The sequence below is a fragment of the Lampetra fluviatilis genome, chromosome 53 (genome assembly GCF_964198595.1).
Source record: "Lampetra fluviatilis chromosome 53, kcLamFluv1.1, whole genome shotgun sequence".
Lineage (NCBI taxonomy): Eukaryota > Metazoa > Chordata > Hyperoartia > Petromyzontiformes > Petromyzontidae > Lampetra > Lampetra fluviatilis.
The window spans coordinates 489102-621140 of NC_136327.1; the positions used below are offsets into that span (position 1 = coordinate 489102).

Here is a 132039-nt window from a genome sequence, read left to right on the forward strand (position 1 = left end):
GTTTGGGAACTGGGTTAGGAAGCGCGGGTTGGACTTCGTCCACACACACACATTTATGTTCTAAAGGCAAAACATATATGTCGCTACATTAATTATAATGCCATTTATTTTTCCAGGCATTTATGTATCCAGGGCCTATGATTAAATAACAGAGAATTGACAAGCCACAGTGGGATTGTGGCCAAGCAACCCAAACTGTGGACCGGAAAGTGAACCACCGCAGTCTGGGCTCCTCCAGCAGAGAAGGAGGAGGAACAGCGAATGTCCTCTCTCCTGAGGCCTCCTCGGGTCGAGTAGATCTCGACTTGGGCACTTAGCTCCTGACCGTATTGGTGCCATCATTCGCACGAATGGAAAACCAAAATTACCCGATCTGGTCAGATCTCAGAAGCGAATAATATACGCGTTGTCATAAACATCATCATCAGCCAATGTCTATCCACTGCTGGATGAATGTCTCCCCGCGCCATCGCCATCCATCTCACTCCTACACGGGAACGGATCATTATAACTATACATCTAAGATCATAAACTATAAATCTAAATCAGCTCAAGCCTCCCGTAAATTGCATTGTTAAATCACATGTGTGGCCACCCTTACTCTGAATCGCTCCCCTCTCCCAGCCCCGTGTGAAAACAGATGCCTCTCCGTGCAGCTCACTTCTGATCGCTCCTACCTGCTTTCTCCTTCTCTTACGTCCCCCTACCCTCTCATCATCATCATCATCCTCTCATCCGCAACATGTTGACCCAATCATTCATTCTGCCCCTCCTCTCCTTGCTGGGAACGGAGAGCGTTGGTGCTGCGCAGAAGGTGCCACGGGGCTTGCACCTCCACGGCTACGTACATCCTGGTGCATGAATAAGACGGAGGGCGGAATGTAAACGCTGACATCGGCTACACGGAGCAAAGTTAAACATTGCGTTCATGGCAGTTTATTTAATGCGCTATTTCCCCTCTTCACCCCAAATCTACACCAATTATGTTTGACGCCATAACCAAAGCGCTAGCACGTGATTCGTGTGCCTCGTGTGCTACCACGTGATGCGTGTGCCTCGTGTGCTACCACGTGATGCATGTGCCTCGTGTGCTACCACGTGATGCGTGTGCCTCGTGTATTACCACGTGATTCATGTGCCTCGTGTGCTACCACGTGATGCATGTGCCTCGTGTGCTACCACGTGATGCGTGTGCCTCGTGTATTACCACGTGATTCATGTGCCTCGTGTGCTACCACGTGATGCATGTGCCTCGTGTGCTACCACGTGATGCGTGTGCCTTGTGTGTTACCACGTGATGCATGTGCCTCGTGTGCTACCACGTGATGCATGTGCCTCGTGTGCTACCACGTGATGCATGTGCCTCGTGTGCTACCACGTGATGCGTGTGCCTCGTGTGCTACCACGTGATGCGTGCGCCACGTGTGCTACCACGTGATGCGTGTGCCTCGTGTGTTACCACGTGATTCGTGTGTTACCACGTGATTCGTGTGCCTCGTGTGCTACCACGTGATGCGTGTGCCTCGTGTGTTACCATGTGATTCGTGTGTTACCACGTGATTCGTGTGCCTCGTGTGCTACCACGTGATGCGTGTGCCTCGTGTGCTACCACGTGATGCGTGTGCCTCGTGTGCTACCACGTGATGCATGTGCCTCGTGTGTTACCACGTGATGCGTGTGCCTCGTGTGCTACCACGTGATTCGTGTGTTACCACGTGATGCATGTGCTACCACGTGCTTCGGCAGGCAATCGGTGAAGCGGCCGTGTGGGAGGATACCAGCGCTGGGACACTGGGTGCAAGGATATTCATATTGGGCTGCTGGCCATCGAACAAAGACGGTCGCCGCATCGTGCGCTTTCAGGTGCGCTCCCGCGACCGTCTGGAACGCTCTTCCTTTCGATATTAGGAAGCCACTGGAGCTACGCATTTGTAATTTATAACCTAGATTATAAACAAATTTGTTTAAAATTGCTTTCTGTGTTTAGTTTGTGGTCCTTCACCCCGCACCTCCGACTAACACGGTTGGCTACATACGGTGCGAAAGAAGTTCAACATACGTGTATTGCAACAATCGCACAGAATCACAGAAACAATACAAACGATGTATTGTGTCTGTGATGTGCGCCCCCACCACCCACCCAACATTGTTTCATTATTCCGCTTCGGCAGGGAATCCTCGCCGAGTCTCGAGACTAGTTTCAGGAGGGTCCTGCCAAGTTTTGCAATCGAGGGTCATGTTGCTGCTGGGTGTAATTACAATGAAGTAATTTCAGGTAATTTCAGGTTTCGGATGTTTGGCCAACACCAGCGTCATTGTATCGTTTGTTGTTTCCTATGGGAGGAAACAGGGTGACCCAGAGGAACGCCGTGCAGAGCAGAGGGGGAGAGAGAGAGAGATATAATGGACAAACTGCACGCAGAGAAGCGCCAGAGGCAGGAGTCAGACCCAGGCCCTTCTTGCTGAATGCGCAGCCCGATGTCGGCCCAGTGAACGGGGGAAGGCTTCCCCACATCGTGTCAGTCACGGGGGGGAGGGTGGGGGGCGGTTGTTTTACCTGACTTGGTTGGTGATGGAAAGCCATAATCCGTTCATATGTTGCATACACACTCTTATGGTTTACCGAAAAAAACCTAAGAGTATGAATCCTTGCAGTCACGAAAGCTTCAAATCTAGAATGTTGCATCCACACCACTGGTGCTGGCCGTGGCCGGGAATCAGACTCAGGTGACCTGGTTCGTGATGCATGACATCGCCCCACCGCTGCACCCAACTTCAATCAGCAGGCAGCAACCTTTTAAATGCGAATTTGGTTGCAAAACAAGAGCCTCATTAAAACATTGGCCCTCGACATCAATGGGTGAAACGCGACAACGCGAAGTGCAGTGGCGTGGGTTCTGCGATACGAACATTTCAGACCATCGCTTCCCGCGCGCGCGGAAACCCGAGACACTTTTCATCGAAGCGGCGGCGGCGGCGCGCCGCTGCCACGGACCCCGCGGCCGCGCGCGTCCCATTGCGTCGTCTCCAGCGGCAACAAAGTCGCATGCGACACGAGCACACACACATCTCTGTTGAACCAGTTCAGTTTCACTTGACTGCTTTCAATAACTACGTGAATATTGGGGGTGGAATTTGGAGACTTCGCCTCTTTTTTGCAACGAAGATTTCGCTTTGATTCTCTCGTCTCTCTGTTGGGTCGTCGTTTCCCTGCCCTGGTTAGGGCCTCGCCGTGACATTCTCGAGGATAAATGCCGACGTTTCAGGAGAACACGCTAATCAAAATGGACGGATGCTCAATGAAAACCAGCTGGGCGAAGCATCGACCAACCTGATCTTCTCTCTCTCTCTCTCCCTCGTATGTATGATCCCATGCCACATCGCATTCCTTCAATGCTTTTCTGGGAGAAATCCAACTTGGTTATATGGTTCAAGGAAATGGAGAAAACGCATACGGTAAATGTGTGTTCAACTTCTTTGGCACCGTACGTGGCTAACCTTACTAATCGGAGGTGCGCGGGGAGGACAACGACTAAACCACAATTCAACAGTTACAAGACGAATGCTTATTGTCGTTCACGTTTATATTTGCTGTTTCTTTGACTATTAATGGTAATGGTGCAGCCCTGCAATCGCTTTCGGAAGTGGCCTCCACGAAGGGGGGCTCTTAGGGAGCCCCTCTAAAGGGTACTCTGAGCCTCACTCGACCACGATGGTCAAATATCTCACACCGCGGGGGGTGCGCAGAGGCGCTGGTGGAGTGGATTCAAGACATCTGCACCGTCGCTTCAAATGCCGTGCCGCGAGATGGCATCGATCGGGCGACATCTGAATTGCAAGTTCAGCGCGCTGACCGCGACACCACCGCAGCATCCCTCGAGACCAACGAGAATGCACGGACGCCGACCAGGCGAGGAAGTGGCCATCTCGCCACCGACTGGCAAGACTCGTGCCCACTCACAGGCAAGGTGCACAGGGGCAGTGCGAATGTTTAGAGAGATGCGATGCAAGGTGCCACGGCGATTAAGCAACGCCACAGAGAGGCCATCATCACTCGTCTTGGTGTGAAGGTTGTCGGTGCGTCCGCTGAGGGTCGGAGCCAAGAGCGGCCGAGCTCCCCTCACGCGGGGCCTCACGCGGCCTCACGCGGGGCCGCGTTGCTGCTGAGGAGACAACATTGGGGCGCGTTTAGTAATTTAGTCCCAAAAAAACACGCAAATATTGAAACAATAATGGCAGCAGAGACGTTAATTACCATTTCCCCTGGAAGGGGGGAAACACCCAGCCAGACGTGAACGCAGACTTCACTTTTGAAGGGCTGGCATTAAAACAAGCGCCACTGAAATTACGGGCATATTTCTTCGCCTATTTATTTGTAGACATGTATTTGTACTGCAAGAGATCAAATTATTGTAACATAATTGCATGCTGCAGTCGCGTGCCAACAAGGAGCAGCGAGGTATGCCAGCTTCACGACGATGGCACGGAGTGTGCTGCTGCTGCTGCTGCTGCGTTGGCAGTGGTGCACAAACACCAGCGAATAACCATTCCACGCAATCGTCAATAACACTTTAAAGGAAACGTAAACAATAGGCAACGTTTCGGAAAACGAACTTCACCTCTTTCGTCTATTTACGCGCTATGAAGAAGGACCATTGCCCGAAACGTTGCCTTGTTATATACGTTTCCTTTCTAGAGAGTGTTGTTGTCAGAGTTATGAATTGCAACATTGATTCGGGGTTCAGGGTCGCGTGCATTCGCCATGGGGGAGCGGTGGCGCAGTGGTTTCGTGCACCGCGACATGACGACGGCGATCCGAGTTCCACTCGTGGCCGTGGCCATCATCATCATCATGAGCGGAGGGCGACGTCTGAGCTGGCCCTGCGAGCCCCGCCTCAAGGTGCGACAAACCCAGGGTGCACCGCGCGCCTTCAGGCGAGCGAGGTTGTCCGAACTCGGGAGAAGAGACGATGGTCGGAGGGAATTACAAAGTTGAGCGGTGCAAGCGAAGAAGGCGAAAGAGGAGCCTTGTGTCCGGCAGTGTGGTGAGTGAGTGGGCGAGTGAGTGGGTTCGGTGAATGACTGAGTGGGTGTGTGAGTGAGTGGGTGTGTGAGTGAGTGACTGAGTGAGTGACTGAGTGAGTGGGTGTGTGAGTGACTGAGTGGGTGACTGAGTGAGTGAGTGTGTGAGTGAGTGTGTGAGTGAGTGAGTGTGTGAGTGAGTGAGTGAGTGACTGAGTGGGTGTGTGAGTGAGTGTGTGAGTGACTGAGTGAGTGAGTATGAGTGAGTGAGTGCGTGAGTGAGTGAGTGAGTGACTGAGTGACTGAGTAGGTGAGTGTGAGTGAGTGAGTGTGTGAGTGAGTGACTGAGTGACTGAGTGAGTGTGTGAGTGAGTGTGTGAGTGAGTGAGTGAGTGACTGAGTGAGTGTGAGTGAGTGAGTGTGTGAGTGAGTGACTGAGTGACTGAGTGGGTGTATGAGTGAGTGTGTGTGAGTGGGTCGGTGTGTGGTTGAGGAGCGGTAGTGTAGCGGTTAGCGCGCTGCGCTACGAACCCGGCAAACTAAGTTCGATTCTCGCTCACGGCCAACACCAGTGACAATTGTATGAACCGGTTCTTGGCCTCACCTTGTTCGCCTCACTCTCAAATTAATACATGGTGCGGTGTATAAACATCGCCACTGGGGAGACAAAGGCGGCCGGGCGTGGTGATAGCCACCCACCCCCTCGTGTGCCGTATGTATCATAGGTGTTCTCTAACAGCACTCGCCCCAACAGTCTGTTCAGGCTATACGGGGGGTCTTTGTAGTTGTGTTTTGTGTGGTTGGGTGGGTGAATGAATGGATGGGTGAGTGGGTAAGTTGATTGGGTGTGTGTTGTTGTGACTTGCAGTGTGGTGGTGGTTGATGATGACCACAGTGTGCAAGGATGATGAGACGAGACCGGGTCCTCAACACGCGCGGAGTGAAGCCCACGGGCGCAGGCAGCGAGCGAGTGGCGAGCGAGGGGCGATAAGGAGACGACCGCCCACTCCGGTGAGCGAGTTCACCGGAGTGAGTCGGTCCACGTTGGCAACACGCCGGTGGGTGACCTTCACCCAGCACGAGAGCGCAGCAGTTCCCACGCGCACGTCAATTCTTTATTGTATTTGTTTATATACAAACCACGGAAATAGCAGGACGGGATCGCGTACAAAGAAGTGTAAAGTTTAGTCAACAGCCTTCTCCTTCTTCTTCTGTAAACACGACGATCGACCGTGGCCCGTGCTGCCACCGCTGCCTGCGCCGCACACACACACACACCCCACACACACACCCCACACACACACCCACACACACACACCCCACACACACACACACACCCACACACACCCCACACACCCCACACACACCCCACACACACACCCCACACACACACACCCCACACACACACACACCCACACACACACACACACACCCCACACACACACACCCCACACACACACACACCCCACACACACACACACCCCACACACACCCCACACACACACACCCCACACACACACCCCCCACACACACACACCCCACACACACACACCCCACACACACACACACACACACCCCACACACACACACACCCCACACACACACACACCCCACACACACACACACACACCCCACACACACCCCACACACACACACACCCCACACACACACCCCACACACACACCCCACACACACACACCCCACACACACCCCCACACACACACACCCCACACACACACACCCCACACACACACCCCCACACACACACCCCACACACACACACACCCCACACACACACCCCACACACACACCCCACACACACACACCCCACACACACCCCCACACACACACACCCCACACACACACCCCCACACACACACACCCCACACACACACCACACACACACACACCCCACACACACACACCCCCACACACACCCCACACACACACGTGGCATGCGCGAGTCTCGCTGCGTCCACGTCGTGCACGCTGCACGGCGCGGGTCACTTCGCGCTTGACCACGAGGGGCTGAGGCTCTCGGCTCGTGTGCTACTCAGGGCCACCACGCGCAGGACTGACGCGGGGAGCGACATTCAGCTTCGTGTTTCCCCATCCTCTCGTCGGAGCCCTTCCTACCGATTGCCGCTCGCCGGGAAAACTCACGCGCCACCTTCTGACAGTAAAGTGGCCGCCACGACAAAGCGACGCGAGTGAAAGCGACGCCCTCGGTGGCGCCAGATCGCACAGAAGTTCTGCCGCTGCTGCCGCTGCCGAGCCCACGACAAGACACTGGCGCGACACCTTCCCATTGTAATTCCTTGACAAGAGCCGCTTTATATGACCTGCACTGGGGGCTCAATTTGTCCTGGAATATTTGTTTAAGATTCTCTCCACCCACCCAACCACCGCCACCGCCAAGCAACCCCAGCAGCCGCCAAAAGTTCCAAACATCCGTCCCCTCATCCCCTCTCCGCCCCGTAGAATTACATCTTCTGGAGCTCAGCCCCCGACAGCTCCATTTTAAAACAACCCGGGCCCTCCCCTGCTCCGTGTGCGATGTCCAGCACGAGAGCACGCCGCTCGCACGACCTGCAAAGTCGCGGAGTGTCTCGCGCCTAATGCATCATGGGTCGGCGTGACCCCTACAGACACGAGGTGCCGCGACTTTCACCACGTAGTTTTAAAACTATATATAGGAAGGTTTGTCACGTAAACTAAACGCGCCAATTAGTGACTACTCCAGCCCACCGCTGTGTTGGAGAGCAAATCCACAACTTCATCATTTGAGTACCGCGACGTTTCGCTGGTAATTACATCAACCAGCATCATCGGGCGAAATTACCAATTCTAGGCAAATCACCCGATAATATTGGGCTGAAGTAGTAAACTAATTGGCGCGTTTAGTTTACGTGACAAACCTTACTGGCTGTGTCGGGTGGTGGAGGGTTACGACACATTTACACTCACGCGATCTGACCCAACCCCTTGATTACGAACATTGACTCGGGTCGTGTGAGAGGCATCGCGCCACGACCGACGCAGCCCTCCCTTCTGCAGCGACTGGACACCGCGTGGGATCGCGAGCACGCTTCAGGGATCGCGAGCACAGCGACATCCTCCAGAAACGAATCCCTCCAGAACGCCTTCGCCCCGCGTGTGGTGAACCTTCCACCGCCATTAGAACCGTGGGGTTGCCTCGCACGCCGTCGCGAGCGCTGCGAGATTCACTTCGTTTGCAGGGCGACCGCAAGCGCTTGTCGCGACGCCGGAGCAGCCCGGCACGCCGACACTTGGGACCGCCGCGGGAGTCTCACGCGGGCCGGGGGGCGGAGCCGCCGCCGTCAACGGCACCGCCGCCGCCCGTCCGGAGGGGATCAGGGGAGACGCGCCACCACGAAGCAGCAGCAGCGCCAGCACGCACAGCGCCACCACCACCCAGCAGCGCCAGCACCACACAGCAGCATCACCACCCAGCAGCATCACGCACAGCGCCACCACCACCCAGCAGCGCCAGCACCACACAGCAGCATCACCACCCAGCAGCATCACGCACAGCGCCACCACCACACAGCGCCACCACGCACAGCGCCACCACCACGCACAGCGCCACCACGCACAGCGCCACCACCACCCAGCAGCGCCAGCACCACACAGCAGCATCACCATCCAGCAGCATCACGCACAGCGCCACCACCACACAGCGCCACCACGCACAGCGCCACCACCACGCACAGCGCCACCACCACACAGCAGCATCACCACGCACAGCGCCACCACCGCACAGCGCCACCACCCACACAGCGCCACCACCGCACAGCGCCACCACCACGCACAGCGCCACCACCACACAGCGCCACCACTCACACAGCGCCACCACCGCACAGCGCCACCACCCAGCAGCATCACCACGCACAGCGCCACCACCGCACAGCGCCACCACCACGCACAGCGCCACCACCACACAGCGCCACCACCACGCACAGCGCCACCACCACACAGCGCCACCACCCAGCAGCATCACCACGCACAGCGCCACCACTCACACAGCGCCACCACCACACAGCGCCACCACTCACACAGCGCCACCACCGCACAGCGCCACCACCCAGCAGCATCACCACGCACAGCGCCACCACCACGCACAGCGCCACCACCACACAGCGCCACCACTCACACAGCGCCACCACCGCACAGCGCCACCACCCAGCAGCATCACCACGCACAGCGCCACCACGCACAGCGCCACCACCACCCAGCAGCGCCACCACGCACAGCGCCACCACGCACAGCGCCACCACCACCCAGCAGCGCCACCACGCACAGCGCCACCACCACCCAACAGCGCCACCACGCACAGTGCCACCACCACCCAACAGCGCCACCACGCACAGCGCCACCACCACCCAGCAGCGCCACCACGCACAGCGCCACCACGCACAGCGCCACCACGCACAGTGCCACCACGCACAGCGCCACCACGCACAGTGCCACCACGCACAGCGCCACCACCACCCAGCAGCGCCACCACGCACAGCGCCACCACGCACAGCGCCACCACCACCCAGCAGCGCCACCACGCACAGCGCCACCACGCACAGCGCCACCACGCACAGCGCCACCACCACCCAGCAGCGCCACCACGCACAGCGCCACCACCACCCAGCAGCGCCCTTGCGATTGATGAACACAAAACGGCGAGGGCCGCCCGCTGCGCGTGCCACGGACTCGGCGTTCAGGCGAGCTCAGTCGAGTTGCCGTACAAACAACGAACGGAAGTGAATTTGACGGACAAGTAACGGTGAAATTGTGCAGCCCCCCAATATCGAATTCACGCCACGGCTGGCAGACGTGCCTCGACAAGAGGGAGCTGTCGTGAGCCCATCTCGAGGGTAAACCGAATACATCGCTACGACTTGGATGGTGGTTGGGTGGATGTGGGGCTAGAGACGCGACTGCGTGCACCGGTGGCTGCTGCCGTGTTTTTGTCCCAAGGGTCCCACAGACGAAGAGAGGCGCGCGTCTGCTGCAAGCGAGAGAGGGGGGGCTGTGTGCGTGGTGGGTGTCTGGGGAGGGGGGGTTGGTCTGGCTAAAGTGGGCAAGGGGGAATCGGGGAGGGGGTGGAGGAGAGCGGCGATCCAGCGGACTGGGTCGGGGCATGGTTGGCGGCTTCGTTAAAGCTCCTGAGCCCTCCATCACGTCTTGGAGTTGGCAAATTTCACGGCCGTCAAACGATTCCTTGGAGCGACTGCCACAGCACAACACTCGCTCCGAACACCACAACACTCCCACCGGACACCACAACACTCCCACCACACAGCACAACACTCCCACCACACAGCGCAACACTCCCACCACACAGCGCAACACTCCCACCACACAGCGCAACACTCCTGCCCCAGCAGAGGGCAAGTGACGACCGCGCCTTTATTTCCCTTGAAGATTTTAATCGCCGCTGTTATTTGTTGTTGTTTGCCTTCGGTCGATTTTTTTCAAATGAACTACAATTTCACGGCAAGATAAACGTCAGGCGGTTCTAGGGAACCCGAGTGCTTTGACGGATTAGCAGGGAAGGTCTCTCTGTTCGAGGCGGGCGAATCCAGACGATAAAACCAGACGGACATCTCAGAGAGCAGCGCACACCTCGTTTGTGCGTGCGCGCGAGAGGCTACAGAGAAGAGAATTATTCACAGGACTTCCGAAATATCCTTCCAAGTGGCCTTTACATCATCCACACAGTAGCGGTGGCACCTTCCCACGTGCTTCCGCGCCTTCCTACGCCTTCCCGCACCTTCCCACACCGCGACAAGATTTGTTTGATGAATGATGAGAGCGAAACCGATATTTTTCATTCTCAGAGCCGGAATTGAGTCTAGTTAAGTGCTACTTGGTCTGTCGACATGTTTAGAGCTCGTCTACAAAACTAATTTATACATTTGTGTGCATTCAACGTGTAACTAATTCTGGCTTTGTGTTTATTTCACTGTTTTCAAGCGTCTTCAGTTTTCACTTTGCACTTGTTATTGTAGTGCTGGGTGTCTGCTGCTACCGTGTACAGTGATAGTCTTCAATACATAATATCATCATTTGGCGATTGAAACCGAGGCCATGTCTCACTCGCCACGCCTGCGAACCCGGTTCACCACTCGCCGTGATGCAGGCTCTCAGTCAGCGGCGGGACCTGTGAGCCATACGGACGTTCCGCTTTAGTTTTTTTGTATTTCCTTCAATACCATTTATTGTACAGTGGCACCTAGAGCAGGGACATCGCTTGCCAGAATGGCAGCTTGGATGTTGAACTTCTTTTGCACCGAACGTAGCCAACCGTGCTAATCGTAGATGCCTTAGCGGTGCTCAAGACACTACTCACGGGTCCTGAGACTATTCTAATGAAACAATATCTGTCTTGGCACAGACTTGCGCATTAGCGGATTGGAAAGGGCCTCAACAAGGGCGAACAACTGGCAGCGGCAAGGGGAGACGGAGCGGGGCGCGGGGCCCGGCAACGGAGCGCGGCGAGTCTCGTGCCGCCGATGGTGACCGCACGCAGCCTCGCGACCGACCCCACAATCGCTGCAACGTTCCGCTTCGCGCCATCACGGCGGTCTGCGAGCGCGACTGTCGGACGTTCTCCGGGTTCACCGACGCAACTCTGAGAGCTCTTGCGTTGCGCGTTCTCGCATCGTCCTTGGCTTTTCCGAGACATCCCACTTTTTGCGGAGGTAGCGGCTGTCCTGGGAAATCTGCGAGTCCTTCCGAGCAAGAGTAATGATGATCATGATGATGATGCTACCACGCCACTCGTGACAAGCGGGCAGCGTTTCCGCTCTTCCCACGACCCGGTCCCGGCTTTTGTACCGTAGAGGTGGCAACCGCAGTGGCACAATGAGGCGACGCAACGCGTCTGTCGCGATACCTTGCCCGTCGGTCGTGGTAGTGCTGCTCCCCGTGAACGCCATCGCGGCAAGATCAACATAACTGGCTGAATCCAAGTGGTTTGATTTACACAAACATTCCTAATGCTTGAAGATGCTTAAATGCAGTTTGTCACATTGCTTCTCAGTGGCATTACACGTTTCATTAGTTGACATTTAAATGATAAAAAACTAATTTTATTCATTTTGTATGCATCTCAAACCCGACTTGATTGATGGCTCTCTTCTCAAAACCCACTTTCCATTTTCCTGCTGAAATCATAATCGAGGCATTTGTGCTCAGCTCCTGTTTACAGCCCCCAAGGCAATGCTGGAAATTCCACATTCCTATGGGTGGCTTGAGTCTTCCCGCAGAGCAGCCACTGTTTACCTGCTTGCACATAACTTAAAGTACCAGCAAGTTATTCGATTCATCGAAATATTTCACTGGAAAAATGCGCTGAGATGAAACATCTCGTGTCCAGGATAATACTGGGATTCAAACAGCTTCTTATAGAATCTGGAGAAGAGATCACGTACTTTTATGATGAACACCAATGGCTTACTTACTGCTCGTCACAGATTCACAATGAAGAGTGAGTAGAAAAGATGACGTTGCTACATTCTCTACCGCGGTAGTTAGCAATGAATCATAACGCCCTGCACTCCGATATGAAGCCACAGATGTAGCGATTGGACTGTTTTTGGTTTCGGCTTAAACTCGGCAAATTAGAAATACATTTGGCGAGTTTAAAAAGGTCAACATTTTATTAATGCAAAATAAAAAAAAAACAGAGTGAACAAAATTCAGTGCAAGTAGAGCGATGATCAGCCGAGTTTGGAACCGCTCGATTTTTCTTGGCCGGCGAAAAATGTCGCTTACAAAAATGTATCGAACAAAAAAACCACGCGCACCCTTACGGAACTCAGGACCTTACTCGTGACAAATGCTACAGATGCACGACCACAGTATAAGTTACTCACTTGTCCATGGTTTCCACGCAATTCGTTAAAATCAGATTCAAAATATATTCTTTATTTTTATGTAATACGTAAAAAGCTGCCAACGTTCGTTTAAAAAAAAACCCGCTGCCGTTTTAAATCTCGCGTTGCGTCCGTTGACGTTCGCTCTCTCCACCAATATCTTCGTGGACAGCGTTAAACAATAATAAACAATTGAGCAATTATGAACAATTATAAAATACGCTTCACTAAGGCAAGACAGGACCATGTATGCCCCCATCCTCCGACAAACCTCCATAGCGAGTGGAGGGCGGCAGACGCCACTGTCCGCTCGCGGTCCGTCGCTCAGTCCGTCTTCACATCGCTACTTCCACTGGGTACGGGTGCAAAACACTTAAATGAGCGTCTTGCTGGCACTGATGGCGATTGATGATGATGATGATGATGCTGCCTTTGTAATGGTGCCGTAAGTTGGCTATCAGCGTGTGTTTTCCAGTCCAACAGCTGGGAGCCGTCGCTCGCTCTGCAGCCTTCTTCACGCGTTTAAAACTCCCCCGTGCTCGGCTGCTCTTCCTAAATCCTCCAAGTGCATTGATCAGCAAACGGTGAGCGAGTGGCACCGGCACCCACAGTGCCGACGCTGTGGTCGTCGTCGTCGTGGTTTCTGTTTGCGTGGTCGTGACCCCCCCGCACCCTTCACCATCTGCGCAGACCGAACAGAGGGCCACGATGCAAGCCGCTGCATTTGTAGTTCCGCAGGGACGGTGGCGACGCGCCCGAGGACAACGGGGAATGGGATCCGCGCAAATCCTGGGCAGGAGTCGCTCCCACGTCATCAAGTGCTCGTTTCCGTTTCACTTCTCACAACATCCACCGCGCAAGGCGAGCAGGCCTCGAAACCATCCCCCGGTCAGTGCTCCTGCGTGACCAGTCTAAGTTTGTCCTCCCTCCGTTTGAACGGTAAGTGCGACTTTGGGTCCGTTCTCTCACACGGATGAGGATGCAGAATCACAGTTCTTCCTGAAATGGAAACAAAAACACGCGCCACACATTATTAGCCCTTTGTCCTCCCACGGCTGGATGAACCCAATAAACAGGCAACGCTCTGCCATCAGTCAGCATGGGGTTGGAACGGTTGAACCAACGTTTGCCCATGTTTACCAGGAAGTCCCCCCCCCCCACCCCTTAGAACACCCTTTGGCCATGGGGGATCTTTATATTTATGTATGTTGAACTTACACCATGGGAACCTCATTTGCCAGTAAAAATATGATAATTGGCCAGATAGAAGGGTAAAAAAACAATTATTATGTTGAACTTGTTCGCACAATAGATACGTGGCCAGCCGTGCTAATCTATGACCATACGTGACCAGCGCAGGCTGGTGAAGATGGAGTTGGCCCATGGCCAGTTCAGCGATCAATCGCCACTGATGTTGGCCCTGGATTGGAATAGAACTCAAGCCGCGGTGTCCAGAGCAAAGTGTGCTCACCACCGCACCACCGCTCCTCATACACAAAAATAGTTTTGATTGACATTTTTCCAGATACAGGTTTCCTTCGCTCTACGCGAGGTCGTTTTGTGCGATTTCACGTACATGTCGCTAACCCATTAATACCCCAAATTAACTTCATGCGGTATGAATTCACTCATATGCAGCTATGTGGTCAGACGTGGGACAACATTGCGTGTGTGTGTGCTGTGTGCGCTACTCGGCAAGCAGCTGTCTTGTGGGGTTTCACTTTGTGCACCTTGATTGGAATGCATCGACCTCCTAAAGCGAGGGAAATCCTTCATTGGATTTTCAGATATTTATGACCAATATTGGATATTATTTCGTATTTCAATATGTATTATATTTCAAAAACTTTCATTGTTTATGCACTATATTTGATCATTTTAGCAATTATAAACGTGAAGTTACACATGTAAGAGAAGCAATTTAACGTCAGGTCGTTTTCCACTGTTGGCAGGAAGTGACAACGTGACGTAGAGAAAGTATTGAACTTCTTTCGTACTGTACGTACTGTATGTAGCCATCAAACAAAGATGGTCACTGCATCACGCGCTTTCAGATGTGCTTTTGTGGCCGTCTGGAACGCTCTTCCTTCCAATATTACGAAGCTACTGGAGCAATGCACTTTTAAATCATCTAGATTGAAAACTAATTTCTTCAGAATTGCTTTTTGTGTTTAGGTTGTTGTCCTTCCCCCGCACCTCCGATTATAATATACACACATACAACCGAGCTAATCTGACGTCACTCTCTGCGACAATGCCATGGCGATGACGACGTCTCACGCGGCCTTCGGTCACGAGCACAAGCGCAACCAACGCCGTGACCTCGGCGGCCGAGATCCCGGCATCGAACTCGCGCTCACAAAAGCAGTGGGGAGGCGACTACGGCACAAACGCCCCCCCATGTGCAGGGCCCAAACGATGGCCACAATAGGCCGCTCACTCCGCATTGCGCAGATAAACGTCGACGGGCAGATCCGGGGATAAGAATTAAGAAGACACTTAACAAAAACATTTCATAATCTGGGCCTGATTTTAAGATTTTTTCAAAATCATTTTGAAATGGGGAGAACATCCTTATCATAAAACGTACATTAATCAAAATCATAGTTTCCTCTCAAAGGAAAAAAATGCACACACACTGTAAAAGTGTTTCCCTACTGCGCAATATTTAAACTGCCATAATTAAAACAAATCTGCATTGCAGAATAAAAAACAAGTATTCCTAGGGAATGACTCAATGCACTTTAACACCAGCCAACATCTTCGTGAGTCTGCACAATTGCGGAGCTGTATCGGCGCCACCCACCTTGGTGGCTGTGGACCGCGGCCGCGACTTTTCGCTTCCTCCCGGCCCGCTCGTTATCGGGCGCAGGCTCCCCTCGGTGGGGCGGCAGGGAGCAGCACTGCAGCACCGCCCTCCGCACCACGCGCTCGATCGAGTCCGAAATGCCGCTCGTCCCTTCAGAGTCGTCCGTGTCCCCTACAGGGGGGAGACGTCCCCTCGAGGCGGAGGCCACGGACGTCGGATCTTCGTCCCTGGGCGCTGCCACCGCCGTGGCCGCCGTGGCCGCCGTGGCCGCCGTGGCCACCGGGGAGACGTCTTCGTGGGCCTTGGGCGGCCGCCCGCGGCCCCTGTGGCCTCGCCGGTGCGCCCCGTGGATCGGGAGCTGGGTCTGGCCGACGTGACCGAGGCCGTGCGGTCGGGTCAGGGTTAGGGCCGGGCGGTCGAATTTGCCGGGTCGCCAGGTTTGGCCGCTCGCGTCGTCGCTCCACTTTGCCCGGTGCGCTGCCTCCGGTCTCGCGCGGTCATCTGCCGGCGCAGAGGGAGAGGAGAGAACGCGATGGCACTGAGCGACGCGGGACTTGCAGCACACTCACCCTCCCGGGGCGTGCACAATCATCGACGCTGAGAAACTTCGCCTGCGAGAAAGTCACCCAGAATGCACCCAATCCCATCAGATCTGATAAGATAAGAAGGATTGAGCCTGCAAAATGCACGGATGAGTGACGACCATGCACGCCAGCTTGTCATAGGCAGGTTGCGGGCAGCAGAGGGCGGTGCAGAAAAATCTATTGTTGTACTGTACATCTATGCTCCTCTTCTAGCAACCAGCACTGACGAGGTTGGTGAGGTGTGATTAAATAACCATAATTATGACGACCCACACAGCATGGGGAGGCTATAATTTTGCAGTGGGTTGACGAAACGGTTGTATGTGTAGATGTATGACATACGACCTTTGACCCACGTAAATAAATAAAAAACCGTGACCAAAATTGGTGGTGGAAGGCGAAGCCTTGACGAGGTTTCAGATCACTCATGCAAGGACAGTTTTGCTAAATTCTTAACTTCGAAACATTCACAGGATGGACCGATACCAGCTTGTATTCAACTATTCAAACACTCAGGGTACTTCTCTGCTCTAGCAAAGCGTGGGTGCAGCAACTATCTCTGTCAGTGGTCCTGAACCAGTGGTAAAAAAAGAAAACAAAAATCCACATTCCTATGTCAGGAGACGGTCAGGTTATAGTGGCTTTTTGCAAAGAGGTACTTATTTGATCAACTTCAAAATGAAATCGCCGGTGCGTTTCAGGGTTGAAAAATTCAGTTAATTTCCCAAAGAAGCTTGCAGCACGTGGAGGGAAAAATCGGGACACCATTCCTAGCAACACAACCGGAAAAGCCACATCGGTAGAGAGCTGCACAGCAGGTACAAGAGCAAAAAACCTCCTCAGAGAAAAGAATGAATTTGCCACAATTACCTTGGCTGGGGAGGGGCGGTTCCAAACTCAAAACCCTGTGACTTGGAGCCCTGTCGCCGAGCTGGACCTTCAGCTGGACTTGAACCGCTTAGAAGGTCACACGTGACCTTTAAAGAAGCAGCGGGGAACCGAGGCTCGACGCAAGATAATCATTGGGCTCAGGTGCCACTTTTTCCTGAGGTCACGTTGCAGCCAAAGTCTATAACGGGCGGAGGCAGCTCGGTAAAAGCAGGCAACTTGCCACGGTTTGTGCAACTGTGTGGCGAAAGGAGGCGAGCGTGTGCGAGGTGATGCAACACGCTTGCTTTCGGCTGCTAAGCGGGTGCCCGCAAAGTATTAAGAAGTCATCTCGGAAAGGTTCGCTGCGGCCTCAGAAAAGCAAGGTCGAGCCGTTTGGTTTCATTGTATTATTGTCGTGAACTCAAGCATGCGAGCGGTCTACTTCGTTAGCGATTTATTCATGGAAATAAATATTTGCGGACGTGCGATTGAAAATAAAAAATCGCGGCGCTCTCCATGTGACGAGAGCCTCGGGAGAAAGGGAGCAAGGCTTTCAGTCCCTCCCCTCTCCGTCACGACCGGCACTTTTCTTATCGCGTTTCCCAAAACTCCCCTCCCGCAAGAGATATTGCATCGCAAAACAGGGCCCAATTCAGGAAGCACTTTTATCACCGCTTCACGACCAAATGGAGAAGTATTTTTCACGCACTGTATTCAAAGAACCTTAAACGTGATGGGCAAGTGCCGGCTGCAAAACGGCCGGTCTCGTCAGAGCTCGGAAGCCAAGCAGGGCCGAGCCTGGAAACGTCGCTTCGGATCCGCGACCGTCCTGCATAACAGGCGTTATTGGCTTTCTGCAGAGCTGTGCGGAGGACAGTGCAGGGACATCCTTCGTTGTACTGTACGTGTACATTCCCTGCCTTCATCAAACACGGACAGACCAGCGGCTCGACTCCGCGAATAGAAATAGCTCGTGAGGCCTGGAACCATCAGCACTGCCGTAGCAAAGGTGGGCGGGCGCGGTGCTGTCGGTGACCTCACCCCTCGGGTGCCGTGCCCGCCTTAATAGGCGCTCGCTAACATCGCTTGACACAGCAGTCGATGTCGGCGGTCACAGTCAAGGCGGCATTGTGGAAAAAGCCGCCGATGCTGCAGCCACAACAACGCTTTCTACCATCTTCCACATCGAGCGGTATCTAGTTGATTTCATTGAACCGGGTGAGAACAGGATGTCGCAAAGGTGACCTGGGGCATTAGTCTGCCAGTAGGTGGCGATGATTACCAATGAGATATAATCCCAAAGGAGTAATTTACTTGGTAATATTCAAAATGTAGCCAATTTGAATCTTGAGGGGATCTTTCACGGCCGCTGTGTGAAGCAGCAGAGGATGTGCAGTCTCGTTCAGAATCAGAATCTTTATTCACACTGGAGGAATCCGATAAGCTATGAAGCTCTTATTCGCATATGTCCAGGGGTTTTACTGTTGTTACTGCACCCGCAGCAATAACCAGGGCGGCCGCTGGATTCGAACCGTGAACGTCTGAAACGAGCGGCGAGCACAGCTCCCAAACGCGGCCTCCAAGACCCGCGCTGAGCGCATCGGATTTCTCCAGGATGAATGAATATTGTGATTCTGCGTTTACGGAGAGTATCCGTGTGTGTTGTCAGAGGCAGATCCAGATCCAGACATTTTCAGTCTCTAAATATCATGCTTTTTAAAAGGGCCCTACAATTACAAAAAACACACACACAAACATTCCATGTATTGTTTGCTAAAACATCCATAAAATACCGATGTTTGGGGTTCCAACAGGGGGACGCTTGCCCAAAACGCTTCACCCCCCCCCACCCCTATCTGCCACCACTGCTCTGTGTGGGAGCGTGTCTGTACATCGACCTAGGTCGACTCAGCCTCAAATGAGTACCCGGTGTATAAACATTGCCACTCTGGAGACAAAGGTGACCCATTGTGGTTTTAGCCATCCGCCCCCTCCTCGTGCGCCGTGCCGGCCTCCGTAGGTGCCTCTCGCTAACAGCGCTTGCGCCCACAGCCTGTTAAGGCTACACGGGGCATCTTTATCTTTGTTTAGCGACCACCCCCTCCCACTCCGCGACCTACACTCCCCGCTCATTCAGCCAATTTGCGTGACGGCGCCGCGCAGCCTTCATCACCCTCGCTTCCCATCATTGCCGGCTGCGTGCGATGACGACGACTCCATCCCCTCCGCCCCCCCCACCCCGCCCATGACAGAGACGATCGGCGCTGCCAGCCCAGTGGCCGATTGTCCCGGCGCGGATCGAAGCGGCGGCGGCGGCCGTCGCCCGCGCTGCGCCGCGCCGGCCGACCGGACCGGGCGTCGTGCCGCGAGGGGCGGCGCCTCCGGGTCCACGACACGGCGACGTCGACATCCCGCGGGTGGCGGAGACGATGTTGTCTTTGTGCTAATTATTTAATTATTTCTATTCACGCTAATAATTGCGCACGGCCGTTGTCAACCCGCTGACGGATCAGAGCCGCTCTCCCCGCTCCTTGCCGAGCTCTGTTGGTGGTGGGGCTTCCATGGCCCCCGCCACGCCGCTCATGGCAGGCTCATGCGGTGGAGAGGGTGGCGAGGGGGGACCCGTTGAGATACCGCACCTCCCCGACCTGTGACCTCCACCGCTGAGAACAGGAGCAGCAGCAGCTGCCAGCGTGGTGCTGGGAGAGCCAACACCTCCTGGTTCCACTCCGAGTCCAGAACTTGGGACATTTTATCGTCGCTTCACCATCACTGTGTCAGACTCCCTGGCGAATGGCATTGTGGGGGGGTGGCCCTCTTATTTATTTTACTAATTTTATTTCACCAGGTAAGGCCCACTCAGCTATGTAGCTCTTTTTCCGAAGCGACATGGCCACAAATGAGAGCTCAACGAAGTGGATTAACATCCCGTGGAAACTGAGAGCAGCCAAATACTTCCCAGACGCACGTCGATTCTCAACGTGGAGGGAAAAACCAGAGGACCCGGAGAAAAATCCACGCGACCACGGAGAGAACATGTACACTCCAAATATACAGCAGGCGTCAAGGTTGGGATCAAGCGCACGACTTCCTGTACACACCAGGCGAGGTCGGTAATAGTTCAGAGTTTAATACGACGCTTTGGGGGCCCGTCGTGATACTGTCCATCCCTTGTCCCCCTGCCGCGGTTGGAATCTCGCCCGGAGAGTGTCGGAGTGCAAGTGAACGCGGTAGCTCGAGTGTAGATCAGAGGAATACCTTTGGAATCACGAGCTTACCGAGCTTAATATAGACACAGGGTGGGGGGGGGGCCTTCTGAGACCGCCACGTCCTGCCTCAGTGATGTTGAAAGCCACGTGGGTGGGAGCCTCATAACCTCGGGAGTGGAAACGCTTAATATTTATAATACAACGGGGAGACCCTGCACAGGAAAAACCCCCGAGCTTGCTTCAGATGTATTTATTTACTTCTTCCAATGAACAGACCTACGCCTACATCTGTCGTGAGGTGTGCAGGGAGGAGGATGCTCATATCTCGGGCTACCTAGGGTAGGGTGTGGCTGAGAGAAAATAAATACGTGATAAACACGGGGGCCGCATCAAATAGGAGGTCTCAATGTGTATGCGTCTGCATGCGTCTGTGTGTGCGTGCGTCTGTGTGCACGTGCGTCTGCGTGTGTGTGTGTGGATATGCGTCTGCGTGTGTGTGTGTGCGTGCAGAGCGGTAGTGTAGTGATTACAAACCCGGCGACCCGAGTTAAATTCCAGCTCATGGCCAACACCAGCAAAGATTGTCTGAACCGGTCTTGGGCTTCAACTAGGTCGGCTCAGCCTCAAATGTCTACCTGGTGCGATGTGTAAACATCTCCAATGGGGAGACAAAGGCGGCAGAACGTGGTGCTGGCAACTCACCCCCGTGTGCCGTTCCCGGCCTTCACAGGTGCTCGCTAACAACATTTGCCCCAACAGCCTGTTAAGGCTACGGGGGGGCGGGATCTTTGTGTGTCTGAGCTGCAAGTGTGTTTTCCTTAAATGGGCTGTGCAGTGCACCGTGTTGTTTGTCTCTTGGCCTTCCTGCGCACAGGCCGCACACACTCCGCACTTTCCCCGGCGCTCGGCAACGCGAGCCGCTCGCGACGCGTGCCGATGCCGCCGACGATCGGCGTCGGTGGTGGGGGGGGGGCACTGCGGCCACCATCGACAACTCCGCGCACGCTCGAGACGTTGGCCGCGTCATGACGCACGCGGCTCTTTCCCAGCGCTCGAATCACGGCCACCAGAGGAGGGGGTGGGGGGCTGCCGGGCACCCACACTCGGCCGGACGCCGCGAGCCCGGATTCCGCCGGGCAGCGCGGTTAAAGCATTCATCAATCGCCCCAGCACGGGCTCTGTTAAACATTAAACCCCGAATTACCTGCCCATAACTCGGCGGGCCAATCCATCATGCGTGACACAGGGCGCATGACGTACGCTTTGTGGTATAGCCCCAGGGTCATGGGTGAGAGTGGGGGGGACAATGGGGGGGGGGAGGAATTGAGAGGTAGGGTGGGGAACAGGGGAAAGCGGTACGTGCATATGCTCGATCCACTGCTGGATGAGGTGCCGGGCGAGTCGAGCGTGGGGAGGGGGTCGTCTGACCGTACCTGGCCGTGAGGTGCAACAATTGGGGGGTTTGTAACTCGCTGCCCTCTGCTGACCCCCGTGTAAACAGAACCCACGCCAACCGGGCGTGCCTGCCGGTCACCCATCCAAGCACTCTCAGGGCTCAACTCTGCTTAGCTTCTGAGGTCTGATGGTCGGCGTACACTGGGAGATGGGGAGGCCGAGCGGCGGCGATTCGATTCAGGATTCGATGATTACCGTATTAGCCCCGTCGTGACTGTCACAGCCTCTAGTGGCAACCCCGTCACGACGACGCGCATCAGATCTGTTTCACCGCTCCATCTCCGCGGTGGCCTGCCTCTCCGACGCGCTTTCTCCTTTGGCCGCCGTGTCCCCGCACCTCCGATTAGCGCGGTGTGACTCCGTCGGGTGCGACAGAAGTTCAACATAAACGTAAAACACACGCGTGCCCTTCCGCCGCCGGTCTGTGCCCGGGCTTTACTCGCTGCCCACGGTCACCGCAATGCCTCCGATTTGTGTTTGGCCTCCGCTCCGCGTGCTTCTCTCCCCAAGCGTTCAATTCTCTCCACGCTTCTTTGCGCACTCTTCAGCTTTTGTTTCCTTTGCCAGTGTTACCCCCCCCCCCCCGCGCCTCTGATCCGTACGGGTGTCGCAGTTGGCAGCTACGGACACATCTCCCATCAGTCCCGATGGGTCTTCTGTTTCTCATCATCAAATTGAGCCTCCAAATACACCCCACGCTGCCGAGTAAAGTTGTGTGTGTGTCGTGTCGGTTGTTTGGTGATAATGTGGGGCTGGGGGGGGTAATGGTTACGCGATGATGAAAGTTAATTAAATAATCTGTGTAGTAGATTATTATCATCATCATCGCATTTACGGATCCTTTGCCAATTCTCTGCGAGACGAAGACCGCCACACCCCCTGCCGGTTACCGGTTGGCTATACTTCACCACGCTGGTCAGTGAGGGTCGGTGAAGTGACATGGCCAGTTCAAACGCGAGATGAACACTCGCCAGCGATTTGTATTCTCTCTAACCAGGAATTTACCTCGAGCTGACCGGGGGGGGGGGGGGGGTGGGGTTCAGTGCGTCGCGCACTAACCACGGCGCCATCACTCCCCGTACAAAAAATAAAAACATTCTTTCTGTTTCTGTACCCGGGGAAGCCTCACTGAGGCTTCAGCTTCAAAATGAGGAGGGGAACCGGAGAGAGGACCTTGCTCAAGTCGCCAAAAAATACAAGGAGGTGGCGTGCGCAGAAAAGTCTCCCGCGCTTCTCTACGCGAGTTCCTAGAAATGTCTTGCCCACACGGCGTGCTAATCACCGTGCTGCTTCCCACAAACAACAACAACAGTCAGCGAGTACGGTTGGTATCCCGTGCCAGTCTTATAGCGCGGCGCTATCACAGTGAGCAATCTTGCCGTGTATGTGCGATCCCCAATGAGCCAACTTGCCGGAGCCACTCTTGAACAACGCGACGGGCCCCGCCGTGGCGAATGGCGCCACGGGACCGTGAAGCAGGCGAGTGCACGGTGTTTGCCGGTCGCTGCACCCAAACCGGGGCGGCCCGCCGGATTTGAACCATGATCCTACGCGACAATCGGCAAACGCGCTTCCGCCGGGCCAGACATTGCAGATCTTATTTTTTTCCGTGGGGTTATCCTCGACTTAACTAAAGGTATGCGTGGGAAAATTCGGAGAATAATTGCAAATAGGCAGAATAATACGATGAATAATAGCAGCTCCTGTGGATTATAACGTTCACGGGCAATAGGGTCGTGAGTAAGAGGAGGTCTGCTTCGTGCACACTGCATCCTACCCCCGCACCTCCGATGAGCACGTTTGTCTACGTACGATGCGAAAGAAGTTCGACATACAAACATAGAACTTCAGCGGATAATGTGTGGAACGCAATCACCTCTCAAATCAGCGTAGAAGGAATGACATCCAACCAGCATTCGATGGAGAAAAATACAGAAGAAGAGAAAACCACCATAAAAAAGAAACATGAGGCAGATCTGAGTGCCTTCTTTGAATCAATTTAGAGAATCGAGATGATTTCCTCCACAAATGAGCATTGAGGGTATCGGTGCTTATCCAGCCCTTCACAGCCCCGAGGCGAGGGGGGTGGCGAGGCGGAATCTAACCATGGGGCGTCCGCCCTCGACTTCCTTTGATCGACCCCGGGGGGAGATGAGGGGCCGAGTCAACCGCCCCCCCCCCCCCCAACCCAAGCCAGGATCTAAGCCGCTGCGCCGTCCGGCCGGCCGGCTCGTCGCCGGGCCCCGCACCAACCTGCTCGGGGCGACGCGTCCGCCGTCCTCGGCCGCTCTCCCTGCCGGAACGCGACCGCGGCGGCGGCGAGCGACCGGTCTCTCCTGGCGTCCCCCAAGAGCCCGGCCGCCGCCGCGGCCGCCGTCCTTTCCGACGGCGCGAAGGTCCGCTCCCGCAACGACGAGGAGCGGGAGGAGGACGAGGCGGAGGAGGACGAGGCGGAGGACTTCCTCCTCTTCTCCGAGCGGCGCCGCGGGTCGGAGGCGTCGCCGGCCCCGTCGCAGGAGGCCGCCCGGTTCACCCGTGCCGACGCGCTTGCCGATCGGCACGCCCCGGCGTCCGCACGGCTCCACGGCGGACGTTTCTCGCTCCGTTCCCACCCGACGCCCGCGGCCGCTGGCCCGGGCTCGCCCCCCACAGGCGCCGGGCTCCTGCCCGGGAGCGTCGGCTCGGCCGACGGCGCGCGGGCACCGAGCGAGTGTTGCCGCCGCTGCCGCCGCTGCCGCCGCTTGGCCTTCCCGCGCTCGCGATGCTTACGGCCGCACTCGCACTTAAACTTCGTGTCGACGTCATCGCCCCGACGGTGAATCGCGCGAGTTCTCCCCGCCGAGTGGAACGGCGCGCGCCATCCATCGGGCGCCAGCGCGTGCCCCGCCCTGTGCTGCCGCTGCCGCTGCTGCTGGTGGTGCGGCTTCCACTCGCGGCACCAATGCTTCTCCGCTCTGGACGGCAAGGGGGAGGTCCCGGAGTCGCGTGCGGCCGGCAGGAGCGGCGGGAGCGGCGGCAGCGGTGGCGCCGCCCGGCCGGCGCCGTGGGGCTGAGCCGCGGGGTACGCCGACGTTCCGAACGAACCGTAGCAGCAGCTCAGGTTCACCCCGCCGGCCGCTGCCGCCGGAACGGCCAGGGAGCCGTACGGCAGGCCGTAGGGGCCGTAGTAAACGCCGCCGGGCACGGAACCGTAGCCCCCGGCGCCGTGCGTCGTCACGGGGACATCGTCGGGCGCCTTGGGAGGCCTCCCGCGCCGCCGCTTCCTGGACCTCGCCTTGTCGTCCACGCGGAACGCCGGCGCCGAACCGTAGTAGCACGGGGACGGCGGCGGCGGCGGCGCACGCGGCGTCGGGAAGTTCACGCAGAAGATGCTGGGCAGGCGGCGGTGGCGCGGCTCGGCGTCACGGCGGCGCGAGCGCCCCCCGCCGACGCGGCACCGCGCCAGCAGCCGCGTCAGCTCCTCCAGCTCGGCCAGGAAGCCGGGGTCCTGCCCTTTCTTGCGCCGCTTGTGCTGCCTCGGCCTCTTCGGCTTGTCCTGCCGGAAAGCGCCGCTCCTGCGCCGGCGTCGCAGACTCTCCCCGAGCGGCGGCGGCGACGGACGGGCTGGGCCGGCGACGGCGTCCGAGGGCGATGCGGAAGAAACGAAGGAGCCCGGTCGTCGGGCGGCGCTGCGAGCGGCCGCCGCAGTCACGGCGGCCGCGACGACAGCGGCCGACGCCGTGCGGAGGCCATCCCGCTTGTCGGCGCGCCCCGACACGCTGTTGTTGTCTGTGCCAATGCCGCTGTCGCTGGGGATGGTTTCCTCGCTGTGCGACTCGCTGATGGGAGACGGCGTCGCCTCCTGGTAGGGGGGGGGGGGGTGGGAGCGGCAGCAACAGGCGGTCGGTGGGGCACTGCGCTCCTCACACTTGGTCGGGTCAAGAGCGTCATCGATTCGTGCAAAAAAAAACTAAGCAAATTGTGACTCCAAATGGGGAAAGGTCATCGAATTGCGTCGGTGATGAACACTTTCGTCTACAGTGGGAATTTAACGTGCGAATTGCGAGACAAAAAAAACACCACCACCGATTCTGTTCGCAATTACTCAACAAAGTCGATCCACTACATTGGTTTCACGTAACGTGCTAACAAAGTGACGGAGAGAAAATGGCTCTGGCCAATTTGTCACATTACACATTATCTATTGACAACCTACCTAAAGTCAAATAACAACGGCCGGTTCTTAACACCCAGTGGGGCCTGCGCATAACCCTGAGGGTTCCGTTTGCCGGGGATGAGGAGCGCTACCTTGAGCAGGGAGATCTCGGAGCAGTGCGACGGAGACGTGGGGAGCGGCGGCGAGAAATTGGGCCTCTCGCCGGAGAACTTGAGCATGGCCTTGGTCGGCAGGATGCGGCTCGGACGGGGCCCAGGCAGGAGCGACACGGCCGGGTAGCCCCCCGCGTCGCTCGCCGGGCTCTCCAGGCCGCCGCTGAAGCCCGGCGCTTGCATCGTCGCGGGCGACGGGAGCGAGAACGGCGACGCCGACGCGTGGAAACTCGACGGCGACGACTGAGGATGCGACGAGGACGACGACTGCGGCGGCAGTGGCCTGGGTTGCGGCGCGGCGGCGGCCGTGCCCGGGGCCTCCGACGGCGCCTTCGGTTTCCTGCCCCTCTTCTTGCCGACGTAAATGGTGCCCTTCTTGCTCACATGGATCTGCTGCCTCTTCTTGACCTTGGGGGGGGCGGCGGCGGCGATGATCGTCGGTCGGTCGGCCTCGCGGCTGACGTCGGTAGCGCCGTGCGGGCCGCCCTTCGAGCCGGAGAAGATCTGGCTGAGAATCCTCTCCCTCTTGAGTCCTTTCATTTTGTTGATCTTCTTGAGGAACTTGCGATCGGTCGGCCTCTTGGCGCTCGGTCGGGGCTCGTCGCCGGGGACGGCGCCAGGCCCCCAAGTCCCGTCGGCCGGGAGAAGTTCGTCGCTCTCGGTTGCGATTTCTGACGCGGAGAAAATATGAACGCAACCTCGGCCGAACCCATCCGTGCAGCCGAAGGCATCGTCATCTTCGGCGCGAGCGCGACACTTCAATGCGCCGCCGCCGCCGCCGAATGAGAGCTCCTTCCTAGGTCGCCCCCGTCTCTTCTTTTCGGGCACCTGCACGGTCAAACTGGACACGTTTGTGTAGAGCGGGGAGTACAGCGCGCTGGGCTGGCGTGGAGAAGAGCCGCATGACGCTTCGTCCGCATCCTTTGCCCCGGGTAGAGCACTCTCCACCTGCAGCTGCTTCATCGCTTCCACGCGGAGCATTTTGCTTTCGCGGTTCAAGCGGCCGAGCTTAATCCTGCGCTCATTGAGACTTCTCAGTCTGGATTTTGAGCTCTTCTTGATTTTGTCCGCAGGCTTTTGGGGACCGCCAGGCAACACGGGCGGAATAGAAACCGAGCACTCCTCCTTCGCGAACGCCGCTTGTCGCGGCTCTCCCGTCGTGCCGTCGCTCGGCGACGCGGCGTTGGAAACGACGGCGGGCGCCGACTCCTCGTCGTCATTGCTTTCCGCTGCGTCCGGCGTGGCGGCGGCGGCAGCAGCGGCGGCGACGGTGGTGGCGGCGACTCCGTCCACTGGTGAACTTCTCGGCGAGCCCCTGGCATCGATGGCGACGGGCGAGCCGCTTCCCTCGCACTCGACCGCTTCCGCAGACGGCGAGACGCGGCGGCTCGCCCCCGCGAGCTTCTTACTTTTCTTGCCCCTCGGCTGCCGCCGCTTCTTCTTCTTGGCCACCACGCGCGGGTCTCCCGGCTCGGGAGACTCCGCCCCCACGGGGTCAAAGGTCGACTCCACGAGCGCAGCCAAGGGGTTCGTGCTTTGAGGGGTCAACTGTGCCGGGGTCTCCCCTTCCTCCGGGCAACTCGTCTCTGACGGCAACGCCGCCGTCGCGTTCTCTACGGCTTCCACCATCACCGTCGGGCCGCACGCGAGAATCTCCGCTTCGGGGCGCGGAGAAGCGGCGTCCCCTCCGACTCCCGCCAGTGGCTTGCCCTCCAGGACGTTCTCCAGGCTGCGTTCGAACTCCTCGTAGCCGCAGTCGCGCGCCGGGCGCCGGTCCTCGTACAGAAACGAATCCGCGGATTGGTCCGCGACCGAGGCGTTGTCCTCCAGCGAGCCGACAGGGCAACGAGGGCTCAGGTAGAGCGGCGAGGAGAGCGGGCTCGCCGCCGACACGGAGCCCGAGAACGTGGAGGCGCACGGGGAGACGCAGAAATCCTCCGGAGCGTATACGACGCCCCGCTCCACCAGCCCCACGTCCCCCACATCGTCCCCGACTCCCGGGGCGGCCACATCGGCCGGAACGCAACCCGACTCCTCCTCGTCGTTCTCCAGGAAGCCCCCGAGCCCCTCCCCCTCCTCGTCGTCGTCGTCGTCGTCGTTGTTGTTGTTGCCTTGCCGCCGGGTGGTGGGCCGGAAGTGGCTGGCGAACTCCTCCATCTCGCCGATGTCCTCGTCCAGGCGCAGCTCGGACGGGTCGAGCGTGCTGCAGTCGTCCGTCGACTCGGAGGCCACGGCGCCATAGGCCTTGCTGTGGAAGCCATTGTTGATGATGTCGGCACTCAGCTCGATGGAGCCCAGCTTGTCCTCGGAGGCGGCGCCCTCCTCCTCCTCCTCGTCGGCGCCGCCGTCCTCGCCGGCGAACGCCGAGCAGCGGTCGGCCGCCGCCGCGCCCAGGTCGGCGGGCGACACGGACGGCACGCAGCCAAACTCTTGCTGAAAGTATTCGTCCATCGCCCGCTGCCTGCCACCATCACCCGGCGCCGCGCCGCTCGCTCTTCTGGGCCTCGCAGTTCTGCTCCTCTCGCCGCCGGTGCTCGGCCGGAAGGTGGCGGTCGCCGATGCCGCCCTCACGGCGCCGAATGCCGCCGAGTCGTCATCTGCGACCGCCTCGCTCCCCGGGGCGCCCCCTCTCACCGCCGGGGAGAAGCTCCCTTGCGGTTTGTCCACCGCCCGGCTCAGCGGCTCTTCCGCAGCGACACCTCCCACGCCTGGCCCCTGCTGCTCTCTGCAGATGTCCTCCACCTCCTCCTGCTGCTGTTGTCGTGAGATGTGGAGGCACTGCAGCCTGGTCTCCTCGGCCTGCTGCTTGATGATGATGTTGTGGTGGTTGTTGTGGTTATTGTGAAACTGGTGATCGCTCTGTTGAAGAAGAGACAACAACAAAATGTAAAGTTTAATGTGCGTCATCATCATCATCCTCAGCCACGGGCAATCCACTGCTGGATGAAGGCCTCCCACCACGAACGATGCGGCACCTGCAACACGAGCCGTTTCCACCGCTGCTGCATCTCCCCCGTGGAGCCGTGGACGCCCTCTCGGACGCGTCCCACTCCTCATCGTAGAATTCCTTTAACTGTCGCAAAACTACGAAGGTTTACGAAGTAAAAATCTCATTCATCACAAGAGCGTGTTCATGTTACATCCGTGAGAATCTGGAATTTACAGAAAACAATTCAGGAAATTAATCCGGAAACGTTATTTGCCGACCACAACAGGCAAAGATCCCCCATATAGCCTTAACAGACCGTTGGGGCAAGTGTTGTTAGCAAGTGCTGTTAGTAAGCACCAACCACACACACACGCAGCGCCGTTCGTAAACGCCATGAGTTAAACGTACAGTGCGATTTTCATTATTAACATTTTTACGGAAATGATATTGCCCTGGGTCCGTTATCTGTGCACGAGCACGGCCGCGAGATAGACTGAGTCAGGGCTCTTCCACGCCTCCTATCACATTGTTGCACACGATACAATTATGCGGGTTAATTTAAATAGATACCCACTCGCACACGGTAATAAACCTATAGGCCATGTTCAACGGTGATTAGACCACGCATCAAGAGGGGGGGGGTTTACATCGCTTAAGAAAAAACACAGCACAGAAAGCACTGAATAGCGGCCTAAACAAAGCAGTTTGTCCTCTGCCCCCCACCCCCCTCTTCCCGAAATGCTGCAGAACGGTCATCATTAACATTCAGACGAGGCTGGCCTGGCCTGGCAAAGCATGAAAGGGTTTTGGCAGTCGCCCAGATTCAGGTCGTGCAGAGCCGCGCAAGAAGACAGTGGCACACTCGCGCACGTGCGAACACACAAACACACACAAACACACACACACACAAACACACACACAAACACACACACAAACACACACACACACAAACACACACACACAAACACACACACACACAAACACACACACACACGCAAACACACACACAAACACACACACAAACACACACACACAAACACACACACACACACAAACACGCACAAACGCACACGCACACGCACAAACGCACACGCACGCACGCACACGCACGCACACACACACACAAAAACAAAGGTCCCCCCGTGTAGCCTTAACAGACTGTTGGGGCAAGTGTTGTTAAGCGAGCACCTATGAAGGCCGGCACGGCACGCGATGTTAACACGTCGTGCCAGGTATTCATTTGAGGTTGAGTCGACCTAGAGGACGCTCAGGACCGGTTCAGATAATCGTCACCGATGTGAACGGGAATCGAACTCGGGTCGCCGGGTTCGTTGCGCGGCGCGCTAACCGCTACACCACCGCTCCCCACACACACAAGCACAGTCGCACACACACGCGCGCGCGTGCACACACACACCATAGCACGTGCATGCCGCATGTGTGTGCGCGTGTGCGCCACACACTCACACAGTTGCGATTGGCGGAATTGGGCGTTCTGCGCCCTTGCGCCCGTGTGTACACGCGTGTGTGTGTACACGTGTGTATACGCGCGTGTGTGTGTACACGTGTGTGTACACGCGTGTGTGTGTGTAGACGTGCTGGTGTGTACACGCGTGTGTAGACGTGCTACCAGCACGCGTGTGTAGTAGACGTGTGTGGGTCACGGCCGTGTTGAGTTTGTGTGTGGGTCACGGCCGGGGGGTAGCCGGGGAAGGTGAGGGGGGGGGTCCCGTCGCATCGCAGACGAGACACGGGGGGAGACGAGACACGGGGGGGAGACGAGACACAGGGTGAGACACAGGGAAAGAGACACAGGGTGAGACACAGGGGAGACGAGACACAGGGGGAGACACAGGGAGAGAGACACAGGGGAGACACAGGGGGGAGACGAGACACAGGGTGAGACACAGGGGAGACGAGACACAGGGGGAGACACAGGGTGAGAGACACAGGGTGAGAGACACAGGGGAGACGAGACACAGGGGGAAACACAGGGAGAGAGACACGGGGGGGGGGGAGACGAGGAGGCCCTCTAGACGTGGCGTGGCGCTGTCGGTGGAGAAAGCTGAGACGCGTCCACGCAGTCAGAGACCGCCACCCGACACGGAGCATTGCGTTACGCACGAAAATCCCCCCCCCCTCTGGCCCGGGACAGGCTGTTGTGACGAAACATCGCACGAGTGTTGGGTCAGGAGGAGAGGCGAAGATGCGTTTTGTTAAACCCAAAGACCTCGCGTTCGTTCTTACACATCGAAGCCGCGTGCCGCGTGCGCTATGCTGGAGTCTGCCCCGTCCCGCCCTGCCACCACCACAGCAGCTGACGAGGGGCCGTCTGTCCGCCACGAGCCGGGGGGTCCAGGCCAAGCGCGCTCACGGGCCCCCTTCATGAAGCGACTCGACGGCCTCTCCGTGTCCCCCAGCGCCGCCACTCCCCCGCCCGCGGAAAAGTAAATAACTCGTAAAAGTGAAATGGCGTTAAATATTGGCAGGCGGGAGGGCATTACGAATGCGGGCGGATTAAAAAACCCCTCGCTGAACACACACTTACCTGTGCATGTGCACTATGCCAACATAACATGTACACACATACACACACACGTGTGTGTAGTGTAACGGTTAGAGCTACACTACACACACACACGTGTATGTGTGCAGTGTAGCTACACACGTGTGTGTGTGTAGTGTGCCGGTTAGAGCTACACTACACACACGTGTGTGTGTGTAGTGTAGCTACACACGTGTGTGTAGTTAGCGCTGCGCTGCGGTGACCCGACTTTGATTACCGCTAGCGGCCAACAGCAGTGACGATGATATGAACTGGTCACGGGGCTCCCCTAGGTCGACTCAGCCTCAAATTAGTACCTGGGGTGGTGCGTAATCATCACCACTGGGGAGACAAAGGCGGCCAGGCGCGGTGTTGGCCACCCACCCCCTCGTGTGCGGTGGCGGCCTTCACAGGTGCTCGCGAGCAAGCACTTGCCCCTACAGTCTGCTCAGGCTATACGGGGGATCTTTGCGTGTGTCCACCGCGCCTCGCTCGACCTGTGGCTCTGTGGCCTCTCCTCCTCCTCCTCCTCAGGCGGAATCCACTCAAGTCGTCAAGTCGTTGCACGGGGGGGGGGGGCACCTTCACGGTCAGCCGACTTGGCACTTGTGGGGTGCGTGAAACATTGATGACGATGATGATGACGACGTCAATGTATCTATCTGTATCTCGCCAGGTGAGGCCCACTGAGCTACGTAGCTCTTTTTCAGAAGCGACCTGGCCACAAATGAGAGCTCAACGAAGTGGCTTGTCACGTGCAAATGGATAGCAGCCAAATGCTTTAAATAAACGTTAATTATAAATGTGCAGGAAAAACTGAGAAAATCCACGCGACCACGGGGAGAGAGACACGCAAACTCCAAATATACAGCAGGCGTCAGGGTCGGGATCGAACCCAGGACCTCCTGTGTACCAGGCGAAGTAGTTAACATCTCGCCACCGTGATGGGTAGAACAATGATGACCCTGCAGACGACAAATATGCCAGTGGTGGCGAAGATTTTGATGATGATTACATTTAGTATGGGGTCAATGATCATGATGACAATGATCCTGTTGATGATGTTATTGACTATAATGACGTTACTGATGACTACTGTCATCATGGCATTTACGGTAAGTGACGATTTTAGAACCATCGAGCCTAGACCCGATATTTTATGTGTTGGTACTACGCAAGTGCCGGCATCACCTCTCACTATTTTACAATTACCATAGTCACTGAGAAACTCATTCCAACGGACAAGTCCATCACAAACTCGGAAACCGCGAGAGCCCTTGCTCATCTCCGAGTGCCGCTATTCGATTGCTCTCACCAACAGCAGCAACAGTAGCTGCTGCTGCTGCTGTTGCTGCTGCTGGCGACGATGGGTGACCTGGTGGGACACCGAACTTTACCGATGCGGGGTTGGGGGAGGCACATCTGCTGCTCCCGCAGGTGCGGGGCAGGTAACACGACTCGAGCAGCTGCTGTTTGTGCGCGGCGCACCCCCCCCACCCCGCCCTGTTTTGTTCCACTCCGCAGATATTAAGCAATGCTCTAAGCAAACACGCCACTGCGCCCTTTTAGAATATTCTTGCCCGAGCGAAGTTGCTGACGCCGCCGTGGCCGTGGTGGGTGCTGGTTACACAAGTGGCCGCGTGTGATTGTGCGCGTCTTGAGTTACCGGGTGGAGGGGGGGGTGGGATAGGTCGTGGAGCGGGGATATTTCAATTAAGCCGCGCAGCCAACGTCGCCCGACCTTTTCGCCACGGACACCATGTTCCAGAATAAAATTACTAAAGACATTGCAATGCAAGAGGGAGAGCGAGAGAGAGAGAGAGGGAACCACTCCGATTTAACGACAGATCCCAGGTCAATTCAAAGTTGAACCTCCCACATTTCATTATTTGCCACTGGCGGCGCAGTGGCGACCATGGTTAGAAGCTGGGGGAGAGAGGCGCTAGCGAATGCCGAGGGTCACGGTTCGAGCCCCACGGCCGCCCTGGTTAACACCGAAAGGCGTATCGATTTCAGAAAAGTGTGCCGCCCGCCTCACAGTGAACGTCAACGACCCCGTGACGACGTTATTCAAGAAAGAGAAGAAGGCCGCTCGTGCCGGTGTCCCGTGGTTCAAATGTGATAAATAAAAAATGAATGTAACGCTGCGCCGTTACTACATCAGGTAGAACCGCAAGCTCGGAACACCGACCTGGACTGTCAACACTCGACAGGACCCTCCTGAGAGACAGCCTTGAGACTCCGCAAGGCTTTTTATGGGCGACTAAATAAATATGAAGGAATGAGAAGAATGTGACGGCTTGTTTACACGACGACGTCCTCGTACGAGGTGTGGTCTGCGTCAGGCATGGCCCCTGCAGAATCGAGACCGGGCTGGGAATGTTGGCGCCTTGCTTGTGCCCGACTGCTGCTCCCTTCCAAGACTCTCTCTCTCTCTCTGTTGACACCGAGCTGTGAGCTGTGACATCATTCGTCTTGGTTAAACTCGGGACTGTAAACCGAAGGAAAAACGCTGACATTTAACTTCAAAAGGCCAATTTTAATCATCGGCTGATTTCATCGCTAATTTAATTAGCATCCCTCGAACACCGCTGGGTGTGGGGCGGGAGGCAAAGTCGGCATCGTTTTACCCGGTCAATGGCGGCGCTCCGTTTTGAAAACTACGAAGCCAACGATGGCAAAGAGGCGTTTGCGTCGCGCTTTCATTAACAAGGCCGCATCGGTTTCACCGGCGGCCCAAGTCGGCCGTGCCATGGGCTTGCAGGGCGCGGGTTCGCGCTAAATCGATGGCGTGGCATCAACTTGGTAGTGCGAAATGGACGACGATACTGGAAATGCCACCGGGCGTTTCGGACAAAGACGAAGACCTTCCCTGTCCCGGCATTCTCAGATCATTGAGGCCATGAAGCGAGCACCGTGGAAGGCCGGCACGTGGTGTGGCTAGCACTGCCCCAGGCCGCCTTTAGCCTCCCCAGTGCTGATGCTGTCTACACACTGCCCCACGGAGAGCCAATGACAAAGGAAAGGCCCAAGATCGGTTCCGATATATCGCTCGCCGCTGATGCTAGCCGTGGCTGCGAATCAATCCCGGGCTGCCAGGCTCATAGCATGTTTCTGACGCACACGCACTCACACAAACTTGATGCACACGTGGTAAATAAACGCTCGCTGTTTTTGAAGTTGAAAACTAATTCTTCTTTAAACTATTAAACTGCGACGACCTGTGCAGGATTCATTATTGCGGACGAGGCCTCGTCATGAGCGGTGCAGCACCCGCGATAATTACTGGACGAGAGACCACCTGGGAACACCAGGAGTTTTCGGCTGAGAGGTGGCCAGGAGATGGCATTGCAGTTCGGCAATGGGATTATTAAATCTATCTGTACGGAGCTTCGACTGCTACCCGCTCACGCATCTGGAATTGTCTCCGCGCACCCTGGTCGCCTCCCACACGAAGTGAAACGCGCGCGAATGAAATTGACGAAAGAGAAGGGCCCTCCTGAAAGAGAGTCTTGAGACGTTGCCGAGGCTTTCCCAGGCAAGCAGAGGGCATTGCCACTGCAACGGGAGACACGAACAATCATCCTCGCAGTGTTATTGTAGAAAACAAGCTGAACGTGACCATTTAATAACCATTCTGTCGCTCTCATTAAAAGCATCCGCTCTGCACACGGCTCGGGAATGTTGGGGAAAGTGCCGCTGGCGAGCATCGATTGAGGTCATTTGAGGACATCAGGGGTGGCATCGTCTCTGCACCAGGCTACATGTGTCTCATCGCCAGCCATGGTCCATCCACTGCTGTATGAAGGCGTCTCTCCTCAATCCGCCGCCGCCGACTCTCACACCGCTGCCATGTAATCATCCAGCTGGCGATGTGTGCAAGCCAATTGACTTTTGTTTATTTGAGGTTAAATCAACTTAGAGATGTGTCCCAAAACAGGTTCACGTGCTACCCTGCTCACTGGTGATGTTCATGGGCAGGAGCTGAACCCAGGTCCGCCAAAGTTATGATGCAGTCCACCGACCACCATGCCACTTGCTCCCAAACACACAAAGACAACGATCCCCCGTGTAGCCTTGCCAGACAGTTGGGGTCAAGTGCTGCTATGGCGAGCACCTGTGAAGGCCGGCACGTTCACAAGGGGGTGGGTGGGTGGCAAGCACCACGCCCGACCACCTTTGTTTACCAAATGGCGATGTTCACACACCGCACCGTGTAATCATTTGAAGCTGAGTCGACATAGGAGAAGCCCAGGCCCAGTTCATATGTTCGCCTCTGTTATTGGTCGTGAGTGAGAATGGACCTCGGGTCACCGGGTTCAAAGCGCTGCATGCTAACCGCTGCACTCCCGCTCCCCACGAAGACAACGATCTCCCGTTTCGCCTTTAACAGACTGTGGGGGCAAGTGCTGTTAGCGAACAGCAATGAAGACCAGCGCAGCACACGAGGGGGTGCGTGGCCAGCGCCACGCCTGACCGCCTGTGTCTTCCTAGTGACGAAATTTACACACCGCTCTAGGTACTTATTTGAGGCTGAGTCGACCTAGGGGAGGCCCATGACCGGTTCAGATAATCGTTGGCCGTCAGCGGGAATTGAACTCGGGTCGATGGGTTCACAGCGCAGCCCGCTAACCGCTACACTCCCGCTCCCCACTACACACACGCACACACACACACGCACACACACACACGCACACACACACACACACGCACGGTCACAAACACACACACACGCATACACACGAGCCGAGTTTACTATGTATTTGGGGGGGGGGGGGGGGTTACAAGACCAAGAACACACGCGTTGCGGTAGGTCGCTTTGGCATGAGCGAAGTTTGCGCTGGAAACGCGTTCGTCCTCCCGACAGCTGCTGCTCGCTGGTCCGAGCGGCTCAACAAAGCCCCCAATGCGCTCGCCGTGGCGAGTGGGGGCGCAGACGACAACAACAACAACACGTTGTGGTGGGGGGGCAGAGCTCCAGGTGGTCCCCCCCCCCCCGCCCTTAGCCCTCCAGCGGCGTTACGACTTCCTCGCGTGACGCTCCATGAAGCTGCACGGGGACCAGGCGCAGAGCCGCCACGGTGGGTGCCGTGGGTTGTCTAGACACCCCCACGACTTGCCGAGGCTCAGAGACACCCTTGACATCACGGGTTTAACATCGCGGGGATTTTTTAGTTTAAGTTTATTCTCTTGACCAATGTGATGTCATAAATGGTGATAACGCTGATGATGGAACTTTCAAATTCACAGAAACTCCAAATCTCCGTCAATAACACTGTGGCCCTAAAGAGGAATAATTAAATAACAGGCGACGACGATTCAGGCAAAGTCCCAGGTTTGTAGCAGGGAAACAAGGGCCGCCACCCGAAACGTCGCCTATTAGAGAAGTCCTCTTGAGGGCCACGGCGTTACTGACGGACGTGTTTGACTCATGCTTGAGCACCACTGCCAGTGGCGGTGTCACACACGTGTTGTGTTTGAATACTCAGCAGGGCACGACCTGCAGGCTCCGTGCCGCACAGGAGCCGGCAGTTCCGTAGACTTAGCGCAGCGAGCAGCCGGCACGTCCGTCGGACGTGACCGTCCATCCGTCCCAGATGCCCGCGGTGGCGTCAGCACCGCACACGTCCATTCGCCCGCCCGCCAGGAATCCAGCCAGTAAAACCTTCCTAGCACGAGCGTTCCTCACTTTATGCCGGTTCGGTTTGTGAAACTTCGCTTATGTTCTGCTAACCTATTTCGACACGCAATTCACAATATTACGCCGTTTCAATTCACTCGTACACGCGGCTATTAGGTCTTTAGTGGGACAACAATATTTGGGTACTGTAGACGCTACTTGGCAGGCAGCTGTCTCGTGCTGTTTCGCGTTGCGCCGTCGTGGGCGCGACAGCGCGGCTCTCCCATTACGAACCCGCCGAATGAACAAAAAGTATTCGGCAAATGCCGGGGTCACCAAGCATCCTGCAATGTGACCGACAACCACGGGGAACCCTCCCCTCGTGGGACTCCCACGACTCCACGACGGCCGTGCCCCTGGCAGTAAACTCATTGTTCCCCGGAGAGGCACGCAGAGCGCGCCGTGAAACAATCACCTTCACACCCACTCGCTCCCGCCCCTCGCTTACAAGCCGTCTCTTCTCCCTCGCCCATCCTACGACTGCCCCCCCCCCCCAGCTACGTTTAACGACTCTAGACTGAAGACTGAACTCGGTAGAACGGCCGTTTGTGTTTAGGTTGTTGCCCTTCCTCCGCACCTCCGATTAGCGTGGTTGGCTACGTACGGTGCACAAGAAGTTCAGCACGCACACACGTGACGACGAGGCCTACCCCAGCCCCCAGCACTACCACGATCACTTCCCCAACCCCTCCATAACCTCTCCCGCCTGTTCTCCTATCACCACAACGACACCGCCACTTTTAATAACAACCCCACTCTTTATTTCAACCACTCTCATCTTATGTACAATTTATAATTGCTGTAAAGCGCCTTGCAATAAGGCGCTGCTGTATAAATCTAGATGAGATAAGGAGCGCCGTGAAAATTCTGTGCGAGATTCAAAATCGTCGTCATTGTCGTGCGCTGCCAATGTCTAAATCGACATCTGCCAGAACAAAACATTATCCCTCCCAAGTTCGACATTTCTGCTGCATAAGCGCTCGCGGTTTTGTGTCGCACAGCTGCTCTCTCCGACAAGCTTCCGGGCTGCACCGCTGCATGTTGCCAAGCACACTCTGAGAGTGACCTTCTGCGGCAACACTGTGCGACACGACCCCACTCCAACCTGAGTGAGTGAAGCTGGACCGTCCGCTCACCTTCCACGACCACCTGAAAAAGGTCGCCGCGAAGACCACAACGACAAGGGTCGACCTGGTCCACAAACTGCCGAGCACCGGCGGCGGGGGAGCCGAGCCGCGTGCACCACCGGTATGGGCCAGAGGCAGTCGCCACTCGACTGGTGGATGTCCCACTGAACACTGCAATGCGATGTGTCACTGGAACCCACAAGTAGCCACAACGCCCTGGCTGCCCGTGCTGTCACTCATCTCTCCCCCTCCGGGAAGTCCTGCGAATCAAGGAAATCAGTCGCCTTCTAAATCACCAGGACCCCAAGAACGTCCCTCGTCATCGCTTGAAGTCCCGCCGAGCCCATTTGGACCCATGCACTGCACCTTGAACAGCGCGAGTTCAACCCCCTTGACACTTGCGGAGCTGAGTGGAGGTCAAAATAACTAAAAAACACCACCTTGTTGTGAAAGACCCAACGCAGAACATCCCTGGGTTTGACCTTCCACGAAGCTCATGGTGCACCCTAAACCGAATCCACTGCACACACCATGGCAGTAGGTTCGGGTACCTGATGCACACATGGAACATTAAAAACTCTCCAGTCGGAGTGTGCGCCTGTGGTCATCCAGAACAGGCTGTACAACGTTTCATGACTCAATGTCCGATCCACACAAATGAAGGAGACGTCACAGCGATGATCCACTGTGCTGCTCCTGACGGGGTTGTCTGGCTTGACCATCTGAATGTGGAATTGTAGTTCTTGCTCTGCGTCTACATCAGCCACACCAAAGAATAAAACCGCTTTGTGTTGTTCGGCACGATGATGTCCGACGTTTCACTCCGCCTTCTGGGAGCTTCACGTGCTGGAAACGTAATGCCAAACAACAACAACAACGCTGCCACCGACGCAGTTCAAATTCAGTTCCTGCAGAAACTCCCCTTAGCACGTGGAGTCAATCCACATGCGGTACAACCTAAAATGGTGAGATGTTAACTACCTCGCCTGGAATACAAGAGGTCGTGGGTTCGATCCCAACCCTGATGCCTGAATATTTGGAGTTTGCGTGTTCTTCCCGTGGTCGCGTGGATTTTTTTCTCCAGATCCTCCAGTTTTTCCCTCCATATTTAGAAACAAGTGTTTAGAGTATTTGGCTGCAATAGATTTCCACGTGATATGCCACTAAGTTGAGCTCTCAAATGTGGCCAGGTCACTTCTGATAAAGAACAATATAGCTCAGTGGGCCTGACATGGTAAAGCAAAACTAGTTTTTTTTATAGTTTAGTTACATCGGAGGGAATTCCAAATTCCTCGTTGCTCAGAGAACGTGAAAGGGCTTTCCTCGCAAGCGGTCTGAACTCAGGCAATGATGGTGGTAGCGGCGGGGAGTGTTGGCGTAGCGGTTTGTAGCGCACTGCGCTACAAACCCCTAGGTCGACTCAGACTCACGTGAGTACCTCGTGCGGCGTGTCAACGTCGCCACTGGGGAGACAAAGGCGGCCGGGCGTGGTGCCGGCCACCCACGCTCCCGTGTGCTGTGCCTTTCATAGGTACTGCACGCTAACAGCACTTGCCCCAACAATCTGTGGGAGGCTATACAGGGGATCTTTGTCTTTGCTGGTGGTTGTGGGAGAAGTTAGTGGTGATGGTGGTCGGAATTGCGCTGATGGTAATTGTGGTGGTAGTAATGATGGTGGTAATGATATTAGAGGGTGATGGTTGGCACAGTGGGGAGCACAGGTGGTTCATCTGCCAGTCATCTCAGTCAACCCATAACACCTGGGTCAGTCCCGTGACCTCCTACCAGCGAGCCTTCGTCACTTCACGTGGCCTCAAAGTTCACCTAGACGGACACAATCGCCGTGGTGCCATCACTACCACTTCGTGGCGAACGGCAGTTGGTGGTGGTGGTGGTTGTAGTGGTGATAGTGGGGGTGGTGATGGTGGTGGCGAGGGTGATGATGGTGAGAGAGTTGACGATCATTCTCAGCAAAGCCCAACGTGACGAGGGCAGCGCCAGAATGGAGGGCACGTTAGGGGGCACGGGGCCCACAGGTCTCACCGCAGACGCTTGTCACCAAGGCCGACGTCACATTTCGGCGGCGCCCCCACGTCTCCCATTGCCTCACGCGACTGCATTGTCCGCGACCGATTTGAGAATGTTAAGGGCGTTGGTTAGAATTCCGTCTCGAGACAAACTTGCACGCGCCCTAATTGGTTTACAACATTCTGCCATGAGACAAAAACCGCATGCAGCTGCTGCGCTCAACGATGAATTCAATAGAAACGTTTCCACAATGAATTCAAGCTGTGCCCTTCACCGGTCCGACACAACCCGGAGTTCTGCTGATTCGTGGACTCGCATTGATTCCGAGGCTCGTTCCCCGCACCTCCGATGAGCACGGTTGGCTACGCGCAGTGCAAAAGAAGTTCAACACAGCAAACATCTGATGATGTGGCTGATTCTGTTGCCAAGCATACTGATCGCTCTAATTATGACTCAACTCCAGTCAGCAGGGATGCCTTCATTTAGCAGTGGATAGACGCAGGGACTGTACATTGTTATCAACACGTTCATACGCGAACTAAAACAGTAGAATCTAGATATAAGCAGACCTAATGCAACCACAGCTTCCATATCGAAGCAAGTCATGCTAACATTACAAATGTTAATACAAGCACACGACTTCCTGATATAAGCACACATAGCCTTGCTCCCATAGAATTTGATTCGATCCAATGCCTACTGTATTACTCTCTTTTTTAATTAATATAGCGTCGTCATTGCGCCCATTATATCTCACAATCACTCAGGAACCACAGACAAGCTTGAAGGCAGCCAAGCAGTGACCCGGCACTCACAACAATTCCCCAAACTCTGCAGTCCTCCATTTCTTCAGGTGTTATTGGCTAATTATTAATGAATGTTCAAACGTGTGGGAGGAAACTAGTGCAACCGGAGAAAACCGACGCATGCGACGGGGCAACGCTCTATCCCGTACAGAAAGGACAGACGAGATAAGACTGCATTCTGCTGCGCTGCCGTGTTGAGTGAGGGCATGGCACCTGCTCTACGCCCACGGGGTGCGGGTTTCACAACGGCGCGGTGATCCACCAACCCTCGCCTGTGCAGTGCTGGGTTAGAGGCTGCGAGCTGCTGCAGGAGCCGAGCACGGCGAGAGCAACACATCAGAGAAAGCTGTTGAGCACCAAGGGCACATTGAGCCACTCCAGAGTGCAGCACTCAAAGTGATGGAGCAGATGCACGGAGTCCAGATGCGACCCGAGCAAAGGCAACTTCAAAACGAGACAATCTACTGGCGAAATGAGCGCTCTGCCGGGTTTGCCCCACCTGTCCTGGTTTGTTGGAGATCATGCTGTTGTTAAGCGAGGAGGCTAATTCTCTCCTTGGAAAGCTGTAAGTCTTCCCTGGATGTTAAAGGTGCAGGTTTTTTTCAGTTCCACAACAATAATAATACTACTGCACCACTCAAGATAGTGAATTCATGCATTCATGAGATGTTCTTCTTTCTCGTCCCATCATACGTCCCAGTTTGTGTGTAACCCAAGACGTGGCAACCTGAGCATTTAGCAGTCAAATCTCGCACTCCGGGCTCCTCCGGTGAGCGGGACACGGGACCAGCCTGCTCGAGTTTACCCAGCCACGTGACCTCTCACGTAGCCCAACATTTTCTAAACTAGACAATGATTTTATTTGACCAGATGAGGCCCACTGAGCTATACAGCTCTTGTTAAGAGGCGACCTGGCAACACAAGATAGCTCAACAAAGTGGCCCATCGTGTGAAAACTTAAAGCAGCCAAAACCGGAGGAGAAAAATCCACACGACCACGGGGAGAACATGCAAACTCCAAATATACAGCAGGCGTCGGGGTCGGGATCGAACCCACGACCTCCTGCATACCAGGCGAGATAGTTAACATCTCGCCACCGTGATTCTGGGCAGGCTTTACAGACCTCATTAGAATCTTAAAACGACGATTGGTTTCCATGGCAGCCAGGCGAGAATGACATCAGTGTCTCCAGCTTGGGCGATGATGCAAGATTGCAAGCCCCACTCAACCCAGATTGCTTTGCCCGACACAAGAATCCGTTATGACACGGTGGGGGTGCCGGTGGCCGTGGTGGTGGTGGCGGTAGTGGTGGTGGTGGTGGCGGTGGTGGTGGTGGTAGCCGTGGTGTCGGTGGTGGTGGCGGTGGTGGTGTCGGTGGTGGTGATGTCGGTGGTGGCGGTGGTGGTGGTGCCGGTGGGGGTGGTGGTGTCCGTGCCGGTGTCGGTGCTGGCGGTGGTGGTGCCGGTGGTGGTGGTGTCCGTGCCGGTGGTGGTGGTGGTGGTGGTGGTGTCGGTGGTGCCGGTGGTGGTGGTGGTGTCGGTGGTGGTGGTGTCGGTGGCGGTGGTGCCTGTGGTGGTGGTGTCGGTGGTCGTGGTGCCGGTGGTGGTGATGTTGGTGGTGGTGGTGTCGGTGTTGGTGGTGCCGGTGGTGGTGTTGCCGGTGGTGGTGGTGCCGGTGGTGGTGACCAGCATGTTTCTGTCTGTATAATTGAGCCTGAGCAGCACTATGGATGGGTGACCGCCGCGCAAAACCCAAGTGCTCATAAAGGGTTCCCCGCAAGTCAGGACACATCGGGTTATTTCATTTATTTTTTGTATCTGTTATCTTTATTAATTTATATTATTTTTCATCTTCCTGTGGTTCGCCTCAAATCCATCATTTACCAAACTCGATGAAGAGCCCCGAATAAAATGAGACGAAACAATGATTGGTGAATGTTAAAATATTACACCTGTAATAAAAAAAAAAGTCAAATTTATTTCAAAATAGAATTCATGCATGAACGTGAAAGGAAGTAAGTTTGATGTAAAAATAAATCAAATAACCCGCTGTGATTTGTTCAAATAAATAAAATAACCATGTGTCCTGACTTTTGGGCCACCCTGTATAGGATGCTGTGGGGCTACATCAGAAAGTGGAAATTAAACTTCCCCAAATATCCAAGCAGGGATTTCCCAAACCCCACTTTGAATTACATAAATGTCACTGTCAGCATCATCAGAATCACCATCCATGCTCGATCCACTGCTGGATGAGGCCTCCCTGCCCTGCCCCCCTCCCCAAACCGTCGCCATCTCAGACGATCCTGTGATATAACAATTAATAAGCAGCTGCTGCCACTAATTTGCGCACGGCAATTGCGGCGCACGGCGAATGAATGGGGAACAAATTGAGATAATTCTCCAAACTAGGGAACACCTCCCACAATCTCCTTCTCCTTCGCCATAGCTGACAACACATCCATTGTGTGAGCACGGCCAGATTGAAACGGCACGAGCAGAGCGATCCACATTAAGCACTTGCAAATCGTCAGCGCGAGCAGCGTTTGCGAGCGCCTATTAAGGCCAGAGCAGGCGACACGAGCTGGACGACACCCCGCCACTCTCATCCTGCCCGACGCAGAGGTGAACACGCCACCCGCAACAGCTACGCATTCTATGCCGAGTCAACCTAGTGGCGGCACCGGGCCAGCTACGGCACCACGCACCGCCGCTCAATGCCATGCATCGATCAGGAATCAAACCGGGGGTCACTGGGGGTCAAAGGTCAGCTCCGGCGGACCACCGCACCGCCGCTACCGCAGCGCGAGCGCACAACGCACGCGCGGCGACGAGATAACGGCACGACGAGGTGAACAGACGTGGACACGTGCCGCACCGGTGAATATTTCATAGGAGGCTTAACGACACCTGGTCCGGCAGGGACCACGCAGCCGGTAATGTCATCGTGGGGCGGGTTTTTAATACCGCCAAATGGACGGCGGAGAGAGAGAGACGCGCACGACAACACGGGTCTCGCGCCGGCATCGGATTCCCGCGCGCTGCCTTGCAGACCTGCCGCGGGTCACGCCGCTAATTGACTCCGGGCAAGCGGAGGTTAAATGGGCGAGAGCTCTTGAGGGGAGCTTTGCGGGCTGGAACTGCGGCGCTCCCGCAAATGAATCGTTCAGGCCGGGCGCGGTGCGCCGGGCCGCCACGCGTTGTCCGACGGCGCTCGCCCACACTCGGAGCAGCCTGGGCACGGCTCAGTGCCAGCGGGCTGTGTCGCGGGCTGCCGCCGATCGAGCCGCGTTGCCGTGGAATGAAACACGCACACAGCGCAAGGGACACCCTTTGACAAAATGCCTTTTAATCATTTAAGAAAATGTTGTACTTTGGGACTCCTGTTTCCTTATAGCCGTCAGCACGGTGAACTTTCCCCCCTCCCCCCCCCCTTTACATTATTGATCGTCTGTGGTAACAAATCGTTTAACGGCAATTTGTTTTAGCACTTCCCACTTTTCTGAAGGGGGGTTTTGTTGTTCCTTTCAGCTTAACGACTGCGAGGGAAAGAGGCACTGCAGATCGCCTGGCCACCGCTTTCACTTTTGAGGGTTTTTTTTGCCGCACAATTTGGCCAGAGATTGTGTTATTGTGTCCAATCCAAACACACGCGGAGCAACAGCCAGCAACTTGAACTAACATTTAGTTTACGAGACGCATTTCTGACATAATTCGGAGAGGGCCACCATACTACAGGGACAGCTGTCAGAACTCAAAGGGTTCCCACAAAGCATCCCCACCCTCAGGCGGCTATGCACCACCCAACGACAACAGACGACCAAGTACATTCACTTTCATGCAGCAATGTAAAACAAAAACCGTGGGATCCAGCATCGCCCGCTATGATGAATGCATAACGCCACTGTAAACATTGCTTTTTGTCTGTATGTTGAACTTCTTTCGCACCGTACATCACCAACCCTGCTAATGGGAGGTGCGGGGAAGGATAACGAACTGAAACAACAAACGTTTGGCCAAGTTATTCATATATATAAAACATGTTTACGCAGCGCACTCTTCTTTCGCACGTGCGCCGCCCCCACCGCCGTAGTAATGAACTCGCGAGTGCCACTCGTGCACGGCGCAGGGACGCGGACACAGACAATTTGGCACGAATGTTTCGGCGTGAGAAAAGGGGCCTGTTTTAAATTCAGAAGCCATGCACTACGCGAGGGCAGTAATTGGAAAGCTGCCTCGCAGATGACACGGAGGCGATTCATTTCCATGGCAATGTTGGCTCGCATTCAAAATCTCTTGACATTGCACCATCCTTGCGGAGTAACACGCGAGACGTGAATACGTGGCGCGGCCGATAACCCCCCCCCCTCGCAGACGCACCGGCACTGCCACACGCGATGGCTTTCATTCGTGCCCAGCGTTCGTATGGATATTTGCACGATCCCTTAATTTGCGATATTGCGTACCAAAAGCAATCAAAACGCAAAGACAAAGATCCTCCAAATAGCCTTATAGACTGTGGGGGCAAGTGCTGTAAGCGAGCACACACAAAAACAAAGACAAAGATCACCCGTATGGTCTGAAAAGGCTGTTGGGGCAAATTCTGTTCGCGAGCACATATGAAGGCCAACACAGCATAAGAGGGGATGGGTGGCCAGCACCACGCCCGGCCACCTTCGTCTCCCCAGTGGCGATGTTTCCAGACCGCACCAGATATTCATTTGTCATTGGTGTTGGCCGTGAGCGGGAATCGAACTTGGGTCACCGGGTTTGTAGCGCAGCGCGCCAACTGATACACTACTGCTCCCCACACGTGCACACACACACACGTGACCTTCGATCTGATAGGAGCTATATTTGTTTTTATTTACAATGACGCACGCCCCCCACCCCCAGTGAACACACAACAGCTCTGTAATTTTGGAATAGCAGGAACTCTTATAGTCAGAGACCTCCTGATTGTTGGCGAGAGCAAGCATCGGTCAACGTGGCTGCCATAACAATATCATCCGTGCGTGTTGAAGCAGTTAACGGAATAACACAAACGCGCACACAGACGCAACGAACGACCCTCTAAACTAACAACGGACAAAGCCGAGAATGTCACCGCCAACAATCGCGAACGAGCGCGGAGCGGCGGCGGTGGAAACGCTCGAGGTGGCCTCCTCGTCCGCCAGGCGCCACCGCCGGCGTGCTGGTGGTGGCGGCAGCCGCAGCAGAGGGCTCAATTTAGACGCCGTGGAGACACGGAGGGGGCGGTGGGGGCGATGTCTCAACGCACGCGCACGGTTCACATCGTCGGCGGCGGGAAGGTCAGGCGGAAAAACGGTGCGCGCAGCGGCAGCCGCCCTCGGCACGCGAAACACCGGACGCATTACACCGACATCAACCCGGAGCGCGGCACAGAGCTCCCTCGCCCAAGCACCGCGGCGCCGTTTCTCCCCCCACAGCCCCCGCCTTACTGCCCCCCCCTGCCCCCCCTACACGGCTCTGGTGAACACACTTACCCCGCGGTGAACACACTTACCTCGCGGTGATTCAGACGGTCTCTTCTAGCCGAGCACGGATCACGACAGGAATAATTGGAGATTCGAAACCACGCACATTGCGCTTGCCATCTTTCTGAGCATTAAAGTTGAGCCGCGGAGTTTGCGCATGACAGAATATCTGTTCTGACCATGGCAGGAATTAAAAAAAGAGGGGCGAGCGAGAGGGGGATAACCGCTCTGAGCAAACGCGGGGCGGGGTGCGCCGGGCTTGTGGGGGGGGGTTGAGGGGGCGGGAAAGTGGTGGTGGTGGGTTGGCGTAGGAAGGAGGCACGCAAAGTGGGGTTGTGTCGCTACTCAGGCCAAGAACACCCGGGGGGAGGTTTGCTGCAACCTCTCCCCGCCACCGCCACAATTGCAGCCAGACGCGGGCCGAGGCAAAGCCACGGCAAGAGGTGGGGGAGAGGGAGGGAGGGAGAGGACCTCGACGGCTTTTTACGTTTTTTTTTGCTTTGCAACGCGACACCATATATAGAACCCGCTAACAACAACAAAACATTACTTAGCTAGAAAAAAAGATTTTTATCTCGGCACGGCAGCAATCAGTTACATTCGTTAAAAAAAGACCAATATTCCGCCAAACGAAGTTCAAAAACAATTAAAGATGTAATTGTGTATTGAATTTGCGTCATCGTAACACTCGGTTACAACATACATGTTGTTTTTTATATTCACAATCATTATCCCTCTTTGGCATTCTATGCGGAAAGGAGCATTTGTTAAATCGATGATGAAGTCACTTAACACTCTGTGAATCGGGGCTATGCAAAGACACAACGTTCGGTTTAGCGGTGCTCCTGGTTACATTCACAATATTACTTCGTCTATCTTAGTCTGGGGCTACTGTTGACATTACACAACCACAGCAAGAAACCAGGGACTGTGCACGCTGCTTTCTGATCGCGACCTCTCCCAAGCGACCAGCCCTGGCCCCCCTCTCGCCTCCAACCGTGCCCGCCGGGCCCACGTCAACCCCTGTGAGCTCTGCCCACCTGCAATGGGGTGGCGACAAACAAAACACCCCCAAAGGCCGTCTTCCTCTCCGTGCCGCTCAGCGACTCGAGTCCCTCGCCGCCCAGAGCCCTCTCCCTCCGAAGCGGTGCCAGAAGGATTCTCGCCACAATCGGCGGCGTTCTCGCGCGAGCTGGCGTCTCCCCCTTGTGGAGTCTTCAATCCGGCAGCGCTGCCTCTCGTCGTTGTTGTTGTTATTATTATGTTAGTGGACTCTGCGTATGGTCACGCTTTCTTGGCGGGTTTACATTTTTTGTGGTTCCGCCCGTACCGTTAGGACCCAGCGCTGGCCCAGCTCCCATGTGCCAGTGGTGGGAATAGGAGTATTAGTGAGACACATCGGGCTATCATCATCCACCATCGTCGTCGTCGCCATCAGCAATGCCAAATCCACCGCTGGATGAATGCCTCCGCAAGCCTCCACCGCCAATGGGCTTCTCGAACGGTTTCCGTAGAGGCGACGAAAGCGCGACCTGGTGCGCGCAACATCGGTTCGGTCCGCCGGTGCGAAATAACCAATTAAATTGTTAGGGGGCGGGGGCAGGGGGGGCAGGGGGGGGGCGGGGGACCTTGGTGCACGATGAGATGCAGGCGGCGCGCGGAGCGGCGTGGGCGCACATGGAGCAGTGAGCCGCGTGCAGGCGAGCCCACTCGGCGAGACGCATTAACAACGACACCTCGTCTGACATCACAGCTGCCAACAGCCACGAACACAATTCCAGGCCGAGGCTGCAGAGTTCATCGGCAATGAGCATCGACGGCATATACATCGGCAGGACCAATTTTTTTCATTCTCGTCCGGCTCACATGTGCCGTCACAGTCAAGCCCGGCATCAGCCACGATCTCTCCACTGCTAGATGATGGCTTCCCCAGGTCGTCCGCTTCCTGCCCCGTAACATTCTGAAGGTGTCCTGTCCTAGTCGACACAGTATTTTCACACGAAACTTAAAACACAATTCCCGAGTGTTCGATTCCCAATGTTTCCAATAATTGTATGCTGCAAAGTAGGAGCGTTAACCGGTTTTCAATCGGCAAGTGATGATTTACCTCTCACTTTATTCAATGATTTATGAATATTAAAAGTCATTAGTTATTGTCTGTCTCGCTTGTATGGTTGTTATTATTTTGTACCATCTCTCTCTCTCTTTAGTCCTGTCTCGTTTGTAACTTATCGATTGCACGGTCTTGATGGTCACTGCCAGTCTTGTTTGTGTCATCTCATCTGTACCATCTCATTCATCTATGACTGTAATCATCTCGAGCCTCCCGTAAATCACGTGACTTCTGTGTGTCTACGCCTACTCCAAGTCGCTCCGCTCTCTCCCCGCCCCCTCTGAAAACAGACGCCGCCACGTGCAGCAGCAACGTCGCGGCCCTGATGCAGCCTTCCTCTCCAGGCCCTCATCTCTCCTGGTACCCTTTGCTCCTTTCCCATCCTCTCCTCTTCCAATTTACCAGTCGTTTCCTCTTCTCCCGCTCCTTATTCTTGCCCCATACACGACATCCTTAACTCCCCTTCCCACTCATCCACTCGCTCTCCCACTCACCACACTGCAGGTCATGACACTTCTCTTTCTGCTTACTTCCCTCTCACTGCTCCACCTTGGAAGTGTATCCCTCCCGTCGTCTCGTTTCCACAAGCTCTCAATAACCTTGCTCATTCAAGAAATGTGCTGACTTATCTATTACACCTTCAACTTCGCCAGTGCTGTTTGTTGCTGGGTACTTGAGGTTTGGGGCTTTTAGGCCTCTGCTCGGCAGCTGTATGGGTTGGTGACGAATTGGAGAGGGGTAGGGTGAGGGGGGGGAAGTCCCGGTCTAGATACCGCTGCTTCCAATGCCGTCGAGATGCCCATTTGAACTTTACTTTTCACCACTCTGGGCTCAGCGGGCCTGGGTTCGAGAATGAAGGAGCTCCTCTAATAGACGTCCAACCAGAGAACCCAGCCTATCTCGCAGCAGCAGCAGCAGCAGCAGCAACAGCAGCGGCTCCCTGGACATTTGGAACAGTGCCTGATACCTGCCCCATAAAAACTAAATTAAGAGGAGGCCTCCAGTCACCAAAAATAAATCGTCCTGGGCCAGGTTACTGATCAATCGGCCCATTAAAATTGTCAGTCACTGGCACTGTCAATCACGGAGACGTCCACGCATTGATTCATTCCGCACGGTCGTTGTAAATTATCCACCGGACAGAATCTATAGGAGCAACTCCGGAGAAAATAATGAGGCCGACTCCAGGAAGTGACCAAGGCGCAGGTGCGGCCTCTTCTGGTCTTAATGACAAACTCCGAGACGCGTCGACAACATCGCGAATGGCCCAGGAGACACGCTGCAGGGCAACGCCGGCTTCTGTTTGTTGGCGAGAGCTTCACTGAGTCTCGAGGCTCTTTCTTCACGAGGAGTTTGCTGCGTTGGGATGTTTGGTCAACGCCGTGGATACGCGAGTGGGAAGAAACTAAAGGGTCCGGAAAAAACCCAAAGCACACTCGAGGTAGGGAGACACTCAGCCCCCCACCCCCCACCCCATGACTCCACCTGGCACTCCCCCTCGGTGGTGGTTACCCATCCAGGTAAATTCCAACCTCGACCCTGCTTAGCTTCCGCAACACGACGAGATCGAGCACGTCGAAGACGAGCGGACCGGAGGAACTGATGATGCTGCAACCTTGATCCGTGACACGTATCGCACGCGCACGTCGCAAAGATTAAGTTAGTGGGAAACACCCTCCCCACACCCCGCCCCCCCACCAATGACTTATTCGGAATCCCAACGCCGAGGAGAACGCGGCAGAATCCGGAGCTACCGACGGGATGGTGGAATCCGCGAGAGGCACCATTCACTCGCTTCCCGTTTCAAAGTACGCTGTAAATGACGAGAGGGCGACTTCGGCGCCGTGGCGCAGCCACGTAGAAGAAGCCCGCTTCGCCGCCAGCTGCGGAGGCAATTCCATCCGGCAGGCCGCCCTGGTTAATGCTGCGGTCTATGAACCGGGAAACACGCGCCGTCGGCTTCACTCACAGCGGAAGTAAAAGATCACGCTATGACATTTGAAAAGAAGATACTTTTTTTCTTTCACCGGCGTTATGGTCAAAATCTGCCAAATTTGAAGAAATTCCGTCTGTAGATCTGCTGTGGACTGTGAAACACAGCAGATTGGCGATAGCCTCACGCTACAAGAGTGGCGCGAATACCAAATGTCCTCTATGATTATAATTGTGTGTCTGGTAAAGTCACGGTCATCGATGTGTCCGCAATGACGGACCCGGAGTGTCACGGCGATGTTCACGATAGACACGACAAGGCGTAAGCGAGCTCCAATAGATTATTTAAGTTTCGCAGCAGAACGTCTCTTATCCGCGGTGATGTGAGGGACAAACATCACAGATCTTCTTTTAATCCGTGGGGTTATCCGCGACTGAACGAAACCGATGCATGGGAGAAATTGGGGATCGCAGATAATAGGCAGACAAACGGATAATCGGAGTTTCCGCTGATCCTACAGCTCCTGTGGAGTATAGGCTTTATGGGCAATAGGGTCGGAGTAAGAGGAGATCTCCTATATGCATATTGCATCCTTCCCCCACACCTCCAATCTCCTGCTCCCGCACCTCCGATTAGTACAGCTGGCAACCCACTCCCTTCGTGTGCCGTGCTGGCCTCCGTAGGTGCGTGCTAACAGCACTTGCCCCAAAAGTCTGTTGGAGCTATACGGGGGATCTGTGTCTGTTTTATATCCCCGAGATACCCACACACAACTGTTGTCATTACGAGCATGGTGCTGCATCATGCCTAGGTAAGCGTGATATCACCCAAATCTGCAAAGAAATAAGGTCGGTGCTTTTTACAGCACTTATCAGCACGAACCAGGTGGGCAGGAATGAAATAAAATATTGCATTTGCTTAGAGGTTGCGGTCGTATGTAACATTAAAATGCATGCTGGGATTCTTACAGTCGCATTGCATCCATCTGTGTTTGCATGTACAGCGTTTGAGAAGCATTCTCTTTTTGAGACAGAAGCATAGCTATTAGATTTTTTAAAATGCAACACATTAATCAATAACACTGTGTGGCCTTCAAATAAAAATGTCTGACATAATAGGCAATGTTTCAGGTCATGGCCCTTGTTCAGAGAGGCTGTAAGAGAGACAGAGTGGATGGTAAGAGTTGGAGACTGCACTTGTTTACCCCGTGGGGCCTGATCAGAATCGATATTTCTTTCTATATTTTCTGATGACCAATTATTAAATTGGGCATGAAAAGAGTTACACTGAAAGCAACGATTGAGTTACAATAAACCCTTCAATAACCTACATTATTTACTCGTAAATAAATTTATATTAGAGGTAATATAATAAAATGTTGCTGACCCATTGCATTGTGGGAAGATGTGTTCACGTGAGAACAAGGCACACTCAAGTATGACATTAAAAGCCCTCCGAGCCTAACAATATAATTAGGCGTAAGTTGAAATAGTATATTTGGGTTATAACAGTCATATTTAACGATGCGGTGTTAATATGGTAACTATGATGAAAATAATTAAAGTATTTAACGCAGGGAAGTGTGAATACTTGTATTATCCACTGCTGGATGAAGGCCACCGCCCACCCCAAGCCAATGCCACCCTCCTCCCGCGATGCAACAATCCACGCGGCACCAGCAGAAAAGCTCCGCTCATCGCTCCATCTCCTTGGTGTGCGTACATCCGGACGCGTTTCATTCCTTGGCTGCCACTTCGTTATCTTTCTTGACCATCGGCCATCGGCACTTCTGGTCGTGACGCATCCTACCAAGGGCCACTGACATTTCTCAATAGTTTGGATGATACTAATAGGGTTTTCCCCCTTTTTTCTGGCAACAAAACTGACACCTTTTGCAAGGAATCATGTTAACATTGACCACAATACTTGCAGTCAAATGCAAACAAAAAACAATACTCTGATAATGTATGCATTGTCCTTGAAACTGATTGGTCCACACCAAAGAGAGAGCTTTCTTTGAAGCCTAGTCTCATATGGTGTTCGACCAGATTACGCCAAAAGGCCTCTGTTGTGGACCAATCAGTTTCAAGGACAATGCATAAATTATCAGAGTATTGTTTTTTTTTGCATTTGACTGCAAGTATTGTGGTTAATGTAAACATGATTCCTTGCAAAAAGGTGTCAGTTTTGTTGCCAGAAAAAAGGGGAAAACCCCTATTAGTATATTTTGGTACTGGCAAAGGAGGTCCCATGATGTAGTTGGATGATGTCACTAACCTACGTAAAAAGACAGCCGTGCTCGAATCAACGTGTTCCTCATTCTGTCTCATTGTTATTTTCATCTTTGTTCTACACGAGCAACTCATTACCTTCGGCACACCGCGGGGAGGCGAGTGGAGTCAAGGATGGCAATGCTTGGTCAAAGAGAAAGGAAGGGGAGAGGGAAGGATGAGATACAAACATGGGGAAACAAGAGGGAAAGAATGGAAAGGCAACGAAGAACCACAAGCAAAGGGGGCAGGAGATAGGAGAGAGGAGGAGGAGCAGGAGGAGCAGGAGGGCCTCGACACTGCTGCTGCTGCTGCTGCACGGAGAAGCGGAGTCTGTTCTCACAGAGGGCGGAGACGGGGAGAGGGGTGGAGTTCAGAGTGGGCGTGGCCACTCAGAAGTCACGTGATCTACGTGAGGTTTGAGCTGATGTCGATGTAGAGATGAATGAGACGGTGCAGATGAGACAGTGCAGTGATTTACAGATGAGACAGTGCAGTACAGATGAGACAGTGCAGTGAATGGGAGACTTGACATGAGCTATCGTGATTTAGGATCGTGATTCAACTCAAGGATAGTTTTGGGGTAGTTTTCCCCCCTACTTGTGGTGAGTGGTAGCACTTCCAGTGGCTGCAGGGTTCACATGATCCCATTAAAACATAAAAAAACAGAAAACACAGCGAGCTTTAGAATTAAATTCAAATATGCGAATTAATAATTGCTCAGTTGAGATTATACACAGCAATTATTGTCCCTTACTGGCAGACTAATGCCCCGGGTCACTGATGCAAATTAGACTTATCCTGGTCTCCGAGTTCTCAGCTGGTTGAACAAAATTCTACCGACTCAGAGCCGGGATGACACTCCCGAGGTAATTACAAAATAAAAACCTGAAACGTAAAACTCGAAACCAGGAAAGCTTCGAGGATTTTTTTCCAGGAGGGTCCCGGTGATTGCAATTTTTGCTGATTCCATGATTAATCGTTTGGCGATCTCTCCCATGGGCTTGTGGGACGCGCCGCGTGTTGCTGGGCTGGTTCAGCTCCTCAAGACGCTCCCAGCACATGGAGCGCAGCGGTCCTCACGCTGCCCCACAAACTCCAGAGATTCTCCATCACCACGGCCTACAGTCGCTAGCATAACCACGAACACCACCACCACCACCACCACCACCGCTACCACACTACTAGTCACGATCATAACCACTAACACCACCACCAGTGACGAGCAATATCTGCACCGTCCCTGGCTGCCCACCCCCCCCCCCCCAATTCTTCACCAATCCACACTGGCTAGCATGGTGAAGTATGGTGAAGTATGGTGAAAATCCCATGAACACCACATTTCATATCCTACACACTGCACGCAAAGTGTTTTACGTCGCCTCTGCAGCCACTCGAGGCTTGGCCATCGCAGTGATAAATACACGCTGCTCTTTGCTGCAAATAGTGCGACTCAAATAGTGCGACATTGTTGGCCGAGGCCATGGTAGTGATCTGGGCCAAAATGCTCACTGGTAGGTTGGAGTACAATTATCACCTTGACATTGCTCAATTCAGTTGTGAAAATGTACTCCTTAACCTGGGTGGACTTGTTGGCTGTGTCGGGTGGTGGAGGGTCTTGACGACACAAATTTGGCCAAATAATTACGCACGTGGCCGATCCCCGCCAACAGTCATCAATTAGGAATCTAAACAATTGATTATTTTTTAATCTGACCGCGTCCTCTCAGGATGAAACGTTACACATCCCCACGTGTAACGTGTTCCCATCGGCGAGGTCACATCACCACGGTCCACGTGGCAGCCACACGGGTCGAGCATGGCATGTGCTGTGAGCAAGGGCCATTGCCGGAAACGTCACCTATTACATATTTGTCACTTTAAGACCACGGTGTTACTGATGAACGTGTGAATTTTTGTTTTGTTCAATGCAAACACAACGCAGACAGCAGCAGCAGCATCACCGTGGGGAGTGGAGTGTCAGTGGGTCACTCTCCGGCAGCGCCACGGGCAGGCAAGGGGCGAGGCTGCACCTGAGCACCCCGCGTTGGATGTCCATTAAGAGCCCCGACAAACACGGCGAACAGCCGCGGCAAGAGCCACCCTCGCGTGCGGGTCACCCACCATCCCGTCAGCGCGGGTCGTTAGTGCTCTAGCCCCGAGCGGTAAAGCGGAATGAGTGTTTGTTCCTCACCGTTAAGGAAGCTTATAGCCGCGCGACGCAGCCGCCTCACTAAACCAATAATCCCCCCCCCACCACCACAGCCCCCCACCACACCCCTCCCCACCACAGCCCCCCACCACACCCCTCCCTACCACAACCCCACCGCAGCCCCCACCCATCACACCACCCCCCACCACCCCTTTCATCGTCGGCGTTATCGCCTTGCCGGAACGAAACGCACGGCTGCCATCGTGAGCCACCATCACCAGCCAGCCACCGTGTGGCCACTGCTGGATGAAGGAGGCCTCAACCGCGCCAGACGCACACTCACCCATCCGCCTGTCCCTGCTGCTCTACTGCTTTACCAGTGCTTGTGAGAAACGTGAGACAAGCATGACCATTGTTTCCGCCACGCCGGTCAGCACCGTGTTGATGAAGGGAGCTCGTTCTACCAGACTGGGGTGGGTGCCTCCACCCGGTGCCACTTCCGCCCCGGTCTCACACGGCCCCCCAAACTGTGCCGCCTCGCCACGGCAGTCGGCCCGCTGACTTCATGAGCCGCGCAAAGGCCGCGCGGGTCTCGTCAGCAGGGAGCACGAGCCAAGGGCTCTGCACCTCGAGGCGATAGCTCAAGCGGCTGTGCTCGGACGGCTGAGTAAAGGTTTGGATGGGTCGGCGGGAGACGCCTCTCCCGCCTGAAAGCCTCGCCGCTCCTCGTGCCTCATCGGCGCCTTTGAGAAAGAGCCGCCCGACTTGCGAGCTTCTTGCCAGGGGCAAAGAAGCCCCAGGCGCTGGTAACGCGACGAGCAACGAGGACACATTCTCTCCCCATTTTTGACGCGTTCCCGACTCTGTTATCTTTGTCGGTCCGCGACGGGGCAGTCGGCACCGTCGCTCTCCTCTTGATTTATGAACCAATATGAACAAAATGTTGGTGCTGCAAAGTTCTGTTGTTAACTGGGGATTTACCCATTGGAAATCGGCCGAATTGATCGTGGGGTTTGCCTGAAAGGACCGGCGCAAATGGGACGCTCTGCAGATAAACTCAACTAAATTATTTTTATTTCACCAGGTTAGGTCCACTGCGCTATGTAGTTCTTTTTTAGAAGCGACCTGACCACAATTGATAGCCCAAAGTAAAGTGGCTTATCGTGTGGAAATGGATCGCAGCCAAATCGTGTAAACGCACGTTGAGTTTAAATGTGGTGTCAGGGTCGGGATCGAACCCACAACCTCCTGTATACCAGGCGAGGTAGTCAACATCTCCTCGCCACCGTGGTGAGATGCTGACTGCCACACGGCAACTCATGTCGCAGCACCAGACAGCGGTGGACCAACCTCTTCCGAGGACAAGCGCACGTCGCAAGGCGTCAACAGGATCCAGCGCACGCGCACATTTTTTCCCTTCCTCGTTCTCGCGAGACGCCGTTTCATTCCCTTGTCCATCCACACCTTCACGGACGTGCCCCCCCCCCCGCCAGCCCCGCGGGATCGGGATGTCAATTTCATTTGTCGGACATCGCCTCGAGGAACCGTAACGCCGGCTCGCCTGGCAGGCCTACAGGCGCATCAATCACCGCGGTGTGCAGCCGCGAGTTGGTGGCACGACGTTGTTAGCTGAGGCAGAGGCTGACAGGGCGCTCCACGCAAAAATGCAAACAAACGGCTGAGCCCCCCCACCCCCACCCCCCAGGCAGGGTGCGCGTGCAACGGCGGAGCCGCGGGCCGTGCGCGCAGCCGCCCCGGGATGGCCCGCGAGGCCCGCCAGGCCCGCGAGGCCCGCGAGGCCCGCGAGGCCCGGCTGACGGTCCGAAGGGCGCGGGGGTTCAAACGGGGGCCGAGCGTTCATCCGGCCCTGGCTGGATCATCCCCTCTGCGGGATTGGCGATGAGTACCGGAGCTCTTGGTTGGGTTTGCACAGCGTGCCGTTTTGGCAGGAAGCCCGACGCTTCGCTCCACGTGCCGGGGGAGTTCCTGAAGAAGCTCGCGAGCACATGGGAGCGAAACGTCGGACATCGTGCCGAGCAACATGCGGCGGCAACCCGGATATCGCATCGGAGAGCTCCGACTTTCCTCGGGATGCCGCTGCTCCGGGCACTAAAACCAGTTGCAAATTAAATTAACTCCTCCCGGAGGTTTTTTTCCGCTACAATCATCGACGTTCGTGGTCTCGCGTCGATACGCGGAGAGCAAACCGGTGAACGGGCTCCGATAACCACCGGGATCCATCCACTCGGGGCCGGCCACCGTCCCCCAGCGCCTACCCCCCCCCCATCCCACTTCCTCTCTAAAGGTGTGGGGGCCTCGAGGTGTTAACAGCTGATCGTCAGATTTCACTGCACACGTCGATAAAATGTATCAGCGGGTTTATAGACGATTGTGACCTCCCCCCTCCCCGTGACCTCTGACCGCGGTGGCCCTGAAGTAAATCTGTGGGGAAACGCCGCTCACGCGAGCCTGCATCTGCGTGCATGCGAATGAGTGTGTACGTGCATGTGTGTACGTGCATGTGTGTGTACGTGCATGTGTGTGTACGTGCGTGCGTGCGTGCGTGTGCGCGTTCCCACGGTGGCCTCACGTGGCCTCAAAGGGGCACCTACCCCGGCATGGGCGCTCTGGTGGAGGCACCGACGACACTTCATGACAAATTCAGGCTGCTGTTGTTGTCCATCCGGGGCTCCATTGTGGCGGTGTCTTCACGTGGGCGTGGATGAATGGCGACTGAACAAAGCTCTTGAAGAAGCTCTCGGGACGTAGGGGAAAACGTCGGGCATCCGAACGCGCGGTTCTTAACCTTCCCTGCAGCGTGCTCCCCCTTTGACTGTCAGAAAGGGCATCTCGCACCCTCGGGTGGATCGACGAATAGCTTAGTCGATCCACTGCTGGATGAATGAATCGCTCCAACACCTATCGTGTCTCATTTGCACCGCTAGGACTCCGAGGCTGCTGCGTTTGCATTGGTGCACAAGCACACACAATAAACCCAACTCAACATATCGTCAATAACACCGTGGCCCTCCTCCATATCACACAAAGAAGGGTTCCCCATCGCCCTAATCGCCACCTGTTTTCTACTTTACCTTCTTCAGGCCACCGTGCTACCGACGAACGTGTTGAACTTCTGTTTTTATCTCGCACTCCCTGGGCAACGAACCCTCATCGCCTCCTCCGGCGTCAGCTCGCCACGGACCGTGACCACGGCCACATCATCTCGGCCGGGCCGCGTCTCGCGGGCGCCAACTCGCCGTGCCGCGTGGCGGCCGCCCTCCGCGGCAGCTCGGGGGCTGCTTTCGCTCCACTTGGGCGTCGCGGTCTGACGGCAGCGACGCCGACTCGAATAGGTCTTGAATAGGACGTGAATAGGACTTGAATAGGACATGAATATGACTTGAATAGAACTTGAATAGGACTCGAATATGGCTTGAACAGGACTTGAATAGGACTTGAAAAGGACTTGCATGGGACTTGAATAGGACGTGAATAGGACGCCCGCGAGGGCTGCGCTCGGCCCGGCCCCCCTTGATCATCGTCGGCGCTCCGGCCTCCTCCTTAACAAAGCCCAAATGGGGGGGGGGGCAATGACCCCGGGTTCACAGGGCAGGCGCCCCACTTGAGTGCCCACGATGCGCGTGGGCGCGATTAGACGCGGGCACAAAACTAAGGTCCCACGTATTAACTGGGAGCGTGACCTTGTTTTAGTTGGGGGGGGGCACGGGCGGTGGTAAACAAACCGGATGGGTGTCAAGCGCTGGACTCAACGAGCAGCGATGCGATCTGCTCGCGTCCGTCACCGCACATCCCGCTCGAGCTCGCGACCCCTGCGCGTGAGAATATAACATGGGGTGGCAAACTGGGATCTTACTTTTTACTTTGGTTTGGTTACCCTCCCGGACCCCCCACCCCGCACCCCCCCCCCCCCCTCCAAATCTGCGACTCCCCACCGTCGCCCCTGCGATGGGGGGGACGTGAGCCCAAGTGCTTCCAGCCGGTCTCCTTTCCGAGGGGTGTCGCCACAAGGTGTTACACGCTCGTGACCAGTACCCCCCTCCCGTTGCTTGTTTGTTGGGCTCTTGAACAAAAAATGTATGATAATTTTAATGGATTTTTTCAAATAAAAGGGGGGCCAAGCCTTCAGAAAGGGGGGCTCAGGCCCCTCCAGCCACCGCCCCCCACCCCAGTAGTGATAATAATACTCTCTGTTTTTGGCATAGTTACCTCCTTCAATCACCTGATAGTGGCCCAGCCATCAATCAAAGCGAAGCGACGGCATTACAGAAGCGACCTCCGGCAGGCGTTGATGGCTAATTACGAGCGGACGACGCTTCCCGGGACAACGATCGAGACGGGGGGGGGGGGGCAGCGGCTCGAGCGACGAGAACCCAACAAGCAGAGGAGGCGGGGGGGGGGTCACGTTTCACGAGTTGCCATCTCCACCGACCGCATTCCGACCCCCCCCCCCACTCGCGAAGACAAAGATAAAGGAACCTAGAATGGAAGCAACGGAATGATACACGAGTGTTCACTCACACTCACTCACACACAAACAATACCAAGTGCTGTGAGCGAGCACCTACGAAGGCCGACAACCAGCACGCGCGGCAGCCAGAAGAGCTGAAAGAACGCGCATCTCTCTCGTCAGCAGGTCACAGAAGGACGAGACAATGACGAGGCTCGCAGACCGCGGGACAAAAACAACCGCGGGACCATTTTCCCACATCACTCGGTGGAATTCTTTCCATTGATAAGTGGACTTGAGTCAATTATCTACACATTTTACCTTCAAAGCTGCGTCCCATCTTAATGCAGGTCAACCCCTGAGAATGCCGTGCCCCGTGTGGCTTGGCTCACAACAAAGCGTCTTGCCGCTTTCATTGTGTTATCCTTCTGTAAACCGAAGCCCGCCTTTTAATGCGAAACATCGGCCCAGAGACGTCGCTCTACCCGATCGCGGCTTTGTCGGGTCAAGGCCCATAAATCATCATCATTATTATTCCTCTGACTTGAACGCACCTGAAGTGTTGGATTAGCTGAACGTTAAAGCGGGGCAGGACACACGGCCACGGCTCGAAGGGACGACGGAGTGGCGATGGAGGAACGGAAGGCGTCCTAGGGGTCGTCCCACCGAGGGAGACGGAGCGCCGAGATCGGCTCTAGAGCTCGAGAGCGGATTGCCGAGTGGCAGGGTGGCGAGGGCTGCCTCTCCACTTGGGGAGACGCCCTCGTCCAGCAGTGGAACAGCCGTGGCCGAGGGCGACGGGGGAGTTGAACGTTGACCCCAAAGAAAGAATTGCGTGCGCATGTAAAGGTTGCAGTGGATGCGCGAGGGTAAAAAGCAAAGGTGCAGCCCTGCACTTGCTTGCTCACGTCACTGCTGGCGGAAGGGCCTCCACTATAGATACAGTTATAGAGGTACCCTCCCGAGGGTGTTTGGCCTACTCTTCCACGTTGGCCATACATCATGGAAGGTGTAGCGGTTCCCACACTTTACCCCATCATACATTACCTGCCAATCGAATAACTGGTGTGTCTGTACCCAACTATACTCGAGTTCATAATCAACGTTTTTGGGTTAGATCGCGTTATTTATAAATGTGTCGTAACCCTCCACCACTCGACACGGCCAATCAGCAAAAAAGTGTCACGTTGACAAAAGACAAATAGGTCACTTCTTTAGCCCACCGGTGTGTAGACGATGATGCTGGATGCAATTACCAGCGAAACGTCGTACTCAAAAATTGTAAATGTTGTGGTTTCACGCTTCAACACACCGGTGGGCTAAAGTAGTGAACTATTTGTCTTTTGTCAACGTGACACTTTTTTGCTGATTGGCCGTGTCGGGTGGTGGAGGGTTACGACACATTTATAAACAACGCGATCTAACCCAAAAACGTTGATTATGAATAATATTGGTCGCGAAAGCCTCCATCTTAAACTTTACTCGAGCTGACAGTTTTTTGTTCAGCCAGCCTGAGAACCCAAGGGTTCAGGGTGAGTCGCATTTGCAAGAGTGACCGACCTGGGGCATTAGTCTGCTACCAGTAGGAAGGAGAAGAATGCTACGGATAATTCCTACCGAGTCATTTGCGAGCATTTTTTAGAATTTGACAAATTTGCAGCCTGACACTAACACACAATGGCCTCCTCTTGCGAGCAACATCCGGTGATCTGTAACGCGCCCTGCGAGTGACGCAGACGGCACGTGGTATCACTACGGTCAAAGCTCCCGCGCTATTAATCAGGGTGGCCGCTCGATTTGAACCGTGAAACTCTGCAACGAGCGGCGAACGCGCCACCGCTACGTAGCGGATTGAAGAAACTTGGCCCCCATTGTTTTAATTGCGGCGCCAGAGGATGGAATCGAACCGGCGACCCTCTCGATTGCAAGTCACGTGGTGGCACTGCTCACCGTGACACCAGCGTGGCAGCGTGGCCGCCGTGTCGGTGTCGGGGATTGTGTTACCGCTGCACAATGAACACCCACTGACCTTCCCGGCTGCGTAATGTTTAGGGCCAAAGTTGTGCATGCCAATCCCTACACATGCACTCGACATTTAATACCACGGAAAGGCCAGACCTTGCCTGGGCAAAGCACCGAGCGCCAGATGCGGTAGCAACAGAACCCGCGTGTGTACATCGAGGCTACAATGAAAACACACACACACACACGTGCACACACACACACACGCACACACACGCACGCGCACACACACGCACACACACACGCACACACACGCACGCACACACACACACACGCACACACACGCACACACGCACACACACGTGCACACACACACGCACACACACACGCACACGTGCACACACACACACGTGCACACACACACGCACACACACGCACGCGCACACACACGCACACACACACACGCACACACACGCAATGTAACATTTCAAAACAAATCGACGTTGTTGGCTTGTTAAACGATAATGGGTGACACGACTCATCCTCCTGTTTACAACCCTGAGCTCCTGGTGGAATTTCCACATTCCTATGGCGGGGAGGAGGAGGAGGAGGGCGGGTTGTAACACCGTGTGTGGAATACTATGTGTGTTTGCCCAATGAATCCTCGGTAAGTCTAAAGAATGTTTTTTTCTTCTTCATAAGAGCACGATTTGGAGTGATTGGACAATTGCTTTTTGTTTGGAGTGTTCTGTGGGAAGACAAATGGCCAGAAAGAGCCCACGCAACAACAAAAAACGACTTACAAAAAAACGTGGAATATTTTTGTTCCGTTTACACATTTTATTCAAAGTATCCCTTCAGTGCCCATGTCACGAAACGAAGATCTATCACGGTCGGTGTAGTAGAAGCCACGCCAGTTGTACGACAGAATGATTGAATTAGTTCAATATTTTAAAAGGCTCACCATTGCAATCACCTTGCAAGCAGTGTACACCGCACACGAATCAAACCCGGACTCACACTCAGACTCTGAGGGGTCAGAGGCGGTTCCCAGGGGTGGGGGCAATGGGGGAAATGCCCCCCCCTCCCCCGCAGGAACACAAAGAATGGTATTTTATTGTATAGCGATGTAAAATAACTGGCAGATCACCAAAAGAAGTCCTTGACAACGCGAGGTTGAGACGCATTTCGGAAACCGGCTGATGGCGACCTCGCCGTTACCCATTCCCGTGAGCTCGTTCAGCCACCCTGCAGCGTGACCCCTCAGTTACCTCTGGGGGTGACAGTTACCTCTGGGGGTAACAGTTACCTCTGGGGGTGACAGTTACCCCTGGTGCCTCCTCCCTCCCACCCGCCCCCTTGCACGGCAGATGCAGCTCCCCCACGCACACGGGAGGACGGAATGGCAGCCATGGCGACAGGGACACACGTGGTGCATACAGTCTGTGTGTGTCTGTGTCATCAGTGTGTGTGTGTCACCAGTCTCTGTGTGTGTCGTCAGTCTGTGTGTGTGTCATCAGTCTGTGTGTGTGTCATCAGTCTGTGTGTGTGTCATCAGTCTGTGTGTGTGTCATCAGTCTGTGTGTGTGTCATCAGTCTGTGTCATCAGTGTGTGTGTGTCGTCAGTCTGTGTGTGTCTCATCAGTCTGTGTCATCAGTGTGTGTGTGTCATCAGTGTGTGTGTGTGTGTCATCAGTCTGTGTGTGTCTCATCAGTCTGTGTCATCAGTGTGTGTGTCTCATCAGTCTGTGTGTGTGTCATCAGTGTGTGTGTCATCAGTGTGTGTATGTCACCAGTCTGTGTGTGTGTCATCAGTGTGTGTGTGTCATCAGTGTGTGTGTCATCAGTGTGTGTGTGTGTCATCAGTGTGTGTGTCCTCAGTCTGTGTGTGTGTCATCAGTCTGTGTGTGTGTCATCAGTGTGTGTCTGTCACCAGTCTGTGTGTGTGTCATCAGTGTGTGTGTGTGTCATCAGTGTGTGTGTCCTCAGTCTGTGTGTGTGTCATCAGTCTGTGTGTGTGTCATCAGTGTGTGTGTCATCAGTGTGTGTATGTCACCAGTCTGTGTGTGTGTCATCAGTGTGTGTGTCATCAGTCTGTGTGTGTGTCACCAGTCTGTGTGTGTGTCATCAGTGTGTGTGTGCCATCAGTGTGTGTGTGTGTCATCAGTGTGTATGTGTGTCATCAGTCTGTGTGTGTCACCAGTCTGCGTTTGTGTCATCAGTGTGTGTGTGTGTCATCAGTATGTGTGCGTGTGTGTCATCAGTGTGTGTCTGTGTCATCAGTCTGTGTGTGTGTAACCAGTCTGAGTGTGTGTGTCATCAGTCTGTGTGTGTGTCATCAGCCTGTCTGTGTCATCAGTGTGTGTGTGTGTCGTACGCAATGGGGACGGACAGGGGTCGGCAACCAACGTAACAAGAGGAGCCATTTATTTCGAAATTCGGTCAAAAAAACTAAATATTCCATGAGCCGCACTGCGCGTGGCGAATACAAGACGACGGCCCCTGATCAACAAAGATCACGAAGCGGCCACTGCAAGAGCCGCATGCGGCTCGGGAGCCGCAGGTCGCCGACCCCTGGGGTTGTGTGATCCCCGCTCGCCATAGGGGATGCCGACTTCACTGCAGTTTGATGCGTAGTCGAGGTTTTCACAGCCAATATTATGATTCGCCATTGATTGTGTTGGTCAGGCCACGAGAAATGTGGCCAAATTTCTATCGTAAGAACCTCCACCACCAAAAACAGCCCAAACTAATTAAATGGTCGCGTTAACAAAGCATTCCACATCGCACCGATTTTTAGTTTCAGAAATTATGACAGCCAACTTCAACAGCTCGACACAAAACGCTCGTACCCCACGTGACAACTGAACTTACTTGGCCATGTCGGTCAGTGGAGGCCTCTCACGACACATATTTGGCCAACTCGCTACGCGGCCTAAACAAAATAATCAACGATGAATCATTCGCCGCAAAATAAAATAAATTCTCGAACCGCGTCGTTACTCTGACCCATGGCAACTCATTGAATAGTGACCGCGTCCCAGCCGTTTCGCGTGTCCCGTGTTCATCCCCCGGGTCTCAGCTCCCGGGGTACAATTCCCAGCTCCTCTAAAGTGGCACCGAACAAGCGCTCTCGAAAATAAGCAAACACGTTCAGCGTAATCGCACTCGGCGTTCGGACTAATTAAGACAAGGCCCCTGCATTGTGACGGATGGTCGCGCGCCAACATACACACACATCCCTTCTGACATTCCGGCAAACAATTAGCGATAATACGCACGCAGCCGCAGCAGTCTCAGCTTACAGGGCCCGGCACTCAGAGCAGAATCAATCAAAGCGGTCTTCTTTTTTTAAAAAAACGGCGTTTTTGTATTTACCCGCACTTCAAACATCGAGGCAAGCGGTGTGCGCTCCAGATGAAAGCCCGAGTGGGGTTATATATTTACCATTAGCTTACTTCAATTCGTCCTGATAATACAACATTACGTGGGCGCTTCAGGCTGCTGGCATCACGGCAAAGCGGCCTCGTAAAAATACCGACTGACAAGACGCCGACGTCCCGAGGTGCGCTCCAGACGCGTTCCACGTTCGCCGTGCGCGTCCCCCCCCCCCCCTCGAACGCAGCGGCCACCCCCCCCCCCCCCCCCGGCTTCGCGTGACGCCGCTTAGCGAGGGGCCCGTGGGTCACGCGGCGTGACCCCGCCACTCTGAACTCTCGTCCCGTCACTCACGGCACCCCCACAGAGGGCACCCAATTCTCCTCTCTAATCTTGAAGGGCCAGCAAGTTGTCTATACTGAATAGCACTCGGGTGGCCCGCATGAGTCGATGGTGACCAGTGTGGCCGAAGAAAAGCCGTGTATACGATGAGCACAGATGGCTACGTGCGGTGGGAACGAAGTTGAAGGCACACACACAACGTTACAAAGCAATTCCACACTGATAGGTCAACGGGGCAGCCACATCCTTGTGCGACCATGTGCCCCACACGCTGTAGCCAAGCAGTGAGAAGATGCATAGTGGGGGGGGGGGGGATTCATTACAAGCCACGTGGCCGCGCCATCGGTGCCATTCTAATCGCGTGCCAGCCAGCGTTCATTTTGTAAACATCTTTGCAAGGCGCGTTTGATATTTTGTATTGTATATGTCGAACTTGTTTCGCAGTGTACGTAGCCTACCGCGCTCATTTTAGTCAACATTCGCCTGCAGTCGATCTAAATCAACGAGCGCGACGATGACTCTGGCTACCCACCAAAGTGCCACCAACTGACAAGAAGAGATTCATGAGTCGGGACAAAGACACAGACTGGTACAATTGTTATAAATGTGACAATAAATCGCAGCACACCGAGGAAGACCAAACGTGGTCACTGACTATCCGGTGTCTGTGTGCCGTAGAGCAAGTCACCAAGTTCACCGACTGGCTGAGCTGATCATGTCGAGTTGAGTCAGCAAGCTGCGTGCCACTCACCCCCACCACCACCACCGAATCACTCAAAAGTGGACTGCATCTTGGACTGCTGCTTTAGTCGACGAGGCTAAGCGAACAACTACCTGCACGCCACAGACTCGGATAAACCTCCGCAGGATGTCACCAATCGGAATGGAAGCCCATTTTCTGAAGTTCCCGGCTCGACTCCGATTCCAATGAGCCAGAGCAGGGTGCCAGCCACGACCAGGACTTCCTGACAAGGAACATTCGCGGAGCGCCACGCTCCGACTTCAACCCCAGATTGCACACTGATTCATACAAATGTCTAAATCGTGCGGTAACAACCGTGCAAGGTAATATAAGAGTGGACGACGCAGGCGCAGCTCCCAATGGGCAGCAGCAGCGGCGGCAGCGCATCTGATGATGAATATGGCCTCACCATTCACATGCCCTCCTTCACAACTTCCTAACAATTTTGCTTGAAGATATCCATTCCAAAACAATACTGAACACCGGTGCGACATGTTACTCGTGACGGTGATCCACGTATCCTGCTTTGGACCACTCGTACTACTCGAGATTGAAAACTCATTTCGCTCGAACTGCTTTTTGTGTTTGGTTTGTTGTCCTTCCCCCGCACCGATTAGCACGGTTCGCTACGTACAGTGCGAAAGAAGTTCAATCAACACGTACATAGTCGACGAAATTCTTCAACCAGAGGAGCCTGGGGTTGGTCGTGTTGTGCGAGGGCCTGCAGATTTGGGATGTTATCTCACTGGAAGAGATTGACATCCGGATGATCCAGATCAACGCACTGTGACACTTTCCATTAAAAAAAAATGTTCTACACGTGGAAGAAGTCAACATCCAAAGGCCGGCCCTCGACTTCTGATGGCGCTGATGTGATCCTCCAATGGAGAAAATTTGGCCTCCCAAAAGCTTAAATCACACCATGGAAAACGGAAGTAACAGCGACAGCGAAGGAACACGTGGTGTGTGAAGGGACGTCGATGCCACGAGGTTGAGGGATCATTATTCCTCTGTCGATGCGCCTTACAAGAGGAGACGAGGGCCACGTGAAGTTTCACCGCCCCCGTCCCATCACCACTCAGGTACACATTCTGGTTGAAGTCGGCGCGTCGCACTCTGCGAACGTCCGTTCCTCGGTGAGCCCGAGCTGAGCTGAGCGATGGGCTGAGCCGGCGCTCATCAGGAAGCAGCGGAGCGGCTCAACGCCCCAGCTGAGCTTGAGCGGTTAGAGGCCAAGCCAGGGACGTGCCGTAACTAAGGATGGGGCGGGGGGGGGCGCCTAAGACGACGACTGAAATAAAATTCGTCGACTAAATTAGCACTGGTGCCAACCCAAAACCCTGGTGGCTCCAAGCGCCGGCCAGACGCCCCCATCGGCATGCCGGCGCGAGCGAGCGAGCCTCTCCGCTTCTCCTTCTTCTTTATCCGGCGCCTGCAGTCGGACGAGCGAGCGAATCATAACAGGAAACCACGGCTTGTTGAGGAAACAGCAGGGCAGCTAGGGGCAGCCACTTCCTGAATCGCCCAATCCAACGCGGTCCTCACAGGACCTCTGTGCCCTCCGCGCGATTTACGGGAACGCTCGGAATTCCGCGCCGCAGGAGCGAGGCTGGGGACGCCTCGGGGCGCAGGGCGGCGCCCGTGACTCTGCGCGAGCGCGATCTGCCGTCGGGGCGAGGGCACCACCGCCGACACTCGGACTCAGTGAACATGTCAATGTTGGTATATTTTGCCCCGTACCTCCGATGAGCACGGTTGGCTACGTACGGTGCGAAAGAAGTTCAACATTCATGCATGTGGTTGCAACCAATGTACTAACATCGGATCAAAGTTGCCCCAAAGTTCCATGTTTGCTGCAGAGGCGCACCCAATGGGCCAGGGGTGGGGGGGGATGGGGGAACCCTCATCCAGCGGTGGATTGACGCATCGGCTGATCCACCTCGTTGGCCAACCTCTCGCCCGCGCGTCGCACGCGCTCAGCCACAGAAGTGCCAACCGCGCATCGGCCCCATGGAGCGCGTGCATTGATCAGCGGGGGACTCGCGGTCGTCGACCGTTACAACTGTTGAAAGGATCCCGGCTCCAGACTCCGCATGCAATATTAAGTGCTTATCAAACGCACCGCGAGGCCGACAACGCTTTGTGTTTATTCATCACAAGGCGAGTGCGGCGCCACACGCCGCTGTCGTTTAACACTGCGCCTGTGTTCCACTTAAACGGCGAGATATCAAAGGCGCCACCTCGTCGGTTTTCATGTCCATAATTCATCAACTGCATCTCGTGATGTTAAAGGCACGGCGGAGACTGGCGGCCCTTTAAAGTTGAAGCTGCTGGGAAATCACCGAGCGAGCTTCTTCTCACGCGGCACGTAAACCACGAGTTGGCGTATCGTATCTTCACTCTGCGCTGGTCAGGGTGGTGAAGTATGGTCAATTAAAACTAAAGTATTTTTATTTTACCAGGTAAGACCCACTAAGCTGTATAGCTCGTTTTCAGAAGCAACCTGGCCACAAATGATAGCTCAACAAAGTGGCTTGTCACGTGGACATTTATTCGAGCCAAATAAATGCACTTTGATTCAAAATGTGGAGGGGAAAACTGGAGAAAAATCCATGAGACCACGGGGAGAGAGACACGCAAACTCCAAATATACAGGCGGCACGGTCGGGATCGAACCCATGGCCTCCTGTGCGTATACCAGGCGAGGTGGTTAACAACTTGTTACCGCGGCGACCCTCAATAACCCCGCGACCCACACGGTGTGTGCAGGCCACTGTCCAGCAGTGGATTGAGCCGCTGCGGGTCGTACAACTAGAATGGGCATTCTTCTTACACAACAGCCATCAGGCAAACTTCAACGAATGTGCTGCACTGGGGCAGCAGCGCGTGTACAGACGTAGGCGTTGCTCTTGCTCCTCTGCTGCTTCCGCTGTCTAGAATAATATTCAGCGCAACGTTGCCACTTCAGATATCCCCCCATTGTTTAATTCGAGGTGAAGATCCGCCCCTTCTGTTTTGTAAACGACTGTTCTCGCTAAACCTTCACTCCGCCTGCCTGCATTGCGGTGGTATTTGTACCATTCCTACAACACGGTACTCTGCGTGTCGCAGACTGATACGGTCTGTCAGCATCGGGGCGATGTTGTGACGTGTAATCCCAATTTCATTTTTCAAATTTGGCAAATGTGGACCGTGAGGTCGGCACACAACGGCTGGCTCGTTTCTCACGGCGTTGGTGGGCGGGGGGGGGGGCTTTAACGTCCTCGCGTATCTAGTCGGGTTCATTCACCCGCAGTACGAATCAGGGGCGGCCTGTCGGATTCGAACCGCGAACCTCTGCAACAAGCGGCGAAGGCCCCCCCCCCGCCCCCCCGTGTTCGTTCAGCTTCCTTCACGATTCGCAACGATGCGAGCCGAACTTCCCTTGCCCTGATTACGCCCGTCGCGTTGATCCCCCAGTAGTACTAAATCGGGCTTGGGTCAGAAAGAAAATCAATTTTTGTTTATATAAACGGCACGAACGTGCTGAGCGCTCCCGAGATAGTCAAGAAGCGCGCGACTTATCAGCTGAGCCGACATTAAATAGCGAAATGAGACGTCTCTTCAAATCGTTTGCACGTCAACATCTTCACGTGACGATGGAAATAAACGGATTTGTTTCCTCCCGCAGGAGACTTGACAGCGGAGTTGGCTCTGTTCCAAGCGGCAGGCCGCATGCGATCATTAAAATAATAATAAAAAATGTGGTGTGAGCGCCATGTGACGTTTCTTTAAAATTAGGCAAAAAAAACCTGCGCTTCGCTGTGCCGCATGAGAGCGGCGGCGCGAAATCGAAATGCGGAGATTGGAGATAAGTTCAACAGCGTCTGGAACATCATCAGCGGTGCGGAGAGAACACTCACATCCCTGTAATGATCTGCACAGATAAAATCCTGCGTGGAGGTAATCACGTCTCGCCGGGGGGGGGGGGTTAAGCGACAGGGCTGTGTGATCTAATCCTTGAGCTTACAGAGGATGGGGATAGATGCAACTGTCTTGTAGTGCCGTGCCCTTCAATGTGGCAAGCGTCTTGCAGAACACCGTCACCGAAACGAGACACTGACTGCAACCGTAAAATCCCTCGACACACGTGAGAGATGGAATCTGCACGCAACCGTTGACACAAACGCTGCAGCCACACGACCAATTGCAATTTGCTCTCGGTTAGTCATTCGCAAATATACAACACGCACATATTTCGCGAATCGGACGCAATGTTCAATCGAGAACTTGAAGGCGTGGAGGCAGAGCTCAAAGTCCATCACATACCGACCGGAACAGGTGAGAGCCTGGACAGGTGAGAGCCTGGACAGGTGAGAGCCTGGACAGGTGAGAGCCTGGACAGGTGAGAGCCTGGACAGGTGAGAGCCTGGAGTCGTCTCAAGAAGCTCCCAGCACACTGGAGCAAAACATCAACGCATTGCGATGACTAAGACGCGGTGCACCCTGAAAGCGCATCGGAGAGCTGCAATAATTGCAACTTGTAACTCTGAGCTGCCACCGCACGGTAGACAGAAAGACACAACGGGTGAGGGGGAGCCACAGACAAGCAGGAAGACAGCAACAGCCAGACAATTGCCCAAGCTCTTCAGTCCTCTAGATACTAAGATATGTTTTGGCAATTAATGAGTGTTTACATGTGGGAGGAAACCGGAGCACCTAAATGAAAACCCACGCATGCAGGGCCCCTGGGAGGCAGATGGAACAGATGGCGATTAGTCCACATTTGCCCCACGGCCTCCTAGTGGCGAGCCAGGGTGCGGCACATCCGCGATGCCCACGGGAGAAGGGAGTTTCTCAAACATTTGTGCGGTGATCCACCAACCATCGCCCGCACCTCCGTGGCGCTGCCACACGCGGCGTAGCAGCCGCCCAGCTGTGCAGCTCAACCACGAAACCACGAACCCGCAATACCGCACGCACAACGGCAATAATAACATCACAACAATAATGGGAAATGAGTTGAGGACTCTTGTCCGTGGAGTTTCTGTGCCCCTCCCCTTGTTACGGTTCAATGTTCTGTACGGGGGGCTCGTGTTGAATTACAAAAACAAAAACAAAGCACAAATTAGGTGCCCAGAAGAGCCAACGAGTCACCTGGGTACCTACCTCCAGCATCGAGTGGCGAGTGGCCGCTGGGATGCGTGTGGGCGGGCGAGCGAGTGAGCGGGCGAGCGAGTGACCGGGGTGGACGTGTGGGCGACCGGGCCGTGCGAGCAGTGGCTTGTGTGCCACGTTGCCATGCCAGCTCCCTGTGGTGTTGGGCCACGCTCTCTCTCTCGCTCGCTCTCTCTCCCAGGGGCTCCACGTGGAGTCACCGCTTCCTGTTGCGAGCAGCTTCCACCCCGCAAAGCGGCCGGGCACTGTACCCGCCAACCACAATTACAGTCATTTGGTGCACAGGCGTGACCGAGCTGACTTTTGAAAGCAAACAACGGTGGCAATCGAGCCAACGAGATGAAGGAGGGCAGCCCTGGCGAGATGAAGGAGGGCAGCTCCGGCGATGCGTGCAGCACTCCGTAGAGAGACGCGGAAAAATCACCCACAGCGGCTTCACGAACTTTTTCCGGACAAACGTCCTTGTTGGCACGCACCTTCGAGTAATACAACGTAGAGGTGCAGCCCTGCAATGTACCTGCTCAGGCCCACTGCTGGTAGATGGCCAGATGTCTCGGAAGAACTGCCATTGCAAACACGTCACTCCCCAGTAAAGATCTCAATGTTGGCCTGTGGTTGGAATCGTTGGGACACCAACGTTGACCCAACGTTGGCAGCCCAACATTCGATGTCCACTAGGTCTGGGGATGATAATAAAGGGATCTCTACATGTTCATTGCACAATGACACGTGGCGATAAGCTGTATAAGACTTGTTGGGACAACTTCATGTCTGTTGAACCGTCGGAGGTGCAATCAAGGACGACAAACTCAACACAAAAAACTGTTCTACATAAATGAGTTTTGAATCTAGATTTAAAAGAGCGTAGCTTCAGTGGCGTCCTAATATCGGGAGGAAGAGCATTCCAGACGGCCGCAGAAGCGCATCTGAAAGCGCGCGATGCAACAGTGACCGTCTTTGTTCGACGGCGAGCCAGAAGCTGCTGCTCGCGGGGGTGAGCGGGGTCCACGTGATGGTGGTGTATGCTCCTTGGCGAGATCAGCGAGGAAGTGTGGTTCAATTGTGGCGAGCGGTGTGTCCACAAGCCACACTTGCACGGACTCTCACCCCGAGTGGTTGGCAGCCTGCACACGCTGCCCTGTCCGATTGGTTTCTCATCATTCACAGACAGTGCCAGGATTGCCCCATAAAGAACGAACACAGGCCACGAGATGGGGGGGGGGGTCTGACAGATCCATGTCCGCCTGGCTGCGTCTCCCCCACTGCGGAGATTGAGTTGTTTATGTTGTTTTGGTTGTTTTAGTTGTTTATGTTGTTTATATTGTTTTACTTGTTTTACTTGTTTATGTTGTTGTAGTTGTTTATGTTGTTTTGGTTGTTTTAGTTGTTTATGTTGTTTATATTGTTTTACTTGTTTTACTTGTTTATGTTGTTTTAGTTGTTTATGTTGTTTTAGTTGTTTATGTTGTTTTAGTTGTTTATGTTGTTTTAGTTGTTTATGTTGTTTTAGTTGTTTATGTTGTTTATGTTGTTTTAGTTGTTTATGTTGTTTTAGTTGTTTATGTTGTTGTAGTTGTTTATGTTGTTTTAGTTGTTTTAGTTGTTTATGTTGTTTATGTTGTTTTACTTGTTTTACTTGTTTATGTTGTTTTAGTTGTTTATGTTGTTTTAGTTGTTTATGTTGTTTTAGTTGTTTATGTTGTTTTAGTTGTTTATGTTGTTGTAGTTGTTTATGTTGTTTTAGTTGTTTTAGTTGTTTATGTTGTTTATGTTGTTTTACTTGTTTTACTTGTTTATGTTGTTTTAGTTGTTTATGTTGTTTTAGTTGTTTATGTTGTTTTAGTTGTTTATGTTGTTTTAGTTGTTTATGTTGTTTTAGTTGTTTTAGTTGTTTATGTTGTTTTAGTTGTTTATGTTGTTTTAGTTGTTTATGTTGTTTTAGTTGTTTTAGTTGTTTATGTTGTTTATGTTGTTTTACTTGTTTTACTTGTTTATGTTGTTTTAGTTGTTTATGTTGTTTTAGTTGTTTATGTTGTTTTAGTTGTTTATGTTGTTTATGTTGTTTTAGTTGTTTATGTTGTTTTAGTTGTTTATGTTGTTTTAGTTGTTTTAGTTGTTTATGTTGTTTATGTTGTTTTGGTTGTTTTAGTTGTTTATGTTGTTTATGTTGTTTATGTTGCTTTACTTGTTTTAGTCGTTTATTCACCACACCAGCAACGAATGCACGGGGCCAGTCAACCACAAGGAGGAGGCCCCACAGAGGTTCAGACAACACAAGTCACCAACGTTAGCCATCGTCGGAAATGAAATGCAAGTTGCCAAGTTGGTATCACAGTTTGCTAGCCATCTTCTGCAATGCACAAATGTCGCCTGTGTATCGCCTGTAACGGACTGCTGGGGCCAGTGCTGTTAGCGGGCAGCGCCTATGAAGGCCGGCACGGCCAATGAGGGAGCAGGCAGCCGGCATGAGGTCCTGCAACATTTGTCTCCCCAGTGGCGATGTTTACACACCGCAGCAGGTACTAATTTGAGGCCGAATCGACCTAGGGGAGGCCCAGGACCGCTTCAGATGATCGTAACTCGTGTTGGTCGTGAGCAGGAATCGAAATCGCGTAGCCGAGTTCATAATGTAGCCCGCCAACTGCAACGCTACCACTCCCCGCAATGCACAACGACAAAGGCAAGCACCTTCGAGGTAACACGGGACATCATCAGCAATGATCTATCCACTGCTGGATGAAAGCCTCCTCAAATGGCCAACACCTCTCGCAATGCTGCGAAGCAGCAATCCATCCATCTCCTTGGAGGACGTCCTCTCCATTTCCTCGTCTGCCACTCCGTTGTTATTCCTGACCGCCGGTCACCGTCCCCTCTCGCCATGACGCACCCTGGCCACTCGCTTCTCGTAGCCGTGTGAATGATGGCATGAACTTGCCAGTGTTATCTCACCCACGTGTTCCTCTGTCTCTCGACGTAATTCCAAGCATTCCCCTCCCTCCCATGCTTCTCCCTGCCATGCTTATTTGCGCACAGCGGTGAGATGTTCACTACCTCGCCTGGTATGCAGGTGGTCGTGGGTTCGATCCCGACCGTGACGCCTGTAAATTTGGAGTTTGCATGTCTCTCTCCGTGGTCACGTGGATTTTTCTCCAAGTCCTCCAGTTTCTCCCTTCACATTTATAAGCACGTGTTTAAAGTATTTGGCTGATATACATTTCCACGTGATAAGCCACTTCGTTGAGCTATCGTTTTTGGCCAGGTCGCTTTTGAAAAGAGCTATTGAGTTGAGTGGGCCTAACCTCGTAAAACAAAACAGTTAGATAGTACAAATAGTTTTAGTTTTCCTGAGTGGCATCGGTGATTTTGAACCATGTTTCACAGCAAGTAGTGCACACGCTCACTGATATGAAAGCTCTCTCCTTCCGGATGCGCATTGCTACTTTTCATTATGAAGTTCCACTTTTACAAAATGACTCCAACTCTCTCTCGTTTGCCTTTTTATTTCCAAACTTTTATTTTGCTCCACCTTCAATCGCCATACACAGATTTTTTTTTTTTCTATCAAAACCCATGTTTCCTCAATAGAGACTCGGGCCTCTTGGTGTGCTGTCACCCAGATCATAAGTAAGAGATCTCCAGCTCCAGAAGCATGTATTGTAAATATAATAAAATAATAATGTCAACGCGTAACTGTGCGCCGCTGCCGTCACTGCACAATGTTCGTTCGCTCTTGAAGAGGATGGCTCGGAGGCACGAGGAGGAAGCACAGACGAGTGGGGAAGAGAGCAGCAGCCACGCGGTCAGAAGCCGGCACTACCAACAAGCTCTGCGGTCCCCTATATCTCAAGATGTTTCTCGTCAACTGATGAATTTTAAAAGTTATGCAAAAATTCACGCCAAATTTGTGGTTAACAAACTGCGGTTCTTTGAAAATGCTTGGACGTTTCTTGTTAAAACCACACCGCGATTTCCATCATTTTCCATCGCAATTGCACGATTATTATTTAAAACCAAAGTCAAATGGAAGGGGCCCCATTTCATCAAATCTCGCAAGCCAAGTATGGTCCAACAACTCCCACAACCCATAACGACAGGCTGTGGTGGAGGGGGGGGGAAGGTCCGTATCTGGCAGTCGATCGACCAATTACACGCATACATTTTTATCAGAGCGGCTACCGCTGAACTCCTGGCTCCGCCGCCGCCCTGGAAAGCCTCTAAAACAAACCCCACCGTGGATTCTCATGGCACACGCATTCGGGTGGCACAAACGGGGTAGTTGTATATTCATGCCGCCCGTTGCCAGGCAAAGATTTACATGAGGCGGCACCGCCGCCGAAGGGGAGTGGTGGCGCATCGGTCGCCTTTCGAGGACAGCCGCAGGGAAGAGAAACTTCCCGCGCCAGCACCAACTACTCGGCACAGCGTGCTGAAGAGAACACTCCCGTGTGGGGAAGCGGCAAAATGAGGAGAGGGGAGACGCGTTCGTGCCCCACGCTGAAAGCTGCCAAAGCTCATCGGATTTCTCCAGAATAAGCAAAGATTTTGATTCAGCATCGCGCTAATCAGAGGGCAGTGCAGAGAAAATGTAATTCGGATTTTAATTCTGAGTCGCAGGGAGATGGCCTCCCACAATCTACTGCTTGGCGACATTCAGACGCCACATCCGCGCAGCGCCCTCCACAGCATCGGCTGCGAGAAGCTCTCCCGCTCTGCAACAAAAGCGCGTGGCTATTTTGTAGCAGAGTACGGTAGACCACGTGCACATGATCCAAGGACAAACGCCCCCCACCCACCCGTCTGAGTTGCTGGTGATGAAGCCGAGAATTGGAGGCAATTTTTCGCCTGTCTGCCCCCGAGGTTTTGACCCAGTATCAGCGGCGTTGTTGGCTTAGTACCATGACATTGGCATTAACCCCAGGAGCCACCCGGGCAGCTCAAGCAGAACTCTTGTTTAAGTTTCCCCCTGAAAGACCGCTCGTACTAAACCAAACAAAGTGGTGCCGCGAGGCTGGGCTCTGCTGGGGCCCCAAGATAGCATCAGCGGCGGTCGGACCACTGGCCACAGCTCATGACTCACGGACAGCAACCTCGGGTCAACATTTTCAAACGTACAAACATTGCGAAAAGAAATCCTCGTAAATTCCTAACGTGAGAAGAACTACGCCCGTGTCTCCCCGCATGCGATGGAGACGAATATGCATTTTACTCCCTCCGGCCTATCGGCATTTCCCGACCCACATTATCTAGCAGCAGCAACAGCAGCAGCATTTGTTTAAGCAAGTTAGCTCTGCACCGGTTTCAACATTCTGGGTCTCATCAGCAGAGTTTGGCTTGCCAAACAAATACCGCCGAATGGATTACCAGATGTCATTGGCAAGAGCACTCCATACACCCTTTTGCCTGCGCTGTTTGACGACACACGATGCCCGTTCGCTACATTTGGCATTCGGCTGTCGGTCTCAGCAATGGCTTGCTTCGTGTCGCCAGGGATTAAACACCACACACACGGCGCGTGCGCACACACACGCGCCGTGTGTGACGATGGAGGGCCTCATCATGGAGCGGGGTGGACTCGGGAGGTTTTCAAAGCTTTTGGGGAAACCATTCAAAGATTCCATCACGTTGCCAATATGTAGGTAAATGCCAAATGCACAGGACATTGAATGCGAGCGATGGGACGTGTTGGGAGCGGAGTTTGTCTCGTGACCTTCTGCACAACTTTGTTTAGGAAAGAATTTTATGTTCTCCGCAAATCTAATTCTTCCTTAATCATGCTTCAACAAAAACAAAGTTGTTCAAATCGACTTGAAATAAATGGCTGGGTTAGGCCCTATAATGATGTGGTCAAAGTTGTGTCGCTAAGAACTATCCATCACCCAACACAGCCAAACAAATTAAAACATTCAAAAAGCCAAAATGATCATTATGCTGCCCAACCATAAAATCAATTATGACACCATACGGATGAACGTGGCTATAGCGTTAACCCATAACGACTATAAATTAAAATTATTATTTTTATTTTTATAGCTTACAACTCTTTTTGACTGTTACCTGAAGGCCTCTCATGTCGTGTCAATCATGGCAGTTTGTTGGAGCATACTTCACCACGACGGTCAGTGTGCGGGGCGGGCGGGTGGGGGGGGTAGGGCCGGTTCTCACAATCACTCGGCACCGACTGCAGCCGTTGTCAGGGACATCAAACTGTGGGGGTGGCCGCACGGCGAGCGAAGCGCCGCGAGCCACCGCGCCACCGCGTCACCGCTCCGGCAAATTTTTCACAAAACGACCCCCGCGGACAACAGGCGAACTCACGCACGCACTCGCGTTTCATAAAAACTACAACCCATTAGCGTCGCTCGGCATTTTCCGTTGCTCGTCGGAACAGAATGGACTCGCCGAGGCAGGCGGAGGGGTTGGGGAGGGGGGGACGAGCCAATACCGGGAAAGGCGGCCGCCGATGATTCCGTAGAGACTCCGCGTCGATGAGTTTTGCTTTCAAAGGGCGGGGGGGGGGGGCTTTGCGTCAACGCGAGGCCCAAAGCAGCCGCAGGCAACGCGCGAACGACGGCGACCAAGCGGCACGGAGACGGGCTGTGGCCCCCGCGCGCTCGGGCAGAGGAGCCTTCAAAAAAATCTAATCGATACACATGGCAAAGCTCCGAGCGCGCAGACACGTAAATCACGTGTCTTTATGGACTGCGCGTGGATGGAATGGCCACATGTGCCGAGCGTTAAATTAAAGCCACGTGCTTTGGTAACGCTGCCATGTAGCCAATGACATCATTCGGCTGTAATTGCTGAAAACCATCCCTCCCAGATCGTAAACATGGCTTTCCTGCGCGGCCCCTGAATTTCGCTCGCATTTTCCGAGGCAATCTCCGTCCATGGCCGTGAGGAATATTTGTACTCGAGATCCTGCCAGCGTGCGCTCTATTTCCCCTCACTTTTCAAATTCGGCCACAGCTGCGAACGCTGTCGTCTTATCTGGAGCCGGGCGCACAGATCCCATGATGTCGTCGTACGCGCCAATAGCAATCGGGGTTGACCGATGATCTGGAACTCATCGATTCACTCCATTCAATCGTTCACTCACCGGCGGTCAGAAGTAGACGTACTGTCTGCTTCTCTACACTGTGGGTGTTAGCGTTGCCACTTGTCCCGTTGTTTGACCAAAACCAGGTACCCACAGGGCGCAGTATTAACCAGGGTGGCCTTCCGGATTAAAACCGCGAACCTCTGCAACAAACAGTGAACGCGCCACTCCTCAGCCCCAAATGGGCCAGCACCAGTGCTGTGTTACTTTCACGGCCTAATATCGCTCTTCTGTCGCTGCTACCATGATTACCGTTCACGTGAACTTCACTCGTTGATTCCTCCACTGACGTCGAGCACTCGGTCTAGCAGACTGGCCGTTTAGCCTCATGCACAATGTGTTCAACCACAACACTGCAAGCCACAGCAAAGACAAAGATCCCCCGTAAAGCCTTAACAGACTGTCGGGGCAAGTGCTGTTAGCGAGCAACTTCCATGGCCATCATGGCACACGAGGGGTAGGGTGGCAAGCACCACGCCCGGTCACCTTTGTCTTCCCATGGGCGATGTTTACACATCAGGCTGAGTCGACCTAGTGGAGGCCGAGGACCAGTTCAGATAATCGTCGCCAGGTTCATAGCGCGGCGCGCTAACCGCGACACTACCGCTCCCCCTGTTACGACAACACACTCACTCACCCCATCACTCACCCCATCACTCACCCCATCACTCACCCTACCACTCACCCTACCACTCACTAGACGGAGAATAAACTGTAACCAACATGTATTTTATTTTACCAAGTAAGGCCCACTGAGCTAAGCAAAGTGGCTATCACAAATGATAGCTCAACGGAGCGGCTATTCACGTGAACATTTAGAGCAGCCAAATACTCTAAACGCGTGTTTCTAAATGTGGAGGGGAAAACCGGAGGACCCGGAGAAAATCCACTCAACCACGGGGAGAACATGGGATCAAACCCACGACCTCCTGTATACCAGGCGAGGTAGTTAACATCTCGCCACGTGTCGGCAAAAGCCCCCCCCCCCCGTAAGGGACAGACGTTGGTCTGCGTCGGGGCCTTCAAGAGGTCCTCTCGGTCCTCCCCAAGAGCGGCGTAGCGGCCACGCGTCTCGCCACTTTGTGTCGGCAGGGACATCGTCAGCCGTCGGGAGAAGAGAAGCCAGTGACGACTTCCTCACGCCGGGACAAAGTAAATAAATAGCGATCCAGCACGCGGCGGTGACGCACAGCCCAGGGGCCTCCGACTTAGAACAACATCGCCACGTTCCCAACATTCCTGGCGCCGGGGCTGGCGATGCTGGGTGCAAGCCCACCGCGTGCTCCTCCACGCGTGCGGGGTGGGTTGCAGTCGTTAGCGATGAAAACATTGGCGTGGCTATTATTAAAATAAAATAAAAATCACCAATGAAGGGTAAAGGTGCAGCCCTGCAATCGCTCGCTTAAGCCACTGCTGGTGGAAGGGTCTCCACTGGAAGGAGCTCTCGACAGCCGCTCTCTCGAGGGTATTTTAGTCGACTCTTCCACGCTGGGCAGACGTCTCGGAAGAGGTGGAAGTACCCACAATTCAGTTCAGTTAGTTTATTCCAGGTGATGCCCAGCGAGCTCAGAAGCCCTTGAGCAGCAGCGACCCGGCCAAGGCGAGCGGGGTGACCCCGGTGCACCCAGCGGGGTGACCCGGGGTCCCTCCGCCAAGCGGCGCGTCAACCGCAATGTGTGGCGCTCTCGCTGCCGCGTCAACTCGACCGGCCCCGTTTCCGCCGGCACATTTGCCAGGTCACGAGACAGCACCGTTTGTTTTTTCACCGCTGAAAAAATCCGCGCCGTGTCGAGCCGTGCCGCCGATATCGAGATTCGCGAGGATGAGATGCACCAACCGGCATCGCGGGCGGCGAGCGAGTTGCTAGGCGAGTAGCTGACGCCGTGAGTGCACCGTGTTCTCACACGTGTACCGGCTCAGGGCAGAGGCAACGGACGCATCATAAGCCCTGACCCTGTTAGGCCCCCAAAGTAGATTCAAGTGTCGTATGAGGCCAGCGTATCAAGCTTTTGTCACGTCTCGGCATATGGCCGGTGGAAAACCACCCATACCACGAGGGCCCTGCGCACTGGCATGGCTCGGGTGAGCCAGTGGAAAACCACCCGTACCACGAGGGCCCTGCGTGCTGGCACGGCTCGGGTGAGCCAGTGGAAAACCACCCGTAGCACGAGGGCCCTGCGCGCTGGCTCAGCTGTGTCAATGCAACCATGGATATTTGAAGTGGCGAGGCAGCACCGACAGGAATCCCCCACGCCTCTGCGTGACCTTGACGTCTCTATCACTCCCCCGCCTTGCGCACCACGCTGCTCGCTTGCCGTGCATACAGAGACGTGCGAAGTCTCGGGGGGGGGGGGGGTAGGCGATTTCAAGCCACGATTCCCAAGCCGCGGTGCGGGCCGGGTGGGGGGAGAGCGTCGGATGTCGCGTCCCGGCCACGCGTAAACGAGGCGGCGTCGCGTTTTAATTAACGTCCCCAAGGTTCGCAGGTTACAGGGCACAGCATCGCCTCGCTCGGAGCCTTCGACATGCGGTGCAACGCACACACTCAGAATCAGTCATCATCTTTATTCATCCCGCAGAGATCCGAGGAGCTGTGAATCTCTTTTATAGATGTCCAGTAGGTGCGGGTCAGAAAGTTACAACAACAAACAATCCCAAAAAACTATAGGAGTGCAAAGTATAGGAAAGGTAAGAAAATCACTCTTACCTTATTTTACCAGGCAAGGCTCACCGAGCTATTCTTTCTTTTTCAGAAGCGACCTGCCCACAAATGATAGCTCAACGAAGTGGCTGGACATGGTGGGAATTTATAGCGGCCAAATAACCCCTCACCAACGCGTGTCGATTTCATGGGAAATCCTAAAAATACATTGGCCTACGTGCTCGCGTTCAACTGAATAAAGTACAAATGTGTTGGGCCCCCACCGTCTGTAAAATGCCACATCCCAGCAGGCGTGGAACGTCGGGCCAACTTGGTTCAACCGCATGCCAACGTTGGGCCAATGGTGGCATGTTTACTGGGACGTGCGGAGATGTGTCCATCCACCACTGGATGAAGGCCTCCCCATGCTCTGCAGGTCATGGGGAGGTGTTTAACTCTACTTCACCACGCTGGTCAGTGCCGGCTGGCGGAGAGTCGCCCTGCAGCGGTTCAGATAGCACTCACCACGATTGTCAGACCATGGCATGGAATCGAATTCAGACAACCGGATTCATAGCGCGGTGCAATAACCACTGCTCGCCCATCATATTTACTTATCTGGGAAGGCCTCACCAAAACTCAAGGCTCCAGAGGGTCTGGCCACAATGGGATGGTCCAGTATTCGTATGTCATTTTGGGGTAATAATAATAATTTAAATGTATAAAGCGCCCTTAAACAATCGTTCTCGGGGCGCTATGCATGAAAAGGCAGAAATAGTTTAACATCAACCAGGGAATGAAGAAGTGAGAAAGACGTTTGAAAATAAGTAAAGAGAGAGAAAGTTATTTTAAACAGAGACGTTTTTCGTCGAGATTTGAAGATCTGTAGAGTCTCGGAAGTCCGGACCTCGGAGGGAAATTAGTTTCTGAGTTTATTTTTCGATTTAAAGCTTTCGTGACTGCAGGGATTCATCTTCTTGGTTCTTTCGGTAAAGTCACGTAGAAGGGAAGTATTATTTTATTACTTCCCTTCTACGTGACTTCCTGAGTTTAGGTGCCGCAATTGCAAAGGCACCTTCACCACCCCAAGTGTGAAGCCCCGAGACCGTGGGATAGCGAGTAATGCACAACCTGAGGATCTTCATGATCTTTTTCATGGAATATACGTGGCTGAAGGAGGTCATGAATGTAGGGAGGAGCAAGTCCATGTAAGGTCTTGAATACCAGCAAGAGAAACTTAAAATCAATACGGGTACAAACAGGGAACCGGTGAAGGGACAGGAGCACAGTTCTGTGATGTGATCCATCAAGCATGTAACTGTTAGCACCCTGCAAGCCGCATTTTGTCATTGGCATGTTGGGGTGTGCGTTTGGCATGTTCTGGAATTTTTTTTTAAAGAAAACAAACCATGCATTCCATGAAATAGCTCAAAACTCCGCACAGATGCATTCAATCCATTGCTGACTTGCCAACTATCGGGCAGTGCATAGCTCATGGCTACAATGCCTGGTGTTCCCAGGAACTCTCCTGTCCCAAATACTAAGCAGGCTTAGAACTGCTTACCTTCAAGATTGAAATACATCCATTTGTCAATACACTGTTCGACCAAGGCCTCCCCACACCACGCTCGACATGGGGAGTGTTTGACCATACTTCACCAGGCTGGTCAGTGGGCCAGGACTAGTTCAGATCGAATCACCACTGATGTCAGTTATCAGTGGTGATTAATCAATCAAACTCAGGTTGCGGGTTCATAGGGCAGTGTGAACATCACTGCACCGCTGTTGAATGCCTGAAGCTTCAATATCCGAATCAGAGCAGGCGCATTCAAGTTGCGTTGTTCATAAGCAGCGTAGAATCTCTCCGTATTCGCCAGCCTCAGCCCTCTCCTTCAGCCACGTGAGTCAATCTCAGACCACCGTTGGCCGAGCCCGCCAGGTCTCTTGTGGATGCCACGGGATGAAAGGAAAAATAAATGACTCAAACTCATTTCGACCCGTCGAAGGGGCCTCCTAAATCTTCTTGGTTCTTTCGGTAAAGTCACGTAGAAGGGAAGTAATAAAATAATAAAAATAAAACATAAATTTTATTATATTATTTTATTTTATTATATTATTTTATTTTATTATGTTTTATTTTTATTATTTTATTACTTCCCTTCTACGTGACTTTACCGAAAGAACCAAGAAGATGAATCCCTGCAGTCACGAAAGCTTTAAATCGAAATTTAAGGGGCCTCCTAAACTTGGCCGTCTGGTCTCTCTTCTCCCCCCCCCCCCCCCCAGAGTTCTAAGTCAGTGATCTTGAGAGGCGTCTGTGTCCCCCGCAGCTTCGGGACATGTGGCCCCGCCGTGCCGTCAGGCGAGTCACAAACTCAAAGGACACACATCACTGTGGGCCACTAAATCATTTTTTTTAGCTGAAACATAAACTACGGCCTACTGCTGGCAATTCGGATTAACCGCTTAAAAGCCTGCGTGTAAATCGCGAGCGGCGCGTCTTTTCCTTTCATCGTTTTTTTTTTGACACAGAGGGGCTCAATGCTCTGAGGTGCGAACACGCGGCGCGAGGTTTATGTAACAACGTCTACGCCCGGAATGCGGTCGCGGGGCGAGGGAGAGAAAATGCTGGAACAAATAGAGCCAACATGAGGCTACTCATTGCCAGCCTACGTTTAGATTTATGGATTACCCTTGCGCCAGCGTTTTAAAGAGAGATTTGGGAATGTGCAAATGATATGACCACCTGTCTATGAGCAGCACAAAGCTTTGGATCAGCGACACCAAAAGCCCAAGGATGCAAAACAGAGAAAACCACGATATCAGCATTAACACGATAGGTTTGTGTGTGTGTGTGTATACACAGACACACCTCTACAAAACCCACTGGGCATGCACCAAACTGCCTCGTATCTCAGAAACCAAGCAGGATTGCCACGATGATTGTGAAGCTCGTTTCATCAACACGCTTTTCCAGGAAGGTCCTGCTGAGTTTCCGCAGCAGGAGCCGATGCTGCTGTGCGCGTCATCCCAATCGCGTTGCTTGCAGGCCACTTCTCAGCATTGGGATGTTTGGACAATACTGGTGACTTTGGATGATTTGTGTTGTTGTTGTTCTATCACTGGAGAGTGTTGCAAGGTCCAGGCATAAAACAGGCTGCTGCTGCTGCTGCAGCAGGAGAGGGCAGCACAGCAAACTCCATTGTTGTATTGCACTATGGAATACCGTCTATGCTCCCCACCTTTACCAACCCGCACTGAAGTACGGTCAGATATTCCCTTCGACCGGCGTTGGTGCGCAGGGGAGTGGCAAACAGGACCGTGCATATCCATGTGCACACGCACAGTAGGTGCAGCATTTGGAGTGGTGGGTCCAACGGCGCGCGTGGTCCACACATGTTGCAAAGTGATACGATCCAAATACGAGGCCGCTCCCACCCAAAAGGATATCGTGGTGGGCGGGTGGGCGGGTGGGTGGGTGGTGGTGGTGGTGGGTGGGCGGGTGGGTGGGTGGGTGGTGGTGGTGGTGGTGGTGGTGGGTGGGCGGGTGGTGGTGGTGGGTGGGCGGGTGGTGGTGGTGGTGCAGCGGTTGGCTGGCGCTGGCGCTGTGAATCTGCCAACCTCGGCGAGCTCCAATCCCCGCCACAGGCAACATCAACAGCCACCCGCGGGCATCGCCGGCTGCTCAGCAGTGACGCATCGGTGCTCATCTCTTATCCATTTACAGCCCTGCAGAGCCAGCCGTGAAAACTCCACATTCCTATGGCGGTGGCGAGTCTCTCTATAGGACAACCACCGTGGACTTTCACTGAAAGTGGTGCTCATTTTATAGATCCCCGGAGGGATGATGGGCGAGTCAAACCCCAACCAGTGGCAAGATGTTAACTACCTCACCTAGGATGCGCGAGGTCGTGGGTCCCATCCCGACCCTGACGCCTGTATATTCGGAGCTTGCGTTTCTCTCTCCCCGTGGTCGCGTAGATTTTTATCTCCAGTTTCTCCTCCACAATTAGAATCAACATGACGCTTTTCGAGTATTTGGCTGCTTATACATGTCCACACGGTAAGCCACGTCGTTGAGCTATCGTCTGCGATAGCCAGCTCGCTTCTGAAAGAGAGCCCTACACGCTCAGTGCGCCTTACCACCCGACCCTCCCATTGCAAGCCACTCGCTCTACCGCCGCAACGCCTCACTGGCCAGCATCAGCGGCGGGTGACATCCCGACCGGTCAAGCGCGTGGACTGACAAAAGAGCTGTGCACAACTACGAGCTGTGTACAATCGTAACACTCTGAAGTGGAACAAAGTCAAAATGCTCAAGGAAACTTGGCAGTCTGAGCGCATCTCACATTTTCAACTGGACGAGAGACCGTTGTAAGAGAACGAGCCTCTCTGCACGGGGATCGAGTGTCGCCCCATCACACACGGGGTACTTATGCAGGCGCTCTGGTTTCCTCCTGTGCGTATAAATGCTCATTAATTGACTGAAAGCATCTAAACCTTTGCCCATCCCGATGGCGTACGTGTACATCATCAGACGTGTGTGTCATCGGAACGGAATCAGAAGAAAATAATAACTATCGGTACGTCTTCAGGTCAGAAGATGTATCGAGGCTCCCACAAGGCCATGCAGGAGGAGGGTGTGTGGCACACTTTTGCGCCAGCTAACGTAGAGTGCGGTAGCGTCGCTACAGTTCTCTGCGGTGAGCATAACGTCTTTGAAAACAGCAGCACTACGCCTTTCTAAATCAAATTAACGCTAACCGCTTGCGCGTTCCGAGATTCAGCGGCGAAAAGAACCCACCCTGCAACTTGCAGATGTCTCGGAACGGGAAAGGGTTACTAGAGGACCACAGAACTTGGGAAATTGTTGGTAGCGCCGTCTCACCGGCCGGCTGATGCTGCCGCCTTCCCACTTGTCTGTGGCTCATCATGCTTCTGAGCCGTTCTAGCTGGGAGTGAGCAAATACTGCGCCCTTTACAAGTGGAAATTATTATTATTATTGCAAAACAATGCCACAGTGTAGGGGTTTTCAGTTTTACCAGCATTGATTTCATAAAACCTTTAGTTTGAGTTGCCCTCACTAAATACTAAATACAAGCTCTGTTCCTTGCAGACGTGTTTTTGCTCCCGCGCACATTTTCCTTCGTGCCCTGCTAAATTTCCATCAAAATATTTTGCAAACAAGTCCAAATGTGGAATAACATCTACGTGCATGCATTTTTTATAAGGTCTCATTTCACTAATGCATTTTATTTTTTATTATATCTGGCTCACTTCCTTACCACCCGAAATGCCCCCAATCTCAATGAATTTCAGCAACTAAGCTGGGTTGAGCCTGGTTGATACTTCAACTAAACTCAGCTATTTTTTATTTCACCAGGTAAGGCCCACCAAGCTATATATCTCTTTTTCAGAAGCGACCTGGCCACAAATGATAGCTCAACAAAGTGGCTTATCACGTGGAAATTTAAAGGAGCAAAATACTCTAAACGCGTGTTTATAAATGTGGAAGGGAAACCCAGAGAAGCAGGAGAAAAATCTACGTGACCACCACGGGGAGAACACGCAAACTCTAAATATACAGGTGTCAGGATCAAACTCACGACCTGCTGTATATCAGGCGAGGTAGTTAACATCTCGCCACTTGGATGGGTGATCACCACCAGGTTTTGCCAGGTGTTGTGGGTCTGGAGCTGCACGGTGTGGCCAGGAGATGGCAGTGCTGATCAGGCCCTCCTCGGATGGCCGAACATCCCAATTTAGCAGGACCCTTGAGACCCAGCCGAGCATCCTCGCTAAAACTTTATACAGTCATATTATTGCTACCATTTTCTATTCAACATACAGGTACCAATAAATAAAATCTACAAAGAAGATCTCACAAATTTGAATAGAGCATTTATACTCGAAGAGATGATCACCAATGGACACGACTGGTGACGGCTTGGCAACTACAGGAGACGAAGATGACTGAGAAGCCATCCACTGTAAAGCCTGAGCCACGAGATCAAGTGTGTGTGCAGCATGGAGTGCGGCATCGCAGGACTCAGGGCTCGCGACAGCATGAGGAGGCCTTCATCCAGCAGTAGACAAAATGTGGCCCACGATGAGAATTTTCGTGTATCGGACACAGAATTGCCACGCGCCGACACAGCTTGATAATAATATATTTATGTATACGCGCGCACGCACACACACGACTCCCACGTGCATTTTTAAACACATTCTTTTAATCTCTTGCCCGCGTGCCCGTGCCGCTGTGAGATGTCCTGTGGTCTATTTGCACTCGAGGGTGTGAAGGGGGCAGTTGCGTAACACTCGCTGCCGTGGGTTCAAAGGTCCCACAAAGCCAACCAACGCTGCGCTACATAGGGGGTGCAAACAGTTCTTGTGTGTGTGTACGGATATGGAGTAAACGCTTGATTATATTATCTGTGCGCGGATTATTGAGGCTACAGAATAAAACGTGCTGGTACATTTTGTCTTTAATAAACAGAGAAAGTGTGCCACTGCGCACTCGTGCGCGCGCTGGCTTCTCGTGTCCGCTGCTCCCGACTCGTTGCTCGGCGAGCGGCGACGCGGCTTAGCCGTGGCGCGTGGTCGTTGCTTGTTGCAGAGCTTCGCGGTTCGGATCCAGCAAGCCGCCCTGGTTAACGCTGCGGGTGTATCCAACCGTAAAATACGCAGTCGCCTGCTTCACGGTGGACGTTGATTACGCGATGATGTCATCCGTAGGAGCGGGCCACTGCGCGGCGGCCTCATGTTACAAATTAGGAAAACTCCGCTGCAAGGGCAAAATTGGGATTTTACGCTGCGAGTTTCGTCGTCGGTGTTGTTGTCTTGCCGAGGCCATTCCCTTCCCCCGCATTACCCCACAGAGTCGAGCAGTTGACACGAGAGAGCTCCCCATGGTGGTGTCACGGTGAGCGGCGTGGCAGTTTGTTGCCACGGTGCAAGATTCCTTAAACCCCTCCCCCCCCAAACGCCTCTGTCCACACGGCAGTGTCAGTGTACACCATCACCAATCATTCTAGATTTGAAGCTTTCGTGACTGCAATGACTCATATTGTGGAGAAAGACGGTAAACTACCATTCTTGGATATTCTGTTTAAGAGGAGGCTTGACGGATCCTTGGGACATTCTGTCTACAGGAAAGCCACCCACACAGATTCCTACCTGAAACCGGATTCCCACCACCACCCATCTCAAAAGAATTCTCTCATCAAAACGCTATACCACAGAGCCCATGGCATTTCTGACCAACACCACCTGACTGATGAATTAAGACATGTACATCGGGCCCTCAGGATGAACGGATACTCTGACCGTACTATCCGCCAAGCTGTCTCTCCCACCACACAGAAACAACCACATGAAACTCCGACCAAAACTATCACGTTACCATACATAGCAGGCGTGACCAAAAAGATCTCCAAAATTCTAAACAAACATAAGATCCAAGTCCGATTCAGCACAGTGCATAAAATCCGTGATCTGATTCCATCTGTGAAGGATGTCGTTCCTGACTTACAGTATCCTGGAGTCTACAAATTGAGTTGCATTTGTGGTGATTGCTACATTGGAGAAACAAAACGTCATGTTGCTGATCGTGTCCGCGAGCACAAGTCAGATCTGAAACACGGCAGAACTGATTCTTCGGCCGTTGCCGATCATTGCTACAACTCGGCGGGCTCTCATGATATTGTCTTTTCCGAGACCAAGGTTCTCTGCAAGCCTCCTGGCTACCATCAAAGGTTTGTACACGAAGCCATACAAATATACAAACACAGACATAATTTCAACCGTGATGATGGGTACAAACTCAGTAATCACTGGAAAGATGTTATTAACCACGCAAAAAAGACTTAATTACACTTTTTGGACCATCTTATCTGACAGGCACTATTTTAATTTACTTCACCGAGTGTTAACATCCCCAGTTATTTTTAACAGTACTCTCTTCATTTTTCAGCCTGCATTGGTATAAACATGGGCATTTTCGTTCCTTTGTTCTATCATGTGTATCAGACCTCCCCTCCCCCCTTTCTGCCCATTGTGTTGGCGTGCGCAGCAGCCGCGTCCAAGCCGTCGCCAAATGTTTTGTTGGCTCCCTCCCCCTCCCACCCCCCTCCCTCCCGATACGTTCCATTCATTGGCTACCACATTCTGATGAACTCCCCCCCCCTCTCCCTCCCCCTCAACTCGCTTTTAAGGGATTACATTTTGAATCATTGCTTCACTTGATGCAGCTAATCTGGCTGTGACGGTCCCACCTGATGACGGAGACTTGTGTTGCCTCCGAAACGTCGTGAATTTTATTTTATTTTTGTTTTTGTTTTATTTTACTTTCATTACTTTTAATGTTTTACCTACGTGACATCACCAATCAATTGATCGGTGGTGGGGTAAAGAGTGGGTATTCCCACCTCTTCAAAAGATGATGGCCTGCATGGAAGAGTGGTTCAAAATACCCAATCTGGTGACGTGCATCGCTATCAAACAGTGCTGACCCATTGGTGGATATTCCACATTCCCATGGTAGGGTCCAATTTATACAAAAATAAATAACCGACACATTGCCGAGCGCTGTCGCCTCATGGTGTGGTTTTTGTTGAACCGACCTCAGAAGGGATGATGGGGATGAGCCTCGATTACGACCGCGAACCGCGCGACACAAAGCGGAGGAATCGAGAGCGGCCGCCGATGACCTGGGAGCGGACGAAGGCGGTGCACCCATGGCGGGCACGCGCAGCCCGTCTGAGCGTTGACGACGCGAACGCGAGCACGTGCGAAGACGCCCCAAAGGGTGCTCGGGCCACGCTTAATTCCACAAGACAGCGCCAGTCAGGAGCGGTTACGTCCAGCACCGCCAGGTGCACACGCCGACAAGAACATTATTAAGCGCATATGGCTTCTAAAATGCGTCACAAGTTCCGTGCCTCGTGATATAATTCTCTCCGCGACTCGCGTTCGTGTTGTAACCGCCGCGGTGCGCTCGTCACGATGTCCGACGTTTCACTCCATGGGATGTGAAATCCCTCGCCTGGTACACAGGAGGTCGTGGGTTCGATCTCGACCCTGACACCTGCTGCTGTATATTTGGAGTTTGCGTGTCCTCCCCGTGGTCACGTGGATTTTTCTCCGGGCCCTCCGAGTTTTACCTCCACATTTAGAATCACCGCGCGTTTCGAGTATTTGGATGCTATAAATTTCCACGAGATAAGCTACTTCGTTGGGCTATCATCTGTGGCAAGGTCGCTTCTGAAAAAGAGCTACATAGCTCAGTGGGCCTTACCCAGTAAAATAAAAATAAAAATTGCTGAATAGTTTAAATAAAACGTGCCAGGAGCGTCTTCAGAATTCGGATTATTAGTTTCAGAAGAGACAAACCGGAAACACAACGCGGCGGTTCCACTACGGAAACACATGGAGAGCAGCACACAGCCGTGGGATACAGTCCCTCGGGGTGAAACAATGTCAGGTTATTTTGTGTTTATGCTCATGATTAGTGTAAGCAATTCTAATATTAATATAACATAAAGAAAATATTCGACTCATGATATGTAAGCATACGGTCGTGTATTTTTGAAGCTTTGGAACTTCAAAATATTTGTGCAGATGTGAAAGCAGGGGGGACGTCTAATAATATTGATCACCATCTCAAAATATGCGCAGTTCACAGACGTCACATACAATTACGGGCATCACAGTGGACGTTCAAGACCCCGTGGCGTTATTTGAAAAATAGCAGGGCATGCATGCCAATGTCACGCACCCAAATTCACTGAGTTGACAAATTGCAGTGCTCGCAAATTACTTGATTAGTAAAAGCACGTGGCAACATCGCACCCGACTGGCAGACCAACGTCCCACTTGCAGGCCTCTGCTGCTGCGGCTGCTGCAGCAGCATTCACCTAGTGCTGCACAGGGATAACTGCCAGCAGGGTTCCCCTAGGCTAGACTACACGGCAACATCGCCCTCTACCGGCAGACTGATGGGCATTTGCAAGCCAGCTGCCGAGCCGCCTCGTGCCGCATAGGGGCAGCTGCCACTGAGGGTCACCTGGGCTCGACGACTTCTGGAGACATTGAAGCCCGCGCTCTGTAAACACGAATCCTTGTTCAGGCACATTTCGCTGCAAGATCCGATTTCAAATATTTATTTCTGCAATGTGGTCACGTGTGTTGCCTTCCTGACGAAGGCAGCGTCGACACCAATTGGTTTACCTACCCAGTACAACGTCGCATATCCGACCGGCTGGGAACCCAGGTATTGTATAGGCGGATATGTGAAAACGTCGGATGAGTGAATACTTATAGAAAATCACAGTGACACCCATGCGCACGTGGGTGTAGTGTCGTAATTGGGCGCAGGCGGTTACCTGGTCAGGGCGGACATGTCACGGTCAGACATGCGACGTTGTGCTGTGTCCACAACTTAACGGAACGGATCTCAGAGTACGTCCCCCGCGGAGACCGAGCGATGAATCATCTTCGTAGCTATCGAGGGGCACGGTGGACTATTGTTATTATTATCACATCATTGCGGGGTTTGGGAGGGGAGGCCTTCATCCAGCAGTGGATTGACCATGGCCATTGACGATGACGACCGAACACAGATCACAATCACAGCGAATAGTAATGCCCTGCTGGCGGTGTCACAAAGTGGCCTGGCCACGATATTCCGAGCTCGCTCAAGACAATTCATTTTAAAGAGGCGTGGGGGGGGGGATCGGGGGAGGGAGCAGGCCGACAGCTGCCACGCCGATAAGCATGTACAACACGCAGTCCTCACACGCATCGTCGGCCCACTCGGCGCATTAGCATATCAAAGAGGCACAGCCTGAGAATGTCGACTTGCGTTCCCCCAACCCCCCTGCACCCCTCCCCCCACCCAGCCCCCCCTCCCTTCCCACGGCCACCACCGCCGCACAATCTCGGGCAACCCACCGAGACAAGCGGAACGCGCTTTGGAAAGCGGCGGAGGCCAAACTCGCCACCCAATTATCAGCGACGGCGCAAAGAAACGGACAACGCCGATGTTCGTGCCACCCCGCATGGCAATGAGCGGGCAGCAGTGGCGGTGAGGGGGGGGGCATGCGCAAGCCAAGATACAGCTCAGAGACCCAAGTAGCTCAAGCAAGAGTGCCCCCCGCCCCCGCCATGGTCGTGGAAACATACGGGGGTGACAAGTCAAATATCAGCTCGAATTCGAATCCCAGAGGACGTAATAAGATATTCAATCTGAAGAGCCAATTCATCTCTCTCGTCGCCCAACTAAAGCTTGTTGGCGTTCGTCTGCATCTCTCGTGTCACCGCATCTCTCGCGCGTCTTCTCTTCTCCTCGCTTAGCACCTCGCTAGGACTGTCTACTATATTTGTATGCGGTCGTCGAAAGGGCCGGGGGAGGTGGTGGTGTTTGGTGGGGGGGGGTCCCCAATTTTATTCCCGCCGCGGAGCGAGCGAGGGGAGTGAATCGAGGCGGAAATCTCGAGACGCAGACGCGGCGGCGGCCTCACCGGCAAAATCTGGCGTCATGTTGCATCGGCGCATACGATTTACATCGCATTAGCCGCATTTAAATAAAATGATAATGACCTCTCTTTTGAAATTCCAAATTGGCCGCACAATTGAGCGCATCTCTTTTGGAAAATAATCCATTTAGGAGATGTTTTTTGAGGTGGATAAGCGCCAGCTTGCTTACAGAAACACTTGATCTGTTCTCGGCATATCATCGCAGACGTGCAGGGCAATTACAAACGGATCCGACGTTAAGTGGCCGTGAGAAAAATGCATGATTCAGATCAAAATAAACATTTGAAATTGGTGCGCTTATATAACAATCATAATAATCATCATAATTATAATTATTGATTATTACACTGCTGGATGAAGGTCTCCCCCACGATCAATCGATCATGGGGAGTGTTTGACCGACCATACTTCACCACACTGGTGAGTGCAGATCGGTGCAGAAGGTGGGGGGACTGAATTTGTTCAATCTTAGCCATGGTGGTGGGTCACTGGCTTCATAGCAAAGTGCGCTAACCACTGCACCGCCACTCCATTTCGTAGACGGAACATTGCATTATAATGCGCATCGAGGTAAAAGTATTAGGTGTCTGTTAGAAATGAAAGTTTTTTCGGAGTAAAGTCAAACAGACAATTGAAATAAAGGTAAGTGCAGGGTTTGAGTGGTCACCGAATATTTTCCAGATTGTTGTTCAGACTGGAATGAGGCACATAACTCATTCCCCGTGACTCATTCCCCGCGACTCATTCCCCGTGACTCATTCCAGCACGTGCCGAGACGTATACTGGAAGTGGTGTGCCGGGTGTTGATTTGTGTTTGGCAGTCATTTGACCCGGACAGTCCTTGTTGGATTATCCAGCAGCGCCCTTCACTAATGTTCATAGGGGTGCAACTTTCGCCGATAAGACATCACCAGCGTGAGGGCCGCAACACATTTGAAACCATTGGGCGTTTGACTGCAGCACGATGACGATGGGCGCTATTCTCACTTTGGGCCGCACTAGAGACCAGTCGCGGCCCACAGGCCTCGCAATGAGAAACACTGGATCCATCCCTACTCAAGTGCAGCCTATAACCCCCGGTAACATTTAGAAGGAATCTGCACTCGGAACACCCACTCCTCCATAGCCGAGAGAACTTCCCCCTCGCGTTCGTGGCGAAGTCAATCCACCCAAACTGGCGGCGTGAGGTCCGCGACGGCGCGCACCACCGAGCGTCTCCACGACGTGCGCCGCGCGGAGCGACAACACCGCCCTCGATGCGCTCCGCACGCAAAGGGGAACACATTTGGCTGCGAGATCTAAACCGGGCTGTGCTGGGACAGTGTCCTTAATTGGCACACCTGCCAATACAGGCGGGAGCAGCGTGCAAGCTTCGTGCCCCGAGCCGGTGACCTCTGAATGCAGTGACAATGCGCGGCCATTTATCATCTCCGCGGGCGCCTCTCGCGGGTTCTAAGGGGCGACAGAGACGTTCTCGCCGTCGTCACGTTTGTCGATCCGTCCGTGCGCGCCGCCTGCCCCGCCCGCCCCAACGCCTGGCGCCCACCCAGCGACCCGTGCACGCGGCAGATGCCCGGCCCGGCCCGGCGCCTGCCAGCTGTGGCGGGGGCGCCGACGCCGACGCGGCCGTTTTGAGATTCGGTCACGAAAAAAAAATCTTCGCCACTAAATCCAAACACATCGCCACCACTGCCACTGCGAGGGAAATCCTTCTCCACCCTTCTCCACTAACCATCTTTCTCCACCTACCATCCATCTCCACCTACCACCTTTCACCTACCACCTACCACTGACCATCCTTCTCCACCTATCACCTACCATCCTTCACCTACCACGCACCATCCTTCACCTCCCACGTACCATCCTCCACCTACCACCCTTCTCCACCTACCACCCTTCTCCCAAGGTTGGTGGATCATCGTTCAGACGTGTGAAACTGCAAGGTGGCCAGGAAATGGTTTAACATACCAAGGGATTCGTTTGTCATAAAATATATATTTTTTTTGCCAGGTCACAGGTCGACAGGGAGGAGGTGGCACGTGACCAGTAGTCGCCGCAGCCATAGCGAGAGGCAATGATGTCAGTCGACGAAGCGGACAGAGGTGGATTAACTCAATCCCTGTGTAGTACAGAAAGTAGGTTCGTGAAATTGGGTTGTGCAGGACCTTTAAGTACCACCCCCTCATACGTGCTGATATTCTCTATGGATTTTCTTTGGATTTTTCCAGTTTCCTTCCACAGAGAAAACATTCCTTGAAAGCGTAGTTGGTCAAAGAGCTCAATGCAGGACCCTCATTAAAAAAGAAGTGGAGACTCTGCGAAGCTTCCCAGGACAAAAGAAGGGCGTTTAATACAACTACAAACTACGTTTTATTGTCTTCTTGGTTCTTTCGGTAAAGTCTTTCCGACAGACCTGTTCTTCACCTGAGGACGGCTGCTTGCGTTGTGGCCGAAACGTCGTGAGAATTATTTTATTATGTTTAATTTTTATTATTTTATTATTTCCCTTCTACGTGACTTTACCGAAAGAACCAATAAGATTAATCCCTGCAGTCACGAAAGCTTTAAATCGATACTTTTCATTAACCAGGTAAGGGCCACTGAGCCTTGTAGCTCTTTTTCAGAAGCGACCTGGCCACAAAGAGACAGCTCAACGAAGAGGCTTATCGTGTGGAAATGTATTGCAGCCAAATACCCTAAACGCATGATTCTTAATGTGAAGGGAAAAACCAGAGGACCAGGAGAAAAATCGACGTGACCACGAGGAGAGAGATATGGCAAACTCTAAATATACAGGTGTCAGGGTCGGGATCGGGATCGAACCCACAACCTCCTGTATACCAGGCGAGGTAGTCAACATCTCCTAGCCACCGTGGCGCCAACACAGATCCCACGAGCTGCTCCATGAGGTCCACGTCCTCAGCAAGAGGAGCATTTGTCACTTGGAGGTGTCGAGTCAGGAGAGAATTTGTAAATGCCGTATTCATGGTGCACAAAGCATGGGGAGTTGCTTGTTGGGAATGACCGAGACACAGAAAGAGGACTGCACAGATGATGGGTCTTGACGGTTTAACAATCTTAGGCTCAGCTTTCGTCATCATTACCACAAATCCTCCATCATACGAAAGCATTGTACATGACCGTGGTGTGGCATGGTTGGCATTGACCCTGCTGCAAGGAATGAAATGGGACCCCCCCCCCCCCTTGACTGCCATCCCCACCCCCCCCCCCCCCTCTTTGCAGCCCGGCGCTTGGACCACTCCGGTCGGTCGACCTCGGTGCAGCTGCACCGCCTGCACAATCCATGGCCACGTGACAACGTAGACAACGAACGTGACCCAAATGGAAGCCCCAAAACGGCATGGGGGCTTCCTTCCTTTAACACGCGAGACACCGACCCAAACGACATGGGCACGCGAGACCCAGACCACAGACCCCAGAGGCTTCATCCCAGGAGTGGCCTCTCCTCCTGCACGGGAGAACAGCAGGACTCACGCACGCCCCGCCGGCAACGTGCACGCGGGCGGACACGCGCACGCACGGACTCACACCCACACCCTCTCACCTTCTTCTTGGAGAACCTCTCACTTTGCCGGGCCACTTGAGATTTTCCGTGCGTCTCGCCAGGCCTTATGGTTATCCTGATGGCCGGCTGGGCGGCGACGGCGGTAGTGTCGTCGGTGGTGGCGGTGGGGCGCAGTCCATTCAATTCCGTCTGCTGCTGCTGCTGCCGCTTGGCACCACGCCGCATGCTCTGTATCTTGAGCTTCAGCCCACCCTCCGCAAAGTTCGTCTCGGTGATGGAAAACTCCCGGTCGTGGTCGCACGAGACGGCGGCGGCGGCGTCGCCGAGCGCTCGCGCCCTCACCGCGGCGCTGCTCGGCTGCTCGTGCGACCGAACGGTGCCCGGGTCCGTCGTCGGCAGCATCCTGCGCATCGTGGAGGTTTTTGGCGGCTCGGCAGCGGCGGAACTTGGCTCACCGACGGAGCGACCTCCTCCCGAGCCGCATCGGCCCACGATTCCTTCGGACGAATCAACGCCGCAGCTCAATTGTGGTGGCTCAAGGGATGGCGGGTCGATCGATTAAACGCGGCAGCTTCATAACTGTAGCTCCCTCGCCTGCATTTTCATATATAAATATATAATTGGTTAATCCTCTTCACCGTCCCTCAAATGTTCCCCGGAACGCCGAGACGAAGCAAGATCGAAAGCCTCGGGAAGCAGCCGATGATCAGGCCGCGAAGACACCGCCGTTCATCTCTGCGAAGGCACCACGAGAATGCGAGTCATCGTTATCCGCAGGGAAACGTACACGGGCGCCTCCGCGTACAGGCCTTCGCTGCGCCATGATCATCAAACACAACCGCTCCTGTGAGTGCTGGAAATGCAGTGCACATGTATCAATATCATTTAAATACTTGAAAATGTTGTATTGTAGCGTAGTTGGTGTAGGCCCCGGGGTTCCTGGTCTCCAGTGCAGTTGCACCGCCTGCACACCTGATAGCTCCACCACTTCAGGAGGAAACCGTGCCAAAATTAGCGTCTAATAAGTCACTTATTTACTCGGGAAAGTCTCAATACTCTAAACTCTTTTTCAGGGTGTGCCCTGAAATTGGGACGTTTGACCCGTTCCGGTCGCGAGTGTCTAACACGAGGGACCAAATCAGGAATCCCGGAGAAAGCCGCAGCATAGAAGGGGAATCATCTCACAGATGGCTCACGGGATGACGCAGAGCTCCCAATCTTCAAACCATGAGTTCAATATCCAACCGGCATCAACTCGGCCTAACATCATCATCATCCCTTTGAGGTTGGTTAAACATGAACCACAACCATGAGACTCCAGCGCTCGGTAATGTGTCAGTTATTGATCTCTGGATAAATTGTATCCTACCATGGGAATGTGGAATGTCCACCAATGGGTCAGCGCTGTTAGATACAGATGCACGTCACCAAAGTTTCGTTGGGGCATAGCACGAATGTGACATTCTACTTTGCAATCATATCGATTCATCATGACCATCAACAACAAGAGTCTTGACCACTCTACTGCTGGATGACAACCTCCACAAGCTGCAATATTGTATGCTTATTCTTCTCAAATAACCAATCAGGTCCTAAGAAAATAAATCCCTGCCATGAACATATGTAAAAACACACATCACGTGGTTCATGATATAGATATATGTCATGTATATCATAAATCACGTTGTTCATGATGCATAGTCACCTCCAATCAAGTCAACATAAATCTGCCCTAGTTCGTTGAAACTCGGAAGCTAAGCAGGTATTTACGAGCCTGGCTAGTGCTGGGATGAGTGACCACCAGGGCTTGCCAGGTGTTGTAGGTGTGGCCAGTAGACGACAGCGCTGAGTGTTACCTCGTTGTACAGAGCACCTGTGCTGCGCTGGGATTTCTCCTGCTACGGAAGTTTCTGTGCCACACGAAGAAGACAAACTCCCATGATGAATGGAATCAATGGCCAAATTCCAAATGTAGCAGAACCCTCCTAAAGTCGATGCGAATCCTTCCTCAATCCATGAGCTGACACTTATTGTTAAGATGATGATGATGATGGAATTCTTGTTAAGCGTGTGTTTGCGTGGGCCATCTCCAATTAAAAATCCGAATTTTATCATCCACTACAGTTGCACAAACTACGGAATGGTGACCGGAGAACATCTTTATAAAACACTTTAAGAATGTAGCATCTGCGGTGGTCCCAGTTTTAGTGACGTATTGTTATCACCAAGGAATATTTGTGTTATTTGTGCCGTGCCTCTGGTGTTTATTGTTTTGGTTCTGCATTAATATCCCTCCACGTGGAACTGCCACTGACTACTAATGTGCTCCCCTCCCACAGCCAAGGCACGCACCAGCACCAACACGAGCCGATAGCATTTTCAAATACAACCACGAGTCATCCCCCGCGTGAACACAGCACGAGCCCCAGCTGAAACACCTTCTATAATCACCAGCCATGGTCGATCCACTGCTGGATGAACATCTTCCATAATTCGCCGGCATCCATCGCAACCCTACGAACTCTGTACGGAAGCCCTCTGCTCGCGGCTAGCAGAGCTCGACGTTTAGCTACTGAAGGCATTTACATTCGCCACAATAATAATCCACCTAGCACCTGCACTAGAGCTGAGCTGATTGCATCGCTCCATCTCCCACGGTGACAACCTCTCGGACGCGTTCCATCCCTTGGCTGCCACTCCGTTATTTTCCTCGACCATCGGTCCCCTTCTGTCCGTGGCGCGTCCTGCACAAAGCGCCACGCTCCCACTTCCCTCCACAGTTTGGATGATGTCATTAAACTTGCGTGCGCGTGTTCTCTAATCCACGTGGTTGCTTCCTCCATGCAGCACTTCCACATCCCGCATACAGTCGAGAATTTACACAGAACTGTGCTGCATTTAACTCACACACTGCTCTGGCTACACGTGTTCGTATTCGTACTCCGGCTGGTCGTAAGCTCATTTACACATGAACAATTGCAACAATGCAAATTTAGCAATAAGCCGTGTAGATTCAACATACATTCACATCATTATTTACTTATATATGCCTATGCATACCTATTTATATTGCTAGATATATACACACACAAATATCGCTCTATAGCCTACACAGACTGTTGGTGCAAGTGTTGTTAGCGAGCACCTATTAAGGCTGGCACGACGCACCATGGGGAGGTGGTTGTGGCCAGAAACCACAGGCATGTCCGCCTTTGTCTCCCCAGGCTACCGTTTTGTTTTTGACACACGGCACCAGGTGCTCATTTAAGGCTGAGTCGGCCTAGGAGGATGGGCTGGGACCACAGGCACCACGCGGCCCGCTGCAGGTCGGCCGTGCGCTGCTGCTGCCACTTGACGTGGGACCGCTGGGACCGCTGGGACCGCTGGGATCGCTGGGATCGCTGGGATCTCTGGGATCGCTGGGACCGCTGGGATCGCTGGGATCTCTGGGACCGCTGGGTTCTCTGGGACCGCTGGGATCGCTGGGATCTCTGGGACCGCTGGGATCGCTGGGATCGCTGAGACCGCTGGGACCGCTGGGACCGCTGGGATCGCTGGGACCGCTGGGATCGCTGAGACCGCTGGGATCGCTGGGACCGCTGGGACCGCTGGGATAGCTGTGACCGCTGGGATCGCTGTGACCGCTGGGACTGCTGGGATCGCTGAGACCGCTGGGATCGCTGGGATCGCTGGGACCGCTGGGACCGCTGGGATCGCTGGGATCGCTGGGACCGCTGGGATCGCTGTGACCGCTGGGACCGCTGGGATCGCTGAGACCGCTGGGATCGCTGGGATCGCTGGGACCGCTGGGATTGCTGTGACCGCTGGGACCGCTGGGATCGCTGGGACCGCTGGGATCACTGAGACCGCTGGGATCGCTGGGATCGCTGGGACCGCTGGGATCGCTGTGACCGCTGGGATAGCTGGGATCGCTGGGACCGCTGGGATCGCTGGGACCGCTGGGATCGCTGGGATCGCTGTGATCACTGGGATCGCTGGGATCGCTGGGATCGCTGGGATCTCTGGGATCGCTGGGATCTCTGGGACCGCTGGGTTCTCTGGGACCGCTGGGATCGCTGGGATCTCTGGGACCGCTGGGATCGCTGGGATCGCTGAGACCGCTGGGACCGCTGGGACCGCTGGGATCGCTGGGACCGCTGGGATCGCTGAGACCGCTGGGATCGCTGGGACCGCTGGGACCGCTGGGATCGCTGTGACCGCTGGGATCGCTGTGACCGCTGGGACCGCTGGGATCGCTGAGACCGCTGGGATCGCTGGGATCGCTGGGACCGCTGGGACCGCTGGGATCGCTGGGATCGCTGGGACCGCTGGGATCGCTGTGACCGCTGGGACCGCTGGGATTGCTGAGACCGCTGGGATCGCTGGGATCGCTGGGACCGCTGGGATTGCTGTGACCGCTGGGACCGCTGGGACCGCTGGGATCACTGAGACCGCTGGGATCGCTGGGATCGCTGGGACCGCTGGGATCGCTGTGACCGCTGGGATCGCTGGGATCGCTGGGACCGCTGGGATCGCTGGGACCGCTGGGATCGCTGGGATCGCTGTGATCACTGGGATCGCTGGGATCGCTGGGACCGCTGGGATCGCTGGGATCGCTGGGATCGCTGGGATTGCTGAGACTGCTGGGATCGCTGGGATCGCTGGGACCGCTGGGATCGCTGGGATCGCTGAGACCGCTGGGATCGCTGGGATCGTTGAGACTGCTGAGACCGCTGGGATCGCTGAGACCGCTGGGACCGCTGGGACCGATTGGATCGCTGGGATCGCTGGGACCGCTGGGATCGCTGGGATCGCTGGGACCGCTGGGATCGCTGGGATCGCTGGGATCGCTGAGACCGCTGGGATCGCTGGGATCGTTGAGACCGCTGAGACCGCTGGGATCGCTGAGACCGCTGGGACCGCTGGGACCGATGGGATCTCGGCGAGCCCAACGATTCCAGCGAGCGCACCACCGGCTGCGCCACCGCCCCGCACGACATCGATCATCCACTCGCCACGTGTCCAGGACACGCAAGCAACGCGACGGGGAGGCCGCACGCCGCTCAGCACCATCAGCCGTGCAAGCGACGGCGGAGCGACATCTCTCACATTCTTGTGCAAATGCATTCTCTTGCCTTTTGTTTTTAATTTGTTCGTCAAAAAACCTACAAGCTTCTTATTTCAGAACGATACAAACATCTCCCTGGTATCCACCAAGCGCGGCCGTGCGTGCGAGGGTGTAGTTGCTACACGTGTGTAGTTGTTTACATGTGTTGTGACATGTGTGCGCGAAGTATGTAACGCGCGCGCGTGCGTTGCGGACGGGAGCGGTGGCGCAGTGGTTAGCGCACTGCGCTACGACCCCAGCGTTCTCGAGTCCCGCTCGTGACCAATGATCTGTGCAGAGTATCGGGACCGGTCCTGGGGCTTCCCCTACGTCGACTCGGCCTTAAAACGAGTCCCTGCTGCTGTGCCGTGTGTGTGTGTAAACACCTGCACTGGAAAGACAAAGGCGGCCGGTCGTGGTGCTAATCAGCCACACTCCCTAGGGCGCCGTGGTGGCCTCCGTCGGAGCTCGCTGTAAGCACTTGCCCCAACCGCCTGCGAAGGCTATAGGGGTGATCTTTGTATTATCTTGAGACATGTCAAGCACACGTGTGCCGAGCGAAGTGCATGCTGAAGCCCATGTGACAATACGATGCCTGTACACGGCGATTCGTGTGTATTACATGTAGTTAGCATGCACCATCTCACACGTGTGTAACATGTGATCTATGTCACATACACACACAAGCTACGGAGCTGTGAGCGAGCGGCACATGCAGCTGCGCTGCTGCCGTGCGCGCTGCTGCAGTTGCCCTGTCGCGGATCCATCCCATGTGCCGTGTGTGCATCCTATCGTGTGGTTATGTACGCACATTTTTTTGTAGACTTGTGTGTGTACACGTGTGTGTGTACACGTGTGTGTGTACACGTGTGTGTGTGTGTGTAGTATATGTTGTGTATGTGCGCACGTGTTATACAATTTCCGAACGTGTACGTACACACAGAGTCGCGTGTGTGCAGTCTACGTTAAGTGCAGCATCTACGCACTACAGCATACACTGCGCTGACACGCGTACACACACACACACGTGTGTGTGTACGCGTGTGTGTAGTATAAGAGTGCACGATATACTTTGTGTAAACGTGTGTGTGTGTGTACACGTGTGTGCAGTAGATACTGACTGCAGTACGCACGGCGTGACACACGTGTGTGTGTGTGTACACGTGTGTGTGTGTGTACACGTGCGTGTGTGTGTACACGTGTGTACACGTGTGTGTGTACACGTGTGTGTGTGTACACGTGTGTGTGTACACGTGTGTGTGTGTGTACACGTGTGTGTGTGTACACGTGTGTGTGTACACGTGTGTGTGTGTACACGTGTGTGTGTGTGTACACGTGTGTACACGTGTGTGTGTACACGTGTGTGTGTGTACACGTGTGTGTGTGTGTGTGTACACGTGTGTACACGTGTGTGTGTGTGTACACGTGTGTGTGTACACGTGTGTGTGTGTGTATACGTGTGTGTGTGTACACGTGTGTGTGTACACGTGTGTGTGTGTACACGTGTGTGTGTGTGTGTACACGTGTGTACACGTGTGTGTGTGTGTACACGTGTGTGTGTACACGTGTGTGTGTGTGTATACGTGTGTGTGTGTACACGTGTGTGTGTACACGTGTGTGTGTGTACACGTGTCTGTGTGTGTGTACACGTGTGTGTGTGTAGTGGTGCAGTCCGCACGAACCTGCACGACGCTCGCTGTGCGCTGCCCGCTCTCTGCGCCGCTGTCACCCGCGAATGTGAACGGCGAGAGTGGCGAGAGTGGAGAGAGTGGTGAGGATGGTGAGAGTGGCAAGAGTGGTGAGAGTGGTGAGGATGGTGAGGATGGTGAGAGTGGTGAGGATAGTGAGAGTGGTGAGAGTGGTGAGTGTGGTGAGAGTGGCGAGAGTGGTGAGGATGGTGAGAGTGGTGAGTGTGGTGAGGATGGTGAGAGTGGTGAGAGTGGTGAGTGTGGCGAGAGTGGTGAGTGTGGTGAGAGTGGCGAGAGTGGTGAGGATGGTGCCGCTGACATCGCGCTGCCAGATGAGGACCCCCCCCCACTACAGCCCAAGACCCGCGCTTTGCGCATGCGCACTGCCAGCAACCGACGGATTTTTCGATGCTCCGGGATTTTTTTTTGTTTGCGAGGGATGAGGCTGAGAGAGGGTGGGTAATGGGGTTGGGTGATGGGGGGAGTTATGGGGGTTGGTTAATGGGGTTGGGTGATGGGGGTGGGTGTGGTGGGTGGGGGGTGATGGGGGGTGGGTGATGGGGGGGTGATGGGGGAGTGGGTGATGTGGGGTGGGTGTGGTGGGTGGGGGGGTGATGGGGGGTGGGTGATGGGAGGGTGGGTGATGGGGGAGTGGGTGATGGGGGAGTGGGTGATGGGGGGGTGGGTAATGGGGGGGGGGGGTGATGGGGGAGTGGGTGATGTGGGGTGGGTGTGGTGGGTGGGGGGGTGATGGGGGGGTGGGTGATGGGAGGGTGGGTGATGGGGGAGTGGGTGATGGGGGAGTGGGTGATGGGGGAGTGGGTGATGGGGGGGTGGGTAATGGGGGGGGTGGGTGATGGGGGTGGGTGTGGTGGGTGTGGCGGGTGGGGGGTGATGGGGGGTGGGTGATGGGGGGGTGATGGGGGGTGGGTGATGGGAGGGTGGGTGATGGGGGTGGGTGATGGGGGGGTGGGTGATGGGGGGGTGGGTAATGGGGGAGTGGGTGATGGGGGAGTGGGTGATGGGGGGGTGGGTAATGGGGGGGGTGGGTGATGGGGGTGGGTGTGGTGGGTGTGGCGGGTGGGGGGTGATGGGGGGTGGGTGATGGGGGGGTGATGGGGGGTGGGTGATGGGAGGGTGGGTGATGGGGGTGGGTGATGGGGGGGTGGGTGATGGGGGGGTGGGTAATGGGGGGGTGGGTGATGGGGGAGTGGGTGATGGGGGGGTGGGGTAATGGGGGGGTGGGTGATGGGGGAGTGGGTGATGGGAGGGTGGGTAATGGGGGGGGGGGTGATGGGGGGTGGGTGATGGGGGGGTGGGTGATGGGGGGTGGGTAATGGGGGGGTGGGTGATGGGGGAGTGGGTGATGGGGGTGGGTGATGGGGTTGGGTGATGGAGGGGTGGGTGTGGCGAGTGGGGTGTGATGGGGGTGGGTGATGGGGGGTGATGGTAGTGGTGCAGGGGTGATGCGTTTTGATGGTGGGTGGTAGTGCCAGTAATGTGACAGTGGTGTTTGTGAATGATAGACCCCTCTGAAGGAACATCTGCGCCGGTTTGAAACAATCAGACTGGCCCGCTTACGATCCATCCTGGAATTAACCAGACTGGGTCGTGTGAGGAACTCGCGCAGACCCTTGAAAGACCGACCAGGGCACAGTCCCGTCGGTGAGCTCCTCCGACAGGCGAAGCTGCGTTGGCTGGACCACGCAGCCCACATGCCCAGCCACTGAGTGCCCAAGCAGCTTCTGGTTGACCAGACAGGGGGGGGGGGTGTGAACGGGCGCGGCACGGGCTAGAGAAGGGATTTGGAGCGAAGTGTGCTTGCCGGCGACTGGTATCACTCGTGTCAAGATCGGCCTGTGTAGAGGAGGCTCGTGAAGGTCAACAATGGGCCGTTTGAGGAAGTTACCCTCCAAACACAGAGGGGGGAGGAGGAATGACGCTCACAACAACGAGCGGAGTGCCGGGCGGCCAACACGAAGCAAGTTGACACAGTGGGACGCATTGGTGATGCCTCTGCCAGTCATCTTTGACAGTCAACCTATAAGCACCTGGGTCTGTCCCGTATTTTCCTATCAACAAGCCTTCGACACTTCCTGTGGCCTCATAGTGCACCTAGCCTGGCACAAGCGCCTGGAGACGTGGCTGCCGCTGAGTGTCGAATGGCGGCTGTTGTTGGTGAGTGATGGTGATGGTGGTAATGGGTGATGGAGTGGTGGTCCGTGTTGTGGCTGATTTCCATGTTGGTGGATTAGGCGATGGTAGCTGTGATGGTAATGGGGCTAAGTGTGGTAGCGGTGTGTGAGGGTAATAATCTTGGTGTTGGCGGCTGGTGGTCGATGATAGTGATAACGATGGTGGTGGTAAGCTGTGGTGGTGGTGGTGGTGGTGGTTGTTGTGACAATGGTGGTGGGTGGTAGTGGTGGTAGCCTGCAAGTCCTGGTCGTGGTGGATGATGATGATGATGATTAATGCAAGTGTCGGTGGATGTCGGTGGTGGGAGGATAAACTGAGATTCAAGATTGAGAAATATTCACCCAATTAAACTCAGCCCAATTACATCGATTTGCCAGCAGTTGAGCGCCGCACATTCTATGCAAATGGAATTGTCTCATTCTCGTCGTCGGTTCCCTTCTCGCTTTGAGTTCTCGTGCTAAACGACAACGTGTGCCCATCAGTAGAACCATCCCACTCCAGTCAAACTAAAATAACCACGTCGAGTACATATGCTATACACCTATTAGCATTTTGTGAAATTGTAAAACCAATGAGATGAACGACAAAGTATAATGTGAGAGTGTGTTTGTGTCTGAGTGTGGCTGTGTGGGTGAGAGTGTTTGTGTCTGAGTGTGGCTGTGTGGGTGAGAGCCTGTTTGTGTCTGAGTGTGGCTGTGTGGGTGAGAGTGTGTTTGTGTCTGAGTGTGGCTGTGTGGGTGAGAGCCTGTTTGTGTCTGAGTGTGGCTGTGTGGGTGAGAGTGTGTTTGTGTCTGAGTGTGGCTGTGTGGGTGAGAGCCTGTTTGTGTCTGAGTGTGGCTGTGTGGGTGAGAGTGTGTTTGTGTCTGAGTGTGGCTGTGTGGGTGAGAGTGTGGTTGTGTCTGAGTGTGGCTGTGTGGGTGAGAGTGTGTTTGTGTCTGAGTGTGGCTGTGTGGGTGAGAGTGTGTTTGTGTCTGAGTGTGGCTGTGTGGGTGAGAGTGTGTTTGTGTCTGAGTGTGGCTGTGTGGGTGAGAGCCTGTTTGTGTCTGAGTGTGGCTGTGTGGGTGAGAGTGTGTTTGTGTCTGAGTGTGGCTGTGTGGGTGAGAGTGTGGTTGTGTCTGAGTGTGGCTGTGTGGGTGAGAGTGTGTTTGTGTCTGAGTGTGGCTGTGTGGGTGAGAGTGTGTTTGTGTCTGAGTGTGGCTGTGTGGGTGAGAGTGTGGTTGTGTCTGAGTGTGGCTGTGTGGGTGAGAGTGTGTTTGTGTCTGAGTGTGGCTGTGTGGGTGAGAGCCTGTTTGTGTCTGAGTGTGGCTGTGTGGGTGAGAGTGTGTTTGTGTCTGAGTGTGGCTGTGTGGGTGAGAGTGTGTTTGTGTCTGAGTGTGGCTGTGTGGGTGAGAGCCTGTTTGTGTCTGAGTGTGGCTGTGTGGGTGAGAGTGTGTTTGTGTCTGAGTGTGGCTGTGTGGGTGAGAGTGTGGTTGTGTCTGAGTGTGGCTGTGTGGGTGAGAGTGTGTTTGTGTCTGAGTGTGGCTGTGTGGGTGAGAGTGTGTTTGTGTCTGAGTGTGGCTGTGTGGGTGAGAGTGTGGTTGTGTCTGAGTGTGGCTGTGTGGGTGAGAGTGTTTGTGTCTGAGTGTGGCTGTGTGGGTGAGAGCCTGTTTGTGTCTGAGTGTGGCTGTGTGGGTGAGAGTGTGTTTGTGTCTGAGTGTGGCTGTGTGGGTGAGAGTGTGTTTGTGTCTGAGTGTGGCTGTGTGGGTGAGAGTGTGGTTGTGTCTGAGTGTGGCTGTGTGGGTGAGAGTGTGTTTGTGTCTGAGTGTGGCTGTGTGGGTGAGAGCCTGTTTGTGTCTGAGTGTGGCTGTGTGGGTGAGAGTGTGTTTGTGTCTGAGTGTGGCTGTGTGGGTGAGAGTGTGGTTGTGTCTGAGTGTGGCTGTGTGGGTGAGAGTGTGTTTGTGTCTGAGTGTGGCTGTGTGGGTGAGAGTGTGTTTGTGTCTGAGTGTGGCTGTGTGGGTGAGAGTGTGGTTGTGTCTGAGTGTGGCTGTGTGGGTGAGAGTGTGGTTGTGTCTGAGTGTGGCTGTGTGGGTGAGAGCCTGTTGGTGTCTGAGTGTGGCTGTGTGGGTGAGAGTGTGGTTGTGTCTGAGTGTGGCTGTGTGGGTGAGAGTGTGGTTGTGTCTGAGTGTGGCTGTGTGGGTGAGAGCCTGTTTGTGTCTGAGTGTGGCTGTGTGGGTGAGAGTGTGTTTGTGTCTGAGTGTGGCTGTGTGGGTGAGAGTGTGGTTGTGTCTGAGTGTGGCTGTGTGGGTGAGAGTGTGTTTGTGTCTGAGTGTGGCTGTGTGGGTGAGAGTGTGGTTGTGTCTGAGTGTGGCTGTGTGGGTGAGAGTGTGGTTGTGTCTGAGTGTGGCTGTGTGGGTGAGAGTGTGGTTGTGTCTGAGTGTGGCTGTGTGGGTGAGAGCCTGTTGGTGTCTGAGTGTGGCTGTGTGGGTGAGAGTGTGGTTGTGTCTGAGTGTGGCTGTGTGGGTGAGAGTGTGGTTGTGTCTGAGTGTGGCTGTGTGGGTGAGAGCCTGTTTGTGTCTGAGTGTGGCTGTGTGGGTGAGAGTGTGTTTGTGTCTGAGTGTGGCTGTGTGGGTGAGAGTGTGGTTGTGTCTGAGTGTGGCTGTGTGGGTGAGAGTGTGTTTGTGTCTGAGTGTGGCTGTGTGGGTGAGAGTGTGGTTGTGTCTGAGTGTGGCTGTGTTGGTGAGAGTGTGGTTGTGTCTGAGTGTGGCTGTGTGGGTGAGAGCCTGTTGGTGTCTGAGTGTGGCTGTGTGGGTGAGAGTGTGTTTGTGTCTGAGTGTGGCTGTGTGGGTGAGAGCCTGTTTGTGTCTGAGTGTGGCTGTGTGGGTGAGAGTGTGTTTGTGTCTGAGTGTGGCTGTGTGGGTGAGAGTGTGTTTGTGTCTGAGTGTGGCTGTGTGGGTGAGAGCCTGTTTGTGTCTGAGTGTGGCTGTGTGGGTGAGAGTGTGTTTGTGTCTGAGTGTGGCTGTGTGGGTGAGAGTGTGGTTGTGTCTGAGTGTGGCTGTGTGGGTGAGAGTGTGTTTGTGTCTGAGTGTGGCTGTGTGGGTGAGAGTGTGTTTGTGTCTGAGTGTGGCTGTGTGGGTGAGAGTGTGGTTGTGTCTGAGTGTGGCTGTGTGGGTGAGAGTGTTTGTGTCTGAGTGTGGCTGTGTGGGTGAGAGCCTGTTTGTGTCTGAGTGTGGCTGTGTGGGTGAGAGTGTGTTTGTGTCTGAGTGTGGCTGTGTGGGTGAGAGTGTGTTTGTGTCTGAGTGTGGCTGTGTGGGTGAGAGTGTGGTTGTGTCTGAGTGTGGCTGTGTGGGTGAGAGTGTGTTTGTGTCTGAGTGTGGCTGTGTGGGTGAGAGCCTGTTTGTGTCTGAGTGTGGCTGTGTGGGTGAGAGTGTGTTTGTGTCTGAGTGTGGCTGTGTGGGTGAGAGTGTGGTTGTGTCTGAGTGTGGCTGTGTGGGTGAGAGTGTGTTTGTGTCTGAGTGTGGCTGTGTGGGTGAGAGTGTGTTTGTGTCTGAGTGTGGCTGTGTGGGTGAGAGTGTGGTTGTGTCTGAGTGTGGCTGTGTGGGTGAGAGTGTGGTTGTGTCTGAGTGTGGCTGTGTGGGTGAGAGCCTGTTGGTGTCTGAGTGTGGCTGTGTGGGTGAGAGTGTGGTTGTGTCTGAGTGTGGCTGTGTGGGTGAGAGTGTGGTTGTGTCTGAGTGTGGCTGTGTGGGTGAGAGCCTGTTTGTGTCTGAGTGTGGCTGTGTGGGTGAGAGTGTGTTTGTGTCTGAGTGTGGCTGTGTGGGTGAGAGTGTGGTTGTGTCTGAGTGTGGCTGTGTGGGTGAGAGTGTGTTTGTGTCTGAGTGTGGCTGTGTGGGTGAGAGTGTGGTTGTGTCTGAGTGTGGCTGTGTGGGTGAGAGTGTGGTTGTGTCTGAGTGTGGCTGTGTGGGTGAGAGTGTGGTTGTGTCTGAGTGTGGCTGTGTGGGTGAGAGCCTGTTGGTGTCTGAGTGTGGCTGTGTGGGTGAGAGTGTGGTTGTGTCTGAGTGTGGCTGTGTGGGTGAGAGTGTGGTTGTGTCTGAGTGTGGCTGTGTGGGTGAGAGCCTGTTTGTGTCTGAGTGTGGCTGTGTGGGTGAGAGTGTGTTTGTGTCTGAGTGTGGCTGTGTGGGTGAGAGTGTGGTTGTGTCTGAGTGTGGCTGTGTGGGTGAGAGTGTGTTTGTGTCTGAGTGTGGCTGTGTGGGTGAGAGTGTGGTTGTGTCTGAGTGTGGCTGTGTTGGTGAGAGTGTGGTTGTGTCTGAGTGTGGCTGTGTGGGTGAGAGCCTGTTGGTGTCTGAGTGTGGCTGTGTGGGTGAGAGTGTGTTTGTGTCTGAGTGTGGCTGTGTGGTTGAGAGTGTGTTTGTGTCTGAGTGTGGCTGTGTGGGTGAGAGTGTGTTTGTGTCTGAGTGTGGCTGTGTGGGTGAGAGTGTGGTTGTGTCTGAGTGTGGCTGTGTGGGTGAGAGTGTGTTTGTGTCTGAGTGTGGCTGTGTGGGTGAGAGTGTGTTTGTGTCTGAGTGTGGCTGTGTGGGTGAGAGTGTGTTTGTGTCTGAGTGTGGCTGTGTGGGTGAGAGTGTGTTTGTGTCTGAGTGTGGCTGTGTGGGTGAGAGTGTGTTTGTGTCTGAGTGTGGCTGTGTGGGTGAGAGTGTGTTTGTGTCTGAGTGTGGCTGTGTGGGTGAGAGTGTGTTTGTGTCTGAGTGTGGCTGTGTGGGTGAGAGTGTGGTTGTGTCTGAGTGTGGCTGTGTGGGTGAGAGTGTGGTTGTGTCTGAGTGTGGCTGTGTGGGTGAGAGTGTGTTTGTGTCTGAGTGTGGCTGTGTGGGTGAGAGTGTGTTTGTGTCTGAGTGTGGCTGTGTGGGTGAGAGTGTGGTTGTGTCTGAGTGTGGCTGTGTGGGTGAGAGTGTGTTTGTGTCTGAGTGTGGCTGTGTGGGTGAGAGTGTATTTGTGTCTGAGTGTGGCTGTGTGGGTGAGAGTGTGTTTGTGTCTGAGTGTGGCTGTGTGGGTGAGAGTGTGGTTGTGTCTGAGTGTGGCTGTGTGGGTGAGAGTGTGGTTGTGTCTGAGTGTGGCTGTGTGGGTGAGAGTGTGTTTGTGTCTGAGTGTGGCTGTGTGGGTGGGAGTGTGTTTGTGTCTGAGTGTGGCTGTGTGGGTGAGAGTGTGTTTGAGTCTGAGTGTGGCTGTGTGGGTGAGAGTGTGTTTGAGTCTGAGTGTGGCTGTGTGGGTGAGAGTGTGGTTGTGTCTGAGTGTGGCTGTGTGGGTGAGAGTGTGGTTGTGTCTGAGTGTGGCTGTGTGGGTGAGAGTGTGTTTGTGTCTGAGTGTGGCTGTGTGGGTGAGAGTGTGGTTGTGTCTGAGTGTGGCTGTGTGGGTGAGAGTGTGTTTGTGTCTGAGTGTGGCTGTGTGGGTGAGAGTGTGTTTGTGTCTGAGTGTGGCTGTGTGGGTGGGAGTGTGGTTGTGTCTGAGTGTGGCTGTGTGGGTGAGAGTGTGTTTGTGTCTGAGTGTGGCTGTGTGGGTGGGAGTGTGGTTGTGTCTGAGTGTGGCTGTGTGGGTGAGAGTGTGGTTGTGTCTGAGTGTGGCTGTGTGGGTGAGCGTGTGTTTGTGTCTGAGTGTGGCTGTGTGGGTGAGAGTGTGTTTGTGTCTGAGTGTGGCTGTGTGGGTGAGAGTGTGTTTGTGTCTGAGTGTGGCTGTGTGGGTGAGAGTGTGGTTGTGTCTGAGTGTGGCTGTGTGGGTGAGAGTGTGTTTGTGTCTGAGTGTGGCTGTGTGGGTGAGAGTGTGTTTGTGTCTGAGTGTGGCTGTGTGGGTGAGAGTGGGGGGAGCGGTGGTGGAGCGGTCAGCGCGCTGCACTGCGAACCCGCAAACTCGAATTCGATTCCCGCTCACGGCCAACACCAGTAAAGATTATCTGAACCGGTCCTGGGCCTCCCCTAGGTCGACTCAGTCTTAGTTGAGTACTTAGTGCTCTGTGTAAAAACAATTCCACTAGGGAGACAAAGACCGCCGGGCATGGTGTTGGCCACCCACCCCTCGTGTGCCGTGCCGGCCTTCACAGGGTCTCGCTAACAGCACTTGCCCCTACAGTCTGTTACAGGCTACACGAGGGCTATTTGAGTGTATGCGAGCGTGCTTGTGTCTGAGGAGTGTCAGTGTTGGCACAGTGGGGAGCGCAGGTGGTGCATCTGCCAGTTATCTCCGTTTGTCAACCTACGGCACACATTTGGGGGACCTTTTGTGTAAACTTTCATGAGAGAGTTGTTTGAGATTTGTATCCAAAGCGTGCTCATACACGCTTAGGGGCCGCTTGCTAGCGTATCCTTAGGATTATAAGACGCTACGGAAAGTAAGACACACTCACGCACACACCCCTACCGGATCATAAGCCGCATCCCCCAACTTTTGCTTGACAGCACAGACAAATAATGTGTCTTATAATCCGAAGTATACGGTAATAATCCACTGCTGGATGACGACCTCTCCGCGAAGTGCGTATTAGTGAGCACTGTTGGACCTCACCGCGATGGTCACTGCGAGGCACGGGGCGCATAGACGTGGTGGCATAGAAGTACAATACAACAATTGTTTTGTTTCTGTACTGCCCCTTCTTTTCTGCTGCACACCACGTATCCCAGCAGCCGTAGTACACGTACCTTGTTTCAAGCAAGATGATCGCCCATCCAAGTACTAACCAGCCTCAATGCATGCTTAGCTTACAAGATCTGACGAGCTCGGACACATTTCGGGTGAAATGGCCATCGGCCGATGGCGAATATATTTTCTAGTAAACCGCGAACAGATCCGCGGTCCCCGTCTACCATCACTGCCCAAAGCCAGTGGTGGGTTTTCCACGTTCTGATGACAGGGACGAGTCCGTCTTCAAAACGACACTGACAACTTCGCTGGACAAAGAGTTGCAGTTTCTGCGGACGGTGCTGATGCTATGAACCACTCGAAGGCGATATTTATTAATTTATTTCACGATTATGAAATGCACCGCGATGATGATGATGGATGATGATGGATGATGATGTACTGTAATGAATTGTGACTATCGGATGGCGATGTTGATTGAGCGCGACTCCTAATTGGTGATGAACGCACCACGACGATGGCGGTGGTGCTGTCAGTGCAGCGGTTAGAGGCACGCTGCACTCGGGGCCACCCATTGAGTAGAGACGCGAAGATCTGTCAACACTTGAGCCCCCCCCCCCCTCTGTAGGCACGCGGACTGCTTACACCCCCCCCCCACCTGCGTATGTTCGCCTGACGCACCCCCCCGAATCCGATAGAACGGCCGATATTTAAGCCATGCAGAAACGATCAAGGATCAATGATATTAACGTTTTTAAGCAAACAGATCGTCCACCGCCGGACCATCTAACTCATTTGAAGGCCAATGTCGACAAATTATTGTCGAGGCTTCACCCCCCCCCCCCCGTTTCCTATGCGTACATTGTCAGTAGACCCCCCCCCCATACGCAAGCGACGCATTTGGGTTACCCCCCCTCCCCCCTCCATGGATGGCCCCATACGGACCCGACAAACCCATTTCGATTCCCGCTCACGGCCAACACCAAGTGTCGATTATCTGAACCGGTCCTGGGCCTCCACTAGGTCGACTCGGCCTCAATTGAGTACCTGGTGAGGTGTGTAAAAACATCGTCACTAGAGAGACAAAGGCGGCCGGGCGTGATGCTGGCCACCCACCCCCTCGTGTGCCGTTCCGGCCTTAAGAGGTGCTTGCTAACAGCACTTACCCCAACACTCTGTGCAGGTTATACTCGGGGATCGTCGTCTTTGTCTTTGTACTTGAGCACGACTAACCTATGAATGCAACTGTGACTGGCACATGGTTATAATGATGATGCAATTGAATCTGATAACTGGATGATGATGATATATGTATTAACTATTCGATGATTATGATTGTGAACATTGAATGATGATGATTATAATCATGACAATGACACACTGGCGCTGATACATAGCCACGGCAGCAGCGGTGACGACAGCTGCTGACCGCAATTTGAACCCACGCGCCTTCTATCCGGGAGCACTGCTGCTGCTGCTGCGTCTGCTGCTGCTGCTGAATCTGCATGCATTGACCAAACCCACCACGGCACTCAACAGACAAAGGGTCCCCGTATAGCCTCCAACAGCCTGTTGGGGCAAGTGCCGTTCGCGAGGAGCACCTATGCAGGTTGTCGCGGCACACGAGGGGGTTGAGTGGCCAGAACCACGCCCGGCCGCCTTTGTCTCCCTGGTAGCGATGTTTACACGCCACACGGGGTACTCGTTTGAGGCTGAGTAGACCTAGGGGAGGGCCCAGGACCGCTTCAGACAATCGTCACTGGTTTTGTTGGCCGTGAGCTGGAATCAAACTCGGGTCGCCGGATTTCGTAGCGCACGCAAAGCGCTAACCGCTGCACCACCGCTCCCCCACGCCACGGCACTCACTGACTCGGTTACACGCGGCACTTCAGCTGACATGAGCCACGACTCATTTTTGCAATTCATTAATTAAGCGCCGCTAATAAAATGCAGCAGCCTCGGCCGCTCATTAATTCATCCTCCCGGCGCCACGCCATGGCACAGATGCACTCCACTGATCAGAACCTATTGAGTGGCACAGAGATAATCCCCTGGTATATATACACGCCGTGCAAGACTCGGCTTGCCTCGCCTGCTTCCTCTGCCCGCCCACCCCCTCCACCAGATATTGTTTCGAAGTTGCCGATATAATATTATTATTCAGGGATGCTGCATTTGGTGTCTCCCTGGCCTCTCTATGTGCTATGAATAAGGGTCATTGCCCGAAACGTCGCATTTTTTAAGGCCACAGTGTTGTTGTTGACGAATGTGTTGAGGGTTTTTGTGCGCGTGTGTCATCACAGCACGCTGGCCTTGCAATCCGCAAGTCACCGGCTCGGTCTTATCTCCGGTTGAAACAAAATGTGGCCAAGTTTGTAGTCGTTGGTTCTTTCGGTGAAGTCACGTAGATAGAAGAAATAAAAGCGAATACAAAACAACTACGACGTTTCGATCACAACACAATCGATCGTCATCAGGAGGAAAAAAAAAGGAAACGTGACTTTACCGAAAGAACCAAAGAATATGAAATCCTGCAGTCACGAAAGTTGTAAGTCGCAATGGCCACGTTGACTCATCACCCCTCCCCCTCACCCCCAGCACTCCCGTCCACCAAGCAGGTCACGTGTGGTGGGGTAACGTGTGGGTATTCACACCTCTTCCAGAACGAACTGGCCATCGTGCGATGGAAGACCAAATCCCGTCTCGAGGGGGCTCTCTAGGGCTTCCGAGAGCCCCCTCTCGCGGAGGCTTCTTCCGCGAGCAGTGGAGCGAGCGCGTAACTGCAGGGCTGCACCTTTACCTTAAGAAAAGCTGGCCGTGGTGGCGCGAGTGGCTGTGATTCAAGGGTTGGTGGATCACGTAGAGATTTTCGAAACGACCAAGCCTCGCTGCATAGGCTGCTGCGAGGTTGTGGCCAGGAGATGGGCTACATAGCAATTGGGTTCTTGAACCCATCTGTACGGATCACTGAACGTGTTGTTTTCTTTGTTTTCTGAGTGGGGTTTCTCCGACTGCATCCCACTCGGCACAACGTTGTTTTAAATAGAACTGGATAAACACGTCCCGAAATGCTCGACTCTCCTGCAAAGTGTCTGGAGACACAACGAATACAGATGTTCCGGAGCGGTGCCCTTGCACCACTTTAGTCTGCCCTGTTCTTATTATCCATCCTGTTCTGTACTTGCGTATGGCAGTGCGGTATGCTCAGGGGCCAGGCGCCCACTGTCGAGGTGTGTTAGCCACGACGAGAGGGTTTCAGGAGAGAGTCCGTGCAGGTTTGTCACTTCTCCTCGAAAGAGCGCAGGACACAGCGGTGCACCACGCGGTCCGGAGTTTGGGTTGCATGGCCACAATCGCAGCGCTGTGGCTTCGTCTTCCACTTGCCATTCGGCCTGTTGGTGGTGTTCTGATGCGGTACGGTCGACTACGTACGGTGCGAAGGAAGTTCAACATACAAACACACAATCCAGGAGGAGGTTGGGTCCCCAATGAGAGTTGTACTCTGCACTCTCGTCACACAGCGACAGCGGCGGCGGCGGCGGCAGCCTTCTCCCGGATCTGGGTGAAGATTCTAGGATGGTGACAGCAGCGCGGTCCATAATGAGTTGTGTGTACCAGGGGCATGCTCATTACCACCACAGACACCCCCCCACCCACTGCCCCCACACATCCTCACCAACCCCCCACGGAGGGAGGGAATCTCCGATGCGAGCTGTTGACTGATAGCAGATGCCGCATCGCTCGCTCGCTCGCAGAAGTCTTCTCGCTGTTCTTCATTTAACAAGACTTCACAACGCGTATGCCCGGCGGGCAGGTGTGGGCAGCGGATGGTGAAGATAGGGCCCCACAGCCGGAACCCATAATTACGGCTCACGCAGAGCGTGATCAATTAATTTGTGTTCGCTTGAGAGGCCTCCAACATGAGAGATGAGACGGCAAAAGGCGCTTAACCTGACGCGCGTGTGGTGGTGGTGGTGGTGACGCAGCTACAACCCGACCTGTCTCCCTTTCTGTTCTTGTTGTTGATCCACTTCTTGTCGCTGTTGATGCCGTTCAGTTCCCGAAGGAGCTGCCCCCCTCCCAGCACGTGCAGCGAAACGTCGGACATTATATCGAACAAGGCGCGGCAGAACCCGTAAACACACCGAATCGCAGTGACGCTGGTTCATTCCCCGGCAGTTCACTATCGTTGAGCCCTGATCTGTCCACTGCTGGATGAATGATCACCGCCCCCACCTCCCCCAAGCCGTGGCCACCTCCTCGGTCCCGCGGTGCAACAATTGAATGTGGCTCCTGCACATGATCCGACTTCATCGCTCCATCTCCACCCTACTACCCTCCCTCGTGATCCCACCTTTGGCTGCAGGCCAGCAGTGGTCACAATCCCTTCAACATCCACGAAAAAAAGTGCCAAATCAGTCGAGTCAAAATAGAGTCACATTCGAACTCTATGTGCTGCACAAAATGACCATTGCCTGAAACTAGATTTGAAGCTTTCGTGACTGCAAGGATTCATACACTTAGTTCTTTCGGTAAAGTCACGTAGGTAAAAAAATGAAATTAAAAATACTTTACCGAAAGAACTAAGAGTAGCTGAAACGTCGCCTATTCCATTGTCTGAAGGCCACATGGTAACTTACGAAAGTGTTCAGCGCAATTAAAGTGTCCTGGAGAGTCACATGCAGCTCGTGAGCTATGGGTTCGGCCACGCCTGAACGAATGATCAGTTGTGCAGTCACATCGCTCTCGATATCGCGCACGCTCAATTATCGCCTGCGGCTGCTTTTTACACATCTGAGCGAGTAGTTGCGCAACAAAGACATTAAACCGCATATAACTCAGGATTGCAACAACCAATCACAGTCGCGCAAATGTCACACGGTGATTAAATACGTCGCTGCAAATCGCCGAACAAATCGATCAACCGGTTGCGCGACTGCTCGCAAACGGTTGCAGAGAAGTCCACGTGTAAGCAATTCAGTTGCATGCAACCAAGTTCAGCAACCGATCGCTCGGGTGTGTGGACTGTGACCTCAGTGAAGTATCTCACTTGCAGGCGCTGGGATGACTCACGCGTGTGGCTTCTCCACTTTTCATGCGCCAAGGACACGGGGCTATAATTACGGGCAACCCAAGGGCATCAGACCAACAGGGCCTGGTCTGTCTGCCTGTCCTTCACGCTGTCTGCATTATGTTTTTGCTGAGAGACAGCAAAGTTAATGTCATTCATTCCAAACATTTTTTTTATCGAACAGCCACATCTATGTTCAAATCCAAAAGTGGTGCACAATGTTATTGATATCATCGTCATCAGCATCATCACCAGCCATGGACAGCGCGCTGTTGCCACCCGCCACAGTACAGTGCTGCTCCCATCCATCTTACCGCAGCACCAGGAATTGAATTCGTCGCTCTATCTCCACGCTGAACGTCCTCTTGGATGCATCACTTTGTTATTAATGCCATTACGTGTATAATTGTATATATATGTGAGTGGGGGGGGTGATATTTACAGACCTAAATATGTGTTAGCCTTAAAATTTATATTATCTTCATTCCAATTGTATTGTGTTTGCATGGACTGACCATTAGGGTTTTTTGAAAGGTTATTAAATGATCTGTTGTCATACAATGAATTGAAGGAGAGCGTATGATATCATTAAGAAAACACAAGGCAGACGCTTGGGGAGCGGTGGCGCAGTGGATTACACTGCAGTGGCGAGTGATATTATAACCAAACCAACTTCTACCGACCCGAGTTGACCAGCATGGTGAAGTATGGTTATATAACCTCCAGAACCCACCTGGTATGCGGTATTCCTTCATCCAGCAGTTAATTAGCAAAGCGGCTGCTGCTTCTAAACCGTAAGTCGATAGCTACATGGCACTTGTGCTATGAAGAAGGGCCATTGACGAGTGTGTTGAGTTTGTTGTTGTTGATTGTGCTTGTGCACCATTGCCAACTCAGCAGCAGCAGCATCACCGACTGTTTTGTTCCATTGCAGACGTTCTCTGCCCACGTGCTTGCATGCTGCGTCTCTTCCCTCGCGTGGTCCACTCCGCTCATATCTCATCTCGCCCTCGGCCACCCTCCACTCTTTCTGCTCTGCCCTGTGAGTTATTGTGTTGTTGTTGTTGTTAACTCTGCAATAACCAACTTAGGGATACAGCTGTCCTCGTGATAGAAATCGTTGCCGACCCCCCCCCTCCCTAATGGGAGATGTCAATCCTTTCCCCTCAGCTGCCCTGGCAGATGTCAACGTCTCTGGAAAACACCACCGCGCACAATGGGCAGCAGCAGCAGCATTGCCGCCTTTTGGTGTTCGCGGTTTCAACTGCACAGCTCCCACGCGTGGTTCATGTCCGACGTTTTCGCTCCGCGTACTGGGAGCTTCCTCAGTGAACTGACGGCAGTGCCGAACAGCACGCGGCGCACACTGAAAACACGAATCGGAGAGCTGTGGACAACATCTAGATGAGGGCGGTCGTGGCTGAGGGTGGACGAAGATGGGCGACGCGTTCCCTGCGGTGACCCCCCCTCCCCCACCGTGATGGAGACAAGCGGTAAGGTGATTGCGATGCCCCAATTCGTAGCACCCGGCTGGTGGAAGCTGAATAACGGCGCGTTCCCCTTGCGCACGCACGCATCATCATCATCATCATCCCGAGGAAACCTCCTCCTCCACCAAACTGGGACCGTGCCCAGAAGCGCAGTGGCACCACGACAGCAAATGAGACGTTGCCCAACTCGATAACGAGCGAGGAAGTGGGCCAATTGGCACAGATGTTGCTCTCTGCCCTACGGTCCTCGAGCAAAGTCCCCCTCCTCCTCCTCCTCCTCCCCTGCCTCCATGCCTCCCCTGCCTCCCTCCGGACCGGCCGACCAAAGCGCTGCGACAAGAGAAGCGGAGATCCCACAGAGTGCCTCTCCGCTGGGCCCCCACACTCCCCTAGGCGGTTTGAGACTAATCAACATAGCATGTGAAGCCCCCCCCCCCCGCCCCTAAGCCGAGCCACTGATCCTAATGAACACACACAGGAATTTCTGTCGCTGTAGACATCAAAACGAATACCCTCGAAGTAGTGCGGCGAAGTCGGCTGTGTCACGGTGCTGAGTCCATGCATCGCGCTGACGTGAAACATGAAGCCGGCTCACGCATTCGGTGTGCGTAGCGCTGTTGTACTTCTGACAAAATCGCCACACGCAATTAGTAATGAAGAAAACTAAAAGTCAACACATTCGTCAATAACGCCGTGTGGCCTTAAAATGTTAAATATACAACGGGTGACGTTTCGGGAAATAACCCTTCCTCGGAACACACGAACGATAATTGGTACAATTAGTGATCACGGGACAAGAAAAAACAACACCACTCGTAAACATCTTTGATTCCAAACGTTGATCGTTTTTCTCATTGGATGCAATATCCTAACTATGGATTTATTTTCATGCGGGAGGGAGGGGAGGGAGGGGAGGGATTTACTACGCTGGTCAGTGTGGGTTAGTGAACTAATAGCCCGTAAAAATAATAATAATGGTCTTTATATATCCATGAACGTTTCACTGAGTGTCAAGACGTCTGTTTTTAAAGGACGGTTCTGCAATGCGATGTTTGGAAAACGCCTTGAACAAGCGCTTGGCTTCGTGTGGGAGGTAATTAGAGTACCCGGAGAAAACCCAGCACACACGCGCGCGAGGGACGACAAACACCCAAAGGTCCGCACGGATAGATGCAATACTCTCCATCTCCTTGCCACCCCCACTAAGGAGAGGTCTGCTTCAGAACACTTTCAATTCACGAAACTGAATGATACAAGAAAATGCTTTTAAGTGTTAACATCTTCACCGGACAAAGTTAAGGACGGGAAAGTGCAGGGGTTCAGACACGTTGAGGATCAACCCACACAGGATCCCACAGACACACGTGGAAGGAAAAGGAGTAAGGGTGGACAAAGAACCATGTTTTTAGATTGATATTATGATAATTATTATTCCACTTAATTAGCCAAGTTGTCACAGTAGGGACAATGTTGCTGTGTATAAAATCCCATTGAGTAGTTTGTAGTTAATATTTCAGCATTGGGATGTTTGGCCATGATAATTTGGATTGTGTTTATTTTAGCGATGGGGGGAAACTGGAGAACCGGGAAGAAATCCAAAGCAGAACAGGGGGAGAGAACATACAAACGCCACTCACACACACACACACAACAAAACAGACAAAGATCCCCCGTATAGCCTTAAGAGACTATTAGGGAAAGTGCTTTTAGCGAGTAGCACCTATGCACACCAGCACGATACACGTGGTGGTGGGTGGCCAACACCACGCCTGACCGCCTTTGTCTCCCAACGCTCGCACAATCACACAGACTCACTCACACACGCTGCACAAGAGCGGGGAAACATACAAACTCCAAGCAGAAATGCGTCCGAGCAGGGAATCGAACCCAGGGCGTTTTTTCTGCGACGTGCGAATGTTACCACTGCGCGAACACCCTGCAACCCACATATAGGATAAAAAGGTTTGAGATTGAAAAAAACCCTGTAATCCTGGCGAAAGAAAGGGGGAAGGAAATATGACGAGGAGAGCAGACAGCCATGTGGGCAGAGGCAGCAGGGAAAGATTTCAGAGAGAGAGGGGATTGAGAGAGAGAGTGAAGCGGGGACAGCGGCTAACGAAAACCATGGTGAGCGTTTGTTCCGCCCCATCTTTGCTAACGAGCTGATGGAGGGGACAGATGATGATGACTTTGTACTATTTAATCCCTCCATAAAGTGCAACGGGACATCTGTATTTATCACTATCGAGAAAGTGTGTTCAACTGAGTGTGCGGGAGTTTTTTGGGGTTAATTAAACAGTTTTCACCCCGGATCTGGCCAATTGCGGCGTTTCCCCGATGATTTATGGAGAAGCATGAATCTGTCTGGCCTCGCGACTTGCAGCAGTAAGGTACTGCACCCCAGCTGTCACTTTGGCATTCAGGGTCAGGGGGCTACAGGTCAGAGGTCATCCCTTTCAGTCTTGCCGTTAGAAGCACTACATTTGTTTCTGTTAAGGCCACATACATTCAACATTATTTAAATATTTCGTGTGTGGGGGGGGGATTCTTTTTTTTGTTCACCTATTCGCTTGGCCCCGATTGTTAAAAGTGCATATAAAACAAAGGCAAATGATATCGGCGCCTTCGCCATTGTGGATAAGTCGCGCTTGGCTCAAAATGGACGGCGGTTCTTTGTCGCGGGAGCTGGCACGGCGCTGTAGTTTGTACCAAAAAAATAAAATAACCGACGCCAAGTCGGGTCCTTGAAATAATTCTGTGGCGACACTTTGGGTTATTTTATTTTTCTTCAGTCCTCAGAATTTGTATGATTTAAAAAAAGGTCGGGGGGTAATTGTGCCAACGTATGGGTTATGTAACATTCTCCAGCATGCGTTTGTATTCAGAAGTGTTGAATTAGCAATATGGAAGTCGACGGGTGACTTGTCAGAGTATAATGCGTTTGCATCCTTGCAAATCGTTGTTATTGCTCCAATTTGTCTTCTAGTTTTTGGGCAACCATTTGATACATTTTGGCCGGCTTTTTACCGGGTAAGTCCCGAGCGCAACACAAGTTTATTCTAAAACATTGTTCATATTGGATCATCCTTGCGAGAGTAATAGCGCCCTCCATTACCGATGGGCGCACTTCGCTACGAACCCAGCCACCTGAGTTCGATTCCTGGCCACGGCTAACGTCAGTAGTGGGTGACATCTGAACTGGTCGTGGGTTCCGTCCCCCATCGCAACCCGCACTGACCAGCGTGGTGAGGTATGGTCTAAAGCTCAACTATCTATTTTTCCAGGTAAGGCCCACTGAGCTATATAGCTCATTTTCAGAAGCGACCTGGCCACAAATGATCGCTCAACGAAGTGGCTTGTCGCGTGGAAATTTGTCGCAGCCAAATACTCTGAACCCATGTTTCTAAATGTGGAGGGAAAAACGGAGGATCCGTAGAAAACTTCATGTGGCTACAGGGAGAGAGACACGCAAACTCCAAATATACAGGCTGGGGATCGAACCCACGTCCTCCTGCATGCCAGGCGAGGAAGATAAGAACATCACGGCACCGCGGTAAAACAAGATCCCATCACCAACACGACGAAGGGAGACCCTCATTGAGCAGTGGATTCACAAAGGGCCGTGAACACTTCTTATTTCATAGAAATATTAAGTATTTTAATTGCAAACTTGTACCTTGGGAAACAGAAGCCCTCTCTTTGACAGCACCGACATTTAATACTTATTATTATGGTCCGCCAATGTTTTTTGGCCGCCCACAGTTTGCCGCGGGAACGTGCGGCGCTTGAGATGAATGCGTTTGCCTCGCCGCGCCACACGCCCCACGTTCACCCCCTGCGGAGTTCGTGCCGCTAAGAGACAGCCAAGCAACACCATTAAGCGTGGCCCAGGAGCCTACCCAGCATTTAAGGGACGTGAGCCCCTGCATGGCCACGCCCACCTGTAACACGGGGTGAGGTCAAGGGTCAGCACAGCCGCGTGCCATCGGGCCCTCGTGAGCCCTCTCTTCTCGCCGCTACTCGGCCAATTAAAAAGCGGCAACGCGCCGAATTGTTGAACTGTACGAGCGAATGAACGAATGCATCAGCGGGGCGACATATGAGGATATGCATGGCCTGCATACGAATGGACCTACATAAAAAGATGTGCTTTGGTGGGGGGGGTGGGCGTGATGAGTGGAGATGCGGATGGCTGGACTAGATAATAGCATATGCAAGCAGAACTCCGTTCGGTTCTCCATACATATATATAAACATTTAAGCCCATCGCACATTGGTATTCGAGACCAATATTATCCAGCAGAATTTGTTTAAGGAAGTAAAGTGTTGACGAGTTTTGACGTTTATGATGAGTTCCAGATGTTATGTTTTTGGAAATCAGATTTTTGTATTTGTCGACCCATTTTTGGCTTTTATTCTGTATGCTTGTATTTTCGGATTCAAATTGATGGAATGTAAACAAATTGTTTGTGCACTAAATATTATAATTTAAATAAAGCAATCAAAATGTGTATTAAATTGTGACGTCAATTCCTGTGATATCATTCGTTTGGGTCAATACTTAAAACAAAATTCGGAAAAGTACGTCTGCCCAGTTTTTTGGGATTTTTTTCAGATTAATACGAACTCCATGGGCCAGAGCAGAAATCGGTCCCACTTAATGTAGCACACAACTTTCGTGGTACTGATTGATCTTGACGGCTGCTACGAGTTAATTATGTTATAACCCCCCTCGTGTTGTATGCTATCGCTATCGCATCGTTCACCGTGTGTGGTCACGTAAAGGAAATGGAAGCGCGAAATGTGCGCCACCTCAGATGGCACCGAGATGCTGGGCCCATGGATTCCACGGGCACGGCACTTGATCTGACGAGTCGGCTTTCCTATCACTAAGATGGCAATTTCAGTTTTACACATCTATGAGTTTTGATTTCCTACCGTTCCTTAAAACCCCGCATTGCGGGCCCAACACTTCGGCTGCTTCATTGCCTGACACATCTCTAATTTATCGCAGTATTTTGATTGTTATGTTTTGTTTGCTGTCATTCTTGTTGAGCAAATTATTACAGCAGGAATATAGGGCTTCAGTTTGACCACAACACTAGATCTTCATGACTTTGTTTAGCATCTCCTCCTCAACGCTTCTCTACCTTTACTCAAAGACAAAGATTCCCTATATAGCCTTAACAGACCGCTAGGGCAAGTGCTGTTAGCACACCAAGAGATGGGTGGCCAGCACCACGCCGAGCCTCACTTTGTCTCCCTCTTGGCAATGTTTACACGTGGCACCAAGTAGCCGGTTAAGGCTGAGTCGACCTCGAAGGGGGGCAGGACCAGTTAACCAACAATTTTAATTCCCAGTGGCCGATTTACAGGTGGCCGATTTACAGCAGAGTAGTAACAATGGTTGGCATGTGCTCTCACCATTTTAGTGACCCGTGTCACTCTTGCAAATTAGGAGTATTATGGTCACTTGATCTCTCACCTGCTTATATAAATACACTTGACGTGAAGGGATGAAACGTCACTCTCGCCTGTCCAATACCCCCCTCCCCACCCTCTTCATAGCCTTGTGCCGAGGCCCTTCTGGCCCATGGGCTCTCTTGCATGCCGTTGTATGGGACCCATGCTTGTCTATGGATATCTATGTGAGTTTACTATGTGAGTCCATGTGAGTCTATGCGTCTCTGTGAGACTATATTTGAGTCTCTGGGTCACGAGGCGAGTCAATGGGTCTCAGTGATGTAGAGGGTTGCCATCTGTCCAGCAACCCTATTGACGCGTGTCCTGATGCCAGGATTTGATTTGTACCAAAATCTCGTGTTATTGTGTGGGACTTTAGGATGGGATACTATACCATGTTGACAACAGATCTAGGCGTACTGTGGAAGAGGTCCCAACCCTAGTGGTCGAGCACGGTGGTCATGGACGCTGGTGCTGAGAATTAATTGGGGCCCTCTCCTTAGGCCAATCCCCTCTACCCATAGCCCGGCTCCTGGGGCCCCTTCAGCGCGTGAGTCTTCCGGCGCAGTTGCACCGCCTGCACACCCAATAGCTACGCCACCGCTTCCTTATCAGGAGCGAGCCACTGCACATGCAAGAGCGATGCAAGGGGGGCTGGTGACCATCCACCGTTGTGGTGCTGACAAAACAACCAGGGCATGTTCGAACTGCGGCTCACACAATGCCCCACCCGCACAAGCTACCTACAGCGCGTGCCTGGGGAAGCATGCAAGCTCATTTATTCTCATTATTTGTTTTTCATGCCCAGGGTTGCAACACTATGCCAATTACTGTCAATAATTGAGCGTAAAGCGCATTTGCTTATTGATTTATTGATTGCGTTTTTGTTTCCCAGGGAGCGGCTCAGAGGCACGACGTCGCTCGTGTCTGCTGAACGATTACTCAAACAGTGCTGTTTGTTGCTGGCAGTTTGGTGTCTTGGGCTTTTGGGCCTGTGCTTAGCAACCGTGATTTAAAGGAGCAAAGATTTAAGCCACGCTTGCCACAGCGAAGAGAGAGAGCGCGTGAGCGCGGGCGCCGATCCGAGACAAGCTGAGTAAAAATACAAAAAAAAATTCTATGAGCGCAGTATCTGTATGCAAGTGAATATACAGTAGTAGCATGATCATGCATCCATCATCTTGGCACCAATCTACACCGGTGGATATTCCTGTCAATGTTGTGGTAAAAAAGTAAAAATGTCACACGTTCTTATGCTTTTCCTCCTTCTTCCAATCCACCCACCCATCCACATTTTCCTCTTTCCCAACATTTCATTTGAATTCTGAGCAGGCAACACACAAATGCCGCGCCTGTGACACTGACGTACGAGTTACGCGAAATCTAACGAGAGGCACGATGCTGACTTGGCGCAAGTGAAATGTCACGTCGCCCATACGCTGCTGCGCGCGCACGTGGCGCAAATTGATTTTTTTTTTTAGGAAAGATAAAAATGCACAGGTGAAATTGATTGCCACAGTGAGAAGCTCTCTCTGGCCAAAGACCATCTTGAGGTTGTGTTCCTAAACACAGAGCATTTTCTTGAATTAAATTGTACAACGTTCTCCATTGGACCTATTATAAATTCCTATGCATTTCGCAATGATGTCTTGTTTGTCACTTACAGGACTGCGTGCTGCAGTTACACAGTGAGAAATGTGATGCAAATTTTATATGGCACTAATTAATAATAGTTTAGGTTCGAGTTGATTTTGTTAATCCGGGTGAGAACTCCAGAGACCTGGAGAGAGTCTCATTTGCAAGATATTACATGGATTCATAGTGTATGGGCTCATAGTGCATGGGTTCATAGTGCATGGGTTCATAGTGCATGGGTTCATAGTGTATGGGCTCATAGTGCATGGGTTCATAGTGCATGGGTTCATAGTGCATAGGTTCATAGTGTATGGGTTCATAGTGCATGGGTTCATAGTGCATGGGTTCATAGTGCATGGGTTCATAGTGTATGGGTTCATAGTGCATGGGTTCATAGTGTATGGGTTCATAGTGCATGGGTTCATAGTGCATGGGTTCATAGTGCATGGGTTCATAGTGCATGGGTTCATAGTGTATGGGCTCATAGTGCATGGGTTCATAGTGCATGGGTTCATAGTGCATGGGTTCATAGTGCATGGGTTCATAGTGTATGGGTTCATAGTGCATGGGTTCATAGTGCATGGGTTCATAGTGCATGGGTTCATAGTGAATGGGTTCATAGTGCATGGGTTCATAGTGTATGGGTTCATAGTGCATGGGTTCATAGTGCATGGGTTCATAGTGCATGGGTTCATAGTGTATGGGCTCATAGTGCATGGGTTCATAGTGCATGGGTTCAAAGTGCATGGGTTCATAGTGCATGGGTTCATAGTGCATGGGTTCATAGTGCATGGGTTCATAGTGCATGGGTTCATAGTGTATGGGCTCATAGTGCATGGGTTCATAGTGCATGGGTTCAAAGTGCATGGGTTCATAGTGCATGGGTTCATAGTGCATGGGTTCATAGTGCATGGGTTCATAGTGCATGGGTTCATAGTGCATGGGTTCATAGTGTATGGGTTCATAGTGCATGGGCTCATAGTGCATGGGCTCATAGTGCATGGGTTCATAGTGCATGGGTTCATAGTGCATGGGTTCATAGTGCATGGGTTCATAGTGCATGGGTTCATAGTGCATGGGTTCATAGTGCATGGGTTCATAGTGCATGGGTTCATAGTGCATGGGTTCATAGTGCATGGGTTCATAGTGTATGGGTTCATAGTGCATGGGTTCATAGTGTATGGGCTCATAGTGCATGGGTTCATAGTGCATGGGTTCATAGTGCATGGGTTCATAGTGCATGGGTTCATAGTGAATGGGTTCATAGTGCATGGGTTCATAGTGTATGGGTTCATAGTGCATGGGTTCATAGTGCATGGGTTCATAGTGCATGGGTTCATAGTGTATGGGCTCATAGTGCATGGGTTCATAGTGCATGGGTTCAAAGTGCATGGGTTCATAGTGCATGGGTTCAAAGTGCATGGGTTCATAGTGCATGGGTTCACAGTGCATGGGTTCATAGTGCATGGGTTCATAGTGCATGGGTTCATAGTGTATGGGCTCATAGTGCATGGGTTCATAGTGCATGGGTTCATAGTGCATGGGTTCATAGTGCATGGGTTCATAGTGCATGGGTTCATAGTGCATGGGTTCATAGTGCATGGGTTCATAGTGCATGGGTTCATAGTGCATGGGTTCATAGTGCATGGGCTCATAGTGCATGGGCTCATAGTGCATGGGTTCATAGTGCATGGGTTCATAGTGCATGGGTTCATAGTGTATGGGTTCATAGTGCATGGGTTCATAGTGCATGGGTTCATAGTGCATGGGTTCATAGTGCATGGGTTCATAGTGCATGGGTTCATAGTGCATGGGTTCATAGTGCATGGGTTCATAGTGTATGGGTTCATAGTGCATGGGTTCATAGTGCATGGGTTCATAGTGCATGGGTTCATAGTGCATGGGTTCATAGTGCATGGGTTCATAGTGCATGGGCTCAGACTCAGATTTTATTTCAGCTAGGAAGGCCGACTGAGCTCAGCAGCTCTTTCACAAGAACGGCCAGATTCACCCACTGCACCATGAACCCAGCGGCCTGACTTTGATTCTCAGCCACAATTAACACCAGTGGCGAGTGATACCTGAACCGTGCTGGGCACCAACCACCCTCTTTACCAATGCGCGCTGACTAGCGTTGTGAAGTATGGTCAAGCAGCATGGCGTGGGGAGGTATTAGTCAATCCGAAACATGATAAACTCATACCATGTCCATCATCAGAATCAGAATATTTATTTAGACTGGTGGAATCCGATGAGCTATGAAGCTCTTTTTCACAGATGTCCACTATGGGCAGGTCGGCATGATGAGGATACACAAAGTGTATGTTCACCATGGCCACACACACACTTATCTGACTACATAGTAATAATATATACTGTATTAATGTTCCCAAATTAGAGTATAATTATACAATTGTTCCCGAGTATGTTGAACAAATTGAACAGCATCGTCCATGCTGTTCTATGCATATTGTACCTGTATGCAATTTGTAAATATAGCAAAACTTGCATAAATGAATAGCCCAGTGACTAGGTGGCCAGATAGCTCAGAGGTCAGAGCACTGAGCCAGCACTGATGAGATTCTGGGTTGCCATCTCGTTCTGCCACCAATGATTACACCAGGTTCCCAAGTGCAGCGGCTGAATGGTCTTAGACCAGTCGCCAATTTAGCCAAATGTAACACTTTGGCAAAATTCCAGCGATGAGAAATTCAAGATATCTGTTTGACTGCCATGTGACAATTTTCTAACAGAGTATATGGGGAAGTGCGACCCTTACTGTGTAAAGGCTACAATGGAATTCGTTTGCTTGCTGGCGTTGGCCGCCACCACCACCACCGCGGGCGTGACGTGGCGCCGACGTCGGCGACGGTTGTGATCGCGTTCACGAAGACCCCGGCGGTTGTGTGGGCAGCTCACTGCCTCCAGGATCTCCTCCATCTCAATCGAGTGTCAGCCAAAGAGGAGGATCGTGAACAATAATCTCTTGTGCAGCCATCCTCTGACGCACGGGGTGGGGGGGCACGACGCAGAACTCACGTGGACACTCCGTCTCGCGACGTTGCGCCGACAGCAAAGTTGGAATTAATTTGAAAAAAGGCAACAAAATTCAAACACACAAGGCAGTACGCCAACAACAGTTATAGATGGAACATGTTTATCTCCTTTTGATACCGTGTCACATTTCACTCGGGAACATAGTACAGTAAGAGACGTTACATTTTCAACGTGTCATATATAAATAATCAATAGAAGTGAGTACAGACCAACGTCGCCTGCCAATAAAGTAATGTATTTCCAGGCTTTCGCGTAGGCACCTGCTAACATTTACCAACAGCCTGCATTTCATAAAGGCAATGCTAAGTGACGGCCAGTGTGTGTTAAAACAGGTGCTTCGTATTGATTGGATAAAGAGAGGGATACGTGAGAGTAGCCAAGTGTTACATTTTAAAAAGTTCGCCCCATTGGTTAAACTTTAATGGCATCCTTTAATATAGTTCATAATAGAGGTGTTTGGGTTAGATCGCATAAATATATAAATGTGTCGTTAAAACCCGCCACCACCCGACACAGCCAACTAGTAAGGGTTGTCACGTAAACAGAACGTGGCCAATTCGTCACTAGTACAGCACTAACCGGTGTGTTGGAGAGCCAAGCCACAACATTTACAATCCGAGTACGACGTTTCGCCAGTAATTACAACCAGCTTCATCAGGCGACAGCCAGAAGCTGCCTGGATTTCAGCCCAGTGGTGCCAGCTCAGCGCTCTGACATCTGAGCCAACTGGCCACCGATCCAATTGGTCAAATTAAACATCACAGTGAGAGGGCCCAGTGAAATGTAACTTCACTCTGAGCAAGAAACACCTGGAACGTGAAGAAATAGAGCAATACTAAAATATGCCTTTATCTGTTACCTGATTGCAGGTAATTTTCAGATTTAAGTTTTAGGACTGGAAAACTACCACAGAATTACCGACGTTTGTATTGCAAGCTCTTTAACATCTCCCTCACAGCAGAAGGCACATTTTAAGTGCCCTAAATCGAAAAGGACTATTTATTTAAGTGGCATGCCAATTACATATTTTTTTCTCTGCACCACAATTCCAAAAGCACTCATGTGCACTCCTGTTGCTGTCACATAAATATATCAGCGGGAAGACACCACTGTCATTTCGTTTTTTATTTCCCCTTACCATGATTAATCTTGTCCTTTAGGGCATAACGCTCCTAAAGCCATGAAATGAACATTTCAAAGGGCCAACAGTGACCCACATGGTTGAAAAACGAGTATTGCAAGTCTACTTCGGGTACAGTATTGATACGGTGTAAGGAAACTAAGCAAACGCTTAGAGGGGCCGAAGCAGATGAAGGCGACCTAGATTTATGAAATTCAGATGCTAATATAAATAAAAGTAAATGAATATAACGACAGATATATTTAATCATTGTCATTTCTCTCGCTTCTGCAGCTTTCTTCTCTCATCTCTCATCATCGCTGTCTCCTTTCTACATCTCTCTGACTCCACTCCGCCTGTCTCATCTCGCGACGTCTCTACCTAGCCTGCACCTCTCCTCTCGCACCCTATTACACCGCAGTATTTGTCAACATTTCTCTCACCACACTCTATCTCTGTGTGTGGTCTATACCCCCAGTCTACAGTGCGCGTGTTCGCTGCTCCGCCGTCTCTACAACAAATAATGATATCATCTGTGGTGATACTGCTGCTGTGTTGGCAGTGGTCCACAAGCACATATAATGAAACTGAACACATTCGTCAACAACACCGTGACTTTAAACGAAGATTGACATATTTATATGTAAGAGGCGGCATTTCCAGCAATGGCCCTTCTTCACAGCATATATTTATGTATATAATAATAGGCGACGTTTCGGATAATGGCCCCCCTTCAGATGTGTTGTGCTTTGAAGAAGGATCATCGCTCGAGACGTCGTGTATACGTTTCAGATTGTTTTGTTGTGCTATGAAAAAGGGACATTACCTGAAACGTCGTATATGATATGTTATTTCCAAGCCACACAGTATTATTGACGGACGTGTTAAGTTGTCTGAGAGAGGACTGCGCACATGTTTCCAGGATTAAAAAGACCATGAAAGATTCTGCTAAGGATGACGATGCAACGTTCGCTGGAGTTCCATCAAACTCAAGAAGAGGCAGCGCTTACCCCCAACGAGGCAGGCTAAGGCGAGTGCACAGGAGATAGAGATTGACCCGCCCTGGACGTTTCTCACAGTATGTATCCAATCATTACAAGGCCGTAATTATAATATATACTGGGGGACACACATCCCACCTAATATTCAAATATGCTCAAAATGCCACCCCCCCCCCCCCCCCCAATATATTGCTATAAAATCGATTTTTGTTTATATTATTGTGGTTATGGTTGTACGTTATACATCCCTAATCTCTGCCATTACATACAATGAAACAAGAAAAGGTAAAAAAAGAAAAAACTGAGCAATGTAATACAATACACTCCACTATTAGACATTATTGTAAAAAATAAATAAAACGTCCATCCCATGTGTTAGTGATTTTTTAAAATATTCTAGGCGGGAAGTTCGTTTGAAAATTTAGATTTTTTTATGAGGGGGGACCCCCAGACCCCCTGGAAGATTTGGTCCCCCCTATGTTGACTCCATGGTTATGGCCTTGAATAATTAAATTAAATGCCAACCGTCTCTATAGGCGAGCTTTAGTTACAAAAATAATAACTCCACTGTTACGCCTTTGACCGAGCAAGACGCCGTTCAATGGCACACGGCAGCCCGTGCGATTGTTTTGTCTTTTGTTTTTCTTCTTGCTGCGAAAATGTTTTCGTGTTGAGATGCGAAGGCATTTGCTAAACGGTCACAACGAATAATGTAACGTCAGTGCGGCAGGGCCACAGGGTGGCGCTGTGGTAACACCACGTGAGCCTGACGACACGGACCGCCTGGGTTCGATTCTCGACTCGGGATGGTCGATTCCATAGGATGTTGGAGTCGATTACCAGAATAAACATTCACTGAAGATCTTAATTTAGGAGCTTTCGTGACTGCAGGAATTATTCTTTGGTTCTTTTCGGTTAAGTCACGTCTTTGTGCCGATGTGTGTCCTCTCTCTGTGTGCCGTTGTGATGTCTGTCTGCTTGTATGTCTGTCTATAGTTTTCTAGTTAGATTTTTTGTTGCTATTTCTTTTATACCTGATGATGATTGCTTGTGTTGCAATCGAAACGTCGTAATATGTTATTTTAATTTATTATTTTATTTTTAGACGTGACTTAACCGAAAAGAACCAAAGAATAATTCACTGAAGATTCTGAATATTTTATGGAACCTGAATGTCTATCAAACACTGAAGGAAACCTACGTATAAATACACGTATTTTTTTTACAAAAACAGTACTAGTATTGTAATAACCAACAAATAACGACTTTATTTATAAAACGAAAAAATGAATAGCAATTCACACGGTGTTTTTTTTTACCCAACCGATAAATAACGATGATTAACACACTAACTATTTTGATACAAACCTCCTGGCACCAATGCATTTTCCTTCAGCGGCAGATAGATGGTTAGTCGAGGCACGGAGTCGTGTCCACACGCTTGGTCGTGAGAATCCCTCTGCAATGAGCTCCCCTCCAGACTGGGACTGATGTCGCTGTTTGTCTGCCCACAGAACACTGCTGCCTTCGAAA

The 132039-nt window shown here is 53.2% G+C and overlaps 1 protein-coding gene across 1 annotated transcript; it reads right to left on the bottom strand.

The window, feature by feature from the left end:
- Positions 1 to 12779: 12779 nt before the first annotated feature.
- SETBP1 (SET binding protein 1) lies at positions 12780 to 96497 on the bottom strand. Its single transcript, XM_078879114.1, has 5 exons — positions 96124 to 96497; positions 26132 to 29011; positions 24098 to 25685; positions 15724 to 16227; positions 12780 to 13916 (listed from the first exon to the last, which is right to left on the bottom strand). The coding sequence occupies exons 1-5, from the start codon at positions 96493 to 96495 to the stop codon at positions 13807 to 13809; spliced, it is 5454 nt and encodes a 1817-aa protein (XP_078735240.1). The 5' UTR covers positions 96496 to 96497; the 3' UTR covers positions 12780 to 13806.
- Between the last annotated feature and the right edge of the window lie 35542 nt (positions 96498 to 132039).

Coding starts and splice junctions, on each gene's coding strand:
- SETBP1 (XM_078879114.1), bottom strand. CDS start 96,495: ATGCGCAGGATGCTGCCGACGACGGACCCGGGCACCGTTCGGTCGCAC. Junction 25,686..26,131: donor CCGAGATCTCCCTGCTCAAG/GTAGCGCTCCTC, acceptor CCCCCCTACCAG/GAGGCGACGCCGTCTCCCAT. Junction 16,228..24,097: donor GGACGCGTCGCCCCGAGCAG/GTTGGTGCGGGG, acceptor CTGCGCCGGCAG/ATGACCGCGCGAGACCGGAG.